Source organism: Dendrobates tinctorius, unplaced genomic scaffold (assembly GCF_039654945.1).
Source record: "Dendrobates tinctorius isolate UK_male_01 unplaced genomic scaffold, ASM3965494v1 ptg000305l, whole genome shotgun sequence".
NCBI classification, from domain to species: Eukaryota; Metazoa; Chordata; class Amphibia; order Anura; family Dendrobatidae; genus Dendrobates; species Dendrobates tinctorius.
Window position 1 is genome coordinate 1,152,891 of NW_027361972.1, and position 140,816 is coordinate 1,293,706.

The following is a 140,816-nucleotide window of genomic DNA, read 5'->3' on the forward strand; positions in this document are numbered from 1 at the left end:
GACGGGCAGGACCAGTTACCTACAAACCCACCCAGGGGTTGTGTTTAATAGTGATGTGTCGGCTGCAAGCGATCGACACAAAGAGCTGGCTCCCTGCTGCGAATGATGGGAGCCGGCACCCCAGTGAGAGCCACTAAAATCCTTGACTGGCTGTCACTGGGTGTAAAATCCCGGTGTTCAGCAGGTGTAACTCCGCCCACCCAATAAAAACTCTGCCCACTCATCAACGTAATTGGGTCTTAGAAAGTGGGCGGGGCTTATGCAGCAGGTGGGCAGAGTTATGGACGCCTGTGCACGTAAGCAATAGGGATCCATTTAGGATCCAAAAAGAGCCGGCTCTTTTTGGTGAGCAGAGCTGTGAGAGCCAGATCACCAAAAAGAGCCGGACTGCCCATCACTAGTGTTTAAGAACGCTATTGTAAAGTGTGTGTGAGTGGTTGAAGGACCTGTGATGAGGTCATAGCCATGTGACCCGGTGGGCGTGGCTGTGGACCATATAAGGTGGCCTGTTGTGAGTTCATTTTCCCCTTCACCATTGAGGTCTGATGAACTCCCTCTTCTGGTGAAGGAAGGTAGTGAGGCTGATTACAAAGCACCTGAGCAGAATGATGATGACTGGGTGACTGGGATTGCTGACTGGATATAAGGCAGCCGACGCCCTTCTGCCTTGCGGGTGATTTCTCTGAGGGATTCTTGGAGACCAGTCTGATTCCTGCTCTTCAAAGGCTAAGTTTTCTGCTCTACTTTTTGTATTTGTGTTTTGGTTTTGTTTTGCCTTGTTTTTCTGGATTTCTGCCATTCCCTGCTGGGGTGAGCCGAATTCCTTGTTGCTCTGTCTTTAGAAAATAGCTGAGTACTGATATAGTCTTTTTGAAGCCTAGCGTCTTCAGGGCTTTTTTCCCTATCAGTCTGTTGGCTCTTGTTTTGATAGGGTTTTGGCGGATTGCAGACAGCAGCTTTTCTAGTTGTTGTTAGGTTCAGGGGTCTGCAATCTGATAGCTGCCAACTTCTCTGGTTTTCTGGACTTAGCTAGTATTTCTGTTTTTGCCTCCTATGGTGACTCATTCATAACAGAATCACCCGCCATACCGCAGATCCTAGGGTACTCAATAGCAGGAAAGAATTGTAAAAAAAGCGTGTGTATATTTTTTCCTCTATCTCTGAGGCCGTAGGGGGAATTTTTTTCTCTCAATTGAGGTAAAGCAATTGTCTGATCGTGTGGAGCAGCTCGCTGTGGAAGTGCGGGGAATTTCCGCCTACCTTGCTCATTCACATGCTGCTGAACCAAAGATCCCTACTCCTGATGTGTTTTTTGGGGATCGGTCTAAATTTTTGAATTTCAAAAATAATTGGAAATTATTTTTTGCCTTGAAGCCTAACTCGTCAGGGAGCTCTGCGCAGCTGGTTAAAATTGTCATCTCTTTGCTGCGTGGCGATCCCCAGGATTGGGCGTTTTCTTTGAAACCAGATGATCCTATTCTGACTAATGTGAACGCATTTTTTCAAGCCTTGGGGTTGTTGTATGATGAACCTAATGCTATTGATCAGGCTGAAAAGACCCTGTTGGCATTGAGCCAGGGTCGAGATTCTGCAGAATTGTACTGTCAAAAATTCCGAAAGTGGGCGGTCCTTACTACCTGGAATGATAATGCCTTGGCAGCTCTCTTTCGGAAGGGTTTGTCAGAAGCCGTAAAATATACTATGGTGGGATTTCCTGTTCCCTCTGGTCTTGACGATTCTATGTCATTAGCCATTCAGGTTGATCGGCGTTTACGTGAACGCAGGACTGCATGAGAGGTGTTGCCACCTGTTGAACAAGTGTCTGAACCTATGCAATGTGAGTTTTGTCCAGGGAGCAACATCAGGAGTTCAGAAGGCGTAATAAGCTGTGTTTTTGGTGTGGAGATGCCTCGCATATTATTTCTGTCTGTCCTAAACGAGAGAAACGTTTTGTACACACGTTTTCTGTGGGTGGTGTTCAACCTAAGTTTCTTCTGGCAATTACTCTGATCTGCTCCCTGTCCACATTTTCTGCCAAGGCTTTTGTGGATTCGGGAGCAGCCCTGAATCTAATGGACTTGGATTTTGCTAAACGTTGTGGGTTTCCTATAACACCTCTGCGGACGCCTATCCCTTTGAGGGGGATTGATGCTACTCCTTTGGGGAAAAATAAACCTCAGTTTTGGACCCAGGTGGTAATGCGGGTCGCCCCAGACCATCAAGAAAATTGCAGATTTTTGGTGTTGCATAATTTGCATGATACCATTGTTCTGGGGTTTCCCTGGTTGCAAATTCATAATCCAGTTTTGGATTGGAAATCTGTGTCTGTGGTGAGTTGGGGTTGTCGGTGTGCCTTTAGTGACGCTCCTGTTTTCTCCACCTCTCCCCAGTCGCATGATGTTCCTGACTATTTGGCTGATTTTTATGATGTATTTAGTGAGAATGAGTCTGCGTCTTTGCCTCCTCATAGGAGTTATGACTGTGCAATTGAACTGAGCCCGGGGTGTAAATTTCCTAAGGGTCGGCTCTTCAATTTATCTGTACCCGAGCACGAGGCTATGCGATCCTATATTAAGGAGGCGTTGGAGAAGGGTCATATTAGACCATCCTCTTCACCCTTAGGTGCCGTTTTTTTTTCATGGCCAAAAAGGATGGTTCATTAAGGCCTTGTATTGATTATCGTGCCCTCAACAAAATTACTATTAAATATCAGTATCCATTACCCCTGATTTCGGATCTATTCTCCAGAGTTAAAGGTGCTTGCTGGTTTACCAAGCTTGACCTCAGGGGGGCGTATAATCTTATCCGCATTAAGCATGGGGATGAATGGAAGACGGCGTTTAATACTCCGGAGGGATATTTTGAGTACCTGGTGATGCCTTTTGGGCTCACTAATGCCCCTTCTGTCTTCCAGTGCTTCATGAACGACATTTTCCGAGACTTTGTGGATAAATTTTTGATTATCTATCTGGATGATATTTTGATCTTCTCCAAGGATTGGGATTCTCATGTGGAACATGTTCGGACTGTGTTCCGGATCTTGAGGGAGAATTCCCTGTATGTCAAAGGATCGAAATGCCTTTTTGGGGTACAGAGGATTTCATTTTTGGGATTTATTTTGTCTCCATCAACTATTGAAATGGACCCGGCCAAGGTACTGGCCATTTATGATTGGGTTCAGCCCACTTCTTTGAAGGCCCTCCCGAAGTTTTTTGGTTTTGCTAATTTTTATCGGAAATTTATAGCAAAATTTTCTAGTATTGCCAAGCCATTGACTGATCTGACTAAAAAGGGTGCTGATGTGTTGAATTGGTCTCCGGAGGCTGTTTCTTCCTTTCAGGAGCTGAAGCGAAGATTCACTTCTGCCCCGGTTTTGCGGTAACCTGATGTCTCACTCCCGTTCCAGGTAGAGGTGGACGCTTCTGAGATTGGTGCAGGAGCTGTTTTGTCCCAAAAGGATCCTGTATCATCTAAAATGAATCCCTGTGCTTTCTTTTCCCAAAAGTTCTCTCCATCTGAACGTAACTATGATGTGGGGAATCGGGAACTGTTAGCCATGAAATGGGCATTTGAGGAGTGGAGACATTGGTTGGAGGGAGCTAAACACCAAGTCGTGGTCCTCACTGACCACAAGAATTTGATTTACCTGGAGTCGGCCAAACGCTTGAACCCTAGACAGGCTAGGTGGGCCTTGTTTTTTACACGTTTTGATTTTGTGGTCTCTTTTCTTCCTGGCACTAAGGATGTCACGGCAGACGCCCTCTCTAGGAACTTCTTTGCTGATTCTCCTGTGGTGACCAAGCCTGCTACCATCTTAGGCGAAGGGGTAGTTCTTTCTGCCATCTCACCCGATTTGAGACGTGCTCTGGAAGAGTTCCAAGAGGACAAACCTGAGCGTTGTCCCAGTGGAAAGTTGTATGTTCCTGACCAGTGGAAGAAGAGAGTGATGTCTGAAGTTCATTGCTCTGCATTGGCTGGTCATCCAGGTATTTTTGGTACTAGAGATCTGGTGAGTCGGTCTTTTTGGTGGCCCGCCTTGTCTCGTCGTGATGTCAGGAATTTTGTGCAGTCCTGTGGGACTTGCTCCCGGTCTAAACCTTGTTCTCGCTGTAGTGGGCTGTTGATGCCTTTGCCTGTCCCCAGGAGGCCATGGACCCATATTTCAATGGATTTCATCTCTGATATGCCTGTCTCTCAGAGAATGACTGTTATTTGGGTGATTTGTGATAGGTTCTCTAAGATGGTTCATCTTGTACCACTCCCTAAGTTGCCATCTTCCTCTGAGTTGGTGCCCCTGTTTTTGCAACAGGTGGTTCGCTTGCACGGGATTCCTGAGAACATTGTATCTGAGAGAGGAGTTCAATTTGTGTCTAGATTTTGGATGATTTTCTGTTCCAAGCTGGGAATTCAGTTGTCCTTCTCCTCTGCTTTTCACCCTCAGACCAATGGGCAGACGGAGAGAACAAACCAGACCTTGGAGTCGTATTTGAGATGTTTTATTTCCGCTGATCAGGATGATTGGGTTTCATTTTTGCCCTTGGCCGAATTTGCTTTAAATAATAGAGCTAGTTCTGCCACTTTGATGTCACTTTTTTTTGTAACTTTGGGTTTCATCCTCGATTTTCTTCAGGGCAGGTGGAGCCTTCTGCCTGCCCAGGTGTTGACACTGTGATGGAGAGAATGCACCAGATCTGGGACCAAGTGGTGGATAAGTTATCTCTCTCCCAGGAAAAGGCCCAGCGGTTTTCCAACCGACATAGGACCATTGGTCCCCAGTTTAAGGTGGGTGATATGGTTTGGTTGTCATCAAAAAATATCGCTATGAAGGTGGCTTCTCCTAAGTTTAAGCCTAGATTTATTGGACCTTACAAGATTTTGAAGATTATTAATCCGGTCTCTTTTCGTTTGGCTCTTCCTGTCACATTTAAAATTCATAATTTGTTTCATAAGTCCTTGTTGAAGAGGTTTGTTGAACCAGTTGTTCCTGGGGTGGCACCTCCGGACCCTGTATTAGTTGAAGGTAACATGGAATATGGGAGGTACTGTTGTGAGTTCATTTTCCCCTTCACCATTGAGGTCTGATGAACTCCCTCTTCTGGTGAAGGAAGGTAGTGAGGCTGATTACAAAGCACCTGAGCAGAATGATGATGACTGGGTGACTGGGATTGCTGACTGGATATAAGGCAGCCGACGCCCTTCTGCCTTGCGGGTGATTTCTCTGAGGGATTCTTGCAGACCAGTCTGATTCCTGCTCCTCAAAAGCTAAGTTTTCTGCTCTACTTTTTGCATTTGTGTTTTGGTTTTCTTTTGCATTGTTTTTCTGGATTTCTGCCTTTCCCTGCTGGGTGAGCTGAATTCCTTTTTGCTCTGTCTTCAGATAATACCTGAGTACTGATATAGTCTTTTTGAAGCCTAGCGTCTTCAGGGCTTTTTTCCCTATCAGTCTGTTGGCTCTTGTTTTTGAGAGGGTTTTGGCGGATTGCAGACAGCAGCTTTTCTATTCTGTCCTATTTAGTTAGCTTGGGCCCCATCATTTGCTCAGCCTATCTTTCTAACTGTGTGTTTTTTCATCTTGCTTCATCGTCATTATATGTTGGGGGCTGCCTATAGCTTTGGGGTCTGCTCTGGGGCAGTTTAGATTTCCCTTTCTGTCTTTAGGCTATGTAGTTCTCCGGCTGTGATCGAGGGGTCTAGGGCACCGTAGGAACCCCCCACGGCTACTGCTAGTTGTTGTTGTTAGGTTCAGGGGTCTGCAATCCGATAGCTGCCAAATTCTCTGGTTTTCTGGACTTAGCTAGTATTTCTGTTTTTGCCTCCTACGGTGACTCATTCATAACAGTGGCCAGGGTAGGTCACATGGAGTGTATGCAGGGACCTGGTTGGTCCGTTTTGAGAGAGATGGGGCTGCCTTCTGACAGCACGTGAACGGTGTTGAATGGCTGCACATGCCTGGTAATTCCCTGGAGGGAATGGACGTCTGCAGCGTGGTGAAGGAATCCTGAGTGAACCCTGACGGGTGAGATCACTGAGGCTGAAGAGCCTGTGTATGCATAACCTGTGTGACCACAGGGATTAGAGCTAAACTCTGTCATGGATGCTATGATGAATCTAGGAAGTTTATGTTACTGCTGTGGGTTTATGATGCCTAATAAACCGCATGGACTATGATTGTTTTATGGAAAACCCGTGCCGGATCTGGTTTTGTGGCTGCTAAGCGAGTATCCCCTACTTGAATGACAGCGCTACCTTACAATTGGTGGAGAATGCTATGGGCAGTGTTGTAGCCTTGTTGCTAGGAGCAACGGAAGAGGACTGCAAGATTTGGTTGCTAAGGGCAACGGTTTCCAAAAAACGCATGTTGCAATGCTGGCAACGCTGAGCCAGGAGGGCTGACAGTCTGGAAAGCCGTGTGATATGCTGACTGGAGTCAGTGGAAAAGACTTATAGGACACCTCTGCGGTAGAGGGGTCCGAGAACCTGTGCGGCCAGCAAGTGACGGCCGTGAAAGCCGTGTTGTACTGACCGGGGTCAGTGAGAAAGAGACTGGTGATTGCTATAGGGTGCCTCTGTGGAGAAGAGGTATCCGAGGACCTGTGTGGCCGACACAGGTAACAGACAGGTGTTCGTGTTGTACTGACCTGGGTCAGTGGGAAAGACTGTGTACCTGGAGGGTTCAGTGAGCAAGGTCCTGGAGGGTCAGTGTTGGGAGATTCAAGAAGAATCGGATCCCTGGAGCACATGGTATGACCTTGGACCTGGTGAGGCATGAGTGTTGGGCAGTCTCAGGAGGAGACAGGTGTCCTGAAGAGCACCCGATAAGTCCCTGGACCTGGTGAGGCCAGTGTGTTGGGAAACCCTGGGAGGAGGGTCACTCCCTGAATAGCACCCGGTGCGCCCTGTGTGTTGGACGGTCTCAGGCGGAGACGGAACGTCATGAATAGCACACAGACAGGACACGTGAGTTTTGTGTGGTGTTTTTTTTTCTTTTCTCAACTCAGCCTGCGGTGGCTCAGTGGGAGTCAAGAAGGTGACAAGCGGCATGCTGTAACTCGGCGGGGTTACGAAGGTGACAAGTGGCTTGCTGTAACTCAGTGGGGTTATGAAGGGGACAAGCGGCTTCCTGTAACTCGGCGGAGTTATGAAGGTGACACCAGCAGCCGGAGGTGTCGGAGATCGGTGACAGCAGGAGCTGTGGTGGTGCCAGCAAGGACTTTTGTGGTATCGTAAAAGAGACATGAACTGTGTTGTGTGAACTGTGGTCTGAGGAGACCTGTAGAGAGGACATGGGGAAATCCCAAAAGGGGGCGGTGACCCAAACCGGGGTGTTAACCCAAAAAGAGGTGGAGTCCCAGAGGGAGGCGGTGACCCAAATTGGGGTGGTAACCCAAAAAGGAATGGAGTCCCAGAGGGGGGCGGTGGCCCAAATTGGGATGGTGGTCCAGAAAGGGGCCGAGTTTTCAAAAGGGGCAGCATTGGGTACCTCAGTGGACATGTCTGGGGAACCGCAGTGTGTGTGACTTTTTCGGAGTGCGGCATGTATTTTCCAGATAACGACGGGCTACAGGTGTGTACCGTGATGCTGCACTGGGAAGGAGTCTCTGGTAAGCTTGACTCAAAGAGTCAGGTGACTCTGACAGGAACTCCTCTCGTTTTATCTCTGGCCGAGAAAAATGTCAGGGTTCGCTGCGACCATAGGGTCATTGTGAACTATACGGTGGACAAAGTCATGATTGAGATGACAAAGGGAGTTGAGTGCCAAGGTGGTAGTATGCCACCAAACTTAGTGCATCCCTTTGAGAGGGGCCGGGACTTTGTCATGTTTGATGATGTGTGGCAGGAGGATGGAGATGTTTCTATTGTGGGGCTAGCAGACACTGAGACGCTGACCCCTCCTAAAGAGGACAGGTCAGGTGTAGAAGTGACCAGAGGAAGGGGTACATCTGCCCAACTTATGGACCTGACATCTCGTGACATGATGGATGGTGGGCTGGGAGATAAGAAGACTGGGGTAGAAACATGGTTAGACGGTAACTGGAGGGTTCACTCGACTGACGGGACTGACCCAGTGGTACCCTTTGACGATATAATTAAAGAAGTAGTGGTGCGACACGTGCTGGCCAAAAGGGAACAAGATCATGAAATACAGTTGATAAAAGAGACAGTGGAGGAACATCTCAAACAAGAAAGAGTCATGAGACAAATGGCCGAGCACAGGGTGGAGGGGCTCGAGAAAGAAGTCTTGGAGCTCAGAGGTCACCTGTCCACCTGGCAAAGTGTGAACAAGACCCTTAGGGAAGAGATGGACGAACTCAGAGGAGTAGTAAACGGTCTTTTGCGGGAGAAGAGCTTGGACGAAGATGTACAGCGGCCGGGCCCAAGTGATAACAAGACGGAACTGCCAGTACCCATCTTGGCAAAGGGTCGTGAAGAGATAAAATCTTGTGAAGTTGGTGAGCAAAGAGCTGAAGAAGACAGTCATCTGGTCGGGTCAACTGTAGTGAGGGAAGTGTCTGTGGTAAAGCCAGAGCCTCCTGGCCAGGAAGAGAACATGACCACGACCTTCAAATCTGTGATCGAGGTACCCGAAGACATGCAAGAAGCCTGTGCTGAGGAAGGTGTGCATGAGGCTTTCAGAGAGGCGGTCAAAGCGTGTAAGGTGCACTGGGCACCTGAGACTCGGCAGTTGGTGATAATATCAGCCAGAGAACATACATCAAAACGAGTAGCTGTCCTGAAAGAAATGCGTCTACAATGTCTTCACGTCAAACAGCTGGTTAGGCGTAGTAATATGAAAGCTGCTCGACGCCTAGAGTTAGCAAGGGAGGCTATGGATCGACTGGGTTTGCGGAAAGATGTGGTTCCGGTACCCAAAGGTCTGATTGGGAGAATGATTGGAAGACTCGGGAAGGTAATGCAAGACCTTGTGAATATTTCCGGTGTGGTGAGGGTGAGGATCCCTCCTGATGATGAAGACCAGGTATCCAGTGGAGAGGGTAGGATTCTCATCATGGTGGTTGGCTCCATGAAAAGCCTGAGAGACTTTCGGATGCTCTTGGAGTATCGAGAAGGGTACCTGCAAGAGATTGAGCAATTGAGGCGGGACCATCGGCGAATCAATAAAGAGGTACGGAACACCAAGTGGCGGCCGCCTTCGACCCAAGATGTAAGAACCCGAAGGTTTCCTCCAAGAAGTGACATGGCAAATGGCCGAAGAATGTCAGCAAGTGGTAGCTCAACTAGCAGGACGAAGCTGAGAGATCGTAGTTCCTATGAGACGCTGAATGAGTCAGACTCAAGCCAGACAGTAGGCTTAGCTAAGACTTATGACCGTACCAACCGGGGGGAGCTGGTCGGGGAACGGAACAGACAAGGAGAGGCATGTGATGACTAAACAGTGTCTGATGACGCAGACAGACCGTGACAGGAGGGTCAAAGACAACGACCGATATAATGACCGCTGGGGGCGGGGGAGGCCTAGTGTAGAGATGAGGCCGTATGATGGATGGAGACGGTTTTCTCGACCTATGGGGCAAGGTGTGATGAGTGCCCGGTCTCGAGATTCTGGTGTAATGTTGTGTGTTCAACCCCACAAGTTTGAACAGAGGGGGGGAGGTATGTGGTGCAGTGACCACTGTGTCCGCTAGAGGGCGCTGTGTGGATGTCATAGGAGAGAGGATGAATGGCAGAATCCTGAATGACCGTTATGTATCTCAAGGTGGGTGGCCTTAAGATGGAGACTTATGTGTGTGTTGATCAGCAGTGATACTGCTGAGGTGCTGTTTCAATGTGTCAGGGAGAAGTTTCCAGGTAGCTGGGGAGACGGGCAGGACCAGTTAACTACAAACCCACCCAGGGGGAGTGTTTAAGAACGCTATTGTAAAGTGTGTGAGTGGTTGAAGGACCTGTGATGAGGTCATAGCCATGTGACCCGGTGGGCGTGGCAACGGACCATATAAGGTGGCCAGGGTAGGTCACATGGAGTGTATGCAGGCACCTGGTTGGTCCGTTTTGGAAGGTCCCGTCTGAGAGAGATGGGGCTGCCTTCTGACAACAAGTGAACGCTGTATTGAATGGCTGCACGTGCCTGGTAATTCCCTGGAGGGAATGGATGTCTGCAGCGTGGTGAAGGAATCCTGAGTGAACCCTCACGGGTGAGATCAGTAAGGCTGAAGAGCCTGTGTATGCATAACCTGTGTGACCACAGGGATTACAGAGCTGAACTCTGTCATGGACGCTATGCTGAATCTAGGAAGTTTATGTTACTGCTGTGGGTTTATGATGCCTAATAAAACGCATGGACTATGATTGTTTTATGGAAAACCCGTGCCGGATCTGGTTTTGTGGCTGCTAAGCGAGTATCTCCTACTTGAATGACAGTGCTACCTTACAACAGCCTAAAATCCTGTTTGTTTTTTGGCTGCTGCTTGACACTGAGTATTGCTGCTGAGGCTTATAACGAAAATACCCAAGTCCTTCTCCTGTTCTGTAGTCACGAGTATTCTCCCATCTAATGTATATAAAGCCATAGTATTACTCTGTCCTCTGTGCAGTACTCTACACTTATCTACATTAAAACTCAACAATGAGAGAAAAAGCTCATCCCACCTTCCCCCTGACCTTTGGATGATGACCTGAACCACAGATGTTGAAAGTACCTTTTTATACCTATCATTCTGCATATTTCAAATTACAGATTTCTAATTACACTACTGTGAATTAGACTAGAATTCGACTGGCATTTGACTGTAAGGTAAAGGAATCTTTAACCACCACAATGTTTCGGTTTCTTCTCACTTTCACTCCCATACTTCTCTATTTTGTCCGATCTCCTGTAATCCCCCCACTTAGTAAGGAACTTGTAATTTCCACCTCTAGCCTCCCCATCCACCAAACCTTCTCCTCAGAACTGTTCCTCCACATACAATCCTTTTTCTCCAGACTCACACGGCCACATCATGTCCTACCCTGCTCCCACCTTCTAATGCTCTGTCTACTACTCCTCATTGCTGGCGACATATCCCCAAATCCTGGCCATCCTCAACACATCCCCACACTCATTTCTAACATTCTGCCATGATCCTCTACACGTTTTTGCAACCATCATAACCTCATACCTATTCATCCAACCCCCACTCCCCCGGTCCTCTTACCTGGCACCTTATGGAACGAACGCTCTGTCTGCAACAAGCTGTCGTTTATCCATGACCTCTTTATCACCAACAAACTCTCCTTCTTTGCCATCACCGAAACCTGGCTCACTCCCTCTGACACAACACAGCCTCTCCAGCTGTGCTTCCCTATGGTGGATTCCATCTCTCTCACATCCCTCGCCCCAGCAACAAACGTGGTGGAGGAGTTGGCTTGCTCCTGTGTGATACCTGCTCCTTTACCCCAATTCAACTTCCACCCTCCGCTACTCTTCCCTCGTGTGCGGTGCATTCCGTCCGCATCTATTCCCACTCCAACCTCCAACTGGCTGTCATCTACCGCCCCCCAGAACTAGCCATCTCCACCTTTCTCGACCATTTCACCACCTGGCTACTCCATTTCCTCTCTGCTGACATCCCCACCATCATCATGGGCGATTTCAACATCCCCATTGACACTTCCACCCCGGCTGCCTCTAAACTTTTATCACTGACTGCCTCCTTTGGCCTCACTCAATGGTCTTCTGCAGCCACTCACAAAGATGGTCACATGCTGGACCTTATCTTCACCAGTCTCTGTTCCCTCACTAACTCACCCCTCCCCCTGTCCGACCACAACCTACTGCCATTCTCTTCCCTCTCCTCTCCTACGGCGCAACCCCCGCTCCATATACTCGCTCACCCTCGCAGGAATCTCAAACACCTCAATTTACAATCACTCTCTGAGTCCCTTCTCCCTCTCACAGACATAGCTTCCCTTCATGACACAGATGCTGCTGCCACCTTTTATAACACCACAATAACAGCAACACTTGATTCAGCCGCCCCCCTCATGCAGAGCAAAACTCGTACAATCAACAGGCAGCCCTGGCTGACCAGCGTGAACAAAGAACTGAGACAGGTGTCCAGGGCCGCTGAGCGGAGATGGAAGAGAACCCATTCGACCGAGCACTTCAACGCATACAAGCAATCCCTTGCAAGCTTCAAGTACATGCTCTCTGCCGCAAAACAAACTTACTTTGCATCCGTCATATCCTCACTGTCTCACAACCCTAAACAGCTTTTCAACACTTTCAATTCTCTACTCCGTCCCACAGCACCTCCTCCACCTCCTCTCATTTCTGCTGAAGACTTTGCCTCCTTCTTTAAGCAGAAGATCGATACGATCAGAGAAAGCTTTGGCCCACAGCCCCCAATGCCCCTCTTAGCCGCTCAGCCCTGTTCTTCCAAAACCAGCTTCTCCACCATAACAGAAGATCAGCTCTCCATCCTCCTGTCAAGATCACACCTCACCACTTGTGCGCTTGACCCGCTCCTGTCCCACCTCATCCCTAACTTTGCCACAGTCTTCATCCCAACTCTAACACACCTCTTCAACCTTTCACTTACAAATGGTGTCTTTCCCTCATCCTTCAAACATGCCTCAATCACACCCATCCTTAAAAAGCCCTCCCTCCACCCATCCTCTGTGTCTAACTATCACCCGATATCTCTTCTCCCTTGCACCTCAAAACGACTGGAACAGCATGTTTATCTTGAACTGTCCTCCCACCTCTACTCCTGTTCCCTCTTTGACCGGTTACAATCTGGCTTACGACCGCATCACTCAACTGAAACTGCCCTAACTAAAGTCACTAATGACCTACTAACCGCCAAGAGCAAGCGACACTACTCTGTCCTCCTTCTCCTGGACCTGTCTTCTGCCTTCGACACCGTGGACCATTCCCTCCTGCTACAGATTCTCTCATCTCTTGGCATCACAGACATGGCCCTATCCTGGATCTCATCATACCTAACAGACCGAACATTTAGTGTCTCCCTCTCACACACCACCTCCTCACCTCGCCCTCTGTCTGTCGGGTGTTCCTCAAGGCTCAGTCCTCGGACCCCCTACTCTTCTCCATCTACACCTCCGGCCTGGGACAGCTCATAGAATCCCACGGCTTGCAGTATCACCTCTACGCCGATGACACGCAGATCTACCTAGCTGGACCTGACCTCGCCTCCTTACTGACCAATATCCCACAATGTCTGTCTGCTATTTCAGCCTTCTTTTCTGCTCGCTTTCTCAAACTGAACATGGACAAAACAGAATTCATCATCTTTCCCCCATCTCACTCTACCCCTCCACCAGACCTATCCATCAATGTTGCTCGCTGCTCGCTTTCCCCAGTCCTGCACGCTCGGTGCCTTGGAATGATCCTCGACTCTGCCTTCTCTTTCAAAGCACATATCCAAGCCCTTGCCTCCTCCTGCCGCCTCAAACTCAAAAATATTTCCCGGATCCGCGCATTTCTCAACCATGAAACCACAAAAACACTAGTGCACGCCTTTATCATCTCCCGCCTCGACTACTGCAACCTCCTACTCTCTGGCCTCCCCTCCAGCACTCTGGCACCACTCCAGTCCATCCTACACTCTGCTGCCTGACTAATCCACCTGTCTCTCTGCTATTTCCCAGCCTCTCCCCTATGCGAGGCCCTTCACTGGCTTCCTATTGTCCAGAGGCTCCAGTTCAAAATCCTAACCATGACATACAAAGCCATCCACAACCTGTCTCCTCCATACATCTGTGACATGGTCTCCCGGTACCTACCCACACGCAACCTTCAATCCTCTCAAGATCTCCTTCTCTACTCCCCCTTATCTCTTCTTCCCACAACCGCATACAAGCCTTCTCCCATGCTTCCCCCATACTCTGGAACTCTCTGCCGCAACACATCAGACTCTCACCAACAACGGAAACCTTCAAGAAGAACCTGATGACCCACCTGTTCCAACAAGCCTACAGCCTGCATTGATCCGCGGTCTACTGAACCACCGCACAACCAGCCCTACCCTCTCCTAGTGTATCCTCACCCATCCCTGTAGACTGTGAGCCCTCACAGGCAGGGTCCTCTCTCCTTATGTACTTGTGTGTCCCTTGTCTTGCACATGTTTATTGTACTTGTCTTTATTTCCCCTTTTCCCATGTAAAGCGCCATGGAATAAATGGCGCTATATAAATGTATAATAATAATATTCAGAGACTGTCTATGAAACCACAGCCAAGAATACTCAGGGACAGGAGCCATTGACATTCTCCTGAACAGCAGCTTAAGGGTCCATTACCCGGCTAGAAGATTACAGATCTGCTCCATTGATCATCGCTGAACTCATGGATACATTTGGGGAAGCCAGGATTTGGACCCACCAGTCACCATGGAGACGTTTGGAGAAGCCAGGTTGTGATCAACAGGTCACCTGGCCACATGCCTCAGCTTCCTAAGCTTCTCATTACCTCCTGTCTGTGCATGCCACAGGTGGGGTTTTTGGCCCTGGAAGCCCAGAAATCGCAGCTACTCTAATTCCGGCGAGTCAGAGGAAGGCTGAGACTCTGTAGTTCGCATCAATCTTGTGTATTTTGCTGGAACTGTTCCATATACTATTGTCCGTTGGCTCAATAAAGTATTGCCACACTGTTTTACCCTTTCACACTGTGTTGTTGGAGTAGTATTATGCCCATGGGAAAGCCCACATAGTATATAACACAGCCTCATAGTATATAACACAGCCTCCCAGATAGAATATAATATACCCCCTAATAGTATATAACACAGCCTCCCCCATAGAATATAATGTACCCCCAATGGTATATAACACAGCCTTCCCCATAGAATATAATGTACCCCCAATAGTATATATAACAGCCCACATAGTACATAACACAGCCTCATAGTATTTAACACAGCCCACATAGTATATAACACAGTCTCATAGTATTTAACACAGCCCACATAGTATATAACACAGCCTTATAGTATTTAACACAGCCTCATAGTATATAACCCAGCCCACATTGTATATGTGAGGAGTCAGCTTTAGCTGAGTCGACTTTTCTTTAGAGTGGACCCTCTGGGTCGTGGCACCCACCCACCTAGGGCGAGCTGACCCTGTGAGGAACCACCCCCTATACAGGGAGTGTCAGGGGCAAGACCAAGGGGGTGAGCCACCACGACTGTTGGAACCAGACGGCCGGCTCAAGGAAGACACAATGTGAGTGTCTGACGACCAGGGACGGGCAGGAAACAAGACAAGACATAAGTTCAAGGTATCTTCACTAAGAAAAACCCCAGGGCATCATCAGGTACAGGACGTGAAAACACAGGGAAAACACAGCAAGGTGCATGCGGGGGCACGCCAAGGTCCATGGCATGATATGTGCTAAATGGCACGCCTGGGTACAGGCAAAAGCGCGATGACGTCAGACTCTGGACAGCAGGCAATGATCGACAGGATCAGGGCATCAGGCTGCGGACATCAGCTCCAGACATCAGGCCGCCCGCAGTCATCAGGCTTAGGATCTCTAGCAGCGATCGGCAGGTTCCGGGCATCCGGCAGGCAAGCTTAAGGTTCAGGCAAGGAGAGACGACAAGGTTCAAGACATGATGCGTGTTAAGGAATATGCCAGGGTCCAAGGCAAAGTTCAAGGCAGGGTGCGTGTGTAGGGGACACGCCAGGGTTCAAAGCACAAGACAGGGTGCATGTGTAGGGACACGCCAGGGTTCAAGGTCCAAGGTCTTCGGCACGCTAAGTAAGCGGCCAGGATTCAAGATTCAAGGTCCTGCACATGCTAGGGCACGCCAGGGGCACGGTACAAAGAATGGTCCTGGCCGTGCTAGGGGGCACGCCAGGGTACAAGGTTAGCAGCGGGTCCCACATGTGCTAGAGAACACATTGGGCTTTGAAGGTCAGGACTGGTGTCCTGCGCGTGCAGAGGGGCACGCCAAAGTCAGGGTACAAGGCAAAGAGCAAAGCACAGAGCAAGGTGCTAGCAAGACAAGGATACAAGACAGGTCATAGAACTCAGAACACGATCGAGACAAGGTTCAGAACAGAGCAAGGAAAGCAAAAGACTTGTGCAAGAGTAGCACGAAAACGCACAGTGCGAGAAACAGCGTGAGTGCAAGGGAGCACGGAAACCACGACTGGGGCACCGGCAGGCGGTACTGGCTGGAGGCACAGGCAGGCGGGCACGACTAGAGGTGGCACGGCTGAGGCACAGACAGGCGGAAACCACAATAGCACTGGACGGCGAGCATGGCAGAGGCACACAGGCGGGCACGACTAGAGGCGGCACGGCTGAGGCACAACAGGCGGGCACGGAGCGACCAGGCGCGTGCAAGAGGGCACGCAGCCACAAGGCAGGGCTAGGCAAAGGTACAGGACAGAGACGCGTGAGAGACAGCACGGCAAAGCCTAGTATGAGGAGTGCAAGAGCGCACGAAAACGAAGACTAGACACAGAGTTCAAGACATGGTCCTGCGCATGTAGAGGGCATGCCAGGAGCAGAGTTCAGGGCAAGGTCCTGCGCATGCAGAGGGCACGCCAGGGTCAGGGTTCAGGACAGAGAGCGGAACGTAGGCAGTAGCACAGAACCGAGAAGAGAGAAGGAGAGCAGAACATATGCTAGAGCCCAGAGCCGGGCACAGAGACATAGAACTAGCAGTGCAGCATAGGCCGAAGCCCAGAGCCGGGTCAAGGCAGAGCCTTGAGACTAGTCAGGGACAGTCTAGCAGCGGAGCGTAGGCCGGGGCCCAGAGCCGGGTCAAGGCAGAGCCTTGAGACTAGACACATAGCGAAAACAGGCTAAGGCAGAGAACATAGGAAGTACTACAAGGCAAAGCATAACAAGGACAAACATGGCACGAGAGACAACACAAGACATGGCACGAGACAAGAGACAGAGTACAAGCACCGAGCGTGTGCAGAGACGCATGACAGGGCAGAGTGCAGGGGCACAGAATACAGGGAGCGACCAAGCAGCCATGCAGGGAAGCAACACGATACTCAGGCCCCGACCATAGGAAGGGGGGGTCTGATATAGCACCATAGCACCTGGACTTCCGGGTCAGGATCAGGGAAGGACTTCCGGTTCAGATCCTCCAGGATCATAGAGAGCGTTGCTAGATCAGAGTGGGCTGAACCATAGAGAAGGTCTGCTTCTGTAGCACCCCTTCTGAGGAAGATATTCATCGAAACGCGCGTTAAGGGGTCCCCTGGGTGATTCTTTCATTCTGGTAAATATGTTATTGCTTTAATTCTCTAGCCATGGGTGTATTTCCCTTACTTGATCCTCTACTATACCCACATCATTTATTTTTGGGAAGGATTTTTTCCTTCTGAGAAGATCAGCTAAGGGAAAACCAGCAATGTCTGGGTTTCATCTATTTCATTGTGCATAATGTCGCTGCAGGCTTCATTTAACATGCTATTAGGCTCTAATATGTGAGATTATATCATTAATATTATCTATTTCTGCTTGCTGCACCAGCACTTTAAGAATTGTTGTATATTCCCTCATGTGCTACATTATTGTACCAGTCATAATCTTCTTTATTTTTTTTTAGTCATTTTATAGTTCTTATGTTTGTCACCCAGTGTCATGCTATTTTCCACTTTCTGTATGGTTTGCCGTTTCTTTTTATTTTTTGTGTTATTTAATAAAATTTGAATATTTTATATAATATCCTTGGAGGACCTTTTTCTCTATAGTGTTTATACTTAGTATATAACGCAGCCCACATAGTATATAACGCAGCCCACATAGTATATAACACAGTCCACATAGTATATAACAAGGGCCACATAGTATATAGCACAGCCCACATAGTATATAACACAGCCCACGTAGTATATAATACAGTCCACATAGTATATAACACAGTCCACATAGTATATAACACAGTCCACATAGTATATAACACAGCCCACATAGTATATAACACAGCCCACATAGTATACAGCACAGCCCACATAGTATATAACACAGCCCACATAGTATATAACATGCAATCCACATAGTATATAACACAGCCCACATAGTATATAACACAGCCCACGTAGTATATAATACAGTCCACATAGTATATAACAAGGGCCACATAGTATATAGCACAGCCCACATAGTATATAACACAGCCCACGTAGTATATAATACAGTCCACATAGTATATAACACAGTCCACATAGTATATAACACAGCCCACATAGTATATAACACAGCCCACATAGTATACAGCACAGCCCACATAGTATACAGCACAGCCCACATAGTATATAGCACGGCCCACATAGTATATAACACAGCTCACATAGTATATAACACAGCCCACATAGTATATAACACGCAATCCACATAGTATATAACACAGTCCACATAGTATATAACACAGTCCACATAGTATATAACACAGCCCACATAGTAGACAGCACAGCCCACATAGTATATAACACAGCCCGCATAGTATATAACACGCAATCCACATATTATATAGCACAGCCCACATAGTATATAACACAGCCCACATAGTATATAACACAGCCCACATAGTAGACAGCACAGCCCACATAGTAGACAGCACAGCCCACATAGTATATAACACAGCCCACATAGTATATGACACGCAATCCACATAGTATATAGCACAGCCCACGTAGTATATAACGCAGCCCACATAGTATATAACAAGGGCCACATAGTATATAACACAGCCCACATAGTATATAACACAGCCCACATAGTATACAGCACAGCCCACATAGTATATAACACAGCCCACATAGTATATAACATGCAATCCACATAGTATATAGCACGGCCCACGTAGTATATAACGCAGCCCACATAGTATATAACAAGGGCCACATAGTATATAACACAGCCCACATAGTATATAACACAGCCCACATAGTATACAGCACAGCCCACATAGTATACAACACAGCCCACATAGTATATAACACAGCCCACATAGTATATAACACGCAATCCACATAGTATATAGCACAGCCCACGTAGTATATAACGCAGCCCACATAGTATATAACAAGGGCCACATAGTATATAACGCAGCCCACAAAGTAGATAACAAGGGCCACATAGTATACAGCACAGCCCACATAGTATATAACACGCAATCCACATAGTATATAGCACAGCACACATCCCCCAACGAGAATGGCCCTACAGTCCAGTACTCAGTTATATTAAAAAAAAAAACAAAACCACAATCCTCAACTCTCCTCCTCATGCCCCGCACTGCTCCCGGCTGGCTCGTGTCTCAGCGGCTGCTCTGCCCGGGCCCGGCACACAGTGAGTGCGCGATGACGTCATGGCGCACCCGCAGTGTGAAGAGGCAGAGGGGAATGATGGGAGAGGGAGCATCAGCTGACACTCTCTCCTCCATCATTGCTTTGAACTGTAATGGCAGACGCCGGTATAGTTCAATGCGGCGGCGGGGGGAGTCGGTGCTGGTGGCAGGTTGGCCCCATAGCGGCTGCATGATGTGCTGCTAGTGGTGGGCCCTAGGCAGCTGCCTGGTCTGCCTGCCCCTAAGGCCAGCCCTGCGAGTACCGTGAGTATAGCACTATATGTTGACTTTTGAATTTATGTTTGTTTCCGGTTGGTGTGACAGTTCGACCACACAGTGTGTGTGCGATGCAGTTACTGACAGCTCGGCTGTCCAATCTGGTATAGGGGTGTGCTTAAGCTGTGAGTACTTTGATTGACAGGTCAACTGTCCAATCTGAGACTGTGAGGTCTCGGCTGTCATCAGGTGTTCATTATTTCAGGTGATTGCCATGCTACTTAACTGAGCTGTGTTCTCCTGTGCCTTGAGTTCTGTATGCTTGATCTGTTGCCTGACCTTGGATTTCGTTCTGACCAATAAATTATTGCCACACTGTTTTTTCCTCACCCTGTGTTGTCTCAGTAGTGTTATGCCCTTGTTAAAGGAGAGCGGGAGTTCGGTGGGCTGATCCCTTTTCAATGCGGTTTTGGCTAGCGGACCAAGGCGGCCGCTGACCCCCTGTACGCCCTGCAAAACAAAGACCAAGTGAGATAACCCCAGCTGCCTTAAATCAGACCATCCAAGACCTGGACTGGGGGTAAGTGAGCAGCCGATCCCACCCAGCTCTTTCAGCTGCTTGTAAAACCGGACCCATAAAAACACCTCCCAGCACTATATGTGCTGGAGCCTGCTTCTTCGGGTCCTGCATCACCAAGGTTTGGCACCTAGGGGACACATACCTCCCATCCATGAACTGTCCAACTGCCACCTTACAGGATCTATCACAGTCATCAAAAAGGAACCAATAGGAAAAATGTCCTGTTGTTTCTGGACACTGCACATGCAACACTATTTTTTTTCTCCAGAGAGAGATGACACCAGGCCCGGGTCGGATCAGCAGGGCACAGGGATGGCGGAGGTAATGGGGGGGTCTCGGTAGGCATCATTTCTCTTCTCTGACATGATCGAGTCATGGATATTCGTCTGTACAGAGCCTTGTGATAGAGCCATGGCTGTTCTTGTGTAGGAAGCCTCGTGATGGCGCCATGGCTGTTCTTCTGTAGGGAGCCTCGTGATGAAGCAGTGGCTGTTCTTCTGTAGGAAGCCTCGTGATGAAGCAAAGGCTGTTGTTCTGTAGGGAGCCTCGTGATGGAGCCATGGCTGTTCTTCTGTAGGAAGCCTAGTGATGGAGCCATGGCTGTTTTTCTGTAGGGGGCCTCTTCATGAAACCATGGCTGTTCTTCTGTAAAGAGCCTCGTGATGGAGCCATGGCTATTCTTTTGTACAGAGCCTTGTGATGGACCCATGTGTTATGAATGGGTCACCGAGGAGAAAAAAGCAAAACAAGCTAAGTCACAGAAAACCAGAGAGGTTGGTAACTATGCAGATTGCAGATCCCTGATCCTACCACCCAACTAGCAGCAGCCGTGGAGCGTACCTACGATGTTCCTAGACGCTTCATCACAGTCGGAGGACTAAATAAGCCTGAAGCATTAAAAGGGGAAAACTAACTGCCCCAGAGCAGACCCCAAAGTAATAGATAGCCCCCACACATGTATTGACGGTGAAACAAGATGAAGGCACAAACACAGGCAGGAAAATAGGCTGAGCAAACGATGGGGCCCAAACTAACTAGAGAGGAAAGGAAAGACACTATCTGCAACCTGCAAAAAACCCTACAAAAATAATGTCCAACACTTCTGATAGCAAAATTAACCCTGAAGTCACTAGACTTCTCCCACTATTTCAGCACTCTGAAATATTCTGAGACAGAGCAAAAAGAGACCAAACTAGTAAGGGACAAAAAGCAAATTGGAAAAATACTGATAAGAGTGGAAATTCAGCACAGCCCCCAGCCGGGGCTGGCTGACCACACCAAAAAACTGAATAGACCAACAAAATCAAGTGTGAACATTAGCAGAAAAACTTAGCTTTAGATGACTGGAACAGAGCTGAAAACCAAGAGCTGACAAGCCAGAAGGAATCACCAGCAACTGAATAGGGCGTCGGCTGTCTTAAATCCAATCTGAGACTCCTGAGGTCCAATCGTCATCCTCATTCTCAGGTGGCAGATCTCCACCGATCAAATCAGCCTCACTACCTCCTGTTACCACCAGAGGGAGTCTGGAAGGAGAACTCACAACAGGTGAACCAGAGAATGAACTCACAACACCCATGGCTGTTCTTCTGTACAACGTCCTGTGATGGAGCCATGGATCCTCTTCTGTACAGAGCCTTGTGATGGAGCCATGGATGCTTTTCTGTACAGAGCCTTGTCATGGAGCCATGGCTGTTCTTCTGTACAGAGCCTTGTGATGGAGCCATGGATGTTCTTCTGTACAGAGCCTTGTGAAGGAGCCATGGCTGTCCTTCTGTAGGAAGCCTTGTGATGGCGCCATGGCTGTTCTTCTGTATGGAGCCTTGTGATGAAGCAATGGCTGTTCATCTGTAGGGAGCCTCGTGATGGAGCCAAGGTTGTTCTTCTGTAGGAAGCCTAGTGATGGAGCCATGGCTATTTTTCTGTAGGGGGCCTCTTCATGAAACCATGGCTGTTCTTCTATAGAGAGCCTCGTGATGGAGCCATGGCGGTTTTTGTATACAGAGCCTCTTGATGGAGCCATGGCTGTTCTATTGTAGAGAGCCTTGTGATGGAGCCATGGCTGTTCTTTCGTAGGAAGCCTCATGATGGAGCCATGGCTGTTCTTCTGTACAGAGCCTCGTGATGGAGCCATGGCTGTTCTTCTGTGCAGAGCCTTGTGATGGAGCCATGTCTGTTCTTCTGTAGGAAGCCTCATGAAGGAGCCATGGCTGTTCTTCTCTACAGAGCCTCGTGATGGAGTAATGGATGTTCTTCTGTACAAAGCCTCGTGATGGAGCCATGGCTGTTCTTCTGTAGGAAGTCTCATGATGCAGCCATAGCTGTTCTTCTATAGGAAGCCTTGTGATCAAGCAATGGCTGTTCTTTTGTAGGGAGCCTCGTGATGGCTCCATGGCTGTTCTTCTCTACAGAGACTCGTGATGGAGCAATGGCTGTTCTTCTGTACAGAGCCTCTTGTTGGAGCCATGGCTGTTCTTCTATAGAGAGCCTCATGATGGAGCCATGGCGGTTTTTGTATACAGAGCCTCTTGATGGAGCCATGGCTGTTCTTCTGTAGAGAGCCTCGTGATGGAGCCATGGCTGTTCTTCTGTAGGAAGCCTCATGATGGAGCCATGGCTGTTCTTCTGTACAGAGCCTCGTGATGGAGCCATGGCTGTTCTTCTGTAGAGAGCCTCGTGATGGAGCCATGGCTGTTCTTCTGTAGGAAGCCTCATGATGGAGCCATGGCTGTTCTTCTGTACAGAGCCTCGTGTTGGAGCCATGGCTGTTCTTCTTTACAGAGCCTCGTGATGGAGCCATGGCTGTTCTTCTGTAGGAAGCCTCATGATGCAGCCATGGCTGTTCTTCTATAGGAAGCCTTGTGATGAAGCAATGGCTGTTCTTTTGTAGGGAGCCTCGTGATGGAGCCATGGCTGTTCTTCTCTACAGAGCCTCGTGATGGAGCAATGGCTGTTCTTCTGTACAGAGCCCCGTGTTGGAGCCATGGTGTCCCGGCTGCTGTTCTGTTCAGTTTTTTTTTTAAACAGAAGCAGATCCCCTTTTCATAATTCACAGCTCTTACTCAGGCATTTTTCCACAGGATTGAGGGAAGGTGGCCGTAGCACATCTCTTAATATTCAAAGGTTCATAGTTTGTCCTTCAGTGTTTGCAAGACAACAATTTGCATGGCCTGGTACAATTGCTAATCAACATACTAGCAAACATTGATTGTTCAATGCTCATGTTTCCCTGTCCTCCAAAGATAGCAGACAATAACCTGTAGGAGCTGATATAAGAGGTAAACAGCAGCCAGTCATCAATTCACCACTAATTCAAGAATCAACTCATACGAGCAACAGTCTGTGATTCTTGACCTGTCAACACGGGGAAGGGTGTGTGTGTGTGCTACTATTAAACAGGAGGGTGACAGTATTATACAGGATGGTGTCAGTATTACAGGGGATCTCTCTCCCCCTGAGTCGATATTACAGGGGGTCTCTCTCCCCCCGGTGTCGGTAATACAGGGGGCCTCCCTCTCAAATGGTGTCAGTATTACAGGGGGTCTCTCTTTCCCACGGTGTCGGTATTACAGTGGTTCTCCCTGCCCCCGGTGTCGGTGTTACAGGGGGTCTCTATCTTCCCTGGTGTCGGTGTTACAGGGAGTCTCCCTCCCCCCCGGTGTCGGTATCACAGGGGGTCTCCCTCTCACCTGGTGTAAGTATTACAAGGGGGTCTCTCTCTCCCCCCGGTGTCGGTATTACAGGGGGTCTATGTCTTCCCCGATGTCGGTATTACAGAGGATCTCTCTCTCACCTGGTGTCTGTATTACAGGGTGTTTCTCTCTCCCCCGGTGTCAGTATTATAGGGGGTCCCTCTCCCCCGGTGTCAGTATTACAGGGGGCCTCTGCCACCAGTGTCAGTATTACAGAGGGTCTCTCTCCCCCGGTGTCAGTATTACAGCGGGTCTCTCTCTCCCGGTCTCAATATTACAGGGGGTCTCTCTCTCCCTCGGTGTCGGTATTACAGGGGTTCTCTCTCTCCCTAAGTGTCGGTATTACAGGGGGTCTCTCTCCCCCCGGTGTTGGTATTACAGGGGGTCTCTCTCTCCCCCGTTGTTGGTATTACAGGGGGTCTGTCTCCCCCGGTGTCGGTATTACAGGGGGTCTCTATCTCCCCTGCTGTTGGTATTACAGGGGGTCTCTCTCTCCCTAAGTGTCGGTATTACAGGGGGTCTCTCTCCCCCCGGTGTTGGTATTACAGGGGGTCTCTCTCTCCCCCGGTGTCGGTATTACAGGGGGTCTCTATCTCCCTCGGTGTCGGTATTACAGGGGGTCTGTCTCCCCCGGTGTCGGTATTACAGGGGGTCTCTATCTCCCCTGCTGTTGGTATTACAGGGGGTCTCTATCTCCCCCCGGTGTTGGTATTACAGGGGGTTTCTCTCCTCAGGTGCTGGTATTACAGGGGGTCTCTCTCCCCCCGGCGTCAGTATTACAGGGGGTCTCTATCTCCCCCGGTGTTGGTATTACAGGGTGTCTCTATCTCCCTCGGTGTCGGTATTACAGGGGGTCTGTCTCCCCCGGTGTCGGTATTACAGGGGGTCTCTATCTCCCCTGCTGTTGGTATTACAGGGGGTCTCTATCTCCCCCCGGTGTTGGTATTACAGGGCGTTTCTCTCCTCAGGTGCTGGTATTACAGGGGGTCTCTATCTCCCCCGGTGTTGGTATTACAGGGGGTCTCTCTCCCCCGGTGTTGGTATTACAGCGTGTCTCTCTCCCCCGGTGTTGGTATTACAGGGGGTCTCTATCTCCCCCGGTGTCGGTATTACAGGGGGTCTCTCTCCCCCGGTGACGGTATTACAGGGGGTCTTTATCTCACCCCGATGATGGTATTACGGGGGTCTCTATCTCCCCCAGTGTTGGTATTACAGGGGGTCTCTCTCCCCCGGTGTCGGTATTACAGGGGGTCTCTCTCTCCCCCGATGCTGGTATTACAGGGGGTCTCTATCTCCCCCGGTGTTGGTATTACAGGGGGTCTCTCTCCCCCGGTGTCGGTATTACAGGGGGTCTCTCTCCCCCTCTCCCCCGGTGTCGGTATTACAGGGGATCTATCTCCCCCGGTGTCGGCATTACAGGGGGTCTCTCTCTCCCCCGGTGTCGGTATTACAGGGGGTCTCTCTCCCCCGGTGTCGGTATTACAGGGGGTCTCTCTCCCCCGGTGTCGGTATTACAGGGGGTCTCTCTCCCCCGGTGTCGGTATTACAGGGGGTCTATCTCCCCGTGTCGGTATTACAGGGGGTCTCTCTCTCCCCCGGTGTCGGTATTACAGGGGGTCTCTCTCCCCCGGTGTCGGTATTACAGGGGGTCTCTCTCCCCCGGTGTCGGTATTACAGGGGGTCTATCTCCCCGTGTCGGTATTACAGGGGGTCTCTCTCTCCCCCGGTGTCGGTATTACAGGGGGTCTGTCTCCCCCTCTCCCTCAGTGTCGGTATTACAGGGGTCTCTCTCCCCCGGTGTCGGTATTGCAGGGGGTCTCTATCTCCCCCGGTGTTGGTATTACAGGGGGTCTCTATCTCCCCGGGTGTCGGTATTACAGGCGGTCTCTATCTCCCCCGTGTCGGTATTACAGGGGGTCTCTATCTCCCCCGGTGTTGGTATTACAGGGGGTCTATCTCCCCCAGTGTCGGTATTACAGGGAGTCTCTTCCCCGGTGTCGGTATTACAGGGGGTCTCTATCTCCCCCGGTGTCGGTATTACAGGGGGTCTCTCTATCTTCCCCGGTGTCGGTATTACAGGGGGTCTCTATCTCCCCTGCTGTTGGTATTACAGGGGGTCTCTATCTCCCACCGGTGTTGGTATTACAGGGGGTTTCTCTTCTCAGGTGCTGGTATTACAGGGGGTCTCTATCTCCCCCGGTGTCGGTATTACAGGGGGTCTCTCTCCCCCGGTGTCGGTATTACAGGGGGTCTCTCTCCCCCGGTGTCGGTATTACAGGGGGTCTCTCTCCCCCGGTGTCGGTATTACAGGGGGTCTCTCTCCCCCGGTGTCGGTATTACAGGGGGTCTATCTCCCCCGGTGTCGGTATTACAGGGGGTCTATCTCTCCCCCGGTGTTGGTATTACAGGGGGTCTCTCTCCCCCGGTGTCGGTATTACAGGGGGTCTTTATCTCACCCCGGTGATGGTATTACAGGGGGTCTCTATCTCCCCCCGTTGTCGGTATTACAGGGGGTCTCTCTCCCCCGGTGTCGGTATTACAGGGGGTCTCTATCTCCCCCGATGCTGGTATTACAGGGGGTCTCTATCTCCCCCGGTGTCGGTATTACAGGGGGTCTCTCTCCCCCGGTGTCGGTATTACAGGGGGTCTCTCTCCCCCTCTCCCCCGGTGTCGGTATTACAGGGGGTCTCTCTCTCCCCCGGTGTCGGTATTACAGGGGGTCTCTATCTACCCCGGTGTCGGTATTACAGGGGGTCTCTATCTCCCCCGTGTTGGTATTACAGGGGGTCTCTCTCCCCCGGTGTCGGTATTACAGGGGGTCTATCTCCCCCGGTGTCGGTATTACAGGGGGTCTCTCTCTCCCCCGGTGTCGGTATTACAGGGGGTCTCTCTCTCCCCCGGTGTCGGTATTACAGGGGGTCTCTCTCTCCCCCGGTGTCGGTATTACAGGGGGTCTCTCTTCCCCGGTGTCGGTATTACAGGGGGTCTCTCTCCCTCGGTGTCGGTATTACAGGGGGTCTCTATCTCCCCCGGTGTCGGTATTACAGGGGGTCTCTCTCCCCCGGTGTCGGTATTACAGGGGGTCTCTATCTACCCCGGTGTCGGTATTACAGGGGGTCTCTATCTACCCCGGTGTCGATATTACAGGGGGTCTCTATCTCCCCCGGTGTTGGTATTACAGGGGGTCTCTCTCCCCCGGTGTTGGTATTACAGGGGGTCTCTCTCCCCCTCTCCCCCCGGTGTCGGTATTACAGGGGGTCTATCTCCCCCGGTGTCGGTATTACAGGGGGTCTCTCTCTCCCCCGGTGTCGGTATTACAGGGGTCTCTATCTACCCCGGTGTCGGTATTACAGGGGGTCTCTATCTCCCCCGGTGTCGGTATTACAGGGGGTCTGTCTCCCCCGGTGTCGGTATTACAGGGGGTCTCTATCTCCCCTGCTGTTGGTATTACAGGGGGTCTCTATCTCCCCCCGGTGTTGGTATTACAGGGGGTTTCTCTCCTCAGGTGCTGGTATTACAGGGGGTCTCTCTCCCCCCGGCGTCAGTATTACAGGGGGTCTCTATCTCCCCCGGTGTTGGTATTACAGGGTGTCTCTATCTCCCTCGGTGTCGGTATTACAGGGGGTCTGTCTCCCCCGGTGTCGGTATTACAGGGGGTCTCTATCTCCCCTGCTGTTGGTATTACAGGGGGTCTCTATCTCCCCCCGGTGTTGGTATTACAGGGCGTTTCTCTCCTCAGGTGCTGGTATTACAGGGGGTCTCTATCTCCCCCGGTGTTGGTATTACAGGGGGTCTCTCTCCCCCGGTGTTGGTATTACAGCGTGTCTCTCTCCCCCGGTGTTGGTATTACAGGGGGTCTCTATCTCCCCCGGTGTCGGTATTACAGGGGGTCTCTCTCCCCCGGTGACGGTATTACAGGGGGTCTTTATCTCACCCCGATGATGGTATTACGGGGGTCTCTATCTCCCCCAGTGTTGGTATTACAGGGGGTCTCTCTCCCCCGGTGTCGGTATTACAGGGGGTCTCTCTCTCCCCCGATGCTGGTATTACAGGGGGTCTCTATCTCCCCCGGTGTTGGTATTACAGGGGGTCTCTCTCCCCCGGTGTCGGTATTACAGGGGGTCTCTCTCCCCCTCTCCCCCGGTGTCGGTATTACAGGGGATCTATCTCCCCCGGTGTCGGCATTACAGGGGGTCTCTCTCTCCCCCGGTGTCGGTATTACAGGAGGTCTCTCTCCCCCGGTGTCGGTATTACAGGGGGTCTCTCTCCCCCGGTGTCGGTATTACAGGGGGTCTCTCTCCCCCGGTGTCGGTATTACAGGGGGTCTATCTCCCCGTGTCGGTATTACAGGGGGTCTCTCTCTCCCCCGGTGTCGGTATTACAGGGGGTCTCTCTCCCCCGGTGTCGGTATTACAGGGGGTCTCTCTCCCCCGGTGTCGGTATTACAGGGGGTCTATCTCCCCGTGTCGGTATTACAGGGGGTCTCTCTCTCCCCCGGTGTCGGTATTACAGGGGGTCTGTCTCCCCCTCTCCCTCAGTGTCGGTATTACAGGGGTCTCTCTCCCCCGGTGTCGGTATTGCAGGGGGTCTCTATCTCCCCCGGTGTTGGTATTACAGGGGGTCTCTATCTCCCCGGGTGTCGGTATTACAGGCGGTCTCTATCTCCCCCGTGTCGGTATTACAGGGGGTCTCTATCTCCCCCGGTGTTGGTATTACAGGGGGTCTATCTCCCCCAGTGTCGGTATTACAGGGAGTCTCTTCCCCGGTGTCGGTATTACAGGGGGTCTCTATCTCCCCCGGTGTCGGTATTACAGGGGGTCTCTCTATCTTCCCCGGTGTCGGTATTACAGGGGGTCTCTATCTCCCCTGCTGTTGGTATTACAGGGGGTCTCTATCTCCCACCGGTGTTGGTATTACAGGGGGTTTCTCTTCTCAGGTGCTGGTATTACAGGGGGTCTCTATCTCCCCCGGTGTCGGTATTACAGGGGGTCTCTCTCCCCCGGTGTCGGTATTACAGGGGGTCTCTCTCCCCCGGTGTCGGTATTACAGGGGGTCTCTCTCCCCCGGTGTCGGTATTACAGGGGGTCTCTCTCCCCCGGTGTCGGTATTACAGGGGGTCTATCTCCCCCGGTGTCGGTATTACAGGGGGTCTCTCTCTCCCCCGGTGTTGGTATTACAGGGGGTCTCTCTCCCCCGGTGTCGGTATTACAGGGGGTCTTTATCTCACCCCGGTGATGGTATTACAGGGGGTCTCTATCTCCCCCCGTTGTCGGTATTACAGGGGGTCTCTCTCCCCCGGTGTCGGTATTACAGGGGGTCTCTATCTCCCCCGATGCTGGTATTACAGGGGGTCTCTATCTCCCCCGGTGTCGGTATTACAGGGGGTCTCTCTCCCCCGGTGTCGGTATTACAGGGGGTCTCTCTCCCCCTCTCCCCCGGTGTCGGTATTACAGGGGGTCTCTCTCTCCCCCGGTGTCGGTATTACAGGGGGTCTCTATCTACCCCGGTGTCGGTATTACAGGGGGTCTCTATCTCCCCCGTGTTGGTATTACAGGGGGTCTCTCTCCCCCGGTGTCGGTATTACAGGGGGTCTATCTCCCCCGGTGTCGGTATTACAGGGGGTCTCTCTCTCCCCCGGTGTCGGTATTACAGGGGGTCTCTCTCTCCCCCGGTGTCGGTATTACAGGGGGTCTCTCTCTCCCCCGGTGTCGGTATTACAGGGGGTCTCTCTTCCCCGGTGTCGGTATTACAGGGGGTCTCTCTCCCTCGGTGTCGGTATTACAGGGGGTCTCTATCTCCCCCGGTGTCGGTATTACAGGGGGTCTCTCTCCCCCGGTGTCGGTATTACAGGGGGTCTCTATCTACCCCGGTGTCGGTATTACAGGGGGTCTCTATCTACCCCGGTGTCGGTATTACAGGGGGTCTCTATCTCCCCCGGTGTTGGTATTACAGGGGGTCTCTCTCCCCCGGTGTTGGTATTACAGGGGGTCTCTCTCCCCCTCTCCCCCCGGTGTCGGTATTACAGGGGGTCTATCTCCCCCGGTGTCGGTATTACAGGGGGTCTCTCTCTCCCCCGGTGTCGGTATTACAGGGGTCTCTATCTACCCCGGTGTCGGTATTACAGGGGGTCTCTATCTCCCCCGGTGTCGGTATTACAGGGGGTCTCTCTCCCCCGGTGTCGGTATTACAGGGGGTCTCTATCTACCCCGGTGTCGGTATTACAGGGGGGTCTCTATCTACCCCGGTGTCGGTATTACAGGGGGTCTCTCTCCCCCGGTGTCGGTATTACAGGGTGTCTCTCTATCTCCCCCGGTGTCGGTATTACAGGGGGTCTCTCTCTCCCCCGGTGTCGGTATTACAGGGGGTCTGTCTCCCCCTCTCCCCCAGTGTCGGTATTACAGGGGTCTCTCTCCCCCGGTGTTGGTATTACAGGGGGGTCTCTATCTCCCCGGTGTGACGAACAGCCCACCGCCGTTCGTCTACTTACGGGCGACACTAACGGGGGTCCCGCTGCCACCAAAACGCGACGGACAGCGGACCCTGTGTCACCACTATGTCACAATCCCACCACTGACACGGGTGTATCAGCGGACGGAGGGACGTGACACAATGCCGGCACACGGCTATCACAGGCGCAGTGGGGCTTATCTTAGTTATCCCACCACTGGCACCATGTGACAAATATATCCAGCAAGCTAATCTCGCTCTACAATTTGCCGCAGGGGGAGTTTAATTTGGATGCCCCACCACTGCTATCAATCTTCCAAGTACTGCGGGGATTTGTGTATATCCCACTTTCTCAGTTCCACTTTGGAACTCGCAGCTCTCCGGCGCCCCCCTTACCCTCAGGTCAGTCAGGGAACTGCACCTAGGATAATTAGTCGCCGGACGGGCTGCCTGTTGTGAACCGGCAATTAGGCTTCTGCAGTAATGGAATTATCAATGCTGTGGCTGAAGCCCCTTACTCAGCAATATAAGACCCTTCTAGACTGCCAGCAAGCCGCAATAGCCGTGCACAACGCGCTGCCACCAGTCACGGTTACTTAATTCACAGTGTTAAATTAAGAGGGTCCGTGGCAAACCCCTTGAATTAGTAGCGATTATCTAACAAAGGCGTATAGTTCGATTCTTAGAGCATGGAGACAGATCTAAATAATTTCATTTATTTTCCGAAAGAGGACAGTGATTACAGATAAAAGTTGCTATAAAATTGAGACATAAAATATGTACAGTACAGGTATAAAATAAAAGTGGAGAAAACAAAGAGATTACACTCACAGTTCCATATTGTTCCTTAGGCAGACCATGTGGCTTTAAGGTGGGTGGAGGCGGAGCTGCACTTCTCCGCTCATCTGAGTTCTTGTCAGCACGGACTCTGCAGCTGTTCTGTGCTGGTTTGCCCAGGAAATGCCTTATAGACTTTCCTATGTGACATCACAGAGAGGTGCATTCTGGGTTGATCCCACCTCTCTTATCCAAGTTATGTTTTGGCTACAAAACTTAGATTAGCTATAACTTTATGGGAGAAGCTGGTATGGACTCATCAGTGGTATCATGTTTCCCAGCGTAATGAGCCCATCAAGAAAACATCAAACATCTATGCGATATGACCGTCCATTTGGGCGCAAATCATATCTCAGGTTCTGGACATCCGAGAGTTTTGCAACAGGCACCACAGCGAAGCTGGGTCTGCTCGGATCGCAGAAATATGATTTTCATATCTCTACTTGGTACGGTTTTCGCAGGGCAGGCTCTTAAAGTTTTTATTTCAAAGACCTTTTTCCCGCATTTTTCTCTTTCAGCTGAGAGAAGCCAAATGGTGTGAGGAAGGTGGTCTAGCTAATTAACATTCCTGCTCTTCCAGAGGAAGTGGCAGGGTTGATAAAACCTGGGGGGGAAGGAATTCCTACTACTGACAGTTTACAATGTCCTAGGATGGAGGATTTGTTAGCACATTGCAACAGAAAACATATCTTGCAGACATTGTACATCACACCTCCCCCCTTAAGAGGGCGCTAAGGAGGCATTACCTCTCGGTAATCGGCCATGCGCACCTCAGCGGGTTCGCCCCGGCGGGACAACCCATCGGCATTGCCGTTTTCACTGCCCTTCCTGTGTTTTACAGTGAAGTCATACTGCTGAAGGGCAAGGCTCCAGCGGAGCAATCTTCCATTGGTTCCCGACACTGTGTGCAACCAGCTCAGAGGGTTGTGGTCAGTTACCACCGTGAAGGCGCGCCCGTACAGGTAGGGCTGCAAACGTTGCAGTGCCCACACCATGGCCAGACACTCCTTCTCGATGGTCGAGTATGCCACTTCCCTCGGCAAAAGTTTCCGGCTTAGGTACAGCACGGGGTGTTCTTGGTCTCCCGAGTCGACCTGGCTAAGCACAGCACCGAGGCCAAACTCGCTGGCATCGGTCTGTACCAGAAACGGGCGACTGCTGTCGACTGCTCTCAACACTGGAGAGTTGCACAGGGCTGCTTTCAAAGCTTGGAAAGCCGCCTCACAGTCATCTGTCCAGTTGACTGTTTGGGGTAGCCTCTGCTTGGTGAGGTCAGTCAAGGGTTTGGCAAGGGCGCTATAGTCCTGTACAAACCGCCTATAGTACCCTGCAGTGCCCAAGAAGGACTTCACCTGTTTCTTGGTCCTGGGGGTGGGCCAGGACACGATTGCGTCCACTTTTTCTGGCTCCGGACTCATGGAACCCCCGCCTACCCGGTGCCCCAGGTAGTGGACCTTGTGCATGCCTATCTGGCACTTCCCCGGCTTGATGGTCAGGCCTGCCTTGTGAAGACGCTTGAGCACCTCCTGGAGGTGCTGAAGGTGTTCCTCCCAGGTGGAACTGAAGACGGCAATATCGTCTAAGTACGCCACTGCGTACTCCTCCAGTCCCCGAAGCAGGTGGTTGACCATCCGCTGGAAAGTGGCAGGGGCATTCTTCATGCCGAAGGGCATGACCGTGGACTCGTACAGTCCAAAGGGGGTGATAAAGGCGGATTTCTCCTGCGCCTCAGGGCTCAGGGGAATCTGCCAGTATCCCCGACTCAAATCCATGATGGATATGTAGTTGGCGTTTGTCAACCGCTCGAGCAGATCCTCGATGCGCGGCATCGGGTGGGCATCAGAGGTTGTGATGGCGTTGAGCCCCCTGTAGTCCACGCAGAACCGGGTGGTTCGATCCTTTTTAGGCACGAGGACTACAGGTGAAGCCCACGCACCTTTTGACCGTCGAATCACTCCCAGCCTTAACATCTCATCGACCTCTTGGCGCATGACTTGTTGCACCGTTTCAGAGATCCGATAAGGTGTTCGCCGTAATGGGGCATGATTCCCGGTGTCCACCTCATGAACCGCTAACTCCGTCCTCCCAGGACGGTTGGTGAACACGGGCCGGAAGAGTTCCAGGGTGGCCATCAACTGCAACCGCTGGGACACGGTGAGCGAACCACTTATCTCCATGTCCTCAATGGACCCATTGGCCTTGGCCTGGGCCAGCATGTCCAGGAGGGAATCTTCCTCCCCATCCTCTGGCAGATTGCAGACCGGTAGGACGCAAGCTTCACGTTCGTAGTGCGCTTTCAGCATGTTGACGTGAAAGGCCTTGCGCCTACCCCGAGCATGGTCAAGCGTGACCACGTAGGTGACCGGGTTGAGCTGTTGGTGGACGACGTATGGGCCTTCCCAGGCTGCCTGAAGCTTATCCGTTGGTACAGGGACCAGCGCCCACACCTTTTGACCCACCTGGTATGTCCGCTCCCGGGCGTTCTGGTCATACCAGTGCTTCTGGTCAGCCTGAGCCTGCGTCATGTTGTCATGCACCAACTGCGTCAAGGTCTGCATCTTGTCACGGAAGCGCATGACATAATCCACGATGGACACTTCTGTGGGGTTTGGCTCATCTTCCCAGGATTCTCTTATCAACCCAAGGGGTCCCCGGACTCGCCTGCCATACAGGAGCTCGAAGGGGGAGAACCCGGTCGAGGCCTGCGGAACTTCTCTGTAAGCGAACAGCAGGTGTGGGAGGTACCGCTCCCAGTCGCGCCCTTGGGTCTCAACCAGTATGCGGAGCATCTGTTTGAGGGTACCGTTGAAGCGTTCACACAAACCATTAGTCTGTGGGTGATACGGACTCGATACCAGCTGCGTCACCTGCATTTTCTCACAGAGAGCCTCCATTAGGCGAGACATGAATTGGGGCCCTTGATCGGTAAGCATCTCCCTGGGAAATCCTACTCTTGAAAAGATGGTCACCAGTGCGTCAGCCACCTTATCTGCCCTGGTTGAAGACAGAGCTACTGCCTCTGGGTACCGGGTAGCGTAGTCTACCACGGTGAGAATGTATCGCTTTCCGGAGCTGCTGGGGACGGACAGCGGTCCTACAATGTCCACCGCGATTCTCTGGAAAGGCTCCTCTATCACCGGCAAAGGAATAAGGGGAGCCTTAAGAGCAGGCCCCGCCTTACCCACTTTTTGACAGGTGGCGCAGGAGCGGCAGTAGTGTGTTACATCTGTCCCCATCTTGGGCCAATAGAAGTGTTGAGACAGCCGTGCCTTTGTTTTGCTGATCCCCAAGTGTCCAGCGAGTGGAATCTCATGGGCAATCCGCAACAACTCGGTTCTGAACTGATAGGGGACGACCAGCTGTCTTTCCCTCAACCACTCCTTTTTAGGATCTCCGGGTACTGTCTCCCGGTACAACCTTCCTCGTTCCCAGAACACCCTCTCCTTATCAGGCTTGGAGGTGGGCGTCTCGGCGAGACCTCTCAATTTCTCCAGGCTGGCATCTGAGTGCAGAGCAGCCTGGAACTCCATGCTGGAGGCTGCCAGAAGTGACGTCAGGGTACCTCCTTTACTGGGACCCTCTGGAACCGGCTCTGGGTTCACCTCTGGTTCAGTCTCTCCTGTAGCAGCAGAGGGTCCAGAAGACAGTGCGTTACCTGCGATCTGGGCACTCTGACTGCGTGTGACAGCTGCTATGTATGCTGTCTCCCTGGGGATTTCTACAGACCCACCAGCCGGTGCTGCCCTGGGCTCTCCCTCCCCATCCACCCCCAACACTTCAGGAGCAGTGCTACTTATGGGCCAGTTACCTTCCTCGGTGGCACTGGTCAGCTGCATGGCATTACCTTCCTCATGGTCCCCATGCACCTCCCCATTTCCTTGAGCACCGTTGCTTACTCCTGCCAGGGGTTCCTCAGCCGTCTCACTCCGCAGAGTGATGGGGCTGAGCACTTCGGTACCTGTGGACACATCTACCGCTTCAAAGAAAGGGTTAACGGGTTCAGTCGGCACAGATACATCAACATCATCATCATCCTTCCTAGGAGAAGAATGGTTATCAGTTTGCTGTGGTACATTCACATCAGCATCAGCATCGTACCTGGGGAAAGAATGGCTGTTAGTTGCATCATTACTCATCAAGGCATTAGCAGGTAACACATTCAGTTTCCCGTCATCATCATCATCATCAGGGTTAACGTTACCCTTATTATCAGTTTGGGGAAGGGTGTCAGGGACGTAGTATGCAACCATCCGCCCCAAGTCAGTCCCCAATAAAACATCAGTGGGCAGGTTTTCAGACACTCCCACCTCCCTCAACCCGCTCCCGGCACCCCAGTCAAGAAAAACTCGTGCCACTGGCAAGGGACAACGGGTGCCTCCAATCCCGGTGACAGTCAGGGTTTTCCCCTCAACAAACTCTTCAGGGGCCGCCAGTCCAGGACGGATGAGGGTTCGTTCAGCCCCGGTGTCCTTGAGGCCTGTAGCAAGACGGGCCCCCACCTGAACAGGTTGAACGTTGTCATCAGCCCTCCCAACCACACCTCCCACCAAAAGAACAGAGGCGTTGGGCCCGGGGGCCTTGGCTGGGGGGTTCTTCGGCCTATTCGGACAGGTGTAAAAGAAGTGACCAGGCCGCTGGCAGTGGTGACACAGGCGACTGTCAGTAGCCGGCCTGCTGTTGGCAACAGGGACTGGGCCTCCGGAGGGACGGCTAGCTGGGGCATTGGGGTTGGTTGCTGGCTTACCCCCTTTCCAGCTGGTGGCGACTGACCTCCGCGTCTCGGGCTTCCGGTTGGCCTCGTGGTTGTCGGCGATCTGCGCCGCTTTGTCCGCGTTCGTTGGTTCGCGGTCCAGGATGAACTGTCGGACCTCAGCTGGGCAGAGATGCAGGAACTGGTCTTTGATCATCAGGTCCCGTAGCTGCTCAAAGGTTTCAACGGACAGTCCATGGATCCACTGGTCAAAGTGGGTCCTGAGTCCTTGCACCACATCACTGTAGCTATCATGTGGGCCACGTTGGAGGTGCCGGAACTTCTTTCGGTATACCTCAGGTGTCAGCCGGTATTTGGCGATCAGCGCCTGCTTTATGGCGTCATAGTCATCATCGGCTTCTGGCGGAAGAGAAGCAAATGCCTCCAGGGCTTTGCCTTTTAGCCCTGGGGTCAAGTACCTTGCCCATTGGTCTCTGGGCAGCTGGTACTGTCTGCAGGCTTTCTCAAAGGCTCGCAGAAACGTGTCCAAGTCCCCGTCCTTTTCCATCACGGGAAAATGCTCTGGCCGGGGTTTAGGAGTATGGATGCTGCTGGGCTCACCGCTTCGGGCTGTGGGGGCATTCCCACCCCGCTGGAGTACCTCCAGTTCATGGGCCCTCTGCTCCTGGCGCTCGGCTCTCTCAGCCTCTGCTCGGCGCTCAGCTCTCTCAGCCTGGGCTTGACGCTCGGCCCTCTCAGCCTCAGCTTGGCGCTCACGTTCGGCTTGGGCCTCCTGCCGATATTGCTGGATCAGCCTCACCCGCCCATCACTGTCTTCGGCGGGGAGTTCGTCCAAGGCCATTTGCAGATAGGGGTCCACCCCGTTCTGGCTGAATGTGGGGCCAGCGCTCAGGAGTGGAGCCTCTGCTGCAGCCCCATTGCCACTTGGGCCAACTTCTGCGCTCGCTGGATTCTGGTCGTTGTCCAGCTGCACTAGAGCCGCGATCATTTGAGCTCTGTTTTTGTTCGTGGCGTCAAGGCCTTGGTACGTGCATAACCCAGCAAGAACTTCCTTTGTCTGCCGGTTGTACCAAGGTTCTCCTTTTGCCGCCATGGTTGCCAAATAAAAGATAGAAAAAGAAAAACGAAGAAACGGGAGGGGGATACTTGCAAGTACACACTAATGTCTCAGGACTAGTAACCACTGAGTCTGTTCTCCAAAACCTATGATGCAGGATTCCCGCAGGAACCGTGCAGGTTTTTAGTGAGAGGAATGATTGCTCAAACCAAATCACTAATGCTCTAGGATTATCCCACCGCGCTGCCACCAATATGTGACGAACAGCCCACCGCCGTTCGTCTACTTACGGGCGACACTAACGGGGGTCCCGCTGCAACCAAAACGCGACGGACAGCGGACCCTGTGTCACCACTATGTCACAATCCCACCACTGACACGGGTGTATCAGCGGACGGAGGGACGTGACACAATGCCGGCACACGGCTATCACAGGCGCAGTGGGGCTTATCTTAGTTATCCCACCACTGGCACCATGTGACAAATATATCCAGCAAGCTAATCTCGCTCTACAATTTGCCGCAGGGGGAGTTTAATTTGGATGCCCCACCACTGCTATCAATCTTCCAAGTACTGCGGGGATTTGTGTATATCCCACTTTCTCAGTTCCACTTTGGAACTCGCAGCTCTCCGGCGCCCCCCTTACCCTCAGGTCAGTCAGGGAACTGCACCTAGGATAATTAGTCGCCGGACGGGCTGCCTGTTGTGAACCGGCAATTAGGCTTCTGCAGTAATGGAATTATCAATGCTGTGGCTGAAGCCCCTTACTCAGCAATATAAGACCCTTCTAGACTGCCAGCAAGCCGCAATAGCCGTGCACAACGCGCTGCCACCAGTCACGGTTACTTAATTCACAGTGTTAAATTAAGAGGGTCCGTGGCAAACCCCTTGAATTAGTAGCGATTATCTAACAAAGGCGTATAGTTCGATTCTTAGAGCATGGAGACAGATCTAAATAATTTCATTTATTTTCCGAAAGAGGACAGTGATTACAGATAAAAGTTGCTATAAAATTGAGACATAAAATATGTACAGTACAGGTATAAAATAAAAGTGGAGAAAACAAAGAGATTACACTCACAGTTCCATATTGTTCCTTAGGCAGACCATGTGGCTTTAAGGTGGGTGGAGGCGGAGCTGCACTTCTCCGCTCATCTGAGTTCTTGTCAGCACGGACTCTGCAGCTGTTCTGTGCTGGTTTGCCCAGGAAATGCCTTATAGACTTTCCTATGTGACATCACAGAGAGGTGCATTCTGGGTTGATCCCACCTCTCTTATCCAAGTTATGTTTTGGCTACAAAACTTAGATTAGCTATAACTTTATGGGAGAAGCTGGTATGGACTCATCAGTGGTATCATGTTTCCCAGCGTAATGAGCCCATCAAGAAAACATCAAACATCTATGCGATATGACCGTCCATTTGGGCGCAAATCATATCTCAGGTTCTGGACATCCGAGAGTTTTGCAACAGGCACCACAGCGAAGCTGGGTCTGCTCGGATCGCAGAAATATGATTTTCATATCTCTACTTGGTACGGTTTTCGCAGGGCAGGCTCTTAAAGTTTTTATTTCAAAGACCTTTTTCCCGCATTTTTCTCTTTCAGCTGAGAGAAGCCAAATGGTGTGAGGAAGATGGTCTAGCTAATTAACATTCCTGCTCTTCCAGAGGAAGTGGCAGGGTTGATAAAACCTGGGGGGGAAGGAATTCCTACTACTGACAGTTTACAATGTCCTAGGATGGAGGATATGTTAGCACATTGCAACAGAAAACATATCTTGCAGACATTGTACATCACACCCGGGTGTCGATATTACAGGGGGTCTCTATCTCCCTCGTGTCGGTATTACAGGGGGTCTCTATCTCCCCCGGTGTTGGTATTACAGGGGGTCTCCCTCTCCCCAGGTGTCGGTATTACAGGGGGTCTCTCTCCCCCGATGTCGGTATTACAGGGGGTCTCTCTCTCCCCAGGTGTTGGTATTACAGGGGGTCTCTATCTCCCCCGGTGTTGGTATTACAGGGGGTCTCTCTCCCCCGGTGTTGGTATTACAGGGGGTCTCTCTCCCCCGGTGTCGGTATTACAGGGGGTCTTTATCTCACCCCGGTGATGGTATTACAGGGGGTCTCTATCTCCCCCGATGCTGGTATTACAGGGGGTCTCTATCTCCCCCGGTGTCGGTATTACAGGGGGTCTCTCTCTCCCCCGGTGTCGGTATTACAGGGGGTCTCTCTCTCCCCCGGTGTCGGTATTACAGGGGGTCTCTATCTCCCCCGTTGTTGGTATTACAGGGGGTCTCTATCTCCCCCGTGTCGGTATTACAGGGGTCTCTCTCTCCCCAGGTGTCGGTATTACAGGGGGTCTCTCTCCCCCGATGTCGGTATTACAGGGGATCTCTCTCTCCCCAGGTGTCGGTATTACAGGGGATCTCTCTCTCCCCAGGTGTCGGTATTACAGGGGGTCTCTCTCTCCCCAGGTGTCGGTATTACAGGGGGTCTCTCTCTCCCCCGGTGTCGGTATTACAGGGGGTCTCTCTCTCCCCAGGTGTCGGTATTACAGGGGGTCTATCTCCCCCGGTGTCGGTATTACAGGGGGTCTCTCTCTCCCCCCGGTGTCGGTATTACAGGGGGTCTCTATCTCCCCCGGTGTCGGTATTACAGGGGGTCTCTCTCCCCCCGGTGTCGGTATTACAGGGGGTCTCTCTCCCCCGGTGTCGGTATTACAGGGGGTCTCTATCTCCACCGGTGTTGGTATTACAGGGGGTCTCTATCTCCACCGGTGTTGGTATTACAAGGGGTCTCTATCTCCCCCGCTGTCGGTATTACAGGGGGTCTCTATCTCCCCCGCTGTCGGTATTACAGGGGGTCTCTATCTCCCCCGGTGTCGGTATTACAGGGGGTCTCTATCTCCCCCGGTGTCGGTATTACAGGGGGTCTCTCTCTCCCCCGGTGTCGGTATTACAGGGGGTCTCTATCTCCCCCGGTGTCGGTATTACAGGGGGTCTCTCTCCCCCTCTCCCCCGGTGTCGGTATTACAGGGGGTCTCTATCTCCCCCGGTGTCGGTATTACAGGGGGTCTCTCTCTCCTCCGGTGTCGGTATTACAGGGGGTCTCTCTCCCCCTCTCCCCCGTGTCGGTATTACAGGGGGTCTCTATCTCCCCCCAGTGTTGGTATTACAGGGGGTCTCTCTCCCCCGGTGTCGGTATTACAGGGGGTCTCTATCTCCCCCGGTGTTGGTATTACAGGGGTCTCTCTCCCCCGTGTCGGTATTTCAGGGGGTCTCTATCTCCCCCCGGTGTTGGTATTACAGGGGGTCTATCTCCCCCGGTGTCGGTATTACAGGGGGTCTCTCTCCCCCAGTGTCGGTATTACAGGGGGTCTCTATCTCCCCCGGTGTTGGTATTACAGGGGGTCTCTATCTCCCCCGGTGTTGGTATTACAGGGGGTCTCTATCTCCCCCGGTGTCGGTATTACAGGGGGTCTCTCTCCCCCGGTGTCGGTATTACAGGGGGTCTCTCTCTCCCCAGGTGTCGGTATTACAGGGGGTCTCTCTCTCCCCGGTGTCGGTATTACAGGGGGTCTCTCTTTCCCGGTGTCGGTATTACAGGGGGTCTATCTCCCCCGATGTCGGTATTACAGGGGGTCTCTCTCCTCCGGTGTCGGTATTACAGGGGGTCTCTATCTCCCCCGGTGTTGGTATTACAGGGGGTCTCTCTCCCCCGTGTCGGTATTACAGGGGGTCTCTATCACCCCCGGTGTCGGTATTACAGGGGGTCTCTATCTCCCCCGATGTCGGTATTACAGGGGGTCTCTCTCTCCCCCGATGTCGGTATTACAGGGGGTCTCTCTCCCCCGGTGTCGGTATTACAGGGGGTCTCTCTCTCCCCCCGGTGTCGGTATTACAGGGGGTCTCTCTCTCCCCCCGGTGTCGGTATTACAGGGGGTCTCTCTCTCCCCCCGGTGTCGGTATTACAGGGGGTCTCTCTCTCCCCCGGTGTCGGTATTACAGGGGGTCTATCTCCCCCCGGTGTTGTTATTACAGGGGGTCTCTCTTCCCCGGAGTCGGTATTACAGGGGGTCTCTCTATCTCCCCCGGTGTCGGTATTACAGGTGGCCTCTCTCTCCCCCCGGTGTCGGTATTACGGGGATATCTCTCCCCCCGGTGTCGGTATTACAGGGGGTCTCTTTCTCCCCCGGTGTCGGTATTACAGGGGGTCTCTATCTCCCCGGTGTCGGTATTAGGGGGTCTCTCTATCTTCCCCAGTGTCGGTATTACAGGGGGTCTCTATCTTCCCCAGTGTCGGTATTACAGGGGGTCTCTATCTCCCCCGGTGTCGGTATTACAGGGGGTCTCTCTCCCCCGGTGTCGGTATTACAGGGGGTCTCTCTCACCAGGTGTCGGTATTACAGGGGGTATCTCTCCCCCCGGTGTCGGTATTACAGGGCGTCTCTCTCTCCCCCGATGTCGGTATTACAGGGGGTCTCTCTCTCCCCCCGGTGTTGGTATTACAGGGGGTCTCTATCTTCCCCAGTGTCGGCATTAAAGGGGGTCTCTCTTCCCCGGTGTCGGTATTACAGGGGGTCTCTCTATCTCCCCCCGGTGTTGGTATTACAGAGGGTCTCTATCTCCCCCGGTGTCGGTATTACAGGGGGTCTCTTCCCCGGTGTCGGTAATACAGGGGGTCTCTCTCCTCAGGTGCTGGTATTACAGGGGGTCTCTATCTCCCCTGGTGTCGGTATTACAGGGGGTCTCTCTATCTTCCCCAGTGTCGGCATTAAAGGGGGTCTCTTCCCCGGTAATACAGCGAGTCTCTTCCCCGGTGTCGGTATTACAGGGGGTCTCTCTCCCTCGGTGTCGGTATTACAGGGGGTCTCTATCTCCCCCGGTGTCGGTATTACAGGGGGTCTCTATCTCCCCCGGTGTCGGTATTACAGGGGGTCTCTCTCCCCCGGTGTCGGTATTACAGGGGGTCTCTATCTCCCCCGGGGTTGGTATTACAGGGGGTCTCTCTCCCCCGGTGTTGGTATTACAGGGGGTCTCTCTCCTCAGGTGCTGGTATTACAGGGGGTCTCTCTCCCCTGGTGTTGGTATTACAGGGGGTCTCTCTCCTCACTTGTCGGTATTACAGGGGGTCTCTATCACCCCCGGTGTCGGTATTACAGGGGGTCTCTATCTCCCCCGATGTCGGTATTACAGGGGGTCTCTCTCCCCCGGTGTCGGTATTACAGGGGGTCTCTCTCTCCCCCCGGTGTCGGTATTACAGGGGGTCTCTCTCTCCCCCGGTGTCGGTATTACAGGGGGTCTATCTCCCCCCGGTGTTGGTATTACAGGGGGTCTCTCTTCCCCGGTGTCGGTATTACAGGGGGTCTCTCTATCTCCCCCGGTGTCGGTATTACAGGGGGTCTCTCTCTCCCCCCGGTGTCGGTATTACGGGGGTATCTCTCCCCCCGGTGTCGGTATTACAGGGGGTCTCTTTCTCCCCCGGTGTCGGTATTACAGGGGGTCTCTATCTCCCCGGTGTCGGTATTAGGGGGTCTCTCTATCTTCCCCGGTGTCGGTATTACAGGGGGTCTCTATCTTCCCCGGTGTCGGTATTACAGGGGGTCTCTATCTCCCCCGGTGTCGGTATTACAGGGGGTCTCTCTCCCCCGGTGTCGGTATTACAGGGGGTCTCTCTCCCCCGGTGTTGGTATTACAGGGGGTCTCTCTCACCCGGTGTCGGTATTACAGGGGGTATCTCTCCCCCCGGTGTCGGTATTACAGGGCGTCTCTCTCTCCCCCGATGTCGGTATTACAGGGGGTCTCTCTCTCCCCCCGGTGTTGGTATTACAGGGGGTCTCTATCTTCCCCAGTGTCGGCATTAAAGGGGGTCTCTCTTCCCCGGTGTCGGTATTACAGGGGGTCTCTCTATCTCCCCCCGGTGTTGGTATTACAGAGGGTCTCTATCTCCCCCGGTGTCGGTATTACAGGGGGTCTCTTCCCCGGTGTCGGTAATACAGGGGGTCTCTCTCCTCAGGTGCTGGTATTACAGGGGGTCTCTATCTCCCCTGGTGTCGGTATTACAGGGGGTCTCTCTATCTTCCCCAGTGTCGGCATTAAAGGGGGTCTCTTCCCCGGTAATACAGCGAGTCTCTTCCCCGGTGTCGGTATTACAGGGGGTCTCTCTCCCTCGGTGTCGGTATTACAGGGGGTCTCTATCTCCCCCGGTGTCGGTATTACAGGGGGTCTCTATCTCCCCCGGTGTTGGTATTACAGGGGGTCTCTCTCCCCCGGTGTTGGTATTACAGGGGGTCTCTCTCCTCAGGTGCTGGTATTACAGGGGGTCTCTCTCCCCTGGTGTTGGTATTACAGGGGGTCTCTCTCCTCACTTGTCGGTATTACAGGGGGTCTCTATCTCCCCCGGAGTCGGTATTACAGGGGGTCTCTCTCTCCCCCGGTGTTGGTATTACAGGGGGTCTCTATCTCCCCCGGTGTCGGTGTTAGGGGGTCTCTCTATCTCCCCCGGTGTCGGTATTAGGGGGTCTCTCTATCTTCCTCGGTGTCGGTATTAGGGGGTCTCTCTATCTCCCCCGGTGTCGGTGTTAGGGGGTCTCTATCTCCCCCGGTGTTGGTATTACAGGGGGTCTCTATCTCCCCCGGTGTCGGTATTACAGGGGGTCTCTATCTCCCCCGGTGTTGGTATTACAGGGGGTCTCTCTCCCTCGGTGTCGGTATTACAGGGGGTCTCTATCTCCCCCGGTGTCGGTATTAGGGGGTCTCTATCTCCCCCGGTGTCGGTATTAGGGGGTCTCTCTATCTCCCCCGGTGTCGGTATTAGGGGGTCTCTCTCTCCCCCCGGTGTCGGTGTTAGGGGGTCTCTCTATCTCTCCCGGTGTCGGTATTAGGGGGTCTCTCTATCTCCCCCGGGGTCGGTGTTAGGGGGTCTCTCTATCTCCCCCGGTGTTGGTATTACAGGGGGTCTCTCTCCCCCGGTGTCGGTGTTAGGGGGTCTCTCTATCTCCCCCGGTGTCGGTGTTAGGGGGTCTCTCTCTCCCCCCGGTGTCGGTGTTAGGGGGTCTCTCTATCTCCCCCGGTGTCGGTGTTAGGGGGTCTCTCTCTCCCCCCGGTGTCGGTGTTAGGGGGTCTCTCTATCTCCCCCGGTGTCGGTATTAGGGGGTCTCTCTATCTCCCCCGGTGTCGGTATTAGGGGGTCTCTCTCCCCCGGTGTCGGTATTAGGGGGTCTCTCTCCCCCGGTGTCGGTATTAGGGGGTCTCTCTCTATCTCCCCCGGTCCGCCCTCTGTCTTCCTCCGGTGATGTGTCCTCTTTGACGCTCAGGGCGGAACCTTGTGTCCCCGGCACTTTCGCTCCTTCTCCAGGGGACGGGTTTCACGGCTGCTCCGCTGAGCTGTCAGTCACTGACGGGGAGATGCTGTCGGTGCAGAGCTCGGTAGTGGACTCCGTGGATGGTGACGACGTGAGAAGTGATGATGGCGGCGACGAGAGGAAAGGAGAGCGGCCCGGAGGCCATTACTACTGCCTGTACCTGCACCGCCAGGCCGGGTGGTGAGGACCCCATATGTGTAGCCCCCCATCCCTGTACACCCTGTATGTGATATACTGTGCCCCCAATATCATTACCTCCAGGCCGGGTGGTGAGGACCCCATATGTGTAGCCCCCCATCCCTGTACCCCCTGTATGTGATATACTGTGCCCCCTAATATCATTACCTCCAGGCCGGGGGGTGAGGACCCCATATGTGCAGCCCCCCATCCCTGTACCCCCTGTATGTGATATACTGTGCCCCCTAATATCATTACCTCCAGGCCGGGGGGTGAGGACCCCCATATGTGCAGCCCCCCATCCCTGTACCCCCTGTATGTGATATACTGTGCCCCCTAATATCATTACCTCCAGGCCGGGGGGTGAGGACCCCCATATGTGCAGCCCCCCCATCCCTGTACCCCCTGTATGTGATATACTGTGCCCCCAATATCATTACCTCCAGGCCGGGGGGTGAGGACCCCATATGTGCAGCCCCCCCATCCCTGTACCCCCTGTATGTGATATACTGTGCCCCCAATATCATTACCTCCAGGCCGGGGGGTGAGGACCCCCATATGTGCAACCCCCCATCCCTGTACCCCCTGTATGTGATATACTGTGCCCCCAATATCATTACCTCCAGGCCGGGGGGTGAGGACCCCATATGTGCAGCCCCCCCATCCCTGTACCCCCTGTATGTGATATACTGTGCCCCCAATATCATTACCTCCAGGCCGGGGGGTGAGGACCCCCATATGTGCAGCCCCCCCATCCCTGTACCCCCTGTATGTGATATACTGTGCCCCCAATATCATTACCTCCAGGCCGGGGGGTGAGGACCCCCATATGTGCAGCCCCCCCATCCCTGTACCCCCTGTATGTGATATACTGTGCCCCAATATCATTACCGCCAGGCCGGGTGGTGAGGACCCCATATGTGCAGCCCCCCATCCCTGTACCCCCTGTATGTGATATACTGTGCCCCAATATCATTACCGCCAGGCCGGGGGGTGAGGACCCCCATATGTGCAGCCCCCCATCCCTGTACCCCCTGTATGTGATATACTGTGCCCCCAATATCATTACCGCCAGGCCGGGGGGTGAGGACCCCCATATGTGCAGCCCCCCATCCCTGTACCCCCTGTATGTGATATACTGTGCCCCCAATATCATTACCTCCAGGCCGGGGGGTGAGGACCCCATATGTGCAGCCTCCCATCCCTGTACCCCCTGTATGTGATATACTGTGCCCCAATATCATTACCGCCAGGCCGGGGGGTGAGGACCCCCATATGTGCAGCCCCCATCCCTGTACCCCCTGTATGTGATATACTGTGCCCCCAATATCATTACCTCCAGGCCGGGGGGTGAGGACCCCATATGTGCAGCCTCCCATCCCTGTACCCCCTGTATGTGATATACTGTGCCCCAATATCATTACCGCCAGGCCGGGTGGTGAGGACCCCATATGTGCAGCCCCCCATCCCTGTACCCCCTGTATGTGATATACTGTGCCCCCAATATCATTACCTCCAGGCCGGGGGGTGAGGACCCCCATATGTGCAGCCCCCCATCCCTGTACCCCCTGTATGTGATATACTGTGCCCCCAATATCATTACCTCCAGGCCGGGTGGTGAGGACCCCATATGTGCAGCCTCCCATCCCTGTACCCCCTGTATGTGATATACTGTGCCCCAATATCATTACCGCCAGGCCGGGTGGTGAGGACCCCATATGTGCAGCCCCCCATCCCTGTACCCCCTGTATGTGATATACTGTGCCCCCAATATCATTACCTCCAGGCCGGGGGGTGAGGACCCCCATATGTGCAGCCCCCCATCCCTGTACCCCCTGTATGTGATATACTGTGCCCCCAATATCATTACCTCCAGGCCGGGTGGTGAGGACCCCATATGTGCAGCCTCCCATCCCTGTACACCCTGTATGTGATATACTGTGCCCCCAATATCATTACCTCCAGGCCGGGTGGTGAGGACCCCATATGTGCAGCCCCCCCATCCCTGTACCCCCTGTATGTGATATACTGTGCCCCCAATATCATTACCTCCAGGCCGGGTGGTGAGGACCCCATATGTGCAGCCCCCCATCCCTGTACACCCTGTATGTGATATACTGTGCCCCCAATATCATTACCTCCAGGCCGGGGGGTGAGGACCCCATATGTGCAGCCTCCCATCCCTGTACACCCTGTATGTGATATACTGTGCCCCCAATATCATTACCTCCAGGCCGGGTGGTGAGGACCCCATTTGTGCAGCCCCCCCATCCCTGTACCCCCTGTATGTGATATACTGTGCCCCCAATATCATTACCTCCAGGCCGGGTGGTGAGGACCCCATATGTGCAGCCCCCCATCCCTGTACCCCCTGTATGTGATATACTGTGCCCCCAATATCATTACCTCCAGGCCGGGGAGTGAGGACCCCCATATGTGCAGCCCCCCATCCCTGTACACCCTGTATGTGATATACTGTGCCCCCAATATCATTACCTCCAGGCCGGGTGGTGAGGACCCCATATGTGCAGCCCCCCATCCCTGTACACCCTGTATGTGATATACTGTGCCCCCAATATCATTACCTCCAGGCCGGGGGGTGAGGACCCCCATATGTGCAGCCCCCCCATCCCTGTACCCCCTGTATGTGATATACTGTGCCCCCAATATCATTACCTCCAGGCCGGGTGGTGAGGACCCCATATGTGCAGCCCCCCATCCCTGTACACCCTGTATGTGATATACTGTGCCCCCAATATCATTACCTCCAGGCCGGGTGGTGAGGACCCCATATGTGCAGCCCCCCATCCCTGTACACCCTGTATGTGATATACTGTGCCCCCAATATCATTACCTCCAGGCCGGGGGGTGAGGACCCCATATGTGCAGCCCCCCATCCCTGTACCCCCTGTATGTGATATACTGTGCCCCCAATATCATTACCTCCAGGCCGGGGGGGTGAGGACCCCATATGTGCAGCCCCCCATCCCTGTACCCCCTGTATGTGATATACTGTGCCCCAATATCATTACCTCCAGGCCGGGGGGTGAGGACACCATATGTGCAGCCCCCCATCCCTGTACCCCCTGTATGTGATATACTGTGCCCCCAAAATCATTACCTCCAGGCCGGGGGGTGAGGACCCCATATGTGCAGCCCCCCATCCCTGTACCCCCTGTATGTGATATACTGTGCCTCCAATATCATTACCTCCAGGCCGGGGGGTGAGGACCCCATATGTGCAGCCCCCCATCCCTGTACCCCCTGTATGTGATATACTGTGCCCCCAATATCATTACCTCCAGGCCGGGGGGTGAGGACCCCATATGTGCAGCCCCCCATCCCTGTACCCCCTGTATGTGATATACTGTGCCCCCAATATCATTACCTCCAGGCCGGGGGGTGAGGACCCCATATGTGCAGCCCCCCATCCCTGTACCCCCTGTATGTGATATACTGTGCCCCAATATCATTACCTCCAGGCCGGGGGGTGAGGACCCCATATGTGCAGCCCCCCATCCCTGTACCCCCTGTATGTGATATACTGTGCCCCCAATATCATTACCTCCAGGCCGGGGGGTGAAGACCCCATATGTGCAGCCCCCCATCCCTGTACCCCCTGTATGTGATATACTGTGCCCCCAATATTACCTCCAGGCCGGGGGGTGAAGACCCCATATGTGCAGCCCCCCATCCCTGTACCCCCTGTATGTGATATACTGTGCCCCCAATATCATTACCTCCAGGCCGGGGGGTGAGGACCCCATATGTGCAGCCTCCCATAATACTGTGCCCCCAATATCATTACCTCCAGGCCGGGGGGTGAGGACCCCATATGTGCAGCCCCCCATCCCTGTACCCCCTGTATGTGATATACTGTGCCCCCAATATCATTACCTCCAGGCCGGGGGGTGAGGACCACATATGTGCAGCCCCCCCATCCCTGTACCCCCTGTATGTGATATACTGTGCCCCCAATATCACCTCCAGGCCGGGGGGTGAGGACCCCCATATGTGCAGCCCCCCATCCCTGTACCCCCTGTATGTGATATACTGTGCCCCCAATATCATTACCTCCAGGCCGGGTGGTGAGGACCCCATATGTGCAGCCCCCCATCCCTGTACCCCCTGTATGTGATATACTGTGCCCCCTATATCATTACCTCCAGGCCGGGGGGTGAGGACCCCATATGTGCAGCCCCCCATCCCTGTACCCCCTGTATATGATATACTGTGCCCCCAATATCATTACCTCCAGGCCGGGTGGTGAGGACCCCATATGTGCAGCCCCCCATCCCTGTACCCCCTGTATGTGATATACTGTGCCCCCAATATCATTACCTCCAGGCCGGGTGGTGAGGACCCCATATGTGCAGCCCCCCATCCCTGTACCCCCTGTATGTGATATACTGTGCCCCCAATATTACCTCAAGGCCGGGGGGTGAAGACCCCATATGTGCAGCCCCCCATCCCTGTACCCCCTGTATGTGATATACTGTGCCCCCAATATTACCTCCAGGCCGGGGGGTGAGGACCCCATATGTGCAGCCCCCCATCCCTGTACCCCCTGTATGTGATATACTGTGCCCCCAATATCATTACCTCCAGGCCGGGGGGTGAGGACCCCATATGTGCAGCCCCCCATCCCTGTACCCCCTGTATGTGATATACTGTGCCCCTAATATCATTACCTCCAGGCCGGGTGGTGAGGACCCCATATGTGCAGCCCCCCATCCCTGTACCCCCTGTATGTGATATACTGTGCCCCCAATATCATTACCTCCAGGCCGGGTGGTGAGGACCCCATATGTGCAGCCCCCCATCCCTGTACCCCCTGTATGTGATATACTGTGCCCCCAATATCATTACCTCCAGGCCGGGTGGTGAGGACCCCATATGTGCAGCCCCCCATCCCTGTACCCCCTGTATGTGATATACTGTGCCCCCAATATTACCTCCAGGCCGGGGGGTGAAGACCCCATATGTGCAGCCCCCCATCCCTGTACCCCCTGTATGTGATATACTGTGCCCCCAATATTACCTCCAGGCCGGGGGGTGAGGACCCCATATGTGCAGCCCCCCCATCCCTGTACCCCCTGTATGTGATATACTGTGCCCCCAATATCATTACCTCCAGGCCGGGTGGTGAGGACCCCATATGTGCAGCCCCCCATCCCTGTACCCCCTGTATGTGATATACTGTGCCCCCAATATCATTACCTCCAGGCCGGGGGCTGAGGACCCCATATGTGCAGCCCCCCATCCCTGTACCCCCTGTATATGATATACTGTGCCCCCAATATCATTACCTCCAGGCCGGGTGGTGAGGACCCCATATGTGCAGCCCCCCATCCCTGTACCCCCTGTATGTGATATACTGTGCCCCCAATATCATTACCTCCAGGCCGGGGGGTGAGGACCCCATATGTGCAGCCCCCCATCCCTGTACCCCCTGTATATGATATACTGTGCCCCCAATATCATTACCTCCAGGCCGGGTGGTGAGGACCCCATATGTGCAGCCCCCCCATCCCTGTACCCCCTGTATGTGATATACTGTGCCCCCAATATCATTACCTCCAGGCCGGGTGGTGAGGACCCCATATGTGCAGCCCCCCATCCCTGTACCCCCTGTATGTGATATACTGTGCCCCTAATATCATTACCTCCAGGCCGGGGGGTGAGGACCCCCATATGTGCAGCCCCCCATCCCTGTACCCCCTGTATGTGATATACTGTGCCCTAATATCATTACCTCCAGGCCGGGGGGTGAGGACCCCATATGTGCAGCCCCCCATCCCTGTACCCCCTGTATGTGATATACTGTGCCCCCAGTATCATTACCTCCAGGCCGGGGGGTGAGGACCCCATATGTGCAGCCCCCCATCCCTGTACCCCCTGTATGTGATAAACTGTGCCCCTAATATCATTACCTCCAGGCCGGGGGGTGAGGACCCCCATATGTGCAGCCTCCCATCCCTGTACACCCTGTATGTGATATACTGTTCCCCCAATATCACCTCCAGGCCGGGGGGTGAGGACCCCCATATGTGCAGCCCCCCATCCCTGTACCCCCTGTATGTGATATACTGTGTCCCCAATATTACCTCCAGGCCGGGGGGTGAGGACCCCATATGTGCATCCCCCCATCCCTGTACCCCCTGTATGTGATATACTGTTCCCCCAATATGACCTCCAGGCCGGGGGGTGAGGACCCCCATATGTGCAGCCCCCCATCCCTGTACCCCCTGTATGTGATATACTGTGTCCCCAATATTACCTCCAGGCCGGGGGGTGAGGACCCCATATGTGCATCCCCCCATCCCTGTACCCCCTGTATGTGATATACTGTGCCCTAATATCATTACCTCCAGGCCGGGGGGTGAGGACCCCATATGTGCAGCCCCCCATCCCTCTACCCCCTGTATGTGATATACTGTGCCCCAATATCATTACCTCCAGGCCGGGGGGTGAGGACCCCATATGTGCAGCCTCCCATCCCTGTACCCCCTGTATGTGATATACTGTGCCCCCAATATCATTACCTCCAGGCCGGGAGTGAGGACCCCCATATGTGCAGCCCCCCATCCCTGTACCCCCTGTATGTGATATACTGTGCCCCTAATATCATTACCTCCAGGCCGGGGGGTGAGGACACCATATGTGCAGCCCCCCCACCCCTGTACCCCCTGTATGTGATATACTGTGCCCCTAATATCATTACCTCCAGGCCGGGGGGTGAGGACCCCATATGTGCAGCCCCCCATCCCTGTACCCCCTGTATGTGATATACTGTGTCCCCAATATTACCTCCAGGCCGGGGGGTGAGGACCCCATATGTGCATCCCCCCATCCCTGTACCCCCTGTATGTGATATACTGTGCCCCCAATATCATTACCTCCAGGCCGGGGGGTGAGGACCCCATATGTGCAGCCCCCCATCCCTGTACCCCCTGTATGTGATATACTGTGTCCCCAATATTACCTCCAGGCCGGGGGGTGAGGACCCCATATGTGCAGCCTCCCATCCCTGTACCCCCTGTATGTGATATACTGTGCCCCCAATATCATTACCTCCAGGCCGGGAGTGAGGACCCCCATATGTGCAGCCCCCCATCCCTGTACCCCCTGTATGTGATATACTGTGCCCCTAATATCATTACCTCCAGGCCGGGGGGTGAGGACACCATATGTGCAGCCCCCCCACCCCTGTACCCCCTGTATGTGATATACTGTGCCCCTAATATCATTACCTCCAGGCCGGGGGGTGAGGACCCCATATGTGCAGCCCCCCATCCCTGTACCCCCTGTATGTGATATACTGTGTCCCCAATATTACCTCCAGGCCGGGGGGTGAGGACCCCATATGTGCATCCCCCCATCCCTGTACCCCTTGTATGTGATATACTGTTCCCCCAATATGACCTCCAGGCCGGGGGGTGAGGACCCCCATATGTGCAGCCCCCCATCCCTGTACCCCCTGTATGTGATATACTGTGTCCCCAATATTACCTCCAGGCCGGGGGGTGAGGACCCCATATGTGCATCCCCCCATCCCTGTACCCCCTGTATGTGATATACTGTGCCCTAATATCATTACCTCCAGGCCGGGGGGTGAGGACCCCATATGTGCAGCCCCCCATCCCTCTACCCCCTGTATGTGATATACTGTGCCCCAATATCATTACCTCCAGGCCGGGGGGTGAGGACCCCATATGTGCAGCCTCCCATCCCTGTACCCCCTGTATGTGATATACTGTGCCCCCAATATCATTACCTCCAGGCCGGGAGTGAGGACCCCCATATGTGCAGCCCCCCATCCCTGTACCCCCTGTATGTGATATACTGTGCCCCTAATATCATTACCTCCAGGCCGGGGGGTGAGGACACCATATGTGCAGCCCCCCCACCCCTGTACCCCCTGTATGTGATATACTGTGCCCCTAATATCATTACCTCCAGGCCGGGGGGTGAGGACCCCATATGTGCAGCCCCCCATCCCTGTACCCCCTGTATGTGATATACTGTGTCCCCAATATTACCTCCAGGCCGGGGGGTGAGGACCCCATATGTGCATCCCCCCATCCCTGTACCCCCTGTATGTGATATACTGTTCCCCCAATATGACCTCCAGGCCGGGGGGTGAGGACCCCCATATGTGCAGCCCCCCATCCCTGTACCCCCTGTATGTGATATACTGTGTCCCCAATATTACCTCCAGGCCGGGGGGTGAGGACCCCATATGTGCATCCCCCCATCCCTGTACCCCCTGTATGTGATATACTGTGCCCTAATATCATTACCTCCAGGCCGGGGGGTGAGGACCCCATATGTGCAGCCCCCCATCCCTCTACCCCCTGTATGTGATATACTGTGCCCCAATATCATTACCTCCAGGCCGGGGGGTGAGGACCCCATATGTGCAGCCTCCCATCCCTGTACCCCCTGTATGTGATATACTGTGCCCCCAATATCATTACCTCCAGGCCGGGAGTGAGGACCCCCATATGTGCAGCCCCCCATCCCTGTACCCCCTGTATGTGATATACTGTGCCCCTAATATCATTACCTCCAGGCCGGGGGGTGAGGACCCCATATGTGCAGCCCCCCCATCCCTGTACCCCCTGTATGTGATATACTGTGCCCCTAATATCATTACCTCCAGGCCGGGGGGTGAGGACCCCATATGTGCAGCCCCCCATCCCTGTACCCCCTGTATGTGATATACTGTGCCCCCAATATTACCTCCAGGCCGGGGGGTGAGAACCCCATATGTGCAGCCCCCCATCCCTGTACCCCCTGTATGTGATATACTGTGCCTCCAATATCATTACCTCCAGGCCGGGGGGTGAGGACCCCATATGTGCAGCCCCCCCATCCCTGTACCCCCTGTATGTGATATACTGTGCCCCCAGTATCATTACCTCCAGGCCGGGGGGTGAGGACCCCATATGTGCAGCCTCCCATCCCTGTACCCCCTGTATGTGATATACTGTGCCCCCAATATCATTACCTCCAGGCCGGGGGGTGAGGACCCCATATGTGCAGCCCCCCCATCCCTGTACCCCCTGTATATGATATACTGTGCCCCCAATATCATTACCTCCAGGCCGGGGGGTGAGGACCCCATATGTGCAGCCCCCCATCCCTCTACCCCCTGTATGTGATATACTGTGCCCCCAATATCATTACCTCCAGGCCGGGGGGTGAGGACCCCATATGTGCAGCCCCCCATCCCTGTACCCCCTGTATGTGATATACTGTGCCCCTAATATCATTACCTCCAGGCCGGGGGGGTGAGGACCCCATATGTGCAGCCCCCCATCCCTGTACACCCTGTATGTGATATACTGTGCCCCTAATATCATTACCTCCAGGCCGGGAGTGAGGACCCCCATATGTGCAGCCCCCCATCCCTGTACACCCTGTATGTGATATACTGTGCCCCCAATATCATTAACTCCAGGCCGGGGGGTGAGGACCCCATATGTGCAGCCCCCCATCCCTGTACCCCCTGTATGTGATATACTGTGCCCCCAATATCATTACCTCCAGGCCGGGGGGTGAGGACCCCATATGTGCAGCCTCCCATCCCTGTACCCCCTGTATGTGATATACTGAGCCCCCAATATCATTACCGCCAGGCCGGGGGGTGAGGACCCCATATGTGCAGCCCCCCATCCCTGTACCCCCTGTATGTGATATACTGTGCCCCCAATATCATTACCTCCAGGCCGGGAGTGAGGACCCCCATATGTGCAGCCCCCCATCCCTGTACCCCCTGTATGTGATATACTGTGCCCCTAATATCATTACCTCCAGGCCGGGGGGTGAGGACACCATATGTGCAGCCCCCCCACCCCTGTACCCCCTGTATGTGATATACTGTGCCCCTAATATCATTACCTCCAGGCCGGGGGGTGAGGACCCCATATGTGCAGCCCCCCATCCCTGTACCCCCTGTATGTGATATACTGTGTCCCCAATATTACCTCCAGGCCGGGGGGTGAGGACCCCATATGTGCATCCCCCCATCCCTGTACCCCCTGTATGTGATATACTGTGCCCCCAATATCATTACCTCCAGGCCGGGGGGTGAGGACCCCATATGTGCAGCCCCCCATCCCTGTACCCCCTGTATGTGATATACTGTGTCCCCAATATTACCTCCAGGCCGGGGGGTGAGGACCCCATATGTGCAGCCTCCCATCCCTGTACCCCCTGTATGTGATATACTGTGCCCCCAATATCATTACCTCCAGGCCGGGAGTGAGGACCCCCATATGTGCAGCCCCCCATCCCTGTACCCCCTGTATGTGATATACTGTGCCCCTAATATCATTACCTCCAGGCCGGGGGGTGAGGACACCATATGTGCAGCCCCCCCACCCCTGTACCCCCTGTATGTGATATACTGTGCCCCTAATATCATTACCTCCAGGCCGGGGGGTGAGGACCCCATATGTGCAGCCCCCCATCCCTGTACCCCCTGTATGTGATATACTGTGTCCCCAATATTACCTCCAGGCCGGGGGGTGAGGACCCCATATGTGCATCCCCCCATCCCTGTACCCCCTGTATGTGATATACTGTGCCCTAATATCATTACCTCCAGGCCGGGGGGTGAGGACCCCATATGTGCAGCCCCCCATCCCTCTACCCCCTGTATGTGATATACTGTGCCCCAATATCATTACCTCCAGGCCGGGGGGTGAGGACCCCATATGTGCAGCCTCCCATCCCTGTACCCCCTGTATGTGATATACTGTGCCCCCAATATCATTACCTCCAGGCCGGGAGTGAGGACCCCCATATGTGCAGCCCCCCATCCCTGTACCCCCTGTATGTGATATACTGTGCCCCTAATATCATTACCTCCAGGCCGGGGGGTGAGGACACCATATGTGCAGCCCCCCCACCCCTGTACCCCCTGTATGTGATATACTGTGCCCCTAATATCATTACCTCCAGGCCGGGGGGTGAGGACCCCATATGTGCAGCCCCCCATCCCTGTACCCCCTGTATGTGATATACTGTGTCCCCAATATTACCTCCAGGCCGGGGGGTGAGGACCCCATATGTGCATCCCCCCATCCCTGTACCCCCTGTATGTGATATACTGTTCCCCCAATATGACCTCCAGGCCGGGGGGTGAGGACCCCCATATGTGCAGCCCCCCATCCCTGTACCCCCTGTATGTGATATACTGTGTCCCCAATATTACCTCCAGGCCGGGGGGTGAGGACCCCATATGTGCATCCCCCCATCCCTGTACCCCCTGTATGTGATATACTGTGCCCTAATATCATTACCTCCAGGCCGGGGGGTGAGGACCCCATATGTGCAGCCCCCCATCCCTCTACCCCCTGTATGTGATATACTGTGCCCCAATATCATTACCTCCAGGCCGGGGGGTGAGGACCCCATATGTGCAGCCTCCCATCCCTGTACCCCCTGTATGTGATATACTGTGCCCCCAATATCATTACCTCCAGGCCGGGAGTGAGGACCCCCATATGTGCAGCCCCCCATCCCTGTACCCCCTGTATGTGATATACTGTGCCCCTAATATCATTACCTCCAGGCCGGGGGGTGAGGACCCCATATGTGCAGCCCCCCCATCCCTGTACCCCCTGTATGTGATATACTGTGCCCCTAATATCATTACCTCCAGGCCGGGGGGTGAGGACCCCATATGTGCAGCCCCCCATCCCTGTACCCCCTGTATGTGATATACTGTGCCCCCAATATTACCTCCAGGCCGGGGGGTGAGAACCCCATATGTGCAGCCCCCCATCCCTGTACCCCCTGTATGTGATATACTGTGCCTCCAATATCATTACCTCCAGGCCGGGGGGTGAGGACCCCATATGTGCAGCCCCCCCATCCCTGTACCCCCTGTATGTGATATACTGTGCCCCCAGTATCATTACCTCCAGGCCGGGGGGTGAGGACCCCATATGTGCAGCCTCCCATCCCTGTACCCCCTGTATGTGATATACTGTGCCCCCAATATCATTACCTCCAGGCCGGGGGGTGAGGACCCCATATGTGCAGCCCCCCCATCCCTGTACCCCCTGTATATGATATACTGTGCCCCCAATATCATTACCTCCAGGCCGGGGGGTGAGGACCCCATATGTGCAGCCCCCCATCCCTCTACCCCCTGTATGTGATATACTGTGCCCCCAATATCATTACCTCCAGGCCGGGGGGTGAGGACCCCATATGTGCAGCCCCCCATCCCTGTACCCCCTGTATGTGATATACTGTGCCCCTAATATCATTACCTCCAGGCCGGGGGGGTGAGGACCCCATATGTGCAGCCCCCCATCCCTGTACACCCTGTATGTGATATACTGTGCCCCTAATATCATTACCTCCAGGCCGGGAGTGAGGACCCCCATATGTGCAGCCCCCCATCCCTGTACACCCTGTATGTGATATACTGTGCCCCCAATATCATTAACTCCAGGCCGGGGGGTGAGGACCCCATATGTGCAGCCCCCCATCCCTGTACCCCCTGTATGTGATATACTGTGCCCCCAATATCATTACCTCCAGGCCGGGGGGTGAGGACCCCATATGTACAGCCTCCCATCCCTGTACCCCCTGTATGTGATATACTGAGCCCCCAATATCATTACCGCCAGGCCGGGGGGTGAGGACCCCATATGTGCAGCCCCCCATCCCTGTACCCCCTGTATGTGATATACTGTGCCCCCAATATCATTACCTCCAGGCCGGGAGTGAGGACCCCCATATGTGCAACCCCCCATCCCTGTACCCCCTGTATGTGATATACTGTGCCCCCAATATCATTACCTCCAGGCCGGGAGTGAGGACCCCCATATGTGCAACCCCCCATCCCTGTACCCCCTGTATGTGATATACTGTGCCCCCAATATCATTACCTCCAGGCCGGGAGTGAGGACCCCCATATGTGCAGCCCCCCATCCCTGTACCCCCTGTATGTGATATACTGTGCCCCCAATATCATTAACTCCAGGCCGGGGGTGAGGACCCCATATGTGCAGCCCCCCCATCCCTGTACCCCCTGTATATGATATACTGTGCCCCTAATATCATTACCTCCAGGCCGGGGGGTGAGGACCCCATATGTGCAGCCCCCCATCCCTGTACACCCTGTATGTGATATACTGTGCCCCCAGTATCATTACCTCCAGGCCGGGAGTGAGGACCCCCATATGTGCAGCCCCCCATCCCTGTACACCCTGTATGTGATATACTGTGCCCCTAATATCATTACCTCCAGGCCGGGGGGTGAGGACCCCATATGTGCAGCCCCCCATCCCTGTACCCCCTGTATGTGATATACTGTGTCCCCAATATTACCTCCAGGCCGGGGGGTGAGGACCCCATATGTGCATCCCCCCATCCCTGTACCCCCTGTATGTGATATACTGTTCCCCCAATATGACCTCCAGGCCGGGGGGTGAGGACCCCCATATGTGCAGCCCCCCATCCCTGTACCCCCTGTATGTGATATACTGTGTCCCCAATATTACCTCCAGGCCGGGGGGTGAGGACCCCATATGTGCATCCCCCCATCCCTGTACCCCCTGTATGTGATATACTGTGCCCTAATATCATTACCTCCAGGCCGGGGGGTGAGGACCCCATATGTGCAGCCCCCCATCCCTCTACCCCCTGTATGTGATATACTGTGCCCCAATATCATTACCTCCAGGCCGGGGGGTGAGGACCCCATATGTGCAGCCTCCCATCCCTGTACCCCCTGTATGTGATATACTGTGCCCCCAATATCATTACCTCCAGGCTGGGAGTGAGGACCCCCATATGTGCAGCCCCCCATCCCTGTACCCCCTGTATGTGATATACTGTGCCCCTAATATCATTACCTCCAGGCCGGGGGGTGAGGACCCCATATGTGCAGCCCCCCCCATCCCTGTACCCCCTGTATGTGATATACTGTGCCCCTAATATCATTACCTCCAGGCCGGGGGGTGAGGACCCCATATGTGCAGCCCCCCATCCCTGTACCCCCTGTATGTGATATACTGTGCCCCCAATATTACCTCCAGGCCGGGGGGTGAGAACCCCATATGTGCAGCCCCCCATCCCTGTACCCCCTGTATGTGATATACTGTGCCTCCAATATCATTACCTCCAGGCCGGGGGGTGAGGACCCCATATGTGCAGCCCCCCCATCCCTGTACCCCCTGTATGTGATATACTGTGCCCCCAGTATCATTACCTCCAGGCCGGGGGGTGAGGACCCCATATGTGCAGCCTCCCATCCCTGTACCCCCTGTATGTGATATACTGTGCCCCCAATATCATTACCTCCAGGCCGGGGGGTGAGGACCCCATATGTGCAGCCCCCCCATCCCTGTACCCCCTGTATATGATATACTGTGCCCCCAATATCATTACCTCCAGGCCGGGGGGTGAGGACCCCATATGTGCAGCCCCCCATCCCTCTACCCCCTGTATGTGATATACTGTGCCCCCAATATCATTACCTCCAGGCCGGGGGGTGAGGACCCCATATGTGCAGCCCCCCATCCCTGTACCCCCTGTATGTGATATACTGTGCCCCTAATATCATTACCTCCAGGCCGGGGGGGTGAGGACCCCATATGTGCAGCCCCCCATCCCTGTACACCCTGTATGTGATATACTGTGCCCCTAATATCATTACCTCCAGGCCGGGAGTGAGGACCCCCATATGTGCAGCCCCCCATCCCTGTACACCCTGTATGTGATATACTGTGCCCCCAATATCATTAACTCCAGGCCGGGGGGTGAGGACCCCATATGTGCAGCCCCCCATCCCTGTACCCCCTGTATGTGATATACTGTGCCCCCAATATCATTACCTCCAGGCCGGGGGGTGAGGACCCCATATGTGCAGCCTCCCATCCCTGTACCCCCTGTATGTGATATACTGAGCCCCCAATATCATTACCGCCAGGCCGGGGGGTGAGGACCCCATATGTGCAGCCCCCCATCCCTGTACCCCCTGTATGTGATATACTGTGCCCCCAATATCATTACCTCCAGGCCGGGAGTGAGGACCCCCATATGTGCAACCCCCCATCCCTGTACCCCCTGTATGTGATATACTGTGCCCCCAATATCATTACCTCCAGGCCGGGAGTGAGGACCCCCATATGTGCAACCCCCCATCCCTGTACCCCCTGTATGTGATATACTGTGCCCCCAATATCATTACCTCCAGGCCGGGAGTGAGGACCCCCATATGTGCAGCCCCCCATCCCTGTACCCCCTGTATGTGATATACTGTGCCCCCAATATCATTAACTCCAGGCCGGGGGTGAGGACCCCATATGTGCAGCCCCCCCATCCCTGTACCCCCTGTATATGATATACTGTGCCCCTAATATCATTACCTCCAGGCCGGGGGGTGAGGACCCCATATGTGCAGCCCCCCATCCCTGTACACCCTGTATGTGATATACTGTGCCCCCAGTATCATTACCTCCAGGCCGGGAGTGAGGACCCCCATATGTGCAGCCCCCCATCCCTGTACACCCTGTATGTGATATACTGTGCCCCTAATATCATTACCTCCAGGCCGGGGGGTGAGTACCCCATATGTGCAGGCCCCCATCCCTGTACCCCCTGTATGTGATATACTGTGCCCCTAATATCATTACCTCCAGGCCGGGGGGTGAGGACCCCATATGTGCAGCCCCCCCATCCCTGTACCCCCTGTATATGATATACTGTGCCCCTAATATCATTACCTCCAGGCCGGGGGGTGAGGACCCCATATGTGCAGCCCCCCATCCCCGTACACCCTGTATGTGATATACTGTGCCCCCAGTATCATTACCTCCAGGCCGGGAGTGAGGACCCCCATATGTGCAGCCCCCATCCCTGTACACCCTGTATGTGATATACTGTTCCCCCAATATCATTACCTCCAGGCCGGGGGGTGAGGACCCCATATGTGCATCCCCCCATCCCTGTACACCCTGTATGTGATATACTGTGCCCCCAATATCATTACCTCCAGGCCGGGGGGTGAGGACCCCATATGTGCAGCCCCCCATCCCTGTACCCCCTGTATGTGATATACTGTGCCCCCAATATCATTACCTCCAGGCCGGGGGGTGAGGACCCCATATGTGCAGCCTCCCATCCCTGTAACCCTGTATGTGATATACTGTGCCCCTAATATCATTATCTCCAGGCCGGGGGGTGAGGACCCCATATGTGCAGCCCCCCATCCCTGTACCCCCTGTATGTGATATACTGAGCCCCCAATATCATTATCTTCAGGCCGGGGGGTGAGGACCCCATATGTGCAGCCCCCCATCCCTGTACCCCCTGTATGTGATATACTGTGCCCCCTAATATCATTACCTCCAGGCCGGGGGGTGAGGACCCCATATGTGCAGCCCCCCATCCCTGTACCCCCTGTATGTGATATACTGTGCCCCCAATATCATTACCTCCAGGCCGGGGGGTGAGGACCCCATATGTGCAGCCCCCCATCCCTGTACCCCCTGTATGTGATATACTGTGCCCCCAATATCATTACCTCCAGGCCGGGGGGTGAGGACCCCCATATGTGCAGACTCCCATCCCTGTTCAGCCCTGTTAGTTTTGCTCCGCCCCCTATATTTTCGGTATAGGGTTCCCCCGTTCTCTGTGCCGCACTCCTCCGTTTCCGCTGACTTGTGATTCTCTGTTGCAGTGTGTCCCACAAGGGAGCGGATGATGATGATGCTGGGGGGAGTAGTACCGCGGAGGCTCCTTGCGGACCAGATTTCAGGTGATTTCCTGGGTGCTGCCTCCCCCGTATACAGTGCAGTGGGGTCTTCCCTTTTGAGTGTTGTCCAGTAGCTCAGTGGTGTTTTAACTCCTTCCTGGCTGAGCAGTTTTCTGTCCCAGGCGATGTGTCGTCTGCGGGGTAAGCTGCAGTTCTCCAGACCTCGGGGTGCGCTGGAGGTGAGGCGCTGCTGCAGTTTGTACCGCTGCCACCGATCTTGGCAGAACGTGCATTTACCTGGTGACATACAAGTGCTCCTCACACTCAGTTATTATCTCAGTAAATTAGAATACTCTATAACACCAGCCTGAAAAATGATTGTAAAATCTGAAATGTCTGATCAGTAAATGCGCTCAGTACTTGGTCGGGCGCCTTCTGCATTAATTACTGCATCAATGCGGCGTGGCATGGAGGCGATCAGCCTGTGCACTGCTGAGAGGTTATGGAAGCCCAGGTTGCTTTGATAGCGGCCTTCAGCTTGTCTGCATTGTGGGGTCTTTTGTCTCTCAACTTCCTGGACCACTGACAACAGTCCGGCTCTTCTTCTCCTTGGCCCAGGTAAGACACTTCTGGTGTTGTCTATTGGTCATGAGTGGCTGACACAAGGAATGTGACACTTGCAGCCCATGTCCTGGAGACGTCTGTGTGTGGTGTGAAGCAATGACTCCAGCAGCAGCCCACTCCTTGTGAATCTCCCCCACATTACTGGATGGCCTTTTCTTAACAATCCTTTCAAGGCTGCGGTTATCCCGGTGGCTTGTGCACCTTTTTCTACCACACTTTCTCCTTCCACTCCACTTTCCATTAATATTCTTGGATCCAGCACTCTGTGAACAGCCGGCTTCTTTGGCAATGACCTTCTGTGGCTTTCCCTCCTTGTGGAGTGTCAGTGACTGCCTTCTGGACATCTGTCAGGTCAGCAGTCTTCCCCATGATTGTGGAGGGTGTCAGTGACGGCCTTCTGGCCATCTGTCAGGTCAGCAGTCTTCCCCATGATTGTGGAGGGTGTCAGTGACGGCCTTCTGGCCATCTGTCAGGTCAGCAGTCTTCCCCATGATTGTGGAGGGTGTCAGTGACGGCCTTCTGGCCATCTGTCAGGTCAGCAGTCTTCCCCATGATTGTGGAGGGTGTCAGTGACGGCCTTCTGGCCATCTGTCAGGTCAGCAGTCTTCCCCATGATTGTGGAGCTACTGAAACAGACTAAGAAACCTTTATAAACACTTAGGAGCCTTTACAGGGGTTTTTTGGTAATTATTCTAATTTCCTGAGATAATGGCTTTTGGGTTCTCATTGGCTGTAAGCCATAATCATCAACATTACCAGAAATAAACCAGTGACACAGATCACTCTGTGTAACGACTCTAGAGAATAGAGGAGAGTCAGATTTCACAGCTGAAATAATTCTTTGTTTGGTGATATTCTAATTTTGTGAGAAGCTCCTGTAAAGTCAGAGCAGATGTCTGTGCTGACATGTCTGCTGTGCCGTACATCTGTGCTGACGCCTATGCTGCATGTCTCTGCACAGCCTGTCTCTGCTGGACACAAACCTCTCTGCTGAGGCGGAGCCAGAGCTGCGGAGCTTCATCGCCAGGCGCTTGTCCCGCGGAGCCATGTTTGAGGGGATTGGCAATGTGGCGTCTGTGGATCTGGGGTAAGTGGCTGATGACGTGGCGCCCGCCATACACACCACACTAATGGTGCGCTCCCGGTGTTAGATAAGTGTAAATGCAGTGTAGAGCATGGTGGAGAGAGTGGTTTCCGACTACCACAGACCCCAGTGTACAGTCCAGCGGAGATGGAGCCACAGGGTCCTTATGTAGCGGAGAAGCTGATGATGACACGTGGTGTCTGTGCTGGGGATTCAGGGTTATTACTGCAGTCACTTGCTGTGATAACTGAGGGTCTGCACAGTGCAGCTGTCACTGTCAGGGTGGTGCAGCCCCCCAACTGCCACGTCACCATCCCCCTACACACTGGGGCACTCCACATGTGCAGAGGGCAGTATCGGGGAAGAGGCACCACCATCCCCCTACACACTGGGCCACTCCACATGTGCAGAGGGCAGTATCGGGGAAGAGGCACCACCATCCCCCTACACACTGGGCCACTCCACATGTGCGGAGGGCAGTATCCGGGAAGAGGCACCACCATCCCCCTACACACGAGGGCGCTTCGCATATGCAGAGGGCAGTATCGGGGAAGAGGCACCACCATCCCCCTACACACTGGGCCACTGCACATGTGCAGAGGGCAGTATCGGGGAAGAGGCACCACCATCCCCCTACACACTGGGCCACTGCACATGTGCAGAGGACAGTATCGGGGAAGAGGCACCACCATCCCCCTACACACTGGGGCACTCCACATGTGCAGAGGGCAGTATCGGGGAAGAGGCACCACCATCCCCCTACACACTGGGCCACTCCACATGTGCAGAGGGCGGTATCGGGGAAGTGGCACCACCATCCCCCTACACACGAGGGCGCTTCGCATGTGCAGAGGGCAGTATCGGGGAAGAGGCACCACCATCCCCCTACACACGAGTGCGCTTCGCATGTGCAGAGGGCAGTATCGGGGAAGAGGCACCACCATCCCCCTACACACTGGGCCACTCCACATGTGCAGAGGACACTATCGGGGAAGAGGCACCACCATCCCCCTACACAAGAGGGCGCTTCGCATGTGCAGAGGGCAGCAGCTAGTAAGATGCACCACCATCCCCCTACACACTGGGCCACTCCACATGTGCAGAGGACAGTATAGGGGAAGAGTCACCACCATCCCCCTACACACTGGGCCACTCCACATGTGCAGAGGGCAGTATCGGGGAAGAGGCACCACCATCCCCCTACACACTGGGCCACTCCACATGTGCAGAGGGCGGTATCGGGGAAGTGGCACCACCATCCCCCTACACACGAGGGCCACTCCACATGTGCGGAGGGCAGTATCCGGGAAGAGGCACCACCATCCCCCTACACACGAGGGCGCTTCGCATATGCAGAGGGCAGTATCGGGGAAGAGGCACCACCATCCCCCTACACACTGGGCCACTGCACATGTGCAGAGGGCAGTATCGGGGAAGAGGCACCACCATCCCCCTACACACTGGGCCACTCCACATGTGCAGAGGGCAGTATCGGGGAAGAGGCACCACCATCCCCCTACACACTGGGCCACTCCACATGTGCGGAGGGCAGTATCCGGGAAGAGGCACCACCATCCCCCTACACACGAGGGCGCTTCGCATATGCAGAGGGCAGTATCGGGGAAGAGGCACCACCATCCCCCTACACACTGGGCCACTGCACATGTGCAGAGGGCAGTATCGGGAAAGAGGCACCACCATCCCCCTGCACACTGGGGCACTCCACATGTGCAGAGGGCAGTATCGGGGAAGAGGCACCACCATCCCCCTACACACTGGGGCACTCCACATGTGCAGAGGGCAGTATCGGGGAAGAGGCACCACCATCCCCCTACACACTGGGCCACTCCACATGTGCAGAGGGCGGTATCGGGGAAGTGGCACCACCATCCCCCTACACACGAGGGCGCTTCGCATGTGCAGAGGGCAGTATCGGGGAAGAGGCACCACCATCCCCCTACACACGAGTGCGCTTCGCATGTGCAGAGGGCAGTATCGGGGAAGAGGCACCACCATCCCCCTACACACTGGGCCACTCCACATGTGCAGAAGGCAGCACCAGGGGAGAGGCACCACCATCCCCCTACACACGAGGGCGCTTCACATGTGCAGAGGACAGTATAGGGGAAGAGGCACCACCATCCCCCTACACACGAGGGCGCTTCGCATGTGCAGAGGGCAGCATCGAGTAAGATGCACCACCATCCCCCTACACACTGGGCCACTCCACATGTGCAGAGGACAGTATAGGGGAAGAGGCACCACCATCCCCCTACACACGAGGGCGCTTCGCATGTGCAGAGGGCAGCATCGAGTAAGATGCACCACCATCCCCCTACACACTGGGCCACTCCACATGTGCAGAGGACACTATCGGGGAAGAGGCACCACCATCCCCCTACACAAGAGGGCGCTTCGCATGTGCAGAGGGCAGCAGCTAGTAAGATGCACCACCATCCCCCTACACACTGGGCCACTCCACATGTGCAGAGGACAGTATCGGGGAAGAGGCACCATCATCCCCCTACACAAGAGGGCGCTTCACATGTGCGGAGGGCAGCAGCTAGTAAGATGCACCACCATCCCCCTACACACTGGGCCACTCCACATGTGCAGAGGACAGTATAGGGGAAGATGCACCACCATCCCCCTACACAAGAGGGCGCTTCTCATGTGCAGAGGGCAGCAGCTAGTAAGATGCACCACCATCCCCCTACACACTGGGCCACTCCACATGTGCAGAGGACACTATCGGGGAAGATGCACCACCATCCCCCTACACAAGAGGGCGCTTCTCATGTGCAGAGGGCAGCAGCTAGTAAGATGCACCACCATCCCCCTACACACTGGGCCACTCCACATGTGCAGAGGACAGTATAGGGGAAGAGTCACCACCATCCCCCTACACACGAGGGCGCTTCGCATGTGCAGAGGGCAGCATCGAGTAAGATGCACCACCATCCCCCTACACACTGGGCCACTCCACATGTGCAGAGGACAGTATCGGGGAAGAGGCACCACCATCCCCCTACACACGAGGGCGCTTCGCATGTGCAGAGGGCAGCATCGAGTAAGATGCACCACCATCCCCCTACACACTGGGCCACTCCACATGTGCAGAGGACAGTATAGGGGAAGAGGCACCACCATCCCCCTACACACGAGGGCGCTTCGCATGTGCAGAGGGCAGCATCGAGTAAGATGCACCACCATCCCCCTACACACTGGGCCACTCCACATGTGCAGAGGACACTATCGGGGAAGAGGCACCACCATCCCCCTACACAAGAGGGCGCTTCGCATGTGCAGAGGGCAGCAGCTAGTAAGATGCACCACCATCCCCCTACACACTGGGCCACTCCACATGTGCAGAGGACAGTATCGGGGAAGAGGCACCACCATCCCCCTACACAAGAGGGCGCTTCACATGTGCGGAGGGCAGCAGCTAGTAAGATGCACCACCATCCCCCTACACACTGGGCCACTCCACATGTGCAGAGGACAGTATAGGGGAAGATGCACCACCATCCCCCTACACAAGAGGGCGCTTCTCATGTGCAGAGGGCAGCAGCTAGTAAGATGCACCACCATCCCCCTGCACACTGGGGCACTCCACATGTGCAGAGGGCAGTATCGGGGAAGAGGCACCACCATCCCCCTACACACTGGGCCACTCCACATGTGCAGAGGGCGGTATCGGGGAAGTGGCACCACCATCCCCCTACACACGAGTGCGCTTCGCATGTGCAGAGGGCAGTATCGGGGAAGAGGCACCACCATCCCCCTACACACGAGTGCGCTTCGCATGTGCAGAGGGCAGTATCGGGGAAGAGGCACCACCATCCCCCTGCACACTGGGGCACTCCGCATGTGCAGAGGGCAGTATCGGGGAAGAGGCACCACCATCCCCCTACACACTGGGGCACTCCACATGTGCAGAGGGCAGTATCGGGGAAGAGGCACCACCATCCCCCTACACACTGGGCCACTCCACATGTGCAGAGGGCGGTATCGGGGAAGTGGCACCACCATCCCCCTACACACGAGGGCGCTTCGCATGTGCAGAGGGCAGTATCGGGGAAGAGGCACCACCATCCCCCTACACACGAGTGCGCTTCGCATGTGCAGAGGGCAGTATCGGGGAAGAGGCACCACCATCCCCCTACACACTGGGCCACTCCACATGTGCAGAAGGCAGCACCAGGGGAGAGGCACCACCATCCCCCTACACACGAGGGCGCTTCACATGTGCAGAGGACAGTATAGGGGAAGAGGCACCACCATCCCCCTACACACGAGGGCGCTTCGCATGTGCAGAGGGCAGCATCGAGTAAGATGCACCACCATCCCCCTACACACTGGGCCACTCCACATGTGCAGAGGACAGTATAGGGGAAGAGGCACCACCATCCCCCTACACACGAGGGCGCTTCGCATGTGCAGAGGGCAGCATCGAGTAAGATGCACCACCATCCCCCTACACACTGGGCCACTCCACATGTGCAGAGGACAGTATCGGGGAAGAGGCACCACCATCCCCCTACACAAGAGGGCGCTTCACATGTGCGGAGGGCAGCAGCTAGTAAGATGCACCACCATCCCCCTACACACTGGGCCACTCCACATGTGCAGAGGACAGTATAGGGGAAGATGCACCACCATCCCCCTACACAAGAGGGCGCTTCTCATGTGCAGAGGGCAGCAGCTAGTAAGATGCACCACCATCCCCCTACACACTGGGCCACTCCACATGTGCAGAGGACAGTATCGGGGAAGATGCACCACCATCCCCCTACACAAGAGGGCGCTTCTCATGTGCAGAGGGCAGCAGCTAGTAAGATGCACCACCATCCCCCTACACACTGGGCCACTCCACATGTGCAGAGGACAGTATCGGGGAAGAGGCACCACCATCCCCCTACACACTGGGCCACTCCACATGTGCAGAGGACAGTATCGGGGAAGAGGCACCACCATCCCCCTACACACTGGGCCACTCCACATGTGCAGAGGACAGTATCGGGGAAGATGCACCACCATCCCCCTACACACTGGGCCACTCCACATGTGCAGAGGACAGTATCGGGGAAGATGCACCACCATCCCCCTACACACTGGGCCACTCCACATGTGCAGAGGACAGTATCGGGGAAGATGCACCACCATCCCCCTACACACTGGGCCACTCCACATGTGCAGAGGACAGTATCGGGGAAGAGGCACCACCATCCCCCTACACACTGGGCCACTCCACATGTGCAGAGGACAGTATCGGGGAAGAGGCACCACCATCCCCCTACACAAGAGGGCGCTTCACATGTGCGGAGGGCAGCAGCTAGTAAGATGCACCACCATCCCCCTACACACTGGGCCACTCCACATGTGCAGAGGACAGTATAGGGGAAGATGCACCACCATCCCCCTACACAAGAGGGCGCTTCTCATGTGCAGAGGGCAGCAGCTAGTAAGATGCACCACCATCCCCCTACACACTGGGCCACTCCACATGTGCAGAGGACAGTATCGGGGAAGATGCACCACCATCCCCCTACACAAGAGGGCGCTTCTCATGTGCAGAGGGCAGCAGCTAGTAAGATGCACCACCATCCCCCTACACACTGGGCCACTCCACATGTGCAGAGGACAGTATAGGGGAAGAGTCACCACCATCCCCCTACACACGAGGGCGCTTCGCATGTGCAGAGGGCAGCATCGAGTAAGATGCACCACCATCCCCCTACACACTGGGCCACTCCACATGTGCAGAGGACAGTATCGGGGAAGAGGCACCACCATCCCCCTACACACGAGGGCGCTTCGCATGTGCAGAGGGCAGCATCGAGTAAGATGCACCACCATCCCCCTACACACTGGGCCACTGCACATGTGCAGAGGGCAGTATCGGGAAAGAGGCACCACCATCCCCCTGCACACTGGGGCACTCCACATGTGCAGAGGGCAGTATCGGGGAAGAGGCACCACCATCCCCCTACACACTGGGCCACTCCACATGTGCAGAGGGTGGTATCGGGGAAGTGGCACCACCATCCCCCTACACACGAGTGCGCTTCGCATGTGCAGAGGGCAGTATCGGGGAAGAGGCACCACCATCCCCCTACACACGAGTGCGCTTCGCATGTGCAGAGGGCAGTATCGGGGAAGAGGCACCACCATCCCCCTGCACACTGGGGCACTCCGCATGTGCAGAGGGCAGTATCGGGGAAGAGGCACCACCATCCCCCTACACACTGGGGCACTCCACATGTGCAGAGGGCAGTATCGGGGAAGAGGCACCACCATCCCCCTACACACTGGGCCACTCCACATGTGCAGAGGGCGGTATCGGGGAAGTGGCACCACCATCCCCCTACACACGAGGGCGCTTCGCATGTGCAGAGGGCAGTATCGGGGAAGAGGCACCACCATCCCCCTACACACGAGTGCGCTTCGCATGTGCAGAGGGCAGTATCGGGGAAGAGGCACCACCATCCCCCTACACACTGGGCCACTCCACATGTGCAGAAGGCAGCACCAGGGGAGAGGCACCACCATCCCCCTACACACGAGGGCGCTTCACATGTGCAGAGGACAGTATAGGGGAAGAGGCACCACCATCCCCCTACACACGAGGGCGCTTCGCATGTGCAGAGGGCAGCATCGAGTAAGATGCACCACCATCCCCCTACACACTGGGCCACTCCACATGTGCAGAGGACAGTATAGGGGAAGAGGCACCACCATCCCCCTACACACGAGGGCGCTTCGCATGTGCAGAGGGCAGCATCGAGTAAGATGCACCACCATCCCCCTACACACTGGGCCACTCCACATGTGCAGAGGACAGTATCGGGGAAGAGGCACCACCATCCCCCTACACAAGAGGGCGCTTCACATGTGCGGAGGGCAGCAGCTAGTAAGATGCACCACCATCCCCCTACACACTGGGCCACTCCACATGTGCAGAGGACAGTATAGGGGAAGATGCACCACCATCCCCCTACACAAGAGGGCGCTTCTCATGTGCAGAGGGCAGCAGCTAGTAAGATGCACCACCATCCCCCTACACACTGGGCCACTCCACATGTGCAGAGGACAGTATCGGGGAAGATGCACCACCATCCCCCTACACAAGAGGGCGCTTCTCATGTGCAGAGGGCAGCAGCTAGTAAGATGCACCACCATCCCCCTACACACTGGGCCACTCCACATGTGCAGAGGACAGTATCGGGGAAGAGGCACCACCATCCCCCTACACACTGGGCCACTCCACATGTGCAGAGGACAGTATCGGGGAAGAGGCACCACCATCCCCCTACACACTGGGCCACTCCACATGTGCAGAGGACAGTATCGGGGAAGATGCACCACCATCCCCCTACACACTGGGCCACTCCACATGTGCAGAGGACAGTATCGGGGAAGAGGCACCACCATCCCCCTACACACTGGGCCACTCCACATGTGCAGAGGACAGTATCGGGGAAGAGGCACCACCATCCCCCTACACACTGGGCCACTCCACATGTGCAGAGGACAGTATCGGGGAAGATGCACCACCATCCCCCTACACACTGGGCCACTCCACATGTGCAGAGGACAGTATCGGGGAAGATGCACCACCATCCCCCTACACACTGGGCCACTCCACATGTGCAGAGGACAGTATCGGGGAAGAGGCACCACCATCCCCCTACACACTGGGCCACTCCACATGTGCAGAGGACAGTATCGGGGAAGAGGCACCACCATCCCCCTACACACTGGGCCACTCCACATGTGCAGAGGACAGTATCGGGGAAGATGCACCACCATCCCCCTACACACTGGGCCACTCCACATGTGCAGAGGACAGTATAGGGGAAGAGGCACCACCATCCCCCTACACACGAGGGCGCTTCGCATGTGCAGAGGGCAGCATCGAGTAAGATGCACCACCATCCCCCTACACACTGGGCCACTCCACATGTGCAGAGGACAGTATCGGGGAAGAGGCACCACCATCCCCCTACACAAGAGGGCGCTTCGCATGTGCAGAGGGCAGCAGCTAGTAAGATGCACCACCATCCCCCTACACACTGGGCCACTCCACCTGTGCAGAGGGCAGCACCAGGGAAGAGGCACCACCATCCCCCTACACACGAGGGGCGCTCCGCATGTGTAGAGGGCAGAATCAGGGAAGAGGCACCACCATACCCCTACACATGGGGGCGCTCTGCATGTGCAGGAGACATTATCGTTGTAGAGGCACCACCATCCCCCTACACACGGGGGACTGATGGTGTTGGACTGGGGGTGTTGGGCTGGGGGCGTGGGAATTGGGAAAGGTGGCATTGGGCTGTGGGCGTTGGACTGGCGCCGTGGGATTGGGGGCGTTGGACTGGCAGCGTGGGACTGGGGGCGTGGGACTTGGGACAGGCGGCATTGGGCTGGGGGCGTGGGACTTGGGACAGGCGGCATTGAGCTGGGGGCGATGGACTGGCGGTGTGGAACATTGGACAGACGGCATTGGGCTGGGGGCGTTGGACTGGGGACCTGCGGCGTACTGGTGACCCGTCTCATGACCTCTGGAGCCTGCCCTTTCCGGAGGACCCGGACCCTGATGTCTCTCCTTTTCCTCTCGCCAGGCCTCCGGACTTCACACTGGGCTGTTATTACTGTCTGATACAAGGTAAAAAAGAAGACCATCCTGAGCCTGCGCCCCCCGCCCCCGAGCACATTGTCTGCTTCCTGGGGGGCAGCGAGAAAGGCCTGGACCTATATCCTTCATCTGGCTGTACCCGATGTTCTCACAGGTCAGGACGGCTGCACAGTGACCATGATGCGCTGCGGGCCGTCGCTATAAGCTGGGACCCCCACATGTGCCAGAGTCAGTGGTCTGCAGTCAGAGTGTGGGGGGAGGGCGCCAGAGTCAGTGCACTGCGGTCAGTATGTGGGGAGAGGAGTCAGTGCGCTGCGATCAGTGTGTGGGGGGAGGGCGCCAGGGTCGGTGCGCTGCGGTCAGTGTGTGGGGAGAGGAGCCAGAGTCAGTGCGCTGCGGTCAGTGTGTGGGGAGAGGAGCCAGAGTCAGTGCGTTGCGGTCAGTGTGTGGGGAGAGGAGCCAGAGTCAGTGCGCTGCGGTCAGTGTGTGGGGAGAGGAGCCAGAGTCAGTGCGCTGCGGTCAGTGTGTGAGGAGAGGAGCCAGAGTCAGTGCTCTGCAGTCAGTGTGTGTGGGGAGAGGAGCCAGAGTCAGTGCGCTGCGGTCAGTGTGTGGGGAGAGGAGCCAGAGTCAGTGCGCTGCGGTCAGTGTGTGGGGAGAAGAGCCAGAGTCAGTGCGCTGCAGTCAGTGTGTGGGGGGAGGGCGCCAGATTCAGTGCGCTGCGGTCAGTATGTGAGGAGAGGAGCCAGAGTCAGTGCGCTGCGATCAGTGTGGGGAGAGGAGCCAGAGTCAGTGCGCTGCGATCAGTGTGGGGGTGTGTGGGGGGAGGGAGCCAGAGTCAGTGCGCTGCAGTCAGTGTGTGGGGAGAGGAGCCAGAGTCAGTGCGCTGCGGTCAGTATGTGGGGAGAGGAGCCAGAGTCAGTGCGCTGCAGTCAGTGTGTGGGGAGGGGAGCCAGAGTCAGTGCGCTGCAGTCAGTGTGTGGGGAGAGGAGCCAGAGTCAGTGCACTGCGGTCAGTGTGTGGGGAGAGGAGCCAGAGTCAGTGCGCTGCAGTCAGTGTGTGGGGGGAGGGCGCCAGAGTCGGTGCGCTGCAGTCAGTGTGTGGGGGAGAAGAGTCAGTCAGTGCACTGCTAGCGTCGGTGTCATCACATCCTTAGTTTCCTTAAGATGTCACTTTCAGACTGGAGCTGGACGGTCACGTGGAAAATCTGAGGAGCAAACTAGATCCCCAGGTAAGAATAATACCCAAATATTCTAGTAACAGATCTCCATTACAGTGTCTGATTTGATCCGGTGTCTCTGGATCCATTATAATGTCCGGCCTGATCCGGTGTCTCTGGATCCATTGTACTGTCCGGCCTGATCCGGTGTCTCTGGATCCATTATAATGTCCGGCCTGATCCGGTGTCTCTGGATCCATTGTACTGTCCGGCCTGATCCGGTGTCTCTGGATCCATTATACTGTCCGGCCTGATCCGGTGTCTCTGGATCCATTACACTGTCCTGCCTGATCCGGTGTCTCTGGATCCATTATACTGTCCTGCCTGATCCGGTGTCTCTGGATCCATTATACTGTCCTGCCTTATCCGGTGGCTCTGAATCCATTTTGCTGTCCGGTGTGATCCGGTGTCTCTGGATCCATTATACTGTCCGGTGTCATCTGGTGTCTCTGGATCCATTATACTGTCCGGTGTCATCTGGTGTCTCTGGATCCATTATACTGTCCGGTGTGATCCGGTGGCTCTGGATCCATTACAATGTCCCGTCTTCCCTGTAGGTGGGTGTCGTGGAGTCGGAGGTCCGGACACATCTCGGCTGCTGGTTCGAGGCCTCGGTGCTGCCCATCCACCGGGTGGTGACGCTCTTCCAGGAGAAGCTGGCCTACCTGCTGCATGCGGTGAGACCATGCGAGACGTGTGTGATGTGCGGGGTGAGATGATGAGGACACGTGTACGTATTGCTCCTCTTGTGGCCCCTAGATCCCCGGTCATCGACTGGTGGTCATCATATAGTTCCCCTGCAGCGTGGAGCGGCTGTGTAACCCTGTGTGCGCCAGGCCCCGCCCCGCACTGTGTGTTTGGAGTGTGCCCCCTGCTGGCAGACCACTGCTCACCGTGTGTGCTATCCTCCCTACAGGCACTGAGTTATACTCCGGTTAATGTGGTTAACGCCACGGAGCGGACGCATAGCGACATCAGCAGGTAAGTGGGCCCTACAGCAGCCACGCGGTCCTCGCTGCCCTGCCGTGGTCCTCGCTGCCCTGCCGGGGTCCTCACTGCCCCTTTCCTCTGCCGCAGATTCCTCAGCTCAGCCGGTCTGCAGGGATTAGTGCAAGAGGGCACCATGACGTCTCTGTGCATCGCCATGACCGAACGCCAGCAACGATCTGTCACCGTCGACTTCAAGGATGGTCAGCCGGAGTTGGTCAGTGCAGGTGAGACCACGGGGTTATGGAGTAGGACTACTATCCCCACCACCACTGCTGCTCTCTGCTCTGCCCAGCCTAAAGACAGGAGACCTCCATCATCAGTATCTGGTGACCGTCTGTCACCTCCATCATCCGTATCTGGTGACTGTCCTTCGCCTCCATCATCCGTATCTGGTGACTGTCCTTCGCCTCCATCATCAGTATCTGGTGACTGTCCTTCGCCTCCATCATCAGTATCTGGTGACCATCTGTCCCCTCCATCATTAGTATCTGGTGACTGTCCTTCACCTCCATCATCACTATCTGGTGACCATCCGTCACTTCCATCATCAGTATCTGGTGACCATCCGTCACTTCCATCATCAGTATCTGGTGACCGCCCGTCGCCTCCATCATCAGTATCTGGTGACCTCCCGTCGCCTCCATCATCAGTATCTGGTGACCGCCCGTCGCCTCCATCATCAGTATCTGGTGACCATCTGTCCCCTCCATCATTAGTATCTGGTGACTGTCCTTCACCTCCATCATCACTATCTGGTGACCATCCGTCACTTCCATCATCAGTATCTGGTGACCATCCGTCACTTCCATCATCAGTATCTGGTGACCGCCCGTCGCCTCCATCATCAGTATCTGGTGACCTCCCGTCGCCTCCATCATCAGTATCTGGTGACCGCCCGTCGCCTCCATCATCAGTATCTGGTGACCGCCCGTCGCCTCCATCATCAGTATCTGGTGACCGCCCGTCGCCTCCATCATCAGTATCTGGTGATTGCCCGTCACCTCCATCATCAGTATCTGGTGACTATCTGTCACTTCCATCATCAGTATCTGGTGACCGCCCGTCGCCTCCATCATCAGTATCTGGTGACTGCCTGTCGCCTCCTTCATCGGTATCTGGTGACTGCCCGTCGCCTCCATCAGTATCTGGTGACGGTCCGTCGCCTTCATCATCAGTACCTGGTGACTGTCCGTCGCCTCCGTCATCAGTACCTGGTGACCATCACCTCAGTCATCAATATCTATTGACCGCGGGCATCACCAGTATCTGGTAACCATCGCCTCTGTCATCCATATCTGGTGACTGTCCTTCGCCTCCGTATCAGTATCTGGTGTCCGCCCATCACCTTCATCATCAGTACCTGGTGACCATCGCCTCCGTCATCAGTATCTGGTGTCGGCCCATCACCTTCATCAGTATCTGGTGACCATCACCTTCGTCATCAGTATCTGGTGACCATTGCCTCCGTCATCACTGTCTGGTGACTGTCCTTCGCCTCAGTATCTGGTGTCTGCCCATCACCAGTGGTCTCGGCCGGCGCGTTTTTCGCCCGGAGTGGTCTCGGCCGGTGCGTTTTTCGCACGGAGTGGTCTCGGCCGGCGCACTTTTCGGCCGGAATGATCTCGGCCGGTGCGTTTTTCGCCCGGAGTGGTCTCGGCCGGTGAGTTTTTCGCCCGGAGTGGTCTCGGCCGGCGTGTGTTTTGCCTGGAATGATCTCGGCCAGCGCGTTTTTCGCCCGGAGTGGTCTCGGCTGGCGCATTTTTTGGCCGGTGCGTTTTTCGCCCGGAGTGGTCTCGGCCGGCGCGTTTTTCGCCCGGAGTGGTCTCGGCCGGCGCGTTTTTCGCCCGGAGTGGTCTCGGCCGGCGCGTTTTTCGCCCGGAGTGGTCTCGGCCGGCGCGTTTTTCGCCCGGAGTGGTCTCGGCCGGCGCGTTTTTCGCCCGGAGTGGTCTCGGCCGGCGCGTTTTTCGCCCGGAGTGGTCTCGGCCGGCGCGTTTTTCGCCCGGAGTGGTCTCGGCCGGCGCGTTTTTCGCCCGGAGTGGTCTCGGCCGGCGCGTTTTTCGCCCGGAGTGGTCTCGGCCGGCGCGTTTTTCGCCCGGAGTGGTCTCGGCCGGCGAGTGAGTGGTGGTCTCTGCTCCATCATCAGATGTAAATGACCCGATGACAGGACAACATCTCATCCCGTTTATTACTCATTCCTGCTGGACTTCTTGTGTCACAATCCACAGAGCTTCCCAGTTACTGAGAACACGTCCTTGACCTCATCCCTTTTATGTGGAGATACTTTTTTTCATTGGCAGTGACCCTTAAAGTGCTGACACCTCCATTGTGTGCAGTGATGAGTTGTACCTGCAGATCCGCAGCTGTCTTTCTCTGCCCCTGGTGACATTGAAGGCAGACGAGAGGACAGAAGCGCGTTACATCTGCACATGAGCCCACTAATGGAAATGCAGACAGATCGGACAGTGATGAGGACTCCACCATCACCTGCAACAGAAATCCAAAAATGGGGAAACCTCAGTCAACAGAGACAAAGAAAGTCAGGATGAAATCTCCACAAACTAATCCACAAGCCCCCAGCCCGATCCCACAAATGTAGCAGTATCCCAAATGGTTTCGCTGCATTGAGCCTGACAGCTGGCACCTTGGGTCTAGAGCCATAAGTAGGTAGCCACCCAACGCTTCCATCTTTTCTCTACATTATTAGTCATGAGCCGGTTTATGAGACACCTCCAGCTTACAGTTGGCTCAGAAGTCCATGGAGCTGGGACCACACCGGGTAATGAAAGCATCTCCCTTACATCTATGGAGCAGTATCTGATGACCTTCAGGAAAACTACTCTGACCTACAAGAGAACTACACCCTCACATACAAGAGAACTACACACTGACCTACAAGAGAACTACTCCGACCTGCAAGAGAACTATACCGACCTGCAAGAGAACTACACCGACCTGCAAGAGGACTCCACCGACCTGCAAGAGGACTCCACCGACCTGCAAGAGGACTCCACCGACCTGCAAGAGAACTACCCCGACCTGCAAGAGAACTACTCCGACCTGCAAGAGAACTATACCGACCTACAAGAGAACTACTCCGACCTGCAAGAGAACTATACCGACCTGCAAGAGAACTACACCGACCTGCAAGAGGACTACACCGACCTGCAAGAGGACTCCACTGACCTGCAAGAGAACTACTCCGACCTGCAAGAGAACTACTCCGACCTGCAAGAGAACTACTCCGACCTGCAAGAGAACTACACCGACCTGCAAGAGAACTACTCCGACCTGCAAGAGAACTACTCCGACCTGCAAGAGAACTACTCCGACCTGCAAGAGAACTACTCCGACCTGCAAGAGAACTACTCCGACCTGCAAGAGAACTACTCCGACCTGCAAGAGAACTACACCGACCTGCAAGAGGACTACACCGACCTGCAAGAGGACTACTCCGACCTGCAAGAGAACTACACCGACCTGCAAGAGAACTACACCGACCTGCAAGAGAACTACACCGACCTGCAAGAGAACTACACCGACCTGCAAGAGGACTACACCGACCTGCAAGAGAACTACACCGACCTGCAGGAGGACTACACCGACCTGCAAGAGGACTACACCGACCTGCAAGAGGACTCCACTGACCTGCAAGAGAACTACTCCGACCTGCAAGAGAACTACTCCGACCTGCAAGAGAACTACTCCGACCTGCAAGAGAACTACTCCGACCTGCAAGAGAACTACACCGACCTGCAAGAGAACTACTCCGACCTGCAAGAGGACTCCACCGACCTGCAAGAGGACTCCACTGACCTGCAAGAGGACTACACCGACCTGCAAGAGAACTACACCGACCTGCAAGAGGACTCCACCGACCTGCAAGAGGACTCCACTGACCTGCAAGAGAACTACTCCGACCTGCAAGAGAACTACTCCGACCTGCAAGAGAACTACACCGACCTGCAAGAGAACTACACCGACCTGCAAGAGGACTACACCGACCTGCAAGAGGACTACTCCGACCTGCAAGAGAACTACACCGACCTGCAAGAGAACTACACCGACCTGCAAGAGAACTACACCGACCTGCAAGAGGACTACACCGACCTGCAGGAGGACTACACCGACCTGCAGGAGAACTACACCGACCTGCAAGAGGACTCCACTGACCTGCAAGAGAACTACTCCGACCTGCAAGAGAACTACTCCGACCTGCAAGAGAACTACTCCGACCTGCAAGAGAACTACTCCGACCTGCAAGAGAACTACACCGACCTGCAAGAGAACTACTCCGACCTGCAAGAGGACTCCACCGACCTGCAAGAGGACTCCACTGACCTGCAAGAGGACTACACCGACCTGCAAGAGAACTACACCGACCTGCAAGAGAACTACACCGACCTGCAAGAGAACTACACCGACCTGCAAGAGGACTACACCGACCTGCAAGAGAACTACACCGACCTGCAGGAGGACTACACCGACCTGCAAGAGGACTACACCGACCTGCAAGAGGACTCCACTGACCTGCAAGAGAACTACTCCGACCTGCAAGAGAACTACTCCGACCTGCAAGAGAACTACTCCGACCTGCAAGAGAACTACTCCGACCTGCAAGAGAACTACACCGACCTGCAAGAGAACTACTCCGACCTGCAAGAGGACTCCACCGACCTGCAAGAGGACTCCACTGACCTGCAAGAGGACTACACCGACCTGCAAGAGAACTACACCGACCTGCAAGAGGACTCCACCGACCTGCAAGAGGACTCCACTGACCTGCAAGAGAACTACTCCGACCTGCAAGAGAACTACTCCGACCTGCAAGAGAACTACTCCGACCTGCAAGAGAACTACTCCGACCTGCAAGAGAACTACTCCGACCTGCAAGAGAACTACTCCGACCTGCAAGAGAACTACACCGACCTGCAAGAGGACTACACCGACCTGCAAGAGAACTACTCCGACCTGCAAGAGAACTACTCCGACCTGCAAGAGAACTACTCCGACCTGCAAGAGAACTACTCCGACCTGCAAGAGAACTACACCGACCTGCAAGAGGACTACACCGACCTGCAAGAGGACTACTCCGACCTGCAAGAGAACTACACCGACCTGCAAGAGAACTACACCGACCTGCAAGAGAACTACACCGACCTGCAAGAGGACTACACCGACCTGCAGGAGGACTACACCGACCTGCAGGAGAACTACACCGACCTGCAAGAGAACTACACCCTGACCTGCAAGAGAACTACACCCTGACCTGCAAGAGAACTACACCCTGACCTGCAAGAGAACTACACCCTGACCTGCAAGAGAACTACACCCTGACCTGCAAGAGAACTACACCCTGACCTACAAGAGAACTACACCCTGACCTACAAGAGAACTACACCCTGACCTGCAAGAGAACTACACCCTGACCTGCAAGAGAACTACACCCTGACCTGCAAGAGAACTACACCCTGACCTGCAAGAGAACTACACCCTGACCTGCAAGAGAACTACACCCTGACCTGCAAGAGAACTACACCCTGACCTGCAAGAGAACTACACCCTGACCTGCAAGAGAACTACACCCTGACCTGCAAGAGAACTGCACCATCCTACACAGACTCAGAGTCCGGCTGTGGATGACTGAAGACTAGTGATGAGCGAGTATACTCGTTGCTTGGGTTTTTCCGACAGGCTGAATACATGTGAGGAATGCCTGTTTGTTAGGGAATTCCCACACGTATTCAGCCTGTCCATCAGCTGCAAATCTTGCAGTTGAGGCAAAGAAAACTAAAACTCCGAGCACACCAAAATACTCGGAGGACACCCGAGCAATGAGTATACTCGCTCATCACTACTGAAGACCTCCATGGTGCACAGAATAAAACCACCTCGGTGCATCTCATCACCTCATACAATAGAGATGTCGGCACGATTGAAGACTATCCCACCTAGAATGAACAAGGCCGATGGTGTGTTTTCCACAGTCGGGAAGCAGGCAGAAAACAATATCGCGAACGGCCATGAGACCGGCCTGCAATGAGACATCGAGGGCATCTGTAGTTCTCCAACCTAATAAATGACTTGGGCAAATGAGGAAAGAAATTCCCCAAACTGGAATGACCTCAGCCAATCAGGACCAGGGGAAAACAAAACTAAGGGTGCTACACTATAAGAAATGGGTACAAGAGTGAATGAGGGAAGGGTGCAGGTGGGTGAAGTGTGTTAGGAGAGAGAATCTGATACCAGAGCAGTGCGGGGGGGGGGGGGGTTCCTTAACTCAGGGGTTCAGGCCGCGGCCCCATGCAGTGCAGGAACAAGTGGTGGCATCTTAGGAATGTTGCTGTGATGGTAGAGGAAAAAACGCCAGCTCCTCCTGGAGTTTCCATCCTGCCCACTCTCCAATACTCTGATATTATGGGGCCAGGACTGTGATGTAGTTCCTCTCCGCAGAGACGTGGTAGTTATCCTCCGCAGTATCATCAGACGCGGTACCACCTAGTGAATAGACTGGAATCGGTCTCTCAAGATCTGGAGGAGATGGAGGTCTCGTGCTGATAAGATTCTAGGTCTCCTCTGCAGAGCAGGATGTCCCCAAGTAAGGGGGAGACCAGTCTTCGGTAGATCCATGAGCGATTGAGAGGTCTGCGATCACGCATGCTCCAATGCCGATAGATTGGGAGGGAACATGCGGTTTGGTTATGGAGAGCAATGTCATCTGTGTAAGGTGCCATTTTTCCTTTATGAGAGGCATCCAGCCATAGACCTGATATAGGCGTAATATCTCTGATCACGTGAGGCAAAGGCTCCAGAGACGTGGCAGGGCGATAAGGGGAAGCGTGGCGGTGTTCGAGAAAAGGCCGCCAATCCACAAGAGCATGGGGTCTCCAGGCTGATATGCAGTATCCATGTGGTCACAGAATCGAAGGATTACAAAAACTTTTACCCTTTAAAAATTAACCTTCCAAATATTAAAATTCTCCCACTTAAAAAACACAAATGTGATACACAGTGGATGTTCAATAAAAATGTATATACAAGCATAACCATCTGGGGTGCCACTGACGTATGATATAAGTGCCAACCTCCATTCAAATCCGCTCTCACCTCTGCTAAACAGGCCTACTTTACATCCCTTGTATCTTCCTTATCCCACAAAACCCCGAACAGTTGTCTAATATTTTTAACTGCCCCCTCCAACTTTCCTAATCTCTGCTGAGGACTTTGCCATGCACTTCAAAAATAAGATAGACCAAAAACGGCAAGTCTTTTTTGTCGGACCTCCACAACCCCTTTGTATACCAGACCAATGCTCAAACCCCATAACTTCCCTCTCCATCATCACTGAAGGAGAGCTTGCTCATCTTCTCTCCAAATCACACCTCACCACTTGTGCACTTGACCCCATCCCACCTTCTCCCCAACCTCACCACTACACTTATACCATCCCTAACCCATCTCTTCAACCTATGACTAACTTTTGGCACCTTCCCTTCTGCTTTCAAACATACCACAATCACGCCTATCCTTAAAAAGCCAACCCTCGACCCAACCGCTGTGTACAGCTATCGCCCAATATCTTTGCTCCCATTCGATTCCAAACTCCTGGAGCAGCACGTCCACGCTGAACTTTCATCTCGCTTTGCATCTAACTCTCTCTTCGACAACCTATAATCTGGCTTCTGTCCCCATCATTCCACTGAGACTGCCCTGACCAAACTTTACTAACGACTTACAGCCAAAGCAAACAGACAATACTCTATACTCCTTCTAGACCTGTCCTCTGCCTTTGACACAGTTGACCACTGCCTCCTACTACAGATCCTCTCTTCCTTTGGTGTCAAAGACCTTGTCCTATCCTAGATCTCCTCGTACCTTACCAACCGCACATTTAGCGTTTCCATCTCCCACACTACCTCCTCATCTTGCCCTCTCTCTGTTGGTGTCCCTCAAGGCTCTGTCCTAGGATCCCTTCTCTTCTCAATCTATACCCTTGGCCTGGGACAACTCATAAAGTCCCATGGCTTCCAGTACCATCTACAGCTCTGGCAAAAATTAGGAGACCACATCAAAATTTTTGTTTTGTCTGATTTTTCTCTTTATTCTATAAACTACTGGCAACGTGTCTTCAAATTTCCAAGCACTAAATTTTGTATTTATTTTCAGAAAATGAGAAATGGTCAAATAACAAAAAATGCAGAGTGCTTGCAGACCTCAAATAATGCTAAGAAAACAAGATCATAATCATATAGAAACAACAATACTGATGTTTTAACTCAGGAAGAGTTCAAAAATCAATATTTTGTGGAGTAACCAATGATTGTTAATCCCAGCTTTCCTGCGTCTTGGCTGCTTTCCACCAGTCTCTCACACTGCTTTTGGGTGACGTTATGCCACTCCTGGTACAAAAATTTAAGCAGTTCTTTGTTTGATGGCTTGTGACTATCCATCTTCCTCTTGATTACATTCCAGAGGTTTTCAGTGGGGTTCAGGTCTGGAGATTGGGCTGGCCATGACAGGGATTGGATGTGGTGGTCCTTCATCCACACATTGATTGACTGACCTAGCTGTGTGGCATGGCGCATTGTCCTCAGAGTTGGGGAACATTGCCTGAGCAGAAGGAATCAGCTGTTTTTCCAGGATAACCTTGTAAGCGGTTTGATTCATACGTCCTTCGCAAAAATTAACCTGCCCAATTCCAGCCTTGCTGAAGCATCCCCAGATCATCACCGATCCTCCACCAAATTTCACAGTGGGTGCAAGACACTGTGGCTTGTACGCCTCTCCAGGTCTCCGTTTAACCATTAGACGACCAGGTGTTGGGCAAAGCTGAAAATTAGACTTGTCAGAGAAGATTACCTTACTCCAGTCCTCTAGGGTCCAATCCTTATGGTCTTTGGCAAACTTCAGCCTGGCTCTCCTTTGCTTCTCATTGATGAAAGGCTTTTTTCTACCTTTACATGACTTGAGCCCTGCCTCTAGGAGCCTGTTACGAACTGTTCTTGCCATGCAATTCACCCCAGCTGCCATTTGCCATTGTAGGTCACTTGATGTCATCCTGCGGTTGCTGAGTGACATTTGAATAAGATGACGATCAGTGGAGAGTCGTTTTCGCCCTCTGCCGGTCTGTAGCTTTGTCCCCAATGTCTTCTGCTTGACCTTGTTGCAATGGACTGCCATATTAGAAATTTTAAGGATGGAGGCAACATGCCGCTCTCTGTATCCCTCTGCTAGTAAAGCCAGAATTGAGCCCTTCTTTTCCTCACTCAAGACTTTTCTTTTCAGCTCCTTTGGTCCTATTACTTTTGGGATATTACTAGCACTTGTTTTGCCATCCAGCTTGTCCTATTGCAGGAGGATTGTGAACACCACAGCAGGTTTTTATACTTTCCTTCGTTAAATAAGAAGCCCATTAAGTAGAATGAGGTGGACTCTGGTTGGACTTCAGCTGACACTGGAATGGAATGGCTGTCAGACATGGAGAGAAGCAGATTTTTATAAAACTATGCAGTGGTCTCTTAATTTTTGCCAGAGCTGTATATGCTGATGACACTCAGATCTGCCTCTCTGGCCCCAGATGTCACCTCTCGGCTGTCCAGAATCCCGGAGTGTCTATCAGCCATATCCTCCTTCTTCTCTGTCTTCCTCAAGCTCAATGTGGACAAATCTGAACTAATTATCTTTCCTCCATCTCGCATATCTTCCCTACCTGATCTATTAATAGCAATAAATGATTTCACAGTTTCCCCTGTCCTGGTAATCCGCTGCCTCGGAGTAACCCTTGACTCTGCCCTGTCTTTAAAACTGCACATCCAAGCTCTCTCCACCTCCTGTCGCCTCCAGCTCAAAAATATTTCCAGAATCTGTCCATTCCTCAACCCTCACTCTACTAAAATGCTTGTGCATGCCCTAATCATCTCCCACCTCGACTACTGCAACATCCTCCTTTGTGACCTACCTTCTAACACTCTGTCCTTAATAGTCCGTCCTTAACTCTGCTGCCCGACTAACTAATCTCTCTTCTCGCTACACTGCTGCTTCCCCTCTTTGCAAATCCCTTCACTGGCTCCCAATTTCCCATCGAATCCAGTTTAAACTACTAACACTGAGCTACAAAACCATCCATAACCTTTCTCCTCCATATATTTCCGAACTAATCTCTCAGTATTTTCCCTCACGTAATCTCCGGACCTCCTTCCCTTTTCCACGCTTTTTCGCTCCTCACCCAATTGCCTCCAAGACTTCTCCCGAATATTCACCATCCTCTGGAATTCTGTGCCACAACACGTCGTGTTATCCACTACATTTGGATGTTTCAGACGGAACCTGAAAACCCACCTCTTCAAAAAAGCTTACAACCTGTAATGACCACACGGCCAACTTAACACTATTGGAGCTACTGCAACCCCCGACCTACTGTCTCCTTCCCCATAATCCTGTAGAATGTAAGCCCGCAAGGGCAGGGTCCTCTCTCCTTTGTACCAGTCTGTCAATGTTAGTTTGTTTACTGTGATGTTTGTATTTTGTATGTAACCCCGTCTCATGTACAGCGCCATAGAATCAATGGTGCTATATAAATAAATAATAATAATAACCTCCGGGGCTAGGCAGGGCCACCCTTTTTCAGGGCAGCTCCCAAAATGTTTTTCTACCATGATTTTAATATAAGCCAACACATTTAGGTTTGAGCACCCTTTCTCCTTCTGGACAAGTTGCTGGACGCTCTGTAGTGCAGGGCTGTGGAGTCGAGTCGGTGTTATGGAAATTGAGGAGTCGGAGTTGGAGGATTCACTTACCAACTCCACAGCCCTGCTGTAGTGTTCCTACTCACCACCGACATGAAGGTTTATCCTATTGGGCCGAACTGATCCTGAAACGGTCGAGGGTGAGATGGAAATTTATGTTCTCATGTTCATTATGACCCCTACAGTGTGCCTTGGGAGGTTTCCTCTGATTCAGGACATTCTCCTGTGTCATGTTCCCAGGGGAGGTCAGGATATTCTCCTCTACGTGATGTTCTTGGGGAGGTCTCGTCTGCTTTGGGACATTCTCCTCTATGTGATGTTCTTGGGGAGGTCTCGTCTGCTTTGGGACATTCTCCTCTACATGATGTTCTTGGGGAGGTCTCCTCTGCTTTGGGACATTCTCCTCTATGTGATGTTCTTGGGGAGGTCCCCTCTGCTTTGGGACATTCTCCTCTACATGATGTTCTTGGGGAGGTCTCGTCTGCTTTGGGACATTCTCCTCTACGTGATGTTCCTGGGGAGGTCTCGTCTGCTTTGGGACATTCTCCTCTACGTGATGTTCCTGGGGAGGTCTCCTCTGCTTTGGGACATTCTCCTCTACGTGATGTTCTTGGGGAGGTTTCCTCTGATTCAGGACATTCTCCTCCAAGTGATGTTTCTGGGGAGGTTTCCTCTGATTCAGGACATTCTCCTCTACGTGATGTTCCCAGGGAGGTCACCTCTGATTTGGGACATTCTCCTCTATGTGATGTTCACTGGGAGGTCTCCTCTGATTTTGGGCACTCTCCTCTTTTCTCTACAGTCAGTAACCGCTTCTGTGAGGACTGGATGCAGGTCTTCATCAACGCCTCTGATGGGGGGAGCCCCTTCCTCTTCCGCCAGAAACTGGAGAATTTTAAGCTAAAGGTGAGAGCGATGCAAAAGATAATTCACCAGCCCTGACTACACTAAGCTGCTGCAGTGTAAAGCATGATGGACAGAGCAGCTGTCCCAAAGGCAGCTAAGTTAGTCACTGGTCACAGCCATATCCTATTGAAGTCACAGAGTGGAGCATGGTGGTGGGACGAGCTGGGAGGATGCACCTGGGTTTTCTGAACTTGACTGGCTTCTGATTGGATCATGTTCTTTGCTCTTTCCCCCCACCAGGTCATTCAGGATATGAACAACCTGAAGCGTCTGATCCGCCAGGCGGAGAGCAGCCATTACGCCTTGTTTCGCTGTTACAACTTCCTGAAGAACTGTGGGAACGGGGACCTCCTCCTGCAGATTGTGAAGGTGGAGCATGCGGAGATGCCGGAGGCCCGCAGTGTGGTGTCTGTGCTGGAGGAGTTCATCCGCGAGGAGGGATTCTCTGTCCGCGGCTCCTGACTGCCCTCCGCTCGTGTCCCTGCTGCCCGTGTCCTGTGTGTGGTTTACAGTCCTGTCCATACAAGAACTCGAACCCTGGTGAACTCCTGCGAGAGACCCCTGTGGGGCCCCGGCAAGGAGCGGTGCACCAGAGCGAGGAGCCATGGTGGCCCCGTGATTCTTACATGAAGGAGACATTTAGTCATATTTATGATGAGCTTGCCTGGCCACTCTCTCAGCAGTGTGAGATCTTATTCTGTCAATTTGTAGGTTTTATTTTAATGTCCCTTTACATTTCCTTCTGACTGGCACTGAGCTAGTAGGGCAAATAGGCTTGGATCTCAGAGCTGTGATTGGTGGTGGAGGTCAGTGATCTGGCAGTAAGGAGGACGTGAGCGTGAGGATTGTAGTGCTGTGATGGGTGGCAGTGTTGTAACAGGAGTCCTTTTTGCGGCTTCTCAGTCACCTCCGCAGATTACAGCCGCCATTTTTCACACCGTCTGCCATCACCTGCCACTTCTGGGTTATGTGCCCCCTGCCATCCTCCTGTACTTAGACACTTTATTCTCCAGTGGTTTCGGGGGTGAAGAGTGAGTCCCATCGCCTCGGGTGGCTCCGCTGTACCCCCTTGTGATAGACTGCCCTGTATCAGTACTAATAAAGCTGCTGGACCATCACCCCACCAGATTCATGTATCACTCCCATGATCCCTGTGCCCAGGAGCGTATTCCTCCAATTGTGGCTGGTCTAGGAATTGATTCTGGCCATTCCTCTTAGCATATTGGGAACTCTGAGCCGGACTGGGACATCACCTGTCTGTAGAGCAGGGTTCCCCAACTCCAGTCCTCAAGGCCCACCAACAGATCATGTTTTCAGGATTTCCTTTGTTTTGCACAGGTGATGCAATTATCACCAGAGCAATACTAAGGAAATCCTGAAAACATGATCTGTTGGTGGGCCTTGGGGACTGGAGTTGGGGAACTCTGATGTAGAGCAGATTGTCCATCAATATAATTTGTACATGCTTCTCTGGACTAACCCCTAATGTCAGAGAGAAACTGATATAACAGGGGTCTGGAGGAAGAATAGAGGAGCGGGGAGAGCATAGTCAGGAGGGAGGAGGAGGAGACCTGAAGGGAAAATTGTGGAGAGAGGAGAAGGGAGAGCATATTCAGGAGGAGAGTGAAGGGAAAATTGTGGAGAGAGGAGAATGGAGGAAGGACAAAGAGGAGGTCTGGAGGAAGGAGGACACAAGAGTCTAGAGGAATAACTACAGAGAAGGCTTCTGGAGGGATAATAGAGGAGCAGAGAGAACGTAGTCGGGAGGAAGGAGGAGGAGACCTAAAGGGAAAATTGTGGAGAGAGGAGTATGGAGGGAGGAGGAGGTTGCAGGAAACTAGAGGAATAAGGACAGTGGAGGAGTGTGGAGGGAAAGTAGAGGAGCAGGGAGGAAGTTGTGGAGGAAGTATAGAAGAGCAGGGAGAGTGTAGTCAGGAGCATGAGCGAGGAGTCTGGAAAGAAGAATCTGTCCGGAGGGAGGCAGAGATAGTCTGGATGATGGGGGAGGACAGAGGAGAATGGAGGAGTCTAGACTGAGAAATCTAGAGTGGGAGAAGTCTGGAAGGAGGGGGAGGACAAGGGAAGAGAATGAAGGGAGGATAGAGAGTGGAGTTGATGCAGGAGTGATGCCAGAGAAGCATGGGGAGAGCATAGTTTGGTGAGAGTAGTTGCGTAGACAAGGAGTTTGGAGGGAGGCGAGCAGTTTGAAGAGAGAATAAAGGAAGAGTCTGGAGGGAGGCATGTGGAGGAGGCGAGAAAGGAGAACAAAAAAGGAGTGTGGAGGACAGGGAGGGGAAGAATAGCAGAGGAGAAGTGAGGATGTCTGCATGTAAAGGCTTGAGTCTGGAAGAAAGGATGTGAAAGGGAGGAGTCTTGAAAGAAAGAAAATCATGGAGAGTAGTCTTGAGGGAGAACAGAGGAAGTAGTAGAATGGCGGCGTCTACAGGGAAGAGGATGATGGGGTAGTCTGAAGGGAGGACAGAGCAGCATGGAAATTAGAGGTGGAATCTGGAGGAGGAAATTATAGAGCAGGGTTCCCCAACTCCAGTCCTCAAGGCCCACCAACAGATCATGTTTCCAGGATTTCCTTAGTATTGCTCAGGTAGTAATTGCTTCACTTGTGCAATACAAAGGAAATCCTGAAAACATGATCTGTTGGTGGGCCTTGAGGACTGGAGCTGGGGAACCCTGGTCTAGATGGTATATGACGACTGAGGAGTTTGGATGGAGGAGGAAATGGATAGGTGCATGGAGAGTGTGTGGAGGGAGGAGGAGTAAGATGGAGGAGTCTACTGGGTATAGGATGACTGAGGAGTCTGGAATTGAAGGCGCATGGAGAGTGTAGTTTGAAGCGAGGAGGATGGAGGAGTCTGGAGTGAGGGATGTTGAGGACAGGAGGAGTCTGGAAGGAGGCAGAACACAGGAATCTTGAAGGATAGAAGATCATGGAGAGTGTAGTTTAGAGAGAAGAGGATGACAGCAGTCTGAAGGGAAGACAGAGGAGAATGGAGATAGAGGTGGAGTCTAGTGGAAGAAAGAGGCTAAATGATCGGTCTGGAAGAAGGAAAAGTATAGAGGAGGAGTCTGGAGGGAAGAGAAGTTGAGGGAAGGGTCTGGATGTGGATGCAAGAATCTGGAAGACGGGGAGGACAGGAGCATGGAGAGTGTTGTGTGGAGGGAGGGGGAGGAGATTAGAGGCTATATGGCGACTGAGGATTTTTAAAGGAGGCAGACGGGATAGGACAGGAGCATGTAGAGTTGTGAGGAGGATAGAGGAGGAGTCTGGTGGGAAGAGAAGTTGAGGGAAAGGTTTGGATGTGGAAGCAGGAATCTGGAGGGGAGTACAGAGGAGCAAGGAGAGTGTTGTGTGGAGGGAGGAGCCTAGTGCGTGTAGGATAATGATGGAGGAAAGTGGAGAATCTTAGAGTGTAGTCTGAAGCGAGGAGGATGGAGTAATCTAGAGTGATTTGTAGTGTGGCGAACAGGACGAATCTGGAGGGAGGGATGTGGCGGACAGGAGTCTTGAGGGAGGGATTTGGAGGATGGGCAGAGTCTGGAGGGAGGGATGTCGAAGATGGGTGGAGTCAGGAAGGAGGGATGTGGAGGACAGGTTGAGTCTGTAGGGAGGGATGTGGAGGAATCTGGAGGTCGAGATGGGTTTTTCTCCCGCCCCCATACCCTCACTAGTCCCTCTGTTTTTTTGGGTAACTACATCATTCGCCTGGTCCAGGCATCATGTCTCCTGCTTGTGACGTTGCTCTTCAATTGGGGGACTCACTCTTGTGGCACCAGGAGTAATGACACCTTCAGAGACTTAACACTTTATAAAAACACAGTAGAAAATTCTATCACACACACCGAGGCCACCAGCCGGTCACATGACTGCCGGGAGCGCCTGTCCCTTCTCATTAATATTCATGAGGGGTGAGGCTATGCTAATTACTCAAGGATGAGGACATTCCGCCACAATGAGGTGTGTCAGTGTCTGCTCACTGTCACTGACTGATGCTACGATATGTCCAGTGCCTGCAGGCCTCTACGCCAGCTCCATGTGCTGCGGGATGGTCTGCTCTGGTACAGTGTCACAGCGGATCAGATGTTTCCACCACTGACTGTAAACATTGAGGTTTCCATCCCCTGGCGGCCAGCGGAGATCTTGCCAGATTTCAGTGACTGGATTGGCTATTGGGATGAGGTTCACACTTCTGCGACAAGGAGCCTGCGCCACCCACCGTCAGGTTACATGACCTCCACTATGGTGGGGGCGGCAACCGGAGACCAGGCAAACTGAAAGCAAAGAGGTTCCACAGCACGGCGAAGGTGACAAACAGCGCGGATCCGCCCAGGAAGAGCCACCAGAGCCACTGATCCGTGAGCCGCTGACCGAAGTTTCGGAGGATCACAACCCCCAGAGTAATCCCCACCACAACCCCGCCCAGGTGCGCCACAAAGCTGGGGGGAGGGCAGGGGGCATGCAAGGAGGGCGAGAACCGCAGCCAGACCGCCCGGCCGAACTCCAAGCTCACTGCAACGAGAGAACAAAGACGTAACTAAGGAGGTCGGCGGAACGTCATCCCGGCCCTGAGGAACATCATCCTGAGAGACTGTGACCCTGGCCTTGTGGAGCGTCAGCCTGAGAGATTGTCAACCCAGGGAGGGTCTTTCTGAGATTGTCACCCCTGTCCCAGTGAGAGTCATCCTGAGAGATTGTCTACCTGGCCCTGCAGAGCGTCATCCTGAGAGATTGTGACCTCGGCACCTGGGGGCATCATCCTGAAAGATTGTCACCCCGGACCTGCGGAGCGTCATCCTGAAAGATTGTCACCCCGGGGAGGCTCTTTCTGCGATATTGTCACCCCGGCCCCGGGAAGGGTCATCCTGAGAGACTGTCTACCTGGCCCTGCGGAGCGTCATCCTGAGAAACTGTCACCCCGGGGAGGGTCATTCTGATTGTCGCCCCGAAGAGTTTCATCCGGAGAGATGGCCACTCTGACCCCGAGGAATGTCATCCAGAGAGATGGTCACCTTGACCCCGAGGAGTGGCATCCTGAGAGATTGTCACCCCGGTCCCAAGGAGCGTCATCCTGAGAGATTGTCAGCCTGGCCCTGTGGAGAGTCATCCTGAGAGATTGTCATCCTGGGAGATTGACTCTCTCCGGGCGTGACAATCTCCCAGGATGACTCTCCGCAGTGCCAGGGTGACAATCTCAGGATAACGCACCGTAGGGTCGTTGAGACCATCTCTCAGGATGACTGTCCCTGGGATCGGGGTGACAATCTCTCAAAATGACCCTCCCCGGGGTGACAATCTCTGAGGATGACGCTCTGCAGGGCCAGGATACTAATCACTCAGGATGACGCTCCGCAAGACCGGGGTGACAATCTCTCCAAATGACGCTCCTCGGGGAGACAATCTCTCAAAATGACATCCTGGGGTGACATTCTGAGAGATCGTCACCCCGATCCCAGGGACAGTCATCCTGAGAGATGGTCTCAACAACCCTGCGGTGTGTTATCCTGAGATATTTTCACCCCGGCCCTCCGGAGCATCATCCTGAGAGATTGTCAGGTTACATACTGAAAGCGGTGCTGTGAATGGCTGCTGGCGTTATATGCGGTATATCCCCCTTGTGGGTGAACCGATGCTGGTATCTGGGAGCCCCCTTATCTGCAGCTGTCGGAGGCTCATACTTACTACATATTAAGGCGAAGGACGTGCGCAGGAGCTTGAGCTGACAGTGCATCCCCGACCAGTTCTGGGGAGAAGAAAACAAATTGGTGACCCCAACATAAGATGCCCCAAAACCACTGCTACCCCATAAGTGACCCCCAGATCTGAGATGAGCCTTACTGGGAGCACTGCAGGGGTGACACTTTGTGCATACAGAACATTGGCAGGACCACCGACTGCAGTGTAAAGGGCCTCATGGGCATCCTGGGTACTGGGGACGCCAGTGGTGGAAAGGTGAAGAGTTTAGGGGATTCTCTCTCGTGGCTTTGGATTATTTTCTGAACATTTTGTGAGTGCACTGAAGGGTCCGGTGCCCTATGAGGCGGTGTCCTGGTAATTTCAGACTTTAGTCTTTTTATGGAAGTTGGCCTGTAGGGGGATCTGGCCCTCACTGGTGGCATTGGGGGGCTCCAAATTCCTCGGGGACGTTAGAAGAGAGGTTCCGTGCCTCACAATGGGGCTCTTAGGGGTTATATACCTCGAGGGGTGATTAGTGGATTCCATGCCTGAATGGAAGGTGTTTGGGGGATTCGTACCTTAAAAGGGGTGTTTGGGGGGTTCTGTGCCTTAGAGGCAGGTGCCTGGGGGTTTTGTGCCTTGCTGGTGGGGGTTTTTTGTTTCTCATGAAGGGTGTTTGGAGGTTTCATGCCTCTCTGGGAGGTGTTTGTGGGTTCTGTGCCTCAGAAGCAGGTGCCTGGGGGTTTTGTGCCTCGGTGAAAGGTGTTTGAGGGTTTCGTGCCTTGCTGGTGGGGGTTTGGGGTTTTTTGTTTCTCGCGAAGGGTGGTTGGAGTTTTCATGCCTCTCTGGGAGGTGTTTGGGGGATCTGTGCCTCAGAGGCAGGTGTCTGGGGCATCGTGCCTCTCTGGGGGGCTCCGTACCATGACTATATTGGCAAGGTGGGCAGACGCGATGGCGTACACGCCACCAGATGATCCCACCACCGGAGCAGTCATATCGGCCACAGACACGGCAAGGGAACCTGCAGAGAAGAGAACAACAATCAGACATCTCAGGACCCCCCTAAATAATGAGCAGCCCACGTGACCCCTCACCTGCCAGGACTCCTGCCATGTACACAAAGCTGACCCTCAGCGCCCCGTGCACCATCTCCAAGGGGACCCCGACCAGCAGCTGCAACGCCACGTTCACCCCCAGATGCTCTATCCTAGAAGACAAGACCCCGTTATGAGAGGACGAGACCCCACACCATATGGCCCCGCCCACTGTGATGACATCACCCTTACTTGGACTTCATTGTCTCTTAGGGGCCCCCTTACAGCCACTCTGCTGACCCCATATTATTCCTAAATTTAAAGAGACAGCGTCCTAATAACATGACTGTGACTCTGTAAAGAACACAAGGGAGTAACCCCCTGCTTGCTGTGACTCAGCGGTGGAGCGCTACTCACCCGGCATGCATGAACATGTAGCTGAGGTACCGCCACGCCTGCGCTCGGAGCTGTGGGTGATACACCAGAGGATTCTTCAGGTACTGGGGATGTGTCACTTGCAGGACAAAGCGGTCGAGCAGTAGCCCGTAGTACACAAAGATGGCGACCTGCGACAGAACTGCTGACATTACACCTTATACAGCCATCAACCCCCGCAATGAGACACCAAGGTGCCTTTATTTACCCCTCGTTTATGGCATGAGGCTAAAGATGGTGGCCGGTGGAGGTGGTGCCATCACAGATCGCGGCCGGACTCACCTCCACAATGGTGACCGTGATCATGAACCAGGGAGGGGGACACCCGCTGTAGTTGTCGTAGAACCACTTCCGGTCTATCTCCCGGGGCAGGGTCTCATAGGCAACATGGCGGATTAGGCGCTGAGTCAGGTCCAAGCTGGACTCCTCCAGGAGACTCTTGTTGCATAGGTGCCGGTTACCCTGCAGAATTGCCCGGCGGAAGCTGTCTGATCTTTTGTTGCACATCTGATAGGCATAAAGATGGCGGCATGAACCATCCACTATAGGCAACACTTAGTCATCGAACACCCGGCACACACCAGGTACTGGGCACTCACCAGATTTAGGACATCTTGGTAGCAGATCTTCCCATCAGCACTGCTGTGTGCGAGGGCCAGCAGGATGTCCAGCTTGTGGGGGTCCAGCTCAGAGCCGTGTTTCTGCAGGAGGGTCCACAATTGTCCACTGCTGATGAAGCTGCTGCTCTCAGAATCAAACTGCAAAAGTGAACACAGATTCAGATTCTGCATACTGGATGCACTTTCATCTATTATCATGGGGCCACAAGACTGGAGGGCCTCTGGCACCAAGTACAACCCCCAAAATATCCTGTAAGTCTATAAATGTAGGGAATTTGAAGATATCTAGGTAAATCAAGTCATCCTAAGAAAAACACTGAAGGAACTAAAGTAAATACCCAGGAGCAACCTGGGAGGCTGCCCAGAAGAAACTGTAGCAACTAGAGGCAACACCCAGGAGGAACTAAAGAGACCATGCACAGGAAACTGGAGGAACTAGAAACAACACCCAGAGGATACCAGAGAGGCTGCCCAGAAGAAGCTGAAGGAACGAGAAAATACCCAGGAAGAACTAAAGAGACTGCAAAAGAAACTGTGGAACTAGAGGCAACACCTAGGAGGGACCTCAGAGGCTTCCATGGAACTAGAGGCAACACCCAGAGGAAACCATAAAGGCTGACCAGAAGACTCTGGAGGAACTAGAGGCAACAACCAGGAGGACTCATAGAGGCTGCGAAGAAGCTGCTGAAGGAACAAGAGAACACACAGGAGGAAGTAAAGTTACTGTGCAAAAGAAACTGAATGAGCTAGAGGCAACAAGTAAGAGTAACCAGAGAGGCTGCCAAGAATCTGAAGGAACTAGAAATAACACCCAGAGGAAACCAGAGAGGGTAACCAGACGAATCTGGACGAACTAGAGGCAACAAACACAATGAATTAGAAAGGCTGCCAAGAAGAAGCTGAAGGACAAAAGAGAAAACACATAGGAGGAACAAAAGGGACTGTAGGAACTAAAGGAAATACACAGGAGAAACTAAAAATACGGTGCAAAAGAAACTGAAGGAACTAGAGGCAACAACTAGGAGGAACCTGAGAATCTGCCAAGAAACTGGAGGCACTAGAGGAAACCAGATAGGCTGCCCGGAAGAATCTGGAGTAACAGGTACTAAACAAAAAGAAAACACCCAGGGGGAACAAAACAGGCTGTTCAAAAGAATGAGAAGGAAATACGCAAAACACAGGAGGAACCTGAGATGCAGCCCTGAAGGAACTAAATTTAACACGTAGGAGAAACTAAAGAGAATGTGCAAAAGAAACTGGAGGACCTACAGGCAACACCTTGGAGGAACCTGACTGCCAAACTGACTAAAATAAACTGAAGGAACTAGAGGCAAAACCCAGAGATACCACCTACAAGAATTTAATCCGAAAGCTACCCAGAAGAAACAGGAGGAAGAAGATCTAGAGGCAACACTCAGGGAAACTAAAAAGACTGTGCAAAATAATCTGAAGGAAATAGGCAACACCCAAGATAAACCAGAGAAGCTACCCAAAAAAATCTGATTTCTCCTTGGTGTTTTTTCTAGTGTTTCCAGATTCTGCTGGCCAGGCACTCTGGGTCCCATTGGGGGTTACCTATAGTTCAACAAAATAGGACATCCATAAGAATCTGGAAGAACTAGAGGCAACACCCAAGAGGAGACAAAGTCTGCCCACAAGTATCTGGAGAAACTAAAGCCAATACCAAGGTGGAATCTCTTGGCAATTTCAAGAGAAACTAGAGACAACACCCAGGAAGATCTAGACTAACCAAGAGAATCTAGAGCAATTCAGAAGGAACCAGAGTGACCACTCAGAAGAATCTGGAGGAATTAGAGGCAACACCCAGGGAGAAACAGTGAGGCTGCCCAGAAGAGTCTGATTCCCACTGGGTGTTGCCTCTAGCTCCTCCATAAAAGATGCCATCCAGAAGAATCTGGAGGAACTAGAAACTGGAGAAATTAAAGCCAACACTCACACTCTCAGGAAGAATAGGAGTAACTAGAGATAACGCCCAGGAGAAACCAGAAAAATTGCACATGGCAAACTGGAATAACTAGACACGACACCCAGGTAAAACAAAAAAGATCACAGAGGTGAAACAGGAACCTCTGAAGAAAAACAGACAAAACTAGAGACAACACCCATGAGGAGACTGCACAAGAGAATCTGGAGACAATAGAAACAGCACGCAGGAGGAACTAAAGAGACTGCCCAGAAAAAAAACAGAGGTACTAGAGTCAACCCCCTGGGGGAAACAGTGACCACTGAGAAAGAAACTGGAGAAACTAAAGGCCATGAAGAACCTGTGAGAACACCCAGGAGAATCTAGAGACACTAAAGGCACATCCAGAGAAACCAGAGAGACCTCCCAGAAGTTTCTGAATGAACTAGTGTCAATGCCTAGGAGGAACCAGAGAGACTACAAGGAAAAAACTGGAGGAACTAGAGACAACTACCAGAAGGAACCTGAGGGACTGGAGAACTAAAGCGACGTTCCAGGAGAAGCTAAAAAACCATGAGAAACAACTTAGGAGGAACTGAATAAATCACTTGTAACAACAGTTCTCCTGTATTTACATCCAACTTCATCCAATTCCTGTTAATTTTCCACCCATCATCATTTATTTCCCACCACGAGTTCCCAATTCATCTCCTTCCCCTTGCTCCTCCTCTTCTTATCCTATTTATATTCCTTTCTCTTCTCCTTATTTTGTTCCATCTTCTCCTTTTTACTCATCTTGTTCCTTTACTTTTGTTTCCTTCTTTTCTTCTCTTTTCTTATTCTCCTTTCTTCCTCTTTTGTCTTTATTTTCTTTCCTCTCTTTGCGTCATCTTGCTCCTCATATTTCTTAGTTTTCTCCTCCACTTTCCTCTTCTCACTTTTCATCTCCTTTCTACTTTTCCTTTTCTCCTTTCTTGCTTTACCTCTTCTCCTTTCTTGCTATTCCTCTTCCCCTTTCTTACTTTTCCTCTTCTTCCTCTTCTCCTTTCTTACTTTTCCTCTTCTCCTTTCTTGCTATTCCTCTTCTCCTGTCTTGCTATTCCTCGTCTCCTTTCTTGCTATTCCTCGTCTCCTTTCTTGCTATTCCTCGTCTCCTTTCTTACTTTTCCTCTTCTTCCTCTTCTCCTTTCTTACTTTTCCTCTTCTTCCTCGTCTACTTTCTTACTTTTCCTATTCTTCCTCGTCTCCTTTCTTACTTTTCCTATTCTTCCTCGTCTCCTTTCTTACTTTTCCTATTCTTCCTCTTCTCCTTTCTTACTTTTCCTATTCTTCCTCTTCTCCTTTCTTACTTTTCTTAGTTTTCCTCTTCTCCTTTCTTACTTTTCCTATTCTTCCTCGTCTCCTTTCTTACTTTTCCTATTCTTCCTCGTCTCCTTTCTTACTTTTCCTATTCTTCCTCGTCTCCTTTCTTACTTTTCCTATTCTTCCTCGTCTCCTTTCTTACTTTTCCTATTCTTCCTCTTCTCCTTTCTTACTTTTCCTATTATTCCTCTTCTCCTTTCTTACTTTTCCTATTCTTCCTCTTCTCCTTTCTTACTTTTCTTAGTTTTCCTCTTCTCCTTTCTTACTTTTCCTCTTCTCCTTTCTTACTTTTCCTCTTCTCCTTTCTTACTTTTCCTCTTCTCCTTTCTTACTTTTCCTCTTCTCCTTTCTTACTTTTCCTATTCTTCCTCTTCTCCTTTCTTACTTTTCTTAGTTTTCTCTTCTTTCTTACTTTTCCTCTTCTCCTTTCTTACTTTTCCTATTCTTCCTCTTCTCCTTTCTTACTTTTCCTATTCTTCCTCTTCTCCTTTCTTACTTTTCCTCTTCTTCTTTCTTACTTTTCCTATTCTTCCTCTTCTCCTTTCTTACTTTTCCTATTCTTCCTATTCTTCTTTCTTACTTCTCTTAGTTTTCCTCTCCTTTCTTACTTTTCCTCTTCTTTCTTACTTTTCCTCTTCTCCTTTCTTACTTTTCCTCTTCTCCTTTCTTACTTTTCCTCTTCTCCTTTCTTACTTTTCCTATTCTTCCTCTTCTCCTGTCTTACTTTTCCTCTTCTCCTGTCTTACTTTTCCTCTTCTCCTTTCTTACTTTTCCTCTTCTCCTTTCTTACTTTTCCTATTCTTCCTCTTCTCCTTTCTTACTTTTCTTAGTTTTCTCTTCTTTCTTACTTTTCCTCTTCTCCTTTCTTACTTTTCCTATTCTTCCTCTTCTCCTTTCTTACTTTTCCTCTTCTTCTTTCTTACTTTTCCTATTCTTCCTCTTCTCCTTTCTTACTTTTCCTATTCTTCCTCTTCTCCTTTCTTACTTTTCTTAGTTTTCTCTTCTTTCTTACTTTTCCTCTTCTCCTTTCTTACTTTTCCTATTCTTCCTCTTCTCCTTTCTTACTTTTCCTCTTCTTCTTTCTTACTTTTCCTATTCTTCCTCTTCTCCTTTCTTACTTTTCCTATTCTTCCTATTCTTCTTTCTTACTTCTCTTAGTTTTCCTCTCCTTTCTTACTTTTCCTCTTCTTTCTTACTTTTCCTCTTCTCCTTTCTTACTTTTCCTATTCTTCCTCTTCTCCTTTCTTACTTTTCTTAGTTTTCTCTTCTTTCTTACTTTTCCTCTTCTCCTTTCTTACTTTTCCTGTCTCCCCATGCCAGTGCATGGAGGCGCAGACTGTCGCGCCTCGCTCACATCTCAATGACAGAGAAACCATTGTAATCCGGAGATGTCCAGCTGAGACGTCGGGTGAAAAGCTGCAGACAAAAGAGTGGCAGATGGTGGAGACGGTGGGGTTATCCTCTTATGTCTCTACTCTTCACACAATAGATCTTTGTCTCTGGATATAAGCTCTGGGGGGCTCAGGCCTGAGGGGCGGCAGGTGCTGCGCCATCCATGACTCCCACCATTCTTATTAATCTGGGGTCACACAGGCGGCGAAGACGAGAACGCTGTGACCCGAGTGATCCGTCTGATCGTGTGGACCTGGAGAGCGGATCACACGGCCAGGCCAGGCCATGCCCCAGACATGTCGCACAGACACAGCCGCCATCTTACTGTCGGGTGTCACAGGACGAGGGGTGCACATGGCACACTTTATAGCGGAATCGTCCCATTGTCGAGACCCCAACATGACGTGACCATATAGGGGGGCGCACAGATGAGACGGCAGAGAATGAGGTGTAATATACCCAGAAGTGATGACCCCCAATGTGTCTTCGAATTCAGTGCTAACACGTAGGGACGGCAGTGGCCAGACGTACGGCGAGGGAATGGGAAACTGCCCCGCTGATCACTCGCTGCTCATATGTCAGGGGAACGAGGCGAAATATGTACACCCCACACCTACAACCAAGAAGGGTCAGAGCGCTGCTGAAATACTCTGTGCTGCCGGGGATCCCGCTTAACTTTAAGTCTGTGACATCCTATAAGATCAACATACTCCTCTCCTGAAATCCTCTGGACTGCGGTGAATCTGCTCGCACATTATGGGTCAGGGAACGATAAGGAGCCCCATCCACACTATGAGGGTGTGGGATATGGTACACATTGCCGTCCACGTGTAGATGTCGCACATTATCACAGCAGATTATCACTCTGCAGAAACACATCCCCCCCGAGCAGCTGCCGCCTCCATACACTGCACAGTGGAGGCGGCAAGAACGTCACCGCCTGACGGAGGACGGAAAAAGGAGCTCAGATAATGATCAGCGCGATAGCGTCCAGATATGCAGACCCCAACAGTCATATAATAACCGATATCCGGAGAGCGGTGATGTCTCCTCCTGTATATTATAACTGATATCTGGAAAGCGGTGATGTCACCGCTGTATAATATAATATCTGGAGAACAGGTGATGACACCGTCTCTGAGGACAGGTGATGACATCATCACTGGAGGACAGGTGATGACACCATCTCTGGAGGACAGGTGATGACATCATCACTGGAGGACAGGTGATGACACCATCTCTGGAGGACAGGTGATGACATCATCACTGGAGGACAGGTGATGACACCATCTCTGTAGGACAGGTGATGACACCATCTCTGGAGGACAGGTGATGACATCATCACTGGAGGACAGGTGGTGACACCATCTCTGGAGGACAGGTGATGACACCATCACTGGAGGACAGGTGATGACACCATCTCTTAGTGAGGACAGGTGATGACACCATAACTGGAGGACAGGTGATGCCACCGTCTCTGAGGACAGGTGATGACACCATCTCTGGAAGACAGGTGATGACACCATCTCTGGAGGACAGGTCATGACACAGTCTCTGGAGAACAGGTGATGACACCATCTCTGGAGGACAGGTGATGACACCATAACTGGAGAACAGGTACTGACACCATCTCTGGAGGACAGGTGATGACACCATCTCTGGAGGACAGGTGATGACACCATCTCTTAGTGAGGACAGGTGATGATACCATAACTGGAGGACAGGTGATGACACCGTCTCTGGAGGACAGGTGATGCCACCGTCTCTGAGGACAGGTGATGACACCATCTCTGGAGGACAGGTGATGACACCATCTCTGGAAGACAGGTGATGACACATCTCTGAAGGACAGGTGATGACATCATCACTGGAGGACAGGTGATGACGCCATCTCTGGAGGACAGGTGATGACATCATCACTGGAGGACAGGTGATGACACCATCTCTTAGTGAGGACAGGTGATGACACCATAACTGGAGGACAGGTGATGACACCGTCTCTGGAGAACAGGTGATGCCACCGTCTCTGAGGACAGGTGATGACACCATCTCTGGAAGACAGGTGATGACACCATCTCTGGAGGACAGGTCATGACACAGTCTCTGGAGAACAGGTGATGACACCATCTCTGGAGGACAGGTGATGACACCATAACTGGAGAACAGGTACTGACACCATCTCTGGAGGACAGGTGATGACACCATCTCTGGAGGACAGGTGATGACACCATCTCTGGAGGACAGGTGATGACACCATCTCTGGAGGACAGGTGATGACACCATCACTGGAGGACAGGTGATGACACCATCTCTTAGTGAGGACAGGTGATGACACCATAACTGGAGGACAGGTGATGACACCGTCTCTGGAGAACAGGTGATGCCACCGTCTCTGAGGACAGGTGATGACACCATCTCTGGAGGACAGGTGATGACACCATCTCTGGAAGACAGGTGATGACACCATCTCTGGAGGACAGGTGATGACACCATAACTGGAGAACAGGTACTGACACCATCTCTTAGTGAGGACAGGTGATGACACCATCTCTTAGTAAGGACAGGTGATGACACCATCTCTGAGGACAGGTGATGACACCATCTCTTAGTGAGGACAGGTGATGACACCATCTCTGAGGACAGGTGATGACACCATCTCTTAGTGAGGACAGGTGATGACCATCTCTGGAGGACAGGTGCTGACACCATCTCTTAGTGAGGACAGGTGATGACACCATCTCTTAGTGAGGACAGGTGATGACACCATCTCTAAGTGAGGACAGGTGATAACACCATAACTGGAGAACAGGTAATGACTCCATCTCTGAGGACAGGTGATGGCACCATCTCTTAGTGAGGACAGGTGATGACACCATCTCTAAGTGAGGACAGGTGATAACACCATAACTGGAGAACAGGTAATGACTCCATCTCTGAGGACAGGTGATGGCACCATCTCTTAGTGAGGACAGGTGATGACACCATCTCTTAGTGAGGACAGGTGATGACACCATCTCTTAGTGAGGACAGGTGATAACACCATAACTGGAGAACAGGTAATGACATCATCCCTGAGGATAGGTATTTCAGTACCTGCTGCACTGGGCACACGGGGCGGTACTGATATGAGATCTGGGAGAAGGAGCACGGCTCTGCAGCAGCTGACACATGAGATCATCAGTCACGGGTTCTGCGCAACATCACATGGAGCTTAGTGTCAACAAGCAGCACGTGCCACTTCCCCCGCACAGATATGGGAATAATGATACCCCCATGCATCAGAATAGTGGGGGCACCGGTGTGGGCGCAGGGGCTCCAGAGACGGATGTCTCATCATCACATGTGCAGGAGACCAAACGCCAGAGCGATGACATCACACGTACAGGAGACTATACACCAGAGCGATGACATCACACGTACAGGAGACCATACACCAGAGCGATGACATCACACGTACAGCAGACCATACACCAGAGCGATGACATCACACGTACAGCAGACCATACACCAGAGCGATGACATCACACGTACAGGAGACCATACACCAGAGCGATGACATCACACGTACAGGAGACTATACACCAGAGCGATGACATCACACGTACAGCAGACCATACACCAGAGCGATGACATCACACATACAGGAGACCATACACGAGAGCGATGACATCACACGTACAGCAGACCATACACCAGAGCGATGACATCACACATACAGGAGACCATACACGAGAGCGATGACATCACACGTACAGCAGACCATACACCAGAGCGATGACATCACACATACAGGAGACTATACACCAGAGCGATGACATCACACGTACAGGAGACCATACACCAGAGCGATGACATCACACGTACAGGAGACCATACACCAGAGCGATGACATCACACGTACAGCAGACCATACACCAGAGCGATGACATCACATGTACAGGAGACCATACACCAGAGCGATGACATCACACGTACAGCAGACCATACACCAGAGCGATGACATCACACGTACAGGAGACCATACACCAGAGCGATGACATCACACGTACAGCAGACCATACACCAGAGCGATGACATCACATGTACAGGAGACCATACACCAGAGCGATGACATCACACGTACAGCAGACCATACACCAGAGCGATGACATCACACGTACAGGAGACTATACACCAGAGCGATGACATCACACGTACAGCAGACTATACACCAGAGCGATGACATCACACGTACAGGATACCATACACCAGAGCGATGACATCACACGTACAGGAGACCATACACCAGAGCGATGACATCACACGTACAGGAGACTATATGACATCACACGTACAGGAGACTATACACCAGAGCGATGACATCACACGTACAGGAGACTATACACCAGAGCGATGACATCACACGTACAGCAGACTATACATCAGAGCGATGACATCACACATACAGGAGACTATACACCAGAGCGACGACATCACACGTACAGGAGACTATACACCAGAGCGATGACATCACACGTACAGGAGACTATACACCAGAGCGATGACATCACATGTACAGCAGACTATACACCAGAGCGATGACATCACACGTACAGGAGACTATACACCAGAGCGATGACATCACACGTACAGGAGACTATACACCAGAGCGATGACATCACACGTACAGCAGACCATACACCAGAGCGATGACATCACACGTACAGGAGACCATACACCAGGGCGATGACATCACACGTACAGCAGACTATATACCAGAGCGATGACATCACACGTACAGGAGACTATACACCAGAGCGATGACATCACACGTACAGCAGACCATACACCAGAGCGATGACATCACACGTACAGGAGACCATACACCAGAGCGATGACATCACACGTACAGGAGACTCTACACCAGAGCGATGACATCACACGTACAGCAGACTATACACCAGAGCGATGACATCACACGTACAGGAGACTCTACACCAGAGCGATGACATCACACATACAGGAGACTATACACCAGAGCGATGACATCACACGTACAGCAGACCATACACCAGAGCGATGACATCACACATACAGGAGACCATACACGAGAGCGATGACATCACACGTACAGCAGACCATACACCAGAGCGATGACATCACACATACAGGAGACTATACACCAGAGCGATGACATCACACGTACAGGAGACCATACACCAGAGCGATGACATCACACGTACAGGAGACCATACACCAGAGCGATGACATCACACGTACAGCAGACCATACACCAGAGCGATGACATCACATGTACAGGAGACCATACACCAGAGCGATGACATCACACGTACAGCAGACCATACACCAGAGCGATGACATCACACGTACAGGAGACCATACACCAGAGCGATGACATCACACGTACAGCAGACCATACACCAGAGCGATGACATCACATGTACAGGAGACCATACACCAGAGCGATGACATCACACGTACAGCAGACCATACACCAGAGCGATGACATCACACGTACAGGAGACTATACACCAGAGCGATGACATCACACGTACAGCAGACTATACACCAGAGCGATGACATCACACGTACAGGATACCATACACCAGAGCGATGACATCACACGTACAGGAGACCATACACCAGAGCGATGACATCACACGTACAGGAGACTATATGACATCACACGTACAGGAGACTATACACCAGAGCGATGACATCACACGTACAGGAGACTATACACCAGAGCGATGACATCACACGTACAGCAGACTATACATCAGAGCGATGACATCACACATACAGGAGACTATACACCAGAGCGACGACATCACACGTACAGGAGACTATACACCAGAGCGATGACATCACACGTACAGGAGACTATACACCAGAGCGATGACATCACATGTACAGCAGACTATACACCAGAGCGATGACATCACACGTACAGGAGACTATACACCAGAGCGATGACATCACACGTACAGGAGACTATACACCAGAGCGATGACATCACACGTACAGCAGACCATACACCAGAGCGATGACATCACACGTACAGGAGACCATACACCAGGGCGATGACATCACACGTACAGCAGACTATATACCAGAGCGATGACATCACACGTACAGGAGACTATACACCAGAGCGATGACATCACACGTACAGCAGACCATACACCAGAGCGATGACATCACACGTACAGGAGACCATACACCAGAGCGATGACATCACACGTACAGGAGACTCTACACCAGAGCGATGACATCACACGTACAGCAGACTATACACCAGAGCGATGACATCACACGTACAGGAGACTCTACACCAGAGCGATGACATCACACGTACAGGAGACTCTACACCAGAGCGATGACATCACACGTACAGGAGACTCTACACCAGAGCGATGACATCACACGTACAGCAGACTATACACCAGAGCGATGACATCACACGTACAGGAGACTATACACCAGAGCGATGACATCACACGTACAGGAGACTATACACCAGAGCGATGACATCACACGTACAGCAGACTATACACCAGAGCGATGACATCACACGTACAGGAGACTATACACCAGAGCGATGACATCACACGTACAGCAGACCATACACCAGAGCGATGACATCACACGTACAGGAGACCATACACCAGAGCGATGACATCACACGTACAGGAGACCATACACCAGAGCGATGACATCACACGTACAGCAGACTATACACCAGAGCGATGACATCACACGTACAGGAGACTCTACACCAGAGCGATGACATCACACGTACAGGAGACCATACACCAGAGCGATGACATCACACGTACAGGAGACCATACACCAGAGCGATGACATCACACGTACAGGAGACTCTACACCAGAGCGATGACATCACATGTACAGCAGACTATACACCAGAGCGATGACATCACACGTACAGGAGACTATACACCAGAGCGATGACATCACACGTACAGCAGACTCTACACCAGAGCGATGACATCACACGTACAGCAGACCATACACCAGAGCGATGACATCACACGTACAGCAGACTCTACACCAGAGCGATGACATCACACGTACAGGAGACCATACACCAGAGCGATGACATCACACGTACAGCAGACCATACACCAGAGCGATGACATCACACGTACAGCAGACTCTACACCAGAGCGATGACATCACACGTACAGCAGACTCTACACCAGAGCGATGACATCACACGTACAGCAGACCATACACCAGAGCGATGACATCACACGTACAGCAGACTCTACACCAGAGCGATGACATCACACGTACAGGAGACCATACACCAGAGCGATGACATCACACGTACAGGAGACCATACACCAGAGCGATGACATCACACGTACAGGAGACTCTACACCAGAGCGATGACATCACACGTACAGCAGACTCTACACCAGAGCGATGACATCACACGTACAGCAGACCATACACCAGAGCGATGACATCACACGTACAGCAGACTCTACACCAGAGCGATGACATCACACGTACAGCAGACCATACACCAGAGCGATGACATCACACGTACAGCAGACTCTACACCAGAGCGATGACATCACACGTACAGGAGACCATACACCAGAGCGATGACATCACACGTACAGCAGACCATACACGAGAGCGATGACATCACACGTACAGGAGACTCTACACCAGAGCGATGACATCACACGTACAGCAGACTATACACCAGAGCGATGACATCACACGTACAGGAGACTCTACACCAGAGCGATGACCGATCACGATCACAGCCCGTATCAGTGATTCCCTTATGTATAGATAGGGGGATAGGGGTACGAGGAAGTATAGGGGTGTAGGGGACATCATTCAGTTTTGTGGTCTCTTTTTGCTCCTGTCCTGAATCACAAAGACAACAAAACCACTGATCCGCTGGACTACAACCCCAATCATCTCCAGGTATACTACTACACCCTGCATCACTCTATACTGCACACACCTCAGAAAGACTACAAGAGCAGCCATCACCCTGACAGCGAGCGACCGATATACTGGAAACACGCAAGAATCTGACACGGGACGCATACATGTCGTCTGACATGCGACGGGTAAACGTCGTCCGACACGCGACAGGCACAGGTCGTCCGACAAACGATGGGTACGGTCGTCCGACACACGACGGGACAGGACATCCAACACGCAAAGGGTACACATCGCCTAACACGTGACGGATACACGTCATCCGACACGCGGCGGGTTCAGGTCGTCCGACACGCGGCGGGTTCAGGTCGTCCGACACGCGGCGGGTTCAGGTCGTCCGACACGCGGCGGGTTCAGGTCGTCCGACACGCGGCGGGTTCAGGTCGTCCGACACGCGGCGGGTTCAGGTCGTCCGACACGCGGCGGGTTCAGGTCGTCCGACACGAGGCGGGTTCAGGTCGTCCGACACGAGGCGGGTTCAGGTCGCCCGACACGAGGCGGGTTCAGGTCGTCCGACACGAGGCGGGTTCAGGTCGTCCGACACGAGGCGGGTTCAGGTCGTCCGACACGAGGCGGGTTCAGGTCGTCCGACACGAGGCGGGTTCAGGTCGTCCGACACGAGGCGGGTTCAGGTCGTCCGACACTAGGCGGGTTCAGGTCGCCCGACACGCGACGAGTATTGTCAATTTATATAATTGCCTTGTAATGTTTTAATTTCCTGTTCCATCCAGATGTCACCGTATCCCAAAATTCCAAGCGGAGGAAGTTCACCGACTGCCATTTTGGGACACCCAAGTGATGGGTGTCTCAATATGGAAACTGCTGCTGTTACCAACCTATTGCGCGGTACCAACAGCGGAACACCGTCGCACCACACACACACTCATACAATCTCTCACACACTCACTCTCACAGCCTCTTGCTCGGTACCACGAGCGGAACACCATTGCACAGCGCCTGCGCGAATTCCACGCAGGTGCAGTGAATCATTTGGCTGATCCCGGTGGCAGACGCGCGACGTGTCTACAGGCAGAGGAAGACGGTCACATTAAAGCGGTTTTCCCACGAACAAAAGTTCATTTTAAAAATTGTCTGTGTCTGACCGTGTACGGAGGGAGCATACCACATCTCCTGGGCAGGGGAGGAAGTAAAAGACAATACTGACATTACAGCAGGGGATCACAGAGGATTCATTTTGTGAGGTAAAATATTTCTCTGACTGTTTTTAAACAATAGTTTACCTCACAAAATGTATCCTCTGCGATCTCCTGCTGTAATGTCAGTATTGTCTTTTGCTTCCTCCCCTGCCCAGGAGCTGTGGTATGTTCTGTACACGGTCAGACACAGGGGTGAGAGAGACAGAGCACAGGGGGGAGACAGCTCAAACGGGACAGCACATGAGAGGAGAACACAGCACAGGAAGGAGAGAGACAGCAGACAAGAGGGATAGCACATGGGGTAGACAGGTCAAAGAAGAGAGCGCAGACGGGAGAAGTCAGCACATGGGGGAAGAGAGAGTGGATAGGTGGGTGAGCACATGGGAGGGGAGATTCTCAACGCTGCAAAGCCTGCCCCCATCGTGACGTTACCGCCCTTTCGATGCGATAGCAACGGGCCGCCATCTAGTATTCTATAACCAGTTTGTTGACTTTGAAGGTAGATAGGGAAAGGCTGTGAGGGTGGACTGAAGGACACTGGGTAATTCTACAACTAGATCACCAGCCTCAGGTATAAAAGAGCCTTCTTCTCTTCTGGTTGGTGTGACTCTTCAGGATCTCAGCTCAGGGTCCTGCAGACCCAGCTGAATGAACACAGGGCTGCTCTCGGTTATCCCCCTACGCTTGTGGTTACCTCCTCTCTCTGTGTGTGTCACAGGTGGAGTAGCGACCCTGGGAGCTCGGATATATCATCTACCATTATCCCGGCGAGTCAGCGGAAGGGTTAGGCCCTGTAATGTGCACCCTGGGGGGGGGTAATTGCTGGGATTGTTCTGTTTTCTATTGGGTGCTGTGGTTCAATAAAGCATTGCCACACTGTGTTACCCTCACCCTGTGCTGTCTGTGTAGTGTATTACCCACCGGGAGAGAGAGCGGGCGATCAGTGGTGTGAGCCCTGGTCCATGCTGCTAAAGGCAGCCAGGCCAGCGGACGAGAGCACCCACTGACCCCCGCTTCTCCACCGACTGGTTCAGGACGTCCAACACGCAACGTCTATCAGTGTACGGGGGTCTCCAGCGTGTGTGACGTCTATCAGTGTACGGGGTCTCCTGCGTGTGTGACGTCTATCAGTGTACGGGGGTCTCCAGCGTGTGTGACGTCTATCAGTGTACGGGGGTCTCCAGCGTGTGTGACGTCTATCAGTGTACGGGGGTCTCCAGTGTGTGTGACGTCTATCAGCGTACGGGGGTCTCCAGTGTGTGTGACGTCTATCAGCGTACGGGGGTCTCCAGTGTGTGTGACGTCTATCAGTGTATGGGGGTCTCCTGCGTGTGTGACGTCTATCAGTGTACGGGGGTCTCCAGTGTGTGTGACGTCTATCAGCGTACGGGGGTCTCTGATCAGTGGGACATTCCCCATCAGTACATTCGTGACTATGGTGAGGGGAATCTCATGGGGGTAACCTAATAATGATCATACAAATGAACTCCATTTCCAGGTCCCTGATTAGAGATGTCCCCCACCTGGACACATAAGGGTTAATTCTCGAGAGCAGGAGGGAAGTTTGCGGGTAATCCCCCCACAGCTAAACTTAGCGCTAAAGAGGGAACATCCGATTATGAGGCAGAAAATGTGACTTACCGAGGCCGCAGGTGCCACATCCTCCGATTCCAAAACTTCAATGTGCTCTGCCTGAGAGCAACTCATCACTGCTGGGGAGCAACCGACCACTGTCGAGGAGCAACCGACCACTGCCGGGGAGCGATCATCCACTGCTGGGGAGCAACCGACCAGTGCTGGGCAGCGACTGACTACTGCCGGGGAGCGACCATTCACTGCCGGGGAGCGACCATTCACTGCCGGGGAGCAACGGACCACTGCCAGGGAACGACCGACCACTGCCGGGGAGCTACCGACCACTGCCCGTGGGCGACCATCCACTGTTGGGTAGCAGCCGTCCACTGTCGGAGAACATGTGCCCACTGTCGGGGAGCATCCGTCCACTGTCGGAGAACATGCGACCACTGTCCGGGAACATCCATCCACTGTCGGAGAACATGTGACCACTGTCAGGGAGCATCCGTCCACTGTCGGAGAACATGTGACCACTGTCGGAGAACATGTGACCACTGTCGGGGAGCATCCATCCACTGTCGGAAAATAAGTGACCACTGTCGGGGAGCATCTGTCCACTGTCGGAGAATAAGTGACCACTGTCGGGGAGCATCCGTCTACTGTCGGAGAATATGTGACCACTGTCGGGGAGCATCCGTCCACTGTCGGAGAACATGTGACCACTGTCGGGGAGCATCCGTCCACTGTCGGAGAATAAGTGACCACTGTCGGGGAGCATCCGTCCACTGTCGGAGAACGTGTGACTACTGTCGGGGAGCATCCGTCCACTGTCGGAGAACATGTGACCACTGTCGGGGTGCATCCGTCCACTGTCGGAGAACGGGTGACTACTGTCGGGGTGCATCCGTCCACTGTCGGAGAACATCTTCTGTCCACTGCCAGGTAGCAACCATCCACTGCTGGGGAATATCCGACCAATACAGAGCAAAACCGGGAGGTGCTGCCATCCTGGTTCACCTGGGGTGGGTCATCCACTGCGGAGGAGCTTCTGGCCACTGCTGAGGAGCACTGGGGAGTTCTACCATCCTGACCGCTGACTTCTACGGGGGAACAGCTGGGAGAAAGACCCATCTCTCTGTGCTCCACCTGCGGACTGCTGACCTCTGCAGGGGGTCCCCCATAGTTCTGCTCCACCTGCGGACTGTTGACCTCTGCAGGGGGTCCCCCATAGTTCTGCTCCACCTGAGGACTGCTGACCTCTGCAGGGGGTCCCCCACAGTTTTGCTCCACCTGCGGACTGCTGACCTCTGCAGGGGGTCCCCCATAGTTCTGCTCCACCTGCGGACTGCTGACCTCTGCAGGGGGTCCCCCATAGTTCTGCTCCACCTGCGGACTGCTGACCTCTGCAGGGGGTCCCCCATAGTTCTGCTCCACCTGCGGACTGCTGACCTCTGCAGGGGGTCCCCCATAGTTCTGCTCCACCTGCGGACTGCTGACCTCTGCAGGGGGTCCCCCATAGTTCTGCTCCACCTGAGGACTGCTGACCTCTGCAGGGGGTCCCCCATAGTTCTGCTCCACCTGCGGACTGCTGACCTCTGCAGGGGGTCCCCCATAGTTCTGCTCCACCTGCGGACTGCTGACCTCTGCAGGGGGTCCCCCATAGTTCTGCTCCACCTGCGGACTGCTGACCTCTGCAGGGGGTCCCCCATAGTTCTGCTCCACCTGCGGACTGCTGACCTCTGCAGGGGGTCCCCCATAGTTCTGCTCCACCTGCGGACTGCTGACCTCTGCAGGGGGTCCCCCATAGTTCTGCTCCACCTGCGGACTGCTGATCCGTGAAGGTGATCTCATCCTCCGGTCAGAAACCGCCGGCTCTCCGTCCTGCCGCGGGGCTGTGTGTGGAGGAGACGGAGCCTGCAGCGTCCATCCGCCCCGCGCTCTGCAGCCTCCCCGGCAGAATGACCCGAGCCGCCGCCTGACAGCAGCTCGTCTCCTGCAGCTCCAGCGCTCCCCCCGCCAGCAGCACAGGGATCCGCCCACAGAGGAGACCCCCGGCCAAGAGCAAGAGACCCCCGACCAAGAGCAGGAGACCCCTGGCCAAGAGCAGGAGACCCCCGACCAAGAGCAGGAGACCCCCGGCCAAGAGCAGGAGACCCCCGACCAAGAGCAGGAGACCCCCGGCCAAGAGCAGGAGGCCCCCGGCCAAGAGCAGGAGACCCCCGGCGAAGAGCAGGAGACCCCCGACCAAGAGCAGGAGACCCCCGGCCAAGAGCAGGAGACCCCCGGCCAAGAGCAGGAGACCCCCGGCGAAGAGCAGGAGACCCCCGACCAAGAGCAGGAGACCCCCGGCCAAGAGCAGGAGACCCCCGGCCAAGAGCAGGAGACCCCCGACCAAGAGCAGGAGACCCCCGGCCAAGAGCAGGAGACCCCCGGCCAAGAGCAGGAGACCCCCGGCCAAGAGCAGGAGACCCCCGACCAAGAGCAGGAGACCCCCGGCCAAGAGCAGGAGACCATCGACCAAGAGCAGGAGACCCCCGGCCAAGAGCAGGAGACCCCCGGCCAAGAGCAGGAGACCCCCGACCAAGAGCAGGAGACCCCCGGCCAAGAGCAGGAGACCCCCGACCAAGAGCAGGAGACCCCCGGCCAAGAGCAGGAGACCCCCGACCAAGAGCAGGAGACCCCCGGCCAAGAGCAGGAGACCCCCGACCAAGAGCAGGAGACCCCCGGCCAAGAGCAGGACACCCCCGACCAAGAGCAGGAGACCTCCGACCAAGAGCAGGAGACCCCCGACCAAGAGCAGGAGACCCCCGGCCAAGAGCAGGAGACCCCCGACCAAGAGCAGGAGACCCCCGGCCAAGAGCAGGAGACCCCCGACCAAGAGCAGGAGACCCCCGGCCAAGAGCAGGAGACCCCCGACCAAGAGCAGGAGACCTCCGACCAAGAGCAAGAGACCCCCGACCAAGAGCAAGAGACTCCCGACCAAAAGCAGGAGACCCCCGGCCAAGAGCAAGAGACCCCCGACCAAGAGCAGGAGACCCCCGGCCAAGAGCAGGAGACCCCCGACCAAGAGCAGGAGACCTCCGACCAAGAACAAGAGACCCCCGGCCAAGAGCAGGAGACCCCCGGCCAAGAGCAGGAGACCCCCGACCAAGAGCAAGAGACGCCCGACCAAAAGCAGGAGACCCCCGATCAAAAGCATGAGACCCCCGGCCAAGAGCAGGAGACCCTCGGCCAAGAGCAGGAGACCCCCGACCAAGAGCAGGAGACCCCTGGCCAAGAGCAGGAGACCATCGACCAAGAGCAGGAGACCCCCGACCAAGAGCAGGAGACCTCCGGCCAAGAGCAGGAGACCATCGACCAAGAGCAGGAGACCCCCGACCAAGAGCAAGAGACCCCCAGCCAAGAGCAGGAGACCCCCAACCAAGAGCAGGAGACCCCCGGCCAAGAGCAAGAGACGCCCGGCCAAGAGCAAGAGACGCCCGGCCAAGAGCAGGAGACCATCGACCAAGCGCAGGAGACCCGCGACCAAGAGCAAGAGACCCCCGGCCAAGATCAGGAGACCCCCGGCCAAGAGCAAGCGACCCCCGGCCAAGAGCAGGAGACCCCCGGCCAAGAGCAGGAGACCCCCGGCCAAGAGCAGGAGAACATCAACCAAGAGCAGGAGACCCCCGACCAAGAGCAGGAGACCCCCGGCCAAGAGCAGGAGACCATCGACCAAGAGCAGGAGACCCCCGACCAAGAGCAAGAGACCCCCGGCCAAGAGCAGGAGACCCCCAACCAAGAGCAGGAGACCCCCGGCCAAGAGCAAGAGACGCCCGGCCAAGAGCAAGAGACGCCCGGCCAAGAGCAGGAGACCATCGACCAAGCGCAGGAGACCCGCGACTAAGAGCAAGAGACCCCCGGCCAAGATCAGGAGACCCCCGGCCAAGAGCAGGAGACCCCAGACCAAGAGCAGGAGACCCCTGGCCAACAGCAGGAGACCATCGACCAAGAGCAGGAGACCCCCGACCAAGAGCAGGAGACCCCCGGCCAAGAGCAGGCGACCCCAGACCAAGAGCAGGAGACCCCCGGCCAAGAGCAGGAGACCATCGACCAAGAGCAGGAGACCCCCGACCAAGAGCAGGAGACCTCCGGCCAAGAGCAGGAGACCATCGACCAAGAGCAGGAGACCCCCGACCAAGAGCAAGAGACCCCCAGCCAAGAGCAGGAGACCCCCAACCAAGAGCAGGAGACCCCCGGCCAAGAGCAAGAGACGCCCGGCCAAGAGCAAGAGACGCCCGGCCAAGAGCAAGAGACGCCCGGCCAAGAGCAAGAGACGCCCGGCCAAGAGCAGGAGACCATCGACCAAGCGCAGGAGACCCGCGACCAAGAGCAAGAGACCCCCGGCCAAGATCAGGAGACCCCCGGCCAAGAGCAAGCGACCCCCGGCCAAGAGCAGGAGACCCCCGGCCAAGAGCAGGAGACCCCCGGCCAAGAGCAGGAGAACATCAACCAAGAGCAGGAGACCCCCGACCAAGAGCAGGAGACCCCCGGCCAAGAGCAGGAGACCATCGACCAAGAGCAGGAGACCATCGACCAAGAGCAGGAGACCCCCGACCAAGAGCAAGAGACCCCCGGCCAAGAGCAAGAGACCCCCAACCAAGAGCAGGAGACCCCCGGCCAAGAGCAAGAGACGCCCGGCCAAGAGCAAGAGACCCCCGGCCAAGAGCAGGAGACCCCCGGCCAAGAGCAGGAGACCCCCGGCCAAGAGCAGGAGAACATCAACCAAGAGCAGGAGACCCCCGACCAAGAGCAGGAGACCCCCGGCCAAGAGCAGGAGACCATCGACCAAGAGCAGGAGACCATCGACCAAGAGCAGGAGACCCCCGACCAAGAGCAAGAGACCCCCGGCCAAGAGCAGGAGACCCCCAACCAAGAGCAGGAGACCCCCGGCCAAGAGCAAGAGACGCCCGGCCAAGAGCAAGAGATGCCCGGCCAAGAGCAGGAGACCATCGTCCAAGCGCAGGAGACCCGCGACTAAGAGCAAGAGACCCCCGGCCAAGATCAGGAGACCCCCGGCCAAGAGCAGGAGACCATCGACCAAAAGCAGGAGACCCCCGGCCAAGAGCAGGAGACCCCCGACCAAGAGCAGGAGACCATCGACCAAGAGCAGGAGACCCCCGGCCAAGAGCAGGAGACCATCGACCAAGAGCAGGAGACCCCCGGCCAAGAGCAGGAGACCATCGACCAAGAGCAGGATACCCCCGGCCAAGAGCAGGAGACCCCACGGCCAAGAGCAGGAGACCATCGACCAAGAGCAGGAGACCCACGGCCAAGAGCAGGAGACCATCGACCAAGAGCAGGAGACCCCCGACCAAGAGCAGGAGACCCCCGACCAAGAGCAGGAGGCCCCCGGCCAACAGCAAGAAACCCCCGACCAAGAGCAGGAGACCCCCGGCCAAGAGCAGGAGACCCCCGACCAAGAGCAGGAGACCCCCGGCCAAGAGCAGGAAACCCTCGGCCAAGAGCAAGAGACCCCCGACCAAGAGCAAGAGACCCCCGGCCAAGAGCAGGAGACCCCCGGCCAAGAGCAAGAGACCCCCGGCCAAGAGCAAGAGACCCCCGACCAAGAGCAGGAGACCATCGACCAAGAGCAGGAGACCCCGGCCAAGAGCAGGAGACCCCCGACCAAGAGCAGGAGACCACCGACCAAGAGCAGGAGACCCCCGACCAAGAGCAGGAGACCCCCGGCCAAGAGCAAGAGACGCCCGGCCAAGAGCAAGAGACGCCCGGCCAAGAGCAAGAAACGCCCGGCCAAGAGCAGGAGACCATCGACCAAGCGCAGGAGACCCGCGACCAAGAGCAAGAGACCCCCGGCCAAGATCAGGAGACCCCCGGCCAAGAGCAGGCGACCCCCGGCCAAGAGCAGGAGACCCCCGGCCAAGAGCAGTAGACCCCCGGCCAAGAGCAGGAGACCATCGACCAAGAGCAGGAGACCCCCGACCAAGAGCAGGAGACGATCGACCAAGAGCAGGAGACCCTTGACCAAGAGCAAGAGACCCCCGGCCAAGAGCAGGAGACCCCCAGCCAAGAGCAGGAGACCCCCGGCCAAGAGGAAGAGACGCCCGGCCAAGAGCAAGAGATGCCCGGCCAAGAGCAGGAGACCATCGACCAAGCGCAGGAGACCCGCGACCAAGAGCAAGAGACCCCCGGCCAAGATCAGGAGACCCCCCGGCCAAGAGCAGGAGACCATCGACCAAGAGCAGGAGACCCCCGGCCAAGAGCAGGAGACCCCCGACCAAGAACAGGAGACCCCCGGCCAAGAGCAGGAGAACCCCCGGCCAAGAGCAGGAGACCATCGACCAAGAGCAGGAGACCCCCGGCCAAGAGCAGGAGACCCCTGACCAAGAGCAGGAGACCCCCGATCAAGAGCAGGAGGCCCCCGGCCAACAGCAAGAAACCCCCGACCAAGAGCAGGAGACCCCCGACCAAGAGCAGGAGACCCCCGGCCAAGAGCAGGAGACCCCCGGCCAAGAGCAAGACACCCCCGACCAAGAGCAAGAGACCCCCGGCCAAGAGCAGGAGACCCCCGGCCAAGAGCAGGAGACCCCAGGCCAAGAGCAAGAGACCATCGACCAAGAGCAGGAGACCCCCGACCAAGAGCAGGAGACCCCCGACCAAGAGCAGGAGACCCCCGGCCAAGAGCAGAAGACCCCAGACCAAGAGCAGAAGACCCCAGACCAAGAGCAAGAGACCCCCGGCCAAGAGCAGGAGACCCCCGGCCAAGAGCACGAGACCATCGACCAAGAGCAGGAGACCCCCGGCCAAGAGCAGGAGACCATCGACCAAGAGCAGGAGACCCCCGACCAAGAGCAGGAGACCCCCGACCAAGAGCAGGAGACCCCCGGCCAAGAGCAGGAGACCCTCGACCAAGAGCAGGAGACCCCCGGCCAAGAGCAGAAGACCCCGGCCAAGAGCAGGAGACCCCCGACCAAGAGCAAGAGACCGCCGACCAAGAGCAGGAGACCCCCGGCCAAGAGCAGGAGACCCCCGACCAAGAGCAGGAGACCTCCGACCAAGAGCAGGAGACCCCCGACCAAGAGCAGGAGACCCCCGACCAAGAGCAGGAGACCCCCGGCCAAGAGCAGGAGACCCCCGACCAAGAGCAGGAGACCCCCGGCCAAGAGCAGGAGACCCCCGACCAAGAGCAGGAGACCTCCGACCAAGAGCAAGAGACCCCCGACCAAGAGCAAGAGACTCCCGACCAAAAGCAGGAGACCCCCGGCCAAGAGCAAGAGACCCCCGACCAAGAGCAGGAGACCCCCGGCCAAGAGCAGGAGACCCCCGACCAAGAGCAGGAGACCTCCGACCAAGAACAAGAGACCCCCGGCCAAGAGCAGGAGACCCCCGGCCAAGAGCAGGAGACCCCCGACCAAGAGCAAGAGACGCCCGACCAAAAGCAGGAGACCCCCGATCAAAAGCAGGAGACCCCCGGCCAAGAGCAGGAGACCCTCGGCCAAGAGCAGGAGACCCCCGACCAAGAGCAGGAGACCCCTGGCCAAGAGCAGGAGACCATCGACCAAGAGCAGGAGACCCCCGACCAAGAGCAGGAGACCTCCGGCCAAGAGCAGGAGACCATCGACCAAGAGCAGGAGACCCCCGACCAAGAGCAGGAGGCCCCCGGCCAACAGCAAGAAACCCCCGACCAAGAGCAGGAGACCCCCGACCAAGAGCAGGAGACCCCCGGCCAAGAGCAGGAGACCCCCGGCCAAGAGCAAGACACCCCCGACCAAGAGCAAGAGACCCCCGGCCAAGAGCAGGAGACCCCCGGCCAAGAGCAAGAGACCATCGACCAAGAGCAGGAGACCCCCGACCAAGAGCAGGAGACCCCCGACCAAGAGCAGGAGACCCCCGGCCAAGAGCAGAAGACCCCAGACCAAGAGCAGAAGACCCCAGACCAAGAGCAAGAGACCCCCGGCCAAGAGCAGGAGACCCCCGGCCAAGAGCACGAGACCATCGACCAAGAGCAGGAGACCCCCGGCCAAGAGCAGGAGACCATCGACCAAGAGCAGGAGACCCCCGACCAAGAGCAGGAGACCCCCGACCAAGAGCAGGAGACCCCCGGCCAAGAGCAGGAGACCCTCGACCAAGAGCAGGAGACCCCCGGCCAAGAGCAGAAGACCCCGGCCAAGAGCAGGAGACCCCCGACCAAGAGCAAGAGACCGCCGACCAAGAGCAGGAGACCCCCGGCCAAGAGCAGGAGACCCCCGACCAAGAGCAGGAGACCTCCGACCAAGAGCAGGAGACCCCCGACCAAGAGCAGGAGACCCCCGGCCAAGAGCAGGAGACCCCCGGCCAAGAGCAGGAGACCCCCGACCAAGAGCAGGAGACCCCCGGCCAAGAGCAGGAGACCCCCGACCAAGAGCAGGAGACCTCTGACCAAGAGCAAGAGACCCCCGACCAAGAGCAAGAGACTCCCGACCAAAAGCAGGAGACCCCCGGCCAAGAGCAAGAGACCCCCGACCAAGAGCAGGAGACCCCCGGCCAAGAGTAGGAGACCCCCGACCAAGAGCAGGAGACCTCCGACCAAGAACAAGAGACCCCCGGCCAAGAGCAGGAGACCCCCGGCCAAGAGCAGGAGACCCCCGACCAAGAGCAAGAGACGCCCGACCAAAAGCAGGAGACCCCCGATCAAAAGCAGGAGACCCCCGGCCAAGAGCAGGAGACCCTCGGCCAAGAGCAGGAGACCCCCGACCAAGAGCAGGAGACCCCTGGCCAAGAGCAGGAGACCATCGACCAAGAGCAGGAGACCCCCGACCAAGAGCAGGAGACCTCCGGCCAAGAGCAGGAGACCATCGACCAAGAGCAGGAGACCCCCGACCAAGAGCAAGAGACCCCCAGCCAAGAGCAGGAGACCCCCAACCAAGAGCAGAAAACCCCCGGCCAAGAGCAAGAGACGCCCGGCCAAGAGCAGGAGACCATCGACCAAGAGCAGGAGACCCACGGCCAAGAGCAGGAGACCATCGACCAAGAGCAGGAGACCCCCGACCAAGAGCAGGAGACCCCCGACCAAGAGCAGGAGGCCCCCGGCCAACAGCAAGAAACCCCCGACCAAGAGCAGGAGACCCCCGGCCAAGAGCAGGAGACCCCCGACCAAGAGCAGGAGACCCCCGGCCAAGAGCAGGAAACCCTCGGCCAAGAGCAAGAGACCCCCGACCAAGAGCAAGAGACCCCCGGCCAAGAGCAGGAGACCCCCGGCCAAGAGCAAGAGACCACCGGCCAAGAGCAAGAGACCCCCGACCAAGAGCAGGAGACCATCGACCAAGAGCAGGAGACCCCCGGCCAAGAGCAGGAGACCCCCGACCAAGAGCAGGAGACCACCGACCAAGAGCAGGAGACCCCCGACCAAGAGCAGGAGACCCCCGGCCAAGAGCAAGAGACGCCCGGCCAAGAGCAAGAGACGCCCGGCCAAGAGCAAGAGACGCCCGGCCAAGAGCAGGAGACCATCGACCAAGCGCAGGAGACCTGCGACCAAGAGCAAGAGACCCCCGGCCAAGATCAGGAGACCCCCGGCCAAGAGCAGGCGACCCCCGGCCAAGAGCAGGAGACCCCCGGCCAAGAGCAGGAGACCCCCGGCCAAGAGCAGGAGACCCCCGGCCATGAGCAGGAGACCATCGACCAAGAGCAGGAGACCCTTGACCAAGAGCAAGAGACCCCCGGCCAAGAGCAGGAGACCCCCAGCCAAGAGCAGGAGACCCCCGGCCAAGAGGAAGAGACGCCCGGCCAAGAGCAAGAGACGCCCGGCCAAGAGCAGGAGACCATCGACCAAGCGCAGGAGACCCGCGACCAAGAGCAAGAGACCCCCGGCCAAGATCAGGAGACCCCCCGGCCAAGAGCAGGAGACCATCGACCAAGAGCAGGAGACCCCCGGCCAAGAGCAGGAGACCCCCGACCAAGAACAGGAGACCCCCGGCCAAGAGCAGGAGAACCCCAGGCCAAGAGCAGGAGACCATCGACCAAGAGCAGGAGACCCCCGGCCAAGAGCAGGAGACCCCTGACCAAGAGCAGGAGACCCCCGACCAAGAGCAGGAGGCCCCCGGCCAACAGCAAGAAACCCCCGACCAAGAGCAGGAGACCCCCGACCAAGAGCAGGAGACCCCCGGCCAAGAGCAGGAGACCCCCGGCCAAGAGCAAGACTCCCCCGACCAAGAGCAAGAGACCCCCGGCCAAGAGCAGGAGACCCCCGGCCAAGAGCAGGAGACCCCCGGCCGAGAGCAAGAGACCATCGACCAAGAGCAGGAGACCCCCGACCAAGAGCAGGAGACCCCCGACCAAGAGCAGGAGACCCCCGGCCAAGAGCAGAAGACCCCAGACCAAGAGCAGAAGACCCCAGACCAAGAGCAAGAGACCCCCGGCCAAGAGCAGGAGACCCCCGGCCAAGAGCACGAGACCATCGACCAAGAGCAGGAGACCCCCGGCCAAGAGCAGGAGACCATCGACCAAGAGCAGGAGACCCCCGACCAAGAGCAGGAGACCCCCGACCAAGAGCAGGAGACCCCCGGCCAAGAGCAGGAGACCCTCGACCAAGAGCAGGAGACCCCCGGCCAAGAGCAGAAGACCCCGGCCAAGAGCAGGAGACCCCCGACCAAGAGCAAGAGACCGCCGACCAAGAGCAAGAGACCCCCGGCCAAGAGCAGGAGACCCCCGGCCAAGAGTAAGAGACCCCCGACCAAGAGCAAGAGACCCCCGACCAAGAGCAGGAGAACCCCGGCCAACAGCAAGAGACCCCCGACCAAGAGCAGGAGACCACCGGCTAAGAGCAGGAGACCCCCGACCAAAAGCAAGAGATCCCCGACCAAGAGCAGGAGACCCCCAGCCAACAGCAAGAGACCCCCGACCAAGAGTAAGCGACCCTCAGCCAACAGCAAGAGACCCCGACCAAGAGCAAGAGACCCCCGACCAAGAGCAAGAGACCCCCGGCCAAGAGCAGGAGACCCCCGGCCAAGAGCAGGACACCAGCGACCAAGAGCAGGAGACCCCCGACCAAGAGGAGGAGACCCCCGACCAAGAGCAGGAGACCGCCCGGCCAAGAGCAAGAGACCCCCGGCCAAGATCAGGAGACCCCCGGCCAAGATCAGGAGACCCCCGGCCAAGAGCAGGAGACCCCCGGCAAAGAGCAGGAGACCATCGACCAAGAGCAGGAGACCCCCGGCCAAGAGCAGGAGACGCCCCGCCAAGAGCAGGAGACCCCCGGCCAAGAGCAGGAGACCCCCCGCCAAGAGCAGGAGACCCCCGACCAAGAGCAGGAGACCATCGACCAAGAGCAGGAGACACCCGACCAAGAACAAGAGACCCCCGGCCAAGAGCAAGAGACCCCCGGCCAAGAGCAGGAGACCCCCAGCCAAGAGCAGGAGACCCCAGACCAAGAGCAGAAGACCGTCGACCAAGAGAAGGAGACACCCGACCAAGAACAAGAGACCCCCGACCAAGAGCAAGAGACCCCCGGCCAAGAGCAAGAGAACCCCGACCAAGAGCAAGAGACCCCCGGCCAAGAGCAGGACACCAGCGACCAAGAGCAGGAGACCCCCGACCAAAAGCAGGAGACCCCCGACCAAAAACAGGAGACCCCCGGCAAAGAGCAAGAGACCCCCGGCCAAGAGCAAGAGACCCCCAGCCAAGAGCAAGAGAACCCCGACCAAGAGCAGGAGACCCCCGGCCAAGAACAGGAGACCACCGGCCAAGAGCAAGAGACCCCCGGCCAAGAGCAAGAGACCCCTGACCAAGAGCAAGAGACCCCCGGCCAAGAGCAGGAGACCCCCGGCCAAGAGCAGGAGACCCACGGCCAAGAGCAGGAGACCTTCGGCCAAGAGCAGGAGACGCCCGGCCAAGAGCAAGAGACGCCCGACCAAGAGCAGGAGACCCCGGCCAAGAGCAAGAGACCACCGACCAAGAGCAAGAGATCCCCGGCCAAGAGCAGGAGACCCCCGACCAAGAGCAAGAGACCCCCGACCAAGAGCAGGAGACCCCCGGCCAAGAGCAGGAGACGCCCGGCCAAGAGAAGGATACCCTGGGCCAAGAGCAAGAGACCCCCGACCAAGATCAGGAGACCCCCAGCCAAGAACAGGAGACCCCCGACCAAGAGCAGGAGACCTCCGGCCAACAGAAGGAGACCATCGACCAAGAGCAAGAGACCCCCGGCCAAGAGCAGGAGACCCCCAACCAAGAGCAGGAGACCCCCGGCCAAGAGCAGGAGACCATCAACCAAGAGCAGGAGACCCCCAGCCAAGAGCAGGAGTCCCCCGGCTAAGAGCAGGAGACCCCCGGCCAAGAGCAGGAGACCCCCGGCCAAGAGCAGGAGAACCCCGACCAAGAGCAAGAGACCCCCGACCAAGAGCAGGAGACCCCCGACCAAGAGCAGGAAACCCCCGGCCAAGAGCAGGAGACCCTCGGCCAAGAGCAGGAGACTATGGGCCAAGAGCAAGAGACGCCCGACCAAGAGCAGGAGACCCCCGGCCAAGAGCAAGAGACCCCCGACCAAGAGCAAGAGAGCCCCGGCCAAGAGCAGGAGACCCCCAGCCAAGAGCAGGAGACCATCGACCAAGAGCAAGAGACCCCCGGCCAAGAGCAGGAGACCCCAAACCAAGAGCAGGAGACCCCCGACCAAGAGCAGGAGACCATCAACCAAGAGCAGGAGACCCCCGGCCAAGAGCAGGAGACCCCCGGCCAAGAGCAGGAGACCCCCGACCAAGAGCAAGAGACCCCCGGCCAAGAGCAGGAGACCTCCGACCAAGAGCAGGAGACCCCGGCCAAGAGCAAGAGACCCTCGGACAAGAGCAGGAGACCCCCCGGCCAAGAGCAGGAGACCCCCGACCAAGAGCAAGAGACCCCCGACCAAGAGCAGGAGACCCCCGACCAAGAGGAGGAGACCCCCGGCCAAGAGCAGGAGACCATCGACCATCAACAAGAGACCCCCAAACAAGAGCAGGAGACCCCCAGCCAAGAGCAGGAGACGCCCGGCCAAGAGCAGGAGACCCCAGGCCAAGAGCAAGAGACCCCCGGCCAAGAGCAAGAGACCCCCGGCCAAGAGCAAGAGACCCCCAACCAAGAACAGGAGACCCCCGACCAAGAGCAGGAGACCTCTGGCCAATAGCAGGAGACCATCGACCAAGAGCAAGAGACCCCCGGCCAAGAGCAGGAGACCCCCAAACAAGAGCAGGAGACACACGACCAAGAGCAGGAGACCATCGACCAAGAGCAGGAGACACCCGACCAAGAGCAAGAGACCCTGGGACAAGAGCAGGAGACCCCCGGCCAAGAGCAGGAGACCCCCGATCAAGAGCAAGAGACCCCCGGCCAAGAGCAGGAGACCCCCAACCAAGAGCCGGAGACCCCCGGCCAACAGCAGGAGACCATCGACCAAGAGCAAGAGACCCCCGGCCAAGAGCAGGAGACCCCCAACCAAGAGCAGGAGACCCCTGGCCAAGAGCAGGAGACCCCCAACCAAGAGCAAGAGACCCCCGGCCAAGAGCAGGAGACCCCCAACCAAGAGCAGGATACCCCCGGCTAAGAGCAGGAGACCCCCGGCCAAGAGCAGGAGACCCCCGACCAAGAGCAAGAGACCCCCGGCCAAGAGCAGGAGACCATCGACCAAGAGACCCCCAACCAAGAGCAGGAGACCCCGACCAAGAGCAGGAGACCGTCGACCAAGAGCAGGAGACCGTCGACCAAGAGCAGGAGACCGCCGGCCAAGAGCAGGAGACCTTCGGCCAAGAGCAGGAGACCATCGGCCAAGAGCAGGAGACCATCGGCCAAGAGCAAGAGACGCCCGACCAAGAGCAGGAGACTCCCGGCCAAGAGCAAGAGAGCCCCAGCCAAGAGCAGGAGACCCCCAGCCAAGAGCAGGAGACCATCGACCAAGAGCAAGAGACCGCCGAACAAGAGCAGGAGACCCCCGGCCAAGAGCAGGAGACGCCCAGCCAAGAACAGGACACGCCCGGCCAAGAGCAGGAGACCCTGGGCCAAGAGCAAGAGACCCCCGACCAAGAGCAGGAGACCCCCGGCCAAGAACAGGAGACCCCTGACCAAGAGCAGGAGACATCCGGCCAACAGCAGGAGACCATCGACCAAGAGCAAGAGACCCCCGGCCAAGAGCAGGAGACCATCAACCAAGAGCAGAAGACCCCCGGCCAAGAGAAGGAGTCCCCCGGCAAAGAGCAGGAGACCCCCGGCCAAGAGCAGGAGACCCCCGGCCAAGAGCAGGAGACCCCCGGCCAAGAGCAAGAGACCCCCGACCAAGAGCAAGAGACCCCCGACCTAGAGCAGGAAACCCCTGGCCAAGAGCAGGAGACCCCCGACCAAGAGCAGGAGACCCCCGACCAAGAGCAGGAGACCCTCGGCCAAGAGCAGGAGACCATGGGCCAAGAGCAAGAGACGCCCGGCCAAGAGCAGGAGACCCCCGGCCAAGAGCAAGAGACCCCCGACCAAGAGCAAGAGAGCCCCGGCCAAGAGCAGGAGACCCCCGACCAAGAGCAGGAGACCCCCGGCCAAGAGCAGGAGACCCCCGACCAACAGCAGGAGACCCCAAACCAAGAGCAGGAGACCCCCGGCTAAGAGCAGGAGACCCCAAACCAAGAGCAGGAGACCCCCGGCCAAGAGCAGGAGACCATCAACCAAGAGCAGGAGACCCACGGCCAAGAGCAGGAGACCCCCGGCCAAGAGCAGGAGACCCCCGACCAAGAGCAAGAGACCCCCGGCCAAGAGCAGGAGACCCCCGGCCAAGAGCAAGAGACCCTCGGACAAGAGCAGGAGACCCCTGGCCAAGAGCAGGAGACCCCCGGCCAAGAGCAGGAGACCTTGGGTTTGTAACTAATAAGTCATGTCAGACTAACTTAATTTCCTTCTATGACGGTATCACTGATTGGGTGGATCAAGGAAATGCTGTAGATATAGTATATCTTGACTTCAGCAAATCATTTGACAAAGTCTCTCATACAATCCTTATTGAAAAAATGACTAAGTATGGAATGGACAAGGCAACTGTTAGGTGGATTCATAGCTGGCTTAGTGATCGGACCCAAAGAGTGGTCGTAAATGGCTGCACATCCAGTTGGAAGAATGTCTCAAGTGGGGTACCACAGGGCTCTGTCCTGGGCCCTGTATTGTTCAACATCTTTATCAACGATTTAGATGAAGGAATTGAGGGTAAACTGATTAAATTTGCTGATGACACAAAGCTAGGAGGGATAGCTAATACTAGAGAAGAGAGAGAGAGGATTCAAAAAGATTTAAATAAACTGGAGAAGTGGGCAGTAACTAACAGAATGGTTTTTAACAGGGAGAAATGCAAAGTACTACATCTGGGCAATAAAAATGAAAAAAGCATATATAGAATGGGAGGAATAGGGCTAAGTGACAGCACATGTGAAAAAGACTTGGGTATACTAATAGATCACAGACTGAATATGAGTCAACAGTGTGATGCAGCAGCAAAAAAGGCAAATGCAGTTCTAGGATGTATTAACAGAAGCATACAGTCTAGATCACGTGAAGTCATTATTTCCCTCTACTCCTCTTTGGTCAGACCTCATCTGGAATATTGTGTCCAGTTTTGGGCACCACATTTTAAAAAAGACATCAACAAACTGGAGCAAGTTCAGAAAAGAGCGACCAGAATGGTGACCGGTCTGCAAACCCTGTCTTATGAGGAAAGGTTGCAGGATTTGGGAATGTTTAGTTTGCAAAAGAGAAGACTGAGAGGAGACTTAATTGCTGTCTACAAATATCTAAAGGGCTGTCACATTGTAGAAGGATCAACTTTATTCTCATTTGCACAAGGAAAGACTAGAAGCAATGGGATGAAACTGAATGGGAGGAGACACAGATTAGATATTAGAAAAAACTTTTTGACAGTTAGAGTGATCAATGAGTGGAACAGGCTGCCACGAGAAGTGGTGAGTTCTCCTTCAATGGAAGTCTTCAAACAGAGGCTGGACAGACATCTGACTGGGATGATTTAGCGAATCCTGCTTTGAGCAGGGGGTTGGACCAGATGGCCCAGGAGGTCCCTTCCAACTCTACGATTCTATGATTCTATGATTCTATGACCTCCGACCAAGAGCAAGAGACCCCCGGCCAAGAGCAGGAGACCCCCGACCAAGAGCAGGAGACCCCCGGCCAAGAGCAGGAGACCATCGACCATGAGCAAGAGACCCCCGAACAAGAGCAGGAGACCCCCAGCCAAGAGCAGGAGACGCCCGGCCAAGAGCATGAGATCCCCGGCCAAGAGCAGGAGACCCCGGGCCAAGAGCAAGAGACCCACGGCCAAGAGCAAGAGACCCCCGACCAAGAACAGGAGACCCCCGACCAAGAGCAGGAGAACTCCGGCCAACAGCAGGAGACCATCGACCAACAGCAAGAGACCCCCGGCCAAGAGGAGGAGACCCCCAACCAAGAGCAGGAGACCCCCGACCAAGAGCAGGAGACCATCGACCAAGAGCAGGAGACACCCGACCAAGAGCAAGAGACCCCCGGCCAACAGCAGGAGACCATCGACCAAGAGCAAGAGACCCCCGGCCAAGAGCAGGAGACCCCCAACCAAGAGCAGGAGACCCCCGACCAAGAGCAAGAGACCCCCGGCCAAGAGCAGGAGACCATCGACCAAGAGCAGGAGACCCCCAACCAAGAGCAGGAGACCCCCGGCCAAGAGCAGGAGACCCCCGGCCAAGAGCAGGAGACCGTCGACCAACAGCAGGAGACCCCCGGCCAAGAGCAGGAGACCATCGGCCAAGAGCAGGAGACGCCCAACCAAGAGCAGGAGACCCCTGGCCAAGAGCAAGAGACCCCAGACCAAGACAGCCCCGGCCAAGAGCAGGAGACCCCCGGCCAAGAGCAGGAGACCATCGACCAAGAGCAAGAGACCCCCGACCAAGAGCAGGAGACCCCCGGCCAAGAGCAGGAGACGCCCGGCCAAGAGCAGGAGACGCCCGGCCAAGAGCAGGAGACCCTGGGCCAAGAGCAAGAGACCCCCGACCAAGAGCATGAGACCCCCAGACAAGAACAGGAGACCCCCGACCAAGAGCAGGAGACCTCCGGCCATCAGCAGGAGACCATCGACCAAGAGACCCCCGGCCAAGAGCAGGAGACCCCCAACCAAGAGCAGGAGACCCCCGGCCAAGAGCAGGAGACCATCAACCAAAAGCAGGAGACCCCCGGCCAAGAGCAGGAGTCCCCCGGCTAAGAGCAGGAGACCCCCTGCCAAGAGCAGGAGACCCCCGGCCAAGAGCAGGAAACCGCCGACTAAGAGCAAGAGACCCCCGACCAAGATCAGGAGACCCCCGACCAAGAGCAGGAAACCCCCGGGCAGGAGCAGGAGACCCCCGACCAAGAGCAGGAGACCCTCGGCCAAGAGCAGGAGACCATGGGCCAAGAGCAAGAGACGCCCGACCAAGAGCAGGAGACCCCCAGCCAAGAGCAAGAGACCCCCGACCAAGAGCAAGAGAGCCCCGGCCAAGAGCAGGAGACCATCGACCAAGAGCAAGAGACCCCCGACCAAGAACAGGAGACGCCCGGCCAAGAGCAGGAGACCCCCGGTCAAGAGCAGGAGACCCCGGGCCAAGAGCAAGAGACCCCCGGCCAAGAGTAGGAGACCCCCGGCCAAGAGCAGGAGACCCCGGGCCAAGAGCAAGAGACCCCCGGCCAAGAGCAAGAGACCCCCGACCAAGAGGAGGAGACCCCCGGCCAAGAACAGGAGACCCCCTACCAAGAGCAAGAGACCCCCGGCCAAGAGCAGGAGACCATCATCCAAGAGCAGGAGACCCCCGGCCAAGAGCAGGAGACCCCGGGCCAAGAGCAAGAGACCCCCGGCCAAGAGCAAGAGACCCCCCGACCAAGAGGAGGAGACCCCCGGCCAAGAACAGGAGACCCCCTACCAAGAGCAAGAGACCCCCGGCCAAGAGCAGGAGACCCCAAACAAAGCGCAGGAGACCCCCGGCCAAGAGCAGGAGACCATCAACCAAGTGCAGGAGACCCCCGGCCAAGAGCAGGAGACCCCCGGCCAAGAGCAGGAGACCCCGACCAAGAGCAAGAGACCCCCAACCAAGAGCAGGAGACCCCCGACCAAGAGCAAGAGACCTCCGGCCAAGAGCAGGAGACCATCGACCAAGAGCAGGAGACCCCCAACCAAGAGCAGGAGACCCCCGGCCAAGAGCAGGAGACCGTCGACCAAGAGCAGGAGACCGTCGACCAAGAGCAGGAGACCCCCGGCCAAGAGCAGGAGACCATCGGCCAAGAGCAGGAGACGCCCGACCAAGAGCAGGAGACCCCCGGCCAAGAGCAAGAGACCCCCGACCAAGACAGCCCCGGCCAAGAGCAGGAGACCCCCGGCCAAGAGCAGGACACCATCGACCAAGAGCAAGAGACCCCCGACCAAGAGCAGGAGACCCCCGGCCAAGAGCAGGAGACCCCCGGCCAAGAGCAGGAGACGCCCGGCCAAGAGCAGGAGACCCTGGGCCAAGAGCAAGAGACCCCCGACCAAGAGCAGGAGACCCCCGGACAAGAGCAGGAGACCCCGACCAAGAGCAAGAGACCCCCGGCCAAGAGCAGGAGACCCCCGACCAAGAGCAAGAGACCCCCAGCCAAGAGCAAGAGACCTCCGACCAAGAGCAGGAGACCCCCGGCCAAGAGCAAGAGACCCTCAGACAAGAGCAGGAGACCCCCGGCCAAGAGCAGGAGACCCCCGTCCAAGAGCAGGAGACCATCGACCAAGAGCAAGAGACCCCCGACCAAGAGCAGGAGACCCCCGGCCAAGAGCAGGAGACGCCCGGCCAAGAGCAGGAGACGCCCGGCCAAGAGCAGGAGACCCTGGGCCAAGAGCAAGAGACCCCCGACCAAGAGCAGGAGACCCCCGGACAAGAGCAGGAGACCCCGACCAAGAGCAAGAGACCCCCGGCCAAGAGCAGGAGACCCCCGACCAAGAGCAAGAGACCCCCAGCCAAGAGCAAGAGACCTCCGACCAAGAGCAGGAGACCCCCGGCCAAGAGCAAGAGACCCTCAGACAAAAGCAGGAGACCCCCGGCCAAGAGCAGGAGACCCCCGGCCAAGAGCAGGAGACCCCCGACCAAGAGCAAGAGACCCCCGGCCAAGAGCAGGAGACCCCCGACCAAGACCAGGAGACCCCCGGCCAAGAGCAGGAGACCATCGACCATGAGCAAGAGACCCCCGAACAAGAGCAGGAGACCCCCGGCCAAGAGCAGGAAACGCCCGGCCAAGAGCAGGAGACCCCCGGCCAAGAGAAGGAGACCCCGGGCCAAGAGCAAGAGACCCCCGGCCAAGAGCAAGAGACCTCCGGCCAACAGCAGGAGACCATCGACCAAGAGCAAGAGACCCACGGCCAAGAGCAGGAGACCCCCAACCAAGAGCAGGAGACCCCCGACCAAGAGCAGGAGACCATCGACCAAGAGCAGGAGACACCCGACCAAGAGACCCCCGGCCAAGAGCAGGAGACCCCCGACCAAGAGCAGGAGACCCCCGACCAAGACCAAGAGACGCCCGACCAAGAGCAGGAGACCATCGACCAAGAGCAGGAGACACCCGACCAAGAGACCCCCGACCAAGAGCAGGAGACCCCCGACAAAGAGCAGGAGACCCCCGGCCAAGAGCAGGAGACCCCCGGCCAAGAGCAGGAGACCTCCAAACAAGAACAAGAGACCCCCGACCAAGAGCAGGAGACCCCCGGCCAAGAGCAGGAGACCCCCGGCCAAGAGCAAGCGACCCCCGGCCAAGAGCACGCGACCCCCGGCCAAGAGCAGGAGACCCCCGGCCATGAGCAGGAGACCCCCGGCCAAGAGCAGGAGACCCCCGGCCAAGAGCAGGAGACCATCGACCAAGAGCAGGAGACCCCCGACCAAGAGCAGGAGACCCCCAGCCAAGAGCAGGAGACCATCGACCAAGAGCAGGAGACCCCCGACCAAGAGCAAGAGACCCCCGGCCAAGAGCAGGAGACCCCCAACCAAGAGCAGGAGACCCCCGGCCAAGAGCAAGAGACGCCCGGCCAAGAGCAAGAGACGCCCGGCCAAGAGCAAGAGACGCCCGGCCTAGAGCAAGAGACGCCCGGCCAAGAGCAGGAGACCATCGACCAAGCGCAGGAGACCCGCGATCAAGTGCAAGAGACCCCCGACCAAGATCAGGAGACCCCCGACCAAGAGCAGGGGACCCCCGACCAAGAGCAGGAGACCCACGGCCAAGAGCAGGAGACCATCGACCAAGAGCAGGAGACCCCCGGCCAAGAGCAGGAGACCCCCGACCAAGAGCAAGAGACCATCGATCAAGAGCAGGAGACCCCCGGCCAAGAGCAGGAGACCCCCGGCCAAGAGCAGGAGACCATCGACCAAGAGCAGGAGACCCCCGGCCAAGAGCAGGAGACCCCCGACCAAGAACAGGAGACCCCGGGCCTAGAGCAGGAGACCCCACGGCCAAGAGCAGGAGACCATCGACCAAGAGCAGGAGACCCCCGGCCCAGAGCAGGAGACCATCGACCAAGAGCAGGAGACCCCCGACCAAGAGCAGGAGACCCCCGGACAAGAGCAGGAGGCCCCGGCCAACAGCAAGAAACCCCCAACCAAAAGCAGGAGACCCCCGGCCAAGAGCAGGAGACCCCCGTCCAAGAGCAGGAGACCCCCGGCCAAGAGCAGGAAACCCCCGGCCAAGAGCAACACACCCCCGACCAAGAGCAAGAGACCCCCGGCCAAGAGCAGGAGACCCCCGACCAAGAGCAGGAGACCCCCGACCAAGAGCAGGAGACCCCCGGCCAAGAGCAGGAGACCATCGACCAAGAGCAGGACACCCCCGGCCAAGAGCAGGAGACCATCGACCAAGAGCAGGAGACCCCCGACCAAGAGCAGGAGACCCCCGATCAAGAGGAGGAGACCCCCGGCCAAGAGCAGGAGACCCCCGACCAAGAGCAGGAGACCCCCGGCCAAGAGCAGAAGACCCCGGCCAAGAACAGGAGACCCCCGACCAAGAGGAAGAGACCCCCGACCAAGAGCAAGAGACCCCCGATCAAGAGCAGGAGACCCCCGGCCAAGAACAGGAGACCCCCGATCAAGAGCAGGAGACCTCCGGCCAACAGCAGGAGACCATCGACCAAGAGCAATAGACCCCCGGCCAAGAGCAGGAGACCCCAACCAAGAGCAGGAGACCCCCGGCCAAGAGCAGGAGACCATCAACCAAGAGCAGGAGACCCCCGGCCAAGAGCAGGAGACCCCCGGCTAAGAGCAGGAGACCCCCGGCTAAGAGCAGGAGACCCCCGGCCAAGAGCAGGAGACCCCCGACCAAGAGCAAGAGACCCCCGACCAAGAGCAGGAAACCCCTGGCCAAGAGCAGGAGACCCCCGACCAAGAGCAGGAGAACCTGGGCCAAGAGCAGGAGACCATGGGCCAAGAGCAAGAGACGCCCGACCAAGAGCAGGAGACCCCCGGCCAAGAGCAAGAGACCCCCAACCAAGAGCAACAGAGCCCCGGCCAAGAGCAGGAGACCCCCGGCCAAGAGCAGGAGACCATCGACCAAGAGCAAGAGACCCCCGACCAAGAGCAGGAGACCCCCGGCCAAGAGCAGGAGACGCCCGGCCAAGAGCAGGAGACCCCAGGCCAAGAGCAAGAGACCCCCGGCCAAGAGCAAGAGACCGCCGACCAAGAGCAGGAGACCCCCGGCCAAGAACAGGAGACCCTCGACCAAGAGTAAGAGACCCCACACCAAGAGCAGGAGATCCCCGGCCAAGAGCAGGAGATCCCCGGCCAAGAGCAGGAGACCATCAACCAAGAGCAGGAGACCCCCGGCCAAGAGCAGGAGACCCCCGGCCAAGAGCAGGAGACCCTTGACCAGGAGCAAGAGACCCCCGGCCAAGAGCAGGAGACCTCCGACCAAGAGCAGGAGACCCCCGGCCAAGAGTAAGAGACCCTCGGACAAGAGCAGGAGACCCCCGGCCAAGAGCAGGAGACCCCCGGCCAAGAGCAGCAGACACCCCGGCCAAGAGCAGGAGACCGTCGACCAAGAGCAGGAGACCCCCGGCCAAGAGCAGGAGACCATCGGCCAAGAGCAGGAGACGCCCGACCAAGAGCAGGAGACCCCCGGCCAAGAGCAGGAGACCATCGATCAAGAGCAAGAGACCCCCGGTCAAGATCAGGAGACGCCCGGCCTAGAGCAGGAGACGCCCGGCCAAGAGCAAGAGACCCCCGGCCAAGAGCAAGAGACCTCCGACCAAGAGCAAGAGACGCCCGGCCAAGAGCAAGAAACCTCCGACCAAGAGCAGGAGACCCCCGGCCAAGAGCAAGAGACCTCCGACCAAGAGCAGGAGACCCCCGGCCAAGAGCAAGAGACCTCCGACCAAGAGCAAGAGACCCCCGGCCAAGAGCAAGAGACCTCCGACCAAGAGCAAGAGACGCCCGGCCAAGAGCAGGAGACCCCGGGCCAAGAGCAGGAGACCCCCAGCCATCATACTGTATATATGGGGGGAAACTGCAGCCGTCATACTGTATATATGAGGGGAAACTGCAGCCATCATACTGTATATATGAGGGGAAACTGCAGCCATCATACTGTATATATGAGGAGAAACAGCGTCCATCATACTGTATATATGAGGAGAAACTGCAGCCATCATACTGTATATATGAGGAGAAACTGCAGCCATCATACTGTATATATGAGGAGAAACTGCAGCCATCATACTGTATATATGAGGAGAAACTGCAGCCATCATACTGTATATATGAGGAGAAACTGCAGCCATCATACTGTATATATGAGGGGAAACTGCAGCCATCATACTGTATATATGAGGAGAAACTGCAGCCATCATACTGTATATATGAGGGGAAACTGCAGCCATCATACTGTATATATGAGGAGAAACTGCAGCCATCATACTGTATATATGAGGAGAAACTGGAGCCATCATACTGTATATATGAGGGGAAACTGCAGCCATCATACTGTATATATGGGGAGAAACTGCAGACATCATACTGTATATATGAGGAGAAACTGCAGCCATCATACTGTATATATGGGGAGAAACTGCAGCCATCATACTGTATATATGAGGGAAACTGCAGCCATCATACTGTATATATGGGGAGAAACTGCAGCCATCATACTGTATATATGAGGAGAAACTGCAGCCATCATACTGTATATATGAGGGGAAACTGCAGCCATCATACTGTATATATGAGGAGAAACTGGAGCCATCATACTGTATATATGAGGGGAAACTGCAGCCATCATACTGTATATATGGGGAGAAACTGCAGACATCATACTGTATATATGAGGAGAAACTGCAGCCATCATACTGTATATATGGGGAGAAACTGCAGCCATCATACTGTATATATGAGGGGAAACTGCAGCCATCATACTGTATATATGGGGAGAAACTGCAGCCATCATACTGTATATATGAGGAGAAACTGCAGCCATCATACTGTACATATGAGGAGAAACTGCAGCCATCATACTGTATATATGAGGGGAAACTGCAGCCATCATACTGTATATATGGGGAGAAACTGCAGCCATCATACTGTATATATGGGGAGAAACTGCAGCCATCATACTGTATATATGAGGAGAAACTGCAGCCATCATACTGTATATATGAGGAGAAACTGCAGCCATCATACTTTATATATGAGGAGAAACTGCAGCCATCATACTGTATATATGGGGAGAAACTGCAGCCATCATACTGTATATATGGGGAGAAACTGCAGCCATCATACTGTATATATGAGGAGAAACTGCAGCCATCATACTGTATATATGAGGGGAAACTGCAGCCATCATACTGTATATATGAGGAGAAACTGCAGCCATCATACTGTATATATGAGGAGAAACTGCAGCCATCATACTGTATATATGAGGGGAAACTGCAGCCATCATACTGTATATATGAGGAGAAACTGCAGCCATCATACTGTATATATGAGGAGAAACTGCGGCCATCATACTGTATATATGAGGGGAAACTGCAGCCATCATACTGTATATATGAGGAGAAACTGCAGCCATCATACTGTATATATGAGGAGAAACTGCAGCCATCATACTGTATATATGAGGAGAAACTGCAGCCATCATACTGTATATATGGGGAGAAACTGCGGCCATCATACTGTATATATGAGGGAAACTGCAGCCATCATACTGTATATATGAGGAGAAACTGCAGCCATCATACTGTATATATGAGGAGAAACTGCAGCCATCATACTGTATATATGAGGGGAAACTGCAGCCATCATACTGTATATATGAGGAGAAACTGCAGCCATCATACTGTATATATGAGGAGAAACTGCGGCCATCATACTGTATATATGAGGAGAAACTGCAGCCATCATACTGTATATATGAGGAGAAACTGCAGCCATCATACTGTATATATGAGGAGAAACTGCAGCCATCATACTGTATATATGGGGAGAAACTGCAGCCATCATACTGTATATATGAGGAGAAACTGCAGCCATCATACTGTATATATGAGGAGAAACTGCAGCCATCATACTGTATATATGAGGAGAAACTGCAGCCATCATACTGTATATATGGGGAGAAACTGCAGCCATCATACTGTATATATGAGGAGAAACTGCAGCCATCATACTGTATATATGAGGAGAAACTGCAGCCATCATACTGTATATATGAGGAGAAACTGCGGCCATCATACTGTATATATGAGGGAAACTGCAGCCATCATACTGTATATATGAGGGGAAACTGCAGCCATCATACTGTATATATGGGGGGAAACTGCAGCCATCATACTGTATATATGAGGAGAAACTGCAGCCATCATACTGTATATATGAGGAGAAACTGGAGCCATCATACTGTATATATGAGGAGAAACTGCAGCCATCATACTGTATATATGGGGAGAAACTGCAGACATCATACTGTATATATGGGGAGAAACTGCAGACATCATACTGTATATATGAGGAGAAACTGCAGCCATCATACTGTATATATGAGGGGAAACTGCGGCCATCATACTGTATATATGAGGAGAAACTGCAGCCATCATACTGTATATATGAGGAGAAACTGCAGCCATCATACTGTATATATGAGGAGAAACTGCAGCCATCATACTGTATATATGAGGGGAAACTGCAGCCATCATACTGTATATATGGGGGGAAACTGCAGCCATCATACTGTATATATGAGGAGAAACTGCAGCCATCATACTGTATATATGAGGAGAAACTGCAGCCATCATACTGTATATATGGGGAGAAACTGCAGCCATCATACTGTATATATGAGGAGAAACTGCAGCCATCATACTGTATATATGAGGAGAAACTGCAGCCATCATACTGTATATATGAGGAGAAACTGGAGCCATCATACTGTATATATGGGAGAAACTGCAGACATCATACTGTATATATGAGGAGAAACTGCAGCCATCATACTGTATATATGAGGAGAAACTGCAGCCATCATACTGTATATATGAGGGGAAACTGCGGCCATCATACTGTATATATGAGGAGAAACTGCAGACATCATACTGTATATATGGGGAGAAACTGCAGACATCATACTGTATATATGAGGAGAAACTGCAGCCATCATACAGTATATATGAGGGGAAACTGCAGCCATCATACTGTATATATGAGGGGAAACTGCAGCCATCATACTATATATATGAGGGGAAACTGCAGCCATCATACTGTATATATGAGGAGAAACTGCAGCCATCATACTGTATATATGAGGAGAAACTGCAGCCATCATACTGTATATATGAGGAGAAACTGCAGCCATCATACTGTATATATGAGGGGAAACTGCAGCCATCATACTGTATATATGGGAGAAACTGCAGCCATCATACTGTATATATGAGGAGAAACTGCAGCCATCATACTGTATATATGAGGAGAAACTGCAGCCATCATACTGTATATATGAGGAGAAACTGCAGCCATCATACTGTATATATGAGGGAAACTGCAGCCATCATACTGTATATATGAGGAGAAACTGCAGCCATCATACTGTATATATGAGGGAAACTGCAGCCATCATACTGTATATATGAGGGGAAACTGCAGCCATCATACTGTATATATGAGGAGAAACTGCAGCCATCATACTGTATATATGAGGAGAAACTGCAGCCATCATAATGTATATATGAGGAGAAACTGCAGCCATCATACTGTATATATGAGGAGAAACTGCAGCCATCATACTGTATATATGAGGAGAAACTGCAGCCATCATACTGTATATATGAGGGGAAACTGCTGCCATCATACTGTATATATGAGGGGAAACTGCAGCCATCATACTGTATATATGAGGGGAAACTGCAGCCATCATACTGTATATATGAGGAGAAACTGCAGCCATCATACTGTATATATGAGGAGAAACTGCAGCCATCATACTGTATATATGAGGGGAAACTGCAGCCATCATACTGTATATATGAGGAGAAACTGCGGCCATCATACTGTATATATGAGGGGAAACTGCAGCCATCATACTGTATATATGAGGGGAAACTGCAGCCATCATACTGTATATATGAGGGAGAAACTGCAGCCATCATACTGTATATATGAGGAGAAACTGCAGCCATCATACTGTATATATGAGGAGAAACTGCAGCCATCATACTGTATATATGAGGAGAAACTGCAGCCATCATACTGTATATATGAGGAGAAACTGCAGCCATCATACTGTATATATGAGGAGAAACTGCAGCCATCATACTGTATATATGAGGGGAAACTGCGGCCATCATACTGTATATATGAGGAGAAACTGCAGCCATCATACTGTATATATGAGGAGAAACTGCGGCCATCATACTGTATATATGAGGGAAACTGCAGCCATCATACTGTATATATGAGGGGAAACTGCAGCCATCATACTGTATATATGAGGAGAAACTGCAGCCATCATACTGTATATATGAGGAGAAACTGCAGCCATCATACTGTATATATGAGGAGAAACTGCAGCCATCATACTGTATATATGAGGGAAACTGCAGCCATCATACTGTATATATGGGAGAAACTGCAGCCATCATACTGTATATATGAGGGGAAACTGCAGCCATCATACTGTATATATGAGGGAGAAACTGCAGCCATCATACTGTATATATGAGGGGAAACTGCAGCCATCATACTGTATATATGAGGGAAACTGCAGCCATCATACTGTATATATGAGGAGAAACTGCAGCCATCATACTGTATATATGAGGGGAAACTGCAGGCATCATACTGTATATATGAGGGGAAACTGCAGCCATCATACTGTATATATGAGGAGAAACTGCGGCCATCATACTGTATATATGAGGAGAAACTGCAGCCATCATACTGTATATATGAGGAGAAACTGCAGCCATCATACTGTATATATGAGGAGAAACTGCAGCCATCATACTGTATATATGAGGGGAAACTGCAGGCATCATACTGTATATATGAGGGGAAACTGCGGCCATCATACTGTATATATGAGGAGAAACTGCGGCCATCATACTGTATATATGAGGAGAAACTGCAGCCATCATACTGTATATATGAGGAGAAACTGCAGGCATCATACTGTATATATGAGGAGAAACTGCAGCCATCATACTGTATATATGAGGAGAAACTGCAGCCATCATACTGTATATATGAGGAGAAACTGCAGCCATCATACTGTATATATGAGGAGAAACTGCAGCCATCATACTGTATATATGAGGAGAAACTGCGGCCATCATACTGTATATATGAGGAGAAACTGCAGCCATCATACTGTATATATGAGGAGAAACTGCGGCCATCATACTGTATATATGAGGAGAAACTGCAGCCATCATACTGTATATATGAGGAGAAACTGCAGCCATCATACTGTATATATGAGGAGAAACTGCAGCCATCATACTGTATATATGAGGGAGAAACTGCAGCCATCATACTGTATATATGAGGAGAAACTGCAGCCATCATACTGTATATATGAGGGGAAACTGCAGCCATCATACTGTATATATGAGGAGAAACTGCAGCCATCATACTGTATATATGAGGGGAAACTGCAGGCCATCATACTGTATATATGAGGAGAAACTGCAGCCATCATACTGTATATATGAGGAGAAACTGCAGCCATCATACTGTATATATGAGGAGAAACTGCAGCCATCATACTGTATATATGAGGAGAAACTGCAGGCATCATACTGTATATATGAGGAGAAACTGCAGGCATCATACTGTATATATGAGGAGAAACTGCAGCCATCATACTGTATATATGAGGAGAAACTGCAGGCATCATACTGTATATATGAGGAGAAACTGCGGCCATCATACTGTATATATGAGGAGAAACTGCAGGCATCATACTGTATATATGAGGAGAAACTGCGGCCATCATACTGTATATATGAGGAGAAACTGCGGCCATCATACTGTATATATGAGGAGAAACTGCAGCCATCATACTGTATATATGAGGAGAAACTGCAGGCCATCATACTGTATATATGAGGAGAAACTGCGGCCATCATACTGTATATATGAGGAGAAACTGCGGCCATCATACTGTATATATGAGGAGAAACTGCAGCCATCATACTGTATATATGAGGAGAAACTGCGGCCATCATACTGTATATATGAGGAGAAACTGCGGCCATCATACTGTATATATGAGGAGAAACTGCAGCCATCATACTGTATATATGAGGAGAAACTGCAGGCCATCATACTGTATATATGAGGAGAAACTGCGAGCCATCATACTGTATATATGAGGAGAAACTGCAGCCATCATACTGTATATATGAGGAGAAACTGCAGGCATCATACTGTATATATGAGGAGAAACTGCGGCCATCATACTGTATATATGAGGAGAAACTGCAGCCATCATACTGTATATATGAGGAGAAACTGCAGGCCATCATACTGTATATATGAGGAGAAACTGCAGCCATCATACTGTATATATGAGGAGAAACTGCAGCCATCATACTGTATATATGAGGAGAAACTGCAGGCATCATACTGTATATATGAGGAGAAACTGCAGCCATCATACTGTATATATGAGGAGAAACTGCAGCCATCATACTGTATATATGAGGAGAAACTGCTGCCATCATACTGTATATATGAGGAGAAACTGCAGCCATCATACTGTATATATGAGGGGAAACTGCAGCCATCATACTGTATATATGAGGGGAAACTGCAGCCATCATACTGTATATATGAGGAGAAACTGCAGCCATCATACTGTATATATGAGGGGAAACTGCAGCCATCATACTGTATATATGAGGAGAAACTGCAGCCATCATACTGTATATATGAGGGGAAACTGCAGCCATCATACTGTATATATGAGGGGAAACTGCAGCCATCATACTGTATATATGAGGAGAAACTGCAGCCATCATACTGTATATATGAGGAGAAACTGCAGCCATCATACTGTATATATGAGGGGAAACTGCAGCCATCATACTGTATATATGAGGAGAAACTGCAGCCATCATACTGTATATATGAGGAGAAACTGCAGCCATCATACTGTATATATGAGGGGAAACTGCAGCCATCATACTGTATATATGAGGAGAAACTGCAGCCATCATACTGTATATATGAGGAGAAACTGCAGCCATCATACTGTATATATGAGGGAAACTGCAGCCATCATACTGTATATATGAGGAGAAACTGCAGCCATCATACTGTATATATGAGGAGAAACTGCAGCCATCATACTGTATATATGAGGAGAAACTGCAGCCATCATACTGTATATATGAGGAGAAACTGCAGCCATCATACTGTATATATGAGGAGAAACTGCAGCCATCATACTGTATATATGAGGGAGAAACTGCAGCCATCATACTGTATATATGAGGAGAAACTGCAGCCATCATACTGTATATATGAGGAGAAACTGCGAGCCATCATACTGTATATATGAGGAGAAACTGCAGCCATCATACTGTATATATGAGGAGAAACTGCAGCCATCATACTGTATATATGAGGAGAAACTGCAGCCATCATACTGTATATATGAGGAGAAACTGCAGCCATCATACTGTATATATGGGGAGAAACTGCAGCCATCATACTGTATATATGAGGAGAAACTGCAGCCATCATACTGTATATATGAGGGAAACTGCAGCCATCATACTGTATATATGAGGAGAAACTGCAGCCATCATACTGTATATATGAGGAGAAACTGCAGCCATCATACTGTATATATGAGGAGAAACTGCAGCCATCATACTGTATATATGGGAGAAACTGCAGCCATCATACTGTATATATGAGGGAGAAACTGCAGCCATCATACTGTATATATGAGGAGAAACTGCAGCCATCATACTGTATATATGAGGAGAAACTGCAGCCATCATACTGTATATATGAGGAGAAACTGCAGCCATCATACTGTATATATGAGGAGAAACTGCAGCCATCATACTGTATATATGAGGAGAAACTGCAGCCATCATACTGTATATATGAGGAGAAACTGCAGCCATCATACTGTATATATGAGGAGAAACTGCGGCCATCATACTGTATATATGAGGAGAAACTGCAGCCATCATACTGTATATATGAGGAGAAACTGCAGCCATCATACTGTATATATGAGGAGAAACTGCAGCCATCATACTGTATATATGAGGAGAAACTGCAGCCATCATACTGTATATATGAGGAGAAACTGCAGCCATCATACTGTATATATGAGGAGAAACTGCAGCCATCATACTGTATATATGAGGAGAAACTGCAGCCATCATACTGTATATATGAGGAGAAACTGCAGCCATCATACTGTATATATGAGGAGAAACTGCAGCCATCATACTGTATATATGAGGAGAAACTGCAGCCATCATACTGTATATATGAGGAGAAACTGCAGCCATCATACTGATATATATGAGGAGAAACTGCAGCCATCATACTGTATATATGAGGAGAAACTGCAGCCATCATACTGTATATATGAGGGAAACTGCAGCCATCATACTGTATATATGAGGAGAAACTGCAGCCATCATACTGTATATATGAGGAGAAACTGCAGCCATCATACTGTATATATGAGGAGAAACTGCAGCCATCATACTGTATATATGAGGAGAAACTGCAGCCATCATACTGTATATATGAGGAGAAACTGCAGCCATCATACTGTATATATGAGGAGAAACTGCAGCCATCATACTGTATATATGAGGAGAAACTGCAGCCATCATACTGTATATATGAGGAGAAACTGCAGCCATCATACTGTATATATGAGGAGAAACTGCGAGCATCATACTGTATATATGAGGAGAAACTGCAGCCATCATACTGTATATATGAGGAGAAACTGCAGCCATCATACTGTATATATGAGGAGAAACTGCAGCCATCATACTGTATATATGAGGGAAACTGCAGCCATCATACTGTATATATGAGGAGAAACTGCAGCCATCATACTGTATATATGAGGAGAAACTGCAGCCATCATACTGTATATATGAGGAGAAACTGCAGCCATCATACTGTATATATGAGGGAGAAACTGCAGCCATCATACTGTATATATGAGGAGAAACTGCAGCCATCATACTGTATATATGAGGAGAAACTGCGGCCATCATACTGTATATATGAGGAGAAACTGCAGCCATCATACTGTATATATGGGGAGAAACTGCAGCCATCATACTGTATATATGAGGGGAAACTGCAGCCATCATACTGTATATATGAGGGAGAAACTGCAGCCATCATACTGTATATATGAGGAGGAAACTGCAGCCATCATACTGTATATATGAGGAGAAACTGCAGCCATCATACTGTATATATGAGGGGAAACTGCAGCCATCATACTGTATATATGAGGAGAAACTGCAGCCATCATACTGTATATATGAGGAGAAACTGCAGCCATCATACTGTATATATGAGGAGAAACTGCAGCCATCATACTGTATATATGAGGAGAAACTGCAGCCATCATACTGTATATATGAGAGAAACTGCAGCCATCATACTGTATATATGAGGGGAAACTGCAGCCATCATACTGTATATATGAGGAGAAACTGCAGCCATCATAACTGTATATATGAGGAGAAACTGCAGCCATCATACTGTATATATGAGGGAGAAACTGCAGCCATCATACTGTATATATGAGGGAGAAACTGCAGCCATCATACTGTATATATGAGGAGAAACTGCAGCAATCATACTGTATATATGAGGA

At 53.9% G+C, this 140,816-nt stretch overlaps 3 protein-coding genes across 4 annotated transcripts; 2 read left to right on the forward strand and 1 right to left on the reverse strand.

The window, feature by feature from the left end:
- The first annotated feature begins 44,089 nt into the window (after positions 1 to 44,089).
- On the forward strand, positions 44,090 to 86,402 carry CUNH17orf75 (chromosome unknown C17orf75 homolog). Its single transcript, XM_073560802.1, has 10 exons — positions 44,090 to 44,361; positions 61,070 to 61,147; positions 62,670 to 62,795; positions 71,417 to 71,548; positions 72,601 to 72,658; positions 73,204 to 73,323; positions 73,563 to 73,627; positions 73,724 to 73,860; positions 85,181 to 85,284; positions 85,525 to 86,402. The coding sequence occupies exons 1-10, from the start codon at positions 44,225 to 44,227 to the stop codon at positions 85,744 to 85,746; spliced, it is 1,179 nt and encodes a 392-aa protein (XP_073416903.1). The 5' UTR covers positions 44,090 to 44,224; the 3' UTR covers positions 85,747 to 86,402.
- On the reverse strand, positions 75,586 to 110,471 carry LOC141073534 (uncharacterized). 2 transcript variants are annotated; one of them, XM_073560801.1, is made up of 8 exons: positions 108,531 to 110,471; positions 93,042 to 93,200; positions 92,725 to 92,949; positions 92,425 to 92,573; positions 92,068 to 92,180; positions 91,894 to 91,994; positions 90,980 to 91,040; positions 75,586 to 76,120 (listed from the first exon to the last, which is right to left on the reverse strand). In XM_073560801.1, exons 1-8 carry the CDS (start codon positions 110,313 to 110,315, stop codon positions 75,924 to 75,926), a joined length of 2,790 nt encoding a protein of 929 aa, XP_073416902.1. In that variant the 5' UTR covers positions 110,316 to 110,471; the 3' UTR covers positions 75,586 to 75,923. The 2 variants fall into 2 exon arrangements, with proteins under 2 accessions (XP_073416902.1, XP_073416901.1); XM_073560800.1 differs by lacking the exon at positions 75,586 to 76,120 and adding an exon at positions 89,094 to 89,809 and having other exon boundaries at positions 108,531 to 110,470.
- A 13,983-nt stretch (positions 110,472 to 124,454) lies between these two features.
- On the forward strand, positions 124,455 to 130,708 carry LOC141073540 (uncharacterized). The gene is given in 3 exon segments (XM_073560808.1): positions 124,455 to 125,491; positions 125,493 to 127,486; positions 130,337 to 130,708. Coding segments are annotated over 3 exon segments (3,243 nt in total). The 5' UTR covers positions 124,455 to 124,542; the 3' UTR covers positions 130,637 to 130,708.
- The last annotated feature ends 10,108 nt before the right edge of the window (positions 130,709 to 140,816 follow it).

Excerpts from the sequence above, each read along its gene's own strand:
- CUNH17orf75 (XM_073560802.1), top strand. The coding sequence starts at position 44,225 with ATGCTGTCGGTGCAGAGCTCGGTAGTGGACTCCGTGGATGGTGACGAC. Across the intron at positions 62,796-71,416 it reads GTGGCGTCTGTGGATCTGGG|GCCTCCGGACTTCACACTGG; the intron begins GTAAGTGGCTGA and ends TCCTCTCGCCAG. Across the intron at positions 73,861-85,180 it reads GCCGGAGTTGGTCAGTGCAG|TCAGTAACCGCTTCTGTGAG; the intron begins GTGAGACCACGG and ends TTTTCTCTACAG.
- LOC141073534 (XM_073560800.1), bottom strand. The coding sequence starts at position 110,315 with ATGAGATCACCTTCACGGATCAGCAGTCCGCAGGTGGAGCAGAACTAT. Across the intron at positions 92,181-92,424 it reads TACATGTTCATGCATGCCGG|GATAGAGCATCTGGGGGTGA; the intron begins GTGAGTAGCGCT and ends CTTGTCTTCTAG. Across the intron at positions 89,810-90,979 it reads GTCCTTCGCCTTAATATGTA|TGAGCTTGGAGTTCGGCCGG; the intron begins GTAAGTATGAGC and ends CTCTCGTTGCAG.